The sequence below is a fragment of the Eleutherodactylus coqui genome, chromosome 6 (assembly GCF_035609145.1).
Source record: "Eleutherodactylus coqui strain aEleCoq1 chromosome 6, aEleCoq1.hap1, whole genome shotgun sequence".
NCBI lineage: Eukaryota > Metazoa > Chordata > Amphibia > Anura > Eleutherodactylidae > Eleutherodactylus > Eleutherodactylus coqui.
In genome coordinates, this window is record NC_089842.1 from 139609934 (window position 1) to 139754112 (window position 144179).

The window sequence follows — 144179 nt, forward strand, 5'->3', positions numbered from 1 at the left end:
TGGCACAGGATTCTATTTCTCATTGCTTCTGTACAGCATTGTGGGCTATCGCCCCGCCCCTTTTAAAGAGGGTCGCTGCCTAGCCGTGCCAACCTCTGCAGTGTGTGCCTGCGGTTCCTCCTCATGGCAGACGCATTTCTAAATAGACATGAGGGTGGTGAGGCATTAGGGCAGCTGAAGGCTGCGCAGGGACACTTTGGTGTGCGCTGTGGGGGGGAGGGGGGCGGTTGGGCAGCATGTAACACAGGAGAAGTGGCAGTGGAGTGTCATGCAGGCAGTGATTGTGCTTTGTTGGAGGTAGTGTGGTGCTTAGCTAAGGTATGCCATGCTAATGAGGGTTTTTCAGAAGTATAAATTGTTGGGGGGGGGCCCACTCTTGCCGCTATTGTGGCTTAATAGTGGGACCTGGGAACTTGAGATGCAGCCCAACATGTAGCCCCTCGCCTGCCCTATCCGTTGCTGTGTCGTTCCCATCACTTTCTTGAATTGCCCAGATTTTCACACAAGGAAACCTTAGCGAGCATCGGCGAAATACAAAAATGCTCGGGTCGCTTATTGACTTCAATGGGGTTCGTTACTCGAAACGAACCCTCGAGCATCGCGAAAAGTTCGTCCCGAATAACGAGCACCCGAGCATTTTGGTGCTCGCTCATCTCTAGTCGAGATTATACGGTGTGCAAAATTTCATGTCAATCAGTTTGTGCGTGATGCTCCAACAAATAAACAAACAGACATTGACAGATATATAGAAGATGTAGTTTTCTTGTAGTTATCCTTACTATCTCTACATGTGGATTGTAAATCACTACTAGATCGCATAGATTAAGTGCAGCAGAAAAAAATACACAAAAATCTAAGGTCCTGTGGCAGATTTTCTACTGTGCAATGAACTCCATAGCAAAATGCCCATCCAAATCTGTAGAAAAATCTACATATACTGTCTGTAACATATGCAGTTCTTGCTGTAGAATTCATGTGATCTCGGTAAGTGGACTAATATGCTATAGATATAGTTGGCTAAGAGTTTAGTCAAATTGTGGCTAAGCATGTACGGTAATAGTCCATTTCATAAATGCAGAAGAGGAGTGGCTTCATTTTCATTTCTGCTAATTACAGGATGACTTTTATCTTGTTACATTTGTTGCAACATTTTTATGTTCCTTCGCTCTCTCTTTTTTTTAGGAAGTGCTATTATATACAGACTTTAAACACATTCAACTTATTAAAGAAAGAAGAACTCACGTGCTATTCTCACTGAATCCCACTTGGACGGGAGCTTCATTACAAAGCACACTACTGTGGAACATGCAGTTGATATATTAACGCATTTACACATCGGTCTCCACCAACTTCAAGACTCAGAAAATGAGAAGTGAAGAAGAGTCTGCTGTTTATGGTAAGTCAGTTATCCGTATTCAATTGAATAGGGCTGAGCTATGGGGCTGCTTCATTCTGCTGACTGTGGGAGAATTGGAAGGGGGGTCAAACCCACCCCATCCTAATAATAGGGCATCAGCATTTACATATATGATGAAGTTGTCAAAGGCTGTCAAATTTTAGCCTACGGGGCAAGCACACTGCACTGGCCCATGAGAAGCAGCCCATTTACCTCCACCAACTGTAATCTAATCATAGCATCAAAGTCCATAACATAAATGCAACACAAGCACAATGATCAATTCTAAAGTCAGGATAAAGTAGTTTACAGAGGTATGATTTTGATGACCTGTCCTCAGGTCATCAATACCCAATTGGTGGGGAACAGTCACCTGGGATATCCTCATATCAACTGTTTACAGAACCCATAGCTAGCAGGTGAGTACTGCATACCAGCACAGCACTGTATACATCACAGTGGCTGAGTCTGGTATAGCAGCTCAATCACTTGAATGTGACTGAGCTGCTGAAAGGCCATGTGACAAATGAAAGTGATCTCACTGTTCTGAGAAGAGACCCAGACACTGTGGCTTCTTCAAACAGCCGATCATTGAAGGTACTGGGCAGCAAACCCCTAACAATTGGATATTGATAACCTGTACTGAGAAAAACACCCTTTAACCCATTACCATATACATTTATTCCATGGAAACTATCCGTTCCAATTCTCTGTCTCTCCTCCTTTCTGTACATATATTATACAAATATATTATCGTGTATATATATATACATTTATTCTTAAATTAGTAATGTTTCTGTCAAGGAATGTTTTTATAAAACTCTTGGACTATATATATTGTGGTAGAACAATGTCAAAGATGGCCACTAGAGAGCTCAGTAAGGCCTTAGTCAGACGGGCGATTTTTCGCGCGATTTGCGGATCGCATGACAGATGCGCATCCGCAAATCGCGTGACCGGTGCACGCAAGTCGCCCGAAAATCGCCCGAAAATCTGCTCCTAGCCGCGTTTCATTAGAAACGGGCCGGAGCTGTCCAGCGCATTGCATTCAATGGAGACGGCAATACAGCCGTCTCCATTGAAAGCAATGCGCTGCGGGCGAGCCCGGGATGAATTGTCGGTAAGGGCTTAAATATATAAGCCCTTCCCTGCAATCCATCCTAAAATGTGTTAAAATAAAAAAAAATTGTATACTCACCTTCTCCCGGCAGCCGGAGCTCCGCGTGGCCGTCCTGCAGTGGGTGTGAAGGGGGTGTGAGTCAGACCTGCCCCCTGATTGGCTCAGCGCTGAGCCAATCAGAGGCATGCCTCACTTACACCCATTCATGAATTCATGAATGGATGTGAGTCAGACCTGCCCCTGATTGGCTCAGCGCTGAGAGGCAGCAGTCACTCACCCATTCATGAATTCATGAATGGGTGTGTGAGTGTTTTCAGCCTCTGATTGGTCAGGGCTGTGACCAATCAGAGGCAGATCATTCAGCAGGCGGGGATTTTAAAGCCCCGCCGGCTGAATAGTGCCAAGAAGCAGTTCAGGAGAACTGACAGTGGCCGCGGCTGGACTCCGGCTGCAGCGGAAAGGTGAGTATACAATTTTTTTTAATTTTAACACATTTTAGAATGAATTGCAGAGAAGGGTTTATATATTTAACCCCTTCCCGACAATTCACCCCGCACACACCGGCAGCCCATTGCTTTCAATGGAGCGGCTGTATTGCCGCTCCATTGAATTCAATGGGCAAACATCGTTCTTCTCTGTCACAGCTGTTACAGCTGTGGCAGAGAAGAATGATTTGTCTTCTATATGTTCTCAATGGGGTCGGCGCTGCTGCCGCCGGCCACATTGAGCGCATATAGAGAAGAGAACAGGAATCGCAGATCGCAGATAGGTGCGATCTGCGATTTTTTGTTCTATAATTTATCGGACGAGTGCATAAAAAGCGCTCATGTGTACGATACCATTGCAAAGCAATTGTTTTTTAAAATCGCCGGACGCATGCGCATGCGCAAATCGCGCGAAAAATCTCCCGTCTGACTAAGGCCTAAAAGTCTGTCTGGCAGAAAAAAAGTGCTTATGTGTGTTAATTAGAAGGCATCTGAAAAGGTTATGTAAACGGAGGTGTGCCCCGCAGTTTGTGGCTCTTCCTGAGGCTCCTCCATAGGGTCTGAGCTCCTGGGATTCTGGCCCCCTATTGTATGGAAGTGATGCATTCTGTACTGCAACAATAGTGTTGGTAAGGGACCGTGATTATGTTGAACTGTGATAGGTTGAGGCACTAGGCCTGCAAAATAGGGCCGCAGAGAATGTATAGTTAAAGGCCAGGCGGTCAGGTGTTTGTTCGTGTACCAGTTTACTGTCAAGTGTGAAGTGCTGTAAACTTTTGTGATTATGCAATAAAACTGGCAGATGCCAAGTATAAGAAAGTTTCAGTTGTCAAGTAAGTTTTCTGAGAGTGATGCCAACTGTCTAATGATGAGAAGACGGTGATCCTAGACTGACTAATCCCCGAGTGTCACAATATGTACTATATACTTCCACAATTTTCTGTGTTTTATGCTGATGTCAGTTAAAAAAATATATACAGTATATTTTCAGCAAGAGCTGTTTTTGCATGAAGGACATGCTTCAAAAATGAGGTTGCTGGCATGGTGATGGGGCAATAAACTTTTGTCTTCTACATCCGCTTATGCTGCCAGTTACCTGCCTAGTTGGAAGACTTACTAATTGGAACTTGTCTGGTTTGAGTTCCTTTTCTGGCTCCTCATGACCCAGCCTGACCCAGAGTGCGATCACTTTTGTGCTGCTAGTTGGACTCTGAATATGCTTCAAATATGAGTCAGATTCTACGGAAACAAAACAGAGTTCCCAGGACTAAATGTCAAAACCAGCTAGAGTAGCTCAGCGCATACACTACCAGGCTTGGGCTGGCCCAAGAGATAATTTCCCTGGTGAGCCATAAGCCAGGAGTTTGCCCCTGGTCTCCCATTCCTTGAGCGACCAGGGCACAGTGAGTACACGCACTGCACTGCATACAGATAGGCAACATCTCAACCAGCCTATATGTAAATTAATTTTTTTTTTAACTTAGGGGCATTGCAAAGCCGACCAGTACCCTCCCTCCTTCGGCGCTTATGATATGGCCTAACAGGTTTCCCCCTTCCCTCACACCTTGTGTCTAGAATATGGATCACCATCTGCGAAACCGCTTTCATTTTATGAGTGTTTTTTACCCTCTTAATCCTCAGGGTGTATTCAGGCGAGTGTGTTTACGTGCGTACATGAGTGCGCACATAACCATGCGTCTATTAGAACCATTGGTTCCCTATGTTGTGTTCACATGTCCATGTTTTGCAGGTGTGCAAACATTGAAAGCAATGCTGCACGGACCTGCATTCACGCGTGTTTGTGCAAGTACGTGGGCGCACTGGTTTTGTGAGCACCTATGTACGCACCAGCACACACTCATCTGCATACATCCTTAAAGGCGGGGGCGTAACTATAGAGGATGCAGGGGATGCGGTTGCACCCAGGCCTAGGAGTCCTAGGGGGCGCATAAGGCCTCTCTTCTCCATATAGGGATCCCAGTACTATGTATAAAGAGTTATAATTGGGGGTCCATTACAGATTTTGCATTAGTGCCCAGAAGCATCAACATACACCTCTGCTTAAAGGCATACATGTACGCCGTCCGGGTGCGGGGTTTGTGTGGATCGACTTGATAGATTGCCTCTCAGAATACAGTAATAATGCTATATTATGGTATTGCATTAGACTGTATGAGCAATCAAATGATTGCAAGTTCAAGTCCCTTTTAGCAAAATTTAGTGAGAAAAAAAGTTTTTTATTGTAAAAATTGATATTTGAAAATTAAAAAAAAACCTTACCCATATTTATAATAAAAATCAAAACAAAAAATAGGCATATTTGATACCGCCACATCTATAAAAATGCAATCCATCTAAATAAAGCATCATTTATACCGCACGGTGTACGTTGCGCTTTTTTAGTCACCCTGTCTCCAAGAAAACATTTTAATCAATCAAAAACTCTAATGCACTCCAAAATAGTAACATTAGAAACCACAGGTCGTCCTGCAAAACAAGCCCCCACACAGCTCTTTTGACAGAAGGATAATAAAGTTATAGTGGTCAGAAAATGGTGACAAAAAAAAATATTTTAGAGAAACTTTATTTTTTTAAAGTACCGTTTCCCTGAAAATAAGATGTACCCTGAAAATAAGCCCTGCCCTCATTTTTTGGGTTTTTTCGGGGTGGCTTGAAATATAAGCCCCACCTCAAAAATAAGCCCCAGCTGCTTTAAATTAAAAAAAGGGAATACATTACTTAGCAGGCTCAGTCCAGGTCTCTCCCGATCCTCTCCGGAGCTCCAGCATGTTTCTTGCAGTCCTCGAAAGCCCACAGAAGATCACTTTTCGGTTACTGGATTCATAAATCCCACCTCTAGAATGTGATGGTTTCGATTCGTTCTCGAGCGATGATCAGTAGTCAATGCAGCGCTCGATGAACTAATGCGGCGGCTGTGATTGGTTCATGTGCTGCATTGATTGGCTGAGCAGCGAGATTTATGAATTGACCAATAAATGCCGCGGCTCAGCCAATTCATAAATCCCGCTTCCGGGATGGCTGTGATTGGTTCTTCGACCGCTGCTCAGCCAATCAATGCAGCGTTTGATGAACCATAGCCATCGCATTGGTTCCTCGAGCGCTGCATTTGTTGGCTGAGCTGCGCCCCAAAACCAATCAGAGCAATTGCTTCCTGGAGGCGGGATTTATGAATCCCAGTAACCAGGAAGGGACCTACTGTGGGCAGCCTGAGCACTGGAAGAAGCACGGGACCTGGACTGAGCCTGCTAGATAAAAATAATAAGACATCCCTGAAAATAAGACTGAGCGCTTTTTTGGGAGAAAAAATTATATAACATAGGATCTAATTTTCGGGGAAAGATGGTAGACAGCAAAAAAAAGCGTCTAAATCAATTTATTGTTGAAATCCTACTGTGCAAGAGAATAAAGTTACGTTATTTTAGCCCCATTGTGTACACCGTGAAAACAATATTCACCTAAATATGACAGAATTGCGTTTTCTTTTCTGTTTCACTCCTCTTAGAAATGTTTAAAAGTACATTGTATATGATTTTCAGTACATTATATGGTACATTTAAGGGTGGCTTCACACAAAAACATGCGTGTATGAAGGTCCGTGCATTGTCTTCAATGGAGCCGCGGCTGCTGCCGGCAGCTCCATTGAAGGCAATGGTCTTCCGGCACCCCTGAATTCTTTTTCAGGGAAGAGCTTAACATATAAGCCCTTCCCTAAAAAGCAAGAAGTTTACTTAAAAAAAAAATTTAAAAATTTAAAAAAATGCTTACCTGTCCGCCGCTGCCGTGTCCCCGCGGGGATGAAAAACACATCTGCCGCATGCGGCAGATGTTTACTTCATCCCGGCGTGGAAAAAGAATTCTCTGCTGCACCTGCCATATCTGTGACGGATGACTGCTACGGTAGGGGATCCAGCTACTGGCATCCTATAATTGCTTTTCAGGGAAGGGCTTTAAATATAAGCCCTTCCCTAAAAAAAAAATGGTGATTAAAAAAAAAAAATACTCACCTTTCTTCACCTGCCGGGGCTCAGCCGCGTTCAGCCGGCTCTTCTTTTGCACTGCTCTGAGGAGTATTCAGCAGGCGGGTATTTAAAATCCCCGCCTGCTGAATGGGCTGCCTCTGATTGGCTGAGCACTCTGACCAATCAGAGGCAGCTCTCAGCTATTGAATGACAGCTGAGAGCTGCCTCTGATTGGTCCCTGAGCTCAGCCAAACAGAGGCAGCACTCACCCATTCATGAATTCAGGGGTGCTGGCAGACCATTGTCTTCAATCGAGCCGTTGGCAGCAGCAGCGGCTCCATTGAACACATTGCGTGCATTCCCTATGGTGCACACATGTCCTATCTTTACAGGCGCACACCTGTAAAACACGGACATGTGAACACACCATAGGGTATGCATTGGTTCTAATAGAAGCGTGTTTTTGTGCGAGTATGCACGCACAAAAACACGCTCATGTGAAGCCACCCTAATAGTGCCATTAAAAAATATTATTTGTCTCTAAAAAAGCAAGCTCCCAGACAGCTATGTTGATGAAAAAATGAGAGTTATGAGTTTTTTTGAAAGTGGGAAGGAAAAACAGCAAAAAAAAAGGGGTTACTTAAATTTTGAAACTGAATGGATGGTTTCAGTCTGAGGATTTATGATGTAAGTCTTAAAGCACTGGTACACTGGTTAAATATTTAGCTTTATCATAGTCATCATAACTATGTTTGACCAGGGTAATAGCTTGCCGTTGATCTGCATCAATCATACCACAGTAAGAATCATTGTTCTCAACGACATAATCGTTAAATGTACATTTCTGTCATAGTAACATTCACATTTGCGCAGGATATTACTACCTGGGGCTTGGCTGTCAGGAGAGTTATTGTTGACAACAATGATGCTCCTCACACAAGGAGGATGGAGCTTCTTCCCCTCCAGCTGCGAAGGATTCTACTGATAGAAATGTCAATTCCATGGCCATGATTTTCCAACTACCAATTGTTCAGCATGATTTGCAAAATCATCACGTCCGCTGGCCGTTCTTAGTGTTCTCGATAAAGTGTACCTCCAGGGAAAATAAAATATGTAGTAAATACAAATATAGCATACGAGAATATAAAATCTTATATATATGTGTATTCAGATCTCCATTCATGGAAGTATTCATACTTGACTTACATACTTCTGCTTTCCTATGATGTCTGACTGTTATATGTATGAATCAAACAACCGTGTACGTTTTTTTTTTCAGGTCACAACTAATTCTTTTGTATGAAGAAAAGAACATGTTCTGACATGGATTATTACTGTGCAGCCAAACCAATGACCTTCTTATTACTACTACTACAGATCGCACCCCCTTTATCTGCCTTTGGATATGCAAAGTGTTTTTTGGACTTTGAGAACTCACAATACACAAACTGTATAGGACAAGGGATTGTGAATTTGACGAAAGCTGTTCACCCTCTACCCAATAAAACACAATGGCTGAACGTATCACAAAATAACATAGTCCTAGTGGAACACAAGACTTTTTTCCATTTGCCTAATCTTCTAGAGCTTCAGCTGAACAACAATCAGATCAGAGACATTCAGTCAGGGGCATTCCAGAATTTAAAGAAACTTCGTTTTCTAGACATCGGCCATAATTTAATAGAAAGTTTGGACAACTGGGACATGAGTAATTTGACAGATCTGAGGATTCTCCGCATTGATTATAATAGAATCAGGACAATAGAAAGCATGAAACCTCTCAAGCCATTACAAGAACTTGACTTGTCCTTCAATCGTATTAGCGATTTTACAGCTGTGGCAGAAGCCATAAAGGATTTAGCTGCAATATCTAGACTGAACCTGAGCTCTAATTTTGTCACCAATTTATCTATTAACCAGAGCTTGATAGCTCTTAAGTCACTGAACATTTTAGACCTGAGCTATAATTCAATTAGTATCTTAGACCTTAGTTATCTCTACATGCCCAATCTGACTGATCTCTTGGTCAAGCATAATAACATGAGTGCTATCAATGTTAGCTCCTTTTTGAGTGTACCAAAATTAGCTCTGATCAACTTTGATGAAAACCCATTAAATATGTCTTCCCTTCTGGGAATTCAGCTCTCTTATTTGACAGAACTCCACTGGTCCAGCATGAGACCTCTACTTGATGATAAATTGTCTATCCCATGTCAGGTTTTCCAGTCTTTACCAAAATTACAGGTTTTGTACATCATGCACTCAAAGATTTCGCATTTTAATATTGGGAAAATTGGTGAGTGCACCAATCTAACATCACTCATTCTTACAACAAGTCCTCTTAGAAAATTGACAATGAAGGACCTTCAGATGTTTAGGTACATTAAAGTTCTGTATCTTAATAAGTGTAAGATAGAAGAAATCCAGAATACCGCATGGATTGGTCTTAAAGCTCTGCATACCTTGATCCTAGAAAGAAACCAACTTAAAAACTTAAAAGACGGATTATTCAGTCCTCTGATTGGTCTTCAGTACTTGGACCTATCCAAAAATTTTTTAACTCGCATCAATAAGAAATCATTTGAAGGCTTACGCAATCTCAAAACCCTTATTCTGAGAAGTTGCAACATAGGAGTAATTAACAGTTACAGCTTCTATTATTTAAGGAATCTAACGTTCTTGGACATTCAGGATAACGGTATATTAATAATTAAAAGGAAAGCTTTTTACCGCCTCTACAAACTTGAAACACTGTTATTGTCGAGAAACAAAATACACGCAATACAAAGTAATAGTCTCGTGGAGCTCTCATCATTGAAGACACTAAGATTGGATGGTAATGAGATTTATAATATTACTGAGAAGACTTTCAATAATTTGAAAAATCTCATAAATCTGAATATTAGTAGAAACGCATTGGGTTTGGATGAACGTGTAACTAAAACTCCATTTAGGAAGCTTAAGCATCTTGAATCTTTAGATATGAGCTATCAAACACAACGCTATAGGAATAATGTTTCAGAAGTACTTTTTGAGGGTCTACAATCCCTTAAAAAGCTGAATATTCGAGGTATTTCTAGCTCCCTTTTCAAAGATGTTTCTTTTTCATTTTTACACAATCTGACAGACTTCGATATGTCTGAGACTTTCCAAGGAGCTGATTTACCTTCCATGTTGGAATTAATCCGAAAATGTAATCATACAAAATATCTTCACCTTGATGGAAATGAAATTACTGATCTTCCGGAAAATATGTTTTTTCAATTTAACTTGTTAGAAAACCTCTCTCTGAAACACAACAAACTTAAGAACATTAGTGAAAACCTTATGAAACCTTTGTCAAACCTAAGAAATTTGGATTTGTTTATGAATCCTCTTTTATGTTCTTGTGAAAATTACTGGTTCCAAAATTGGTCTGAATTTAACACTCGGGTGCAGATACCATATATACAATCTTACAATTGTTTTGGCCAAGTTGCTCAAATCAATTTTGTAAGCAGGGATTTAAGTTTTTGTGTGAATGAAAAATCTGTTATATTTTTCATTGTATCTTTTGTTTCAACATTACTCTTCATTATCACAAGTCTTGTAATAGTCAAGCTAAAGTGGTCCATACTTTACTTCTACCATATGATGCGAGTAGGGCTTCGATGGAGAATACGCAAAGAGAAGAGACTCTACACATATGATGCATACATCTCCTACTGTTCAGATGATGAAGACTGGGTCATAAACGAACTATTGCTCCATTTGGAAAGCCAAGGACAACGCAAATATAAACTCTGCTTCAAATCTAGAGATTTCATTCCAGGATCCTACCACATTGATAATATCCAGGATGCCATTAACAACAGCCGTAAAACTCTGTGTATAGTCAGCAGAAAATATTTGGAAAGTCAGTGGTGTAAAATGGAAGTTGAAATTGCATGTTCAAGAGTCTTTTATGAGAAGGAGGATGTATTACTTGTGGTGTTTTTGGAAGAAATCCCAGACTTCAGGTAAGAATAATTATATGATATTATAGATTATGATGTTTGACTTTACATCTTAAAAATTCATAGGAAGGTGTTTTGGTGCCTAAAGACCTAGACTAGAATGTTATCTATTAATTCAAACAGGAACCACTTGAACCAAAGGAGTAACTCAAAGCTGCTTGGCCGTAATGCTAAATATCCAAAAGCCATCTTATATAGACCTCTGTATATCCATCTTCAGCTGCTAAGAGGCAATCAATGAAGACATCCGTTAGGACACTGTGCTTGGGTTAGCGCTGCGTCCCCCTCTTCTCAGCAATTAGCAGGATCTCAGCAGCGAGAACCCCACTGATTAAAACTTTTGATATGTTGCTCCGACATGTCAAGTGTGAAAAAAGTGCAGTTACTCTTTAACTGTACTGTATTTACTTATATGGTCCACAGAGTACTAGTGTATAACTGATATCTACTACTATCTGGTCAATTTATGGTGGTAATATTGGTCTTTGGAGAGTGATTTTCATTGAGTAACAGTATGGTAATATTATTTGGTCACTATTTACAGTTGCAAGAAAAGTACATTGGAATTATCTGGAATTAGGCATTGATTACTAATAAAATGTAGTCTGATTGTTATCTAATCCATAAATATAAACACAATCTAACTAAACTAATAAGTTGTATCACTCGTGTGTTTTATTGAGTACATTGAGTAAACATCCTGAAAGCTTGGAGAAAAAAATAAATAAAACCCTGTAGAGATCACTCCAACACACATGTCCTGTAGCTGCAAATAAGATTTGCACACCGCTGAAGACGATCTATAGACCAATTTTCAGCGGAAAATGTATTTTAGGTCATCAATATTTCTGGGATGCCTTGAGTGCACAGCCCTCTTCAGATCAATGCTGCAGCATTTGAATAGGGTTAAGGTCCAAACTCTGATTTGAACATTCTTTAGTTGATTTACTTGTGTGCTTTGGGTTATTGTCTTTGTACATCTCCGAATGTCTCTTCACCTTGAGGTCATAGATTGCAGCTCTTATATTCTCCCATTAAAATATTTTGACATACCTTAGAATTCATTGTTGATGATCACAAAGTGTCCAGGCCCTGAGACAGCAAAACAGCCCCAAACCATGATGATTCTTCATTCACCATACTTCACAGTTGAGATGATGTTTTACTGTTGTGCTCAGTGTTATTTTTCTTCCAAACATGGCGCTGTCCATATGTACTAACAAGATTCACTTTTGTCTCTTCGGTCCAGAGAACATTTCCCCAAAAGCACTGTGGAATATGTAGTTGGTCTTGGGCAAACTTGAAAGGAGACAAAATGTTTTTTGGACAGCAGGGCTTTTTTCATGGTGTCCTTACATGAATACTATTCTTGTTCAGTATTTTTTCAATAGTGTACAGTCTTCTGAATGTCTTTTTTGCTGTTAACTTTGGGTTCTTTCTCAGCTTTCAGGATTGCCCATTGTGCTCTTGCAGACATCTTAAAAGGCCCTCAGTCCTAGGAAGAGTAACAACTTTCCTGACTTTTCTCTATTTATGGATAATTTGTCTAACCCAGGTCTTTAGCAGTGTTTTTGTAGCTTTTTAAAGCTTCATGTAGCTCTATAATACTTCTCTTGAAGTCTTCTGAAAGTTGTTTGCATTTAGGCATGGTTCACAGTAATCAACGTTTCTTGAAAAGAACAGATTTGTCAGTTAGCAGGATTTGTGTACGTTAATTTAATGGGCAAAGCCCATGTGAAACTCATTTTCTTAGCTGAAACACCATCTGTCAGTTAGCTCTTGGAGAAGTTATTAACACAGAGGTTCACTTACTTTTTCTCTTTACACTGTGGATGTTTACTCAATGTGTTCAATAGAAGACATTATAGGGGTTGTCTCGCGGCAAACATCAAAATTTTACATTAGCCCATTCCCCCTGTCACCCCCCTGGTATAAAATAGCATTTTAAAGCGGTTTTTAAACCGCTTGCTACTCACCGATGTGATGAAAGATGAACTTATAAAATTCTTCTCCCAAGATGGCCGCCGATCCTTTCCCAGGGATGCACTGCGGTTTTCTCCCATGGTGCACCGCGGGTCTTCTCCCATGGTGCACCATGGGCTCTGTGCGTTCCATTGCCAATTCCAGCCTCCTGATTGGCTATAATCGGCACACATGATGGGGCAGAGCTACGCGATGACGCATAGAAGGGGGCGGAGCCAGAACACCGCTCGTGCCCGGACCGTCCAGAAGGGAGAAGACCCTTCTGCGCAAGCGCGTCTAAAAAAGCAAGAAGACCCCGAAATTAGACGGAGCCATGGAGACGGGGACGCCAGCAACGGAGCAGGTAAGTGAATAACTTCTGTATGGCTCATATTTAATGCACGATGTATATTACAAAGTGCATTAATATGGCCATATAGAAGTGTATAACCCCACTTGCTGCCGCGAAGACAACTCCTTTAACTGTCGAGCCGTCTGTGTGTTATTAGTTATGTTGGAATGTGCTTGTGTATAATTCTGATTTGGATAATACTCAGACCACATTTTATTAGCAATAAATGTAAATATTCAGCTAATTCAAAAGGGTTCACTCACTTTCCTGCAATTATGGTGGTAACAGCAATTATGGCGTGGCTGTATTATTCGGTGCTTGTATGAATGGTAATATTGGTCTATGTATAGTGTGTTTTCCTGGGGGGTAGTGGACATATGTCTTAGGACTTGTATTCCTGATCTTTTGAGACCCTAGCAGCCCCCCTGCTTGTTTGGTTTCCAGAAACATGTATATTACTTAAGGGAATCAACAGAAATAAACAGTCATGTCATTTAGGCAACAGACCAGTGAACTTTCTTTTTCCCTCGATATTGTGGCTCCTTCACATAATACATACTTGCTCAAAAATATATGTGTGCAAAGCACAGAACTATGTGCAGACATGCGCGCAAATCAACCTCAGCAACCGCGATTATGCGCGATTACATTGTGCTGAGGCGATCGTATTTGCTCATATGGGCATGTGAAGCTGCCCTCCTATTCTATTTCTTCCACAAATGAAGCCAGAAAAAATGCTCACCACCTCACTCCGTCCGGCACCTGCTTCCAAATCCGTTCTGATTCTTTCATCCAAAGGCAGCACTGCCATACAGTTCACCCTGGCAATCCTTATCAGGTGAGTGCAAAAAAGAGAAAAATGCTGCTTGTGTGTAAGAATCTAGGCTTTATTCTTCAGTGTCACTACCTGGATATCAGATTAGGACAGGACTAGGCTGCCTTTCAGCACTATCATACCTTTTATAGGGTTATGCATTACCAATTCCTGGACCCCGCACATATAAAACTTCCTAAGGGGTCTATTCAGAGTATATCAGCAAATTCTATATTTTCCGGCTGCGTATAAAATCCGGTTGCCAATGTCCCATTTTTTCCGCCATGACATTTTTACGTGGCTAAAATCACTTATCTGAATGAAACCAATGCTTCAGATGAGCGTGATTTTTTTCACTCGTTACCTATGATTTTGGTCCTTTCTGTTTTTTATTCCAAAAATGACATTCAAGAGATGTGGATGGAACTATAGGGTTTAATGTGTGGAGACCACTTTGGTCTCTGTTTTTGTTTTTTTTTTAATTAGATTTTTGTATAGCGCTAACTTGCTCCGCAGCGCTTTCAGGTAATTTATTTATTACACCCCAACAAGCTGGGTACTCATTTTACGGACTTTGTTTCAGCGACCTGAACCATGCAGGGATTAAACTTGCAACCTTCAGGTCGTGAGTGAGGGCTTAGAACTGCATACTGCTGCCTTAACACTCTCACAAGGCCCCTAAGGTTTCTGTCGCTGTCACTTTTTTATCCAGCTAAAAAGTCTTACAGTAACCTTGTGAAATAGATACTAATGTTTTCAGCATGTGATACGGAACTCTGTGATGGAGAGCCGGGCAGAGAGGAAACTGTAGTCTGAAAAGAGCATTATTGATCTTTACTGTTAGATAGGTTTCCCACAGGATGGAAATCCCGTGGAAATGCCCATGGGCAGCCAGCCTAAAACTTTCACATCCCTTGTCAATGGACTAATTAAGTATTTACTCCTCTACTCATTCTGTTCTGGTATTGTTTTAAGTGTAAAGTAATCACATCATGTCTGTGCATTTTTATACGTGTGCATATATATATACACTACCGTTCAAAAGTTTGGGGTCACATTGAAATGTCCTTATTTTTGAAGGAAAAGCACTGTACTTTTCAATGAAGATAACTTTAAACTAGTCCTAACTTTAAACAAATGCACTCTATACATTGCTAATGTGGTAAATGACTATTCTAGCTGCAAATGTCTGGTTTTTTGTGCAATATCTACAAAGGTGTATAGAGGCCCATTTCCAGCAACTATCACTCCAGTGTTCTAATGGTACAATGTGTTTGCTCATTGGCTCAGAAGGCTAATTGATGATTAGAAAACCCTTGTGCAATCATGTTCACACATCTGAAAACAGTCTAGCTCGTTACAGAAGCTACAAAACTGACCTTCCTGTGAGCAGATTGAGTTTCTGGAGCATCACATTTGTGGGGTCAATTAAACGCTCAAAATGGCCAGAAAAAGAGAACTGTCATCTGAAACTCGACAGTCTATTCTTGTTCTTAGAAATGAAGGCTATTCCATGCGAGAAATTGCTAAGAAATTGAAGATTTCCTACAACGGTGTGTACTACTCCCTTCAGAGGACAGCACAAACAGGCTCTAACCAGAGTAGAAAAAGAAGTGGGAGGCCGCGTTGCACAACTAAGCAAGAAGATAAGCACATTAGAGTCTCTAGTTTGAGAAACAGACGCCTCACAGGTACCCAACTGGCATCTTCATTAAATAGTACCCGCAAAACACCAGTGTCAACATCTACAGTGAAGAGGCGGCTGCGGGATTTTGGGCTTCAGGGCAGAGTGGCAAAGAAAAAGCCATATCTGAGACTGGCCAATAAAAGAAAAAGATTAAGATGGGCAAAAGAACACAGACATTGGACAGAGGAAGACTGGAAAAAAGTGTTGTGGACGGATGAATCCAAGTTTGAGGTGTTTGGATCACAAAGAAGAACGTTTGTGAGACGCAGAACAAATGAAAAGATGCTGGAAGAATGCCTGACGCCATCTGTTAAGCATGGTGGAGGTAATGTGATGGTCTGGGGTTGCTTTGGTGCTGGTAAGGTGGGAGATTTGTACAGGGTAAAAGGGATTCTGAATAAGGAAGGCTATCACTCCATTTTGCAACGCCATGCCATACCCAGTGGACAGCGCTTGATTGGAACCAATTTCATCCTACAACAGGACAATGACCCTAAACACACCTCCAAATTGTGCAAGAACTTTTTACAGCAGAAGCAGGCAGCTGGTATTCTATCGCTAATGGAGTGGCCAGCGCAGTCACCAGATCTGAACCCCATTGAGCTGTTGTGGGAGCAGCTTGACCGTATGGTACGCCAGAAGTGCCCATCCAACCAATCCAACTTGTGGGAGATGCTTCTAGAAGCGTGGGGTGCAGTTTCACAAGCTTACCTCAACAAATTAACAGCTAGAATGTCAAAGGTGTGCAATGCTGTAATTGCTGCAAAAGGAGGATTCTTTGACGAAAGCAAAGTTTGATGTAAAAACAATGTTATTTCAAATACAAATCATTATTTCTAACCTTGTCAATGTCTTGACTCTATTTTCTATTCATTTCACAACGCATGGTGGTGAATAAGTGTGACTTTTCATGGAAAACACAAAATTGTTTGGGTGACCCCAAACTTTTGAACGGTAGTGTATATATATATATATATATACATATATATATATATATATATATATATATATATATATATACACCTCTTCTGACCTATTCTGTTTAGGCCTTAGGAAGAACTCTGAGTAGGTTCAAAAGCTTGCTCTAACATCATGTCTTTTTGTTAGCCATTAAAAGGTATCATGTCTACAAGATTACTTGGTTTCTATTGTTGGGAACAATCAGATTTTGCTCTACTGGCTAACACCTTACCAAACCTTTTAGGGCTCATGTCCACGGGCAAAATATGATTTAAGATCCGCAGCGGATCTCCCGCATGCGGATCCGCATCCCATAGGGATGCATTGACCACCCGCGGGTAGATAAATACCCGCGGATCGTCAATAAAAGGGATTTAAAAAAAAATGGAGCATGGAAAAATCCGGACCATGCTCCATTTTCGTGCGGGTCTCCCGCGGGGACGGCTCCCGCGGGCTTCTATTGAAGCCTATGGAAGCCGTCCGGATCCGCGGGAGACCTAAAATAGGAATTAAAAGTATTTACCATCCGGCGCGGGCGGGGAAGATCAGCTGTTCCTCACGGCCGCATCTTCCTTGCTTCGGCTCGGCGGATGTGCCCGGCGCATGCGCGCGGCACGTCGGCGACGTGCCGGCGACGTGCCGCCGGCGTCAGGAATTCATCCGCCGGCCGAAAATGAAGATCCGGCCGTGAGGAACAGCTGATCTTCTCCGCCCGCGCCGGATGGTAAATACTTTTAAATTCTTATTTTCGGCGCTCATGTCCGCGGGGCAGGAGGGACCCGCTGCAGATTCTACATGTAGAATCCGTAGCGGGCCCGATTTTCCCCGTGGACATGAGGCCTTACGCTTGACCTGCAATGCTTCTACCTTTTTGTATTTCAGCGAGCATATTATAGTATGGGGCATTACTTTGCTTATGCACTGCAGTAAAGTAAAATCTCCAAAGGTTTACGAACTTGAAAAAATAGTTGAAGGCATTAAAAGAGAAGTTCCGGCTTCTATTTTTACTGTTGAAAAAGGAAACCATTACAGACAGATGCAGAAATCATTAGCTAGAAAAACTGAACACAAAGAGAATCACCTCTCGGATGAAGTCATCTGCTTTTAGAGACTTCAAGGATCCTAAAGTGCAAACTCTGAAAACTGCACCTGCACCAATATGTTCTTGTGTCACTACTGTGAAATGTATCACATTATTGCAGCTGGCTTCTACTCGACCCAGGCATGTAGCTGGCTCTGAGCTCCTATTCACTTCAATGAGAGCTACGGAAACAGCGCTAGGCTGAAACGCTCGACTCATTCCGACAGGTGGTCAGAACAGATTCCAATCTCAGCCCTGAAAAGCTGATGGGAATATCCCTTTAATGGCGCAGTTCTTTAAAGCAAACATTATAATGTCCTAGTCTCCGATTAGTAGTCTAGTGTCTGGTAAACTAAACAAGTTAGTGCTCAAGTATCCCAGTCCCTCATAACCAGCAGTTTAACACTTATGTCGTGTGAGCACCATAAACTACATTTATAGGCTTATAGGACAGGGGCCAAGAAGTATGGCTTTTTATAATTACTTGGCTCTTTGTTCCTTCGCTGTCCATCCTGGAAGCCGATGTTTGGTGCATTGAGTGGACTTAGTCAAATAATGTTATACTTCTCCAGGGCTTAAAGATGTGACTCGGTTTGCTAGTGTTCACTGAGAAAAGTTATGCCAAGCTAGGGTTTGATTAGGAAAGTGAGATATAATTGTTTGCGTAAGAAAACCATGTGCATAGATCTAGTGGGAGGAGTAATGGTGAGGTTTATTATAGGGAATGCTATAATGACTGCTGAATAAAATATACATGCTAATAGTTATATGAAGAAATGCTATGATATCAGGATTACATACAGTTACTGTGTTTCCCCACAATAAGAACCTGTCTTACATTAAATTTTGCCCCAAAAGAGGCACTAGGTCTTATTATAATTACCTTGCAGGCTCGGTCTATGTCCCTCCCACTGCTCTATAGAGCTCCAGCATGCTTCCTGCAGTTCTCGGCCGCCCACAGAAGATCGCTTACTGGGTACAGGATTCATAAATCCTGCCTCCAGGAACCGATGGCTCTGATTAGTTCTTGAACACTGCTCAGCCAATTAATGCAGCGCTTGATGAACCAATGCCATTGCTGTGATTGGTTCATCCAGAGTGTGCATCAATTAACGCAGCAGTTTCCCAAAACCAATCACAGCTATTGCTTTGTGGAGGCGGGATTTATGAATTGGCCGAGCCGCCGCATTTATTGTTGAAATTTATAAATCCCACCTCCACAAAGTGATGGCTGTGATTGGTTCTCAAGTGCTGCTCAGCCAATCAATGCAGTGCTGGATGTACCAATCACAGCCATCACATTGGTTTATCGAGCGCTGCATTGATTGGCTGAGCAGTGCTCGAGAACCAATCGGAGCCATCGCTTCCTGGAGGCGGGATTCATGAATCCCGTAACCAGGAAGCAATCTTCCGTGGGCGACTAAGGACTGCAGGAGGACTCCAGAGAGCAGCGGAAGGGGCATGGACCAAGCCTGCTAGGTAATGTATTGTTTTTTGTTTATTTTTAAATGTTATGCAGCTAGGGCTTATTTTCAGGGTAGGGCTTATACTTCAAGTCTCCTCAAAATCATGAAAAATCAGAGTAGGGTTTATTTCCGGGGTATGACGTATTTTCAGGGAAACAGGGTATTAGGAGAGACACTGAAGTGGTAGTCAATATTGCATGGACTTAATGTTTATTATGCAAGTGTTGTGGTTTATTGGAAAATGTCATAACTACTGCTGGTTAAAATTATTGTGTGTTGTTGTTGTGTGTTATGTAACTGTATTTGTGCAACCGCCTCTGTTGTGGTCCTGTTGGACATTGTGTGAGTCATGGTAGCTAAATTGTAAGTTGTGCATCATGGGGTTCAGTGCTGGGTGGGAAATAGATGAATGGTAGGGCATGTCTCAACCTGCAGGGTGGTACTTGTTTAGCTTGTTGTGTTGCTATGGTGGTGGAATGAGCAGCAAGTGAGGGTGGTACAAAGTTGGATGTGGCCTCAGTTGTGAGCTAGAAAAGAAAGCCCTGGAAGCTTGTGTGAAAAGGTTGGGTGCAACCAGAGATAGTGTTCTGCTGAGATTCCCTGGAGCCTCCTGACCAGAAAATAAGGTGCCTGGATTGCCAGACCAATGTAGCTGTGGCAGGTCTACTCATGAAACCACTGTATTGCTGTGAGATTGGAAGTCTACCATTAAGAAACTGTGAGTGGAAACTATTCAAAACTGTTGAGTGTCCATCGAGTCACACCAGGCCTGATAAATACTTAAGAGATTACAAATATACAAAAAGGCTGGGATTTTACAGTACCGAAAACTCTTGAATATATTGAGAAACTGATACATGTTCCAATTTGAGTTGACATATTGAGACAATATTGTTGCACAAATAATGCATTGCTTCGTTAAAGAGACTAAACTTCATTCTGTAAGGCCAGAAAACCGAGATAATATTGATATCCAAAGAGACCGTGCAAGTATAAAGCTATTGCATAGTAAAGAAACTGAACTTGATTCCACCAGCGCTGACCAGCCCTAACACTGTTACTAAGATTCTATAGTCAGTTAATTGAGTAGTAAAACCTGCAAAATATTCAAAGCTGCATTGCAACGTTCTGAAACTGTATGCCAAGTTATAGTGCCTCATCCATACCCCCACACACAGTTAGTGCTCCCTCTGTGTCCCTATAAAGTATTGATACTCTTTCCCTGCAAAGTTATAGTCCCCCCCTAAAGTAATACTTTTAGTATTTATTTTAACTTTTTTTTGCCCCCTCTATGGGACCTGATCTAGCAATTGTTTGATTGCTTATTCAATGTACAGGTTGGGCCATGAAAAGTAGTCCAGCACCACACTCTTATGAAAGCTATCTGAACAAAAATCTGTCTTTGTTGCCAGTAGCAACCAATCCCAGCACAGCTTTCATTTTTACCTCAGCAGTATAATGAAAGCTGTGCTGTAATTAGTTGTTATGGTCAACAAAGAGTTTCAGACAGCTTTTATAAGAGAAAAAAAGGCTTACAAGCTTTCATAAGAGTGTGATGCTGGGCTACTTTTACGTGGCCCACTCTGCACTGTAGACCTTTAGTATTGCAGTATATAGTACATTTAATGGCATCCTATTAAGCCTTGCTACAGCAGGACTTGACAGAATGTAATCCATGCTAAGCCTGGGGTCTATACATGGCTTCAGTCTGCCATGGGAACTGAGCCGCACAACACAATATTGTCACAGGGAGTCTTCCGTTGATAGAGGGGGCCTCCACTCTGTCGAGCCATTTAAATGCAGCACTGACTGCGGCATCTAATGGGTTAATAGCCTGGATTTGGATGCCAGCTTCATACAAACCTGTGCACATGTGCTGTACATGTACGGTAGATGGTGTTAAGGACTTAAAGGGCTTGACCCACTAATAGCATTTAGCGCCTGTCCACAGGTGTATGATTTCTGGGGGTCTAACCAGTAGGAACTCTACTGATCCTGAAAATAGGAGCCCTGAGTTGCCTATGTGAATGAAGCAGTGGTTAAACATGTACACCACCAATCCATTCACTATCATCGAGCCTGAAGGAAATAGCCGAATACTGCGCTCAGACCCTCCGTTCTTGTGATTGGCCCGATTGGGACGATATTTGGGCTTCCAACATTACACATTTTTCACTTCTGCTGTAGTAAAGCAATTTATCTTGCAAAACTACTATGAAATTGCAATAACTTTTAATTTCCTCCTGGTGGCAACATTTCTCCAGTTATATTTGACAACCAGATATATATAGAGAGGCAGACGGGAAGGACAAACGGGGACTACACTGTAGGTCAACCACAGCAGTAAAGCCCCTGACAAGTAAAAGCACTCTTTCATACCAACAGACACCCACTGCATTTCCAAAAGCAGTATACATAGTAAAATGTCAAGAGAGGAACATGGTTGCCATAGTTAAAAAAAAGGATCTAACTTAATAGTATTTTTTTTATCATTAAAAGGGGTTTTCCAGCACTAAACAGTTGATGACATAGTCTCTTCTCGGAACTGTGATGATTCATTGGCCAGATGGCCTGAGAACAGATCAATCCCATTTAAGTAAATGGGATTGAGCTGCAATACCAGGTACAGCTGCTATAGGATGTACAGCGCTGTGTCTGGTATGGACTGAAGTGTCAGCAGCGCTCACCTGAGCGCCTCTATAATTTCAATCAGCTGATTGGCAAGGATTCCAAGTGCCGACTCCCACCAATCAACTATTGGGGATAGATCATCAATAGTTTAATGCCGGGAAACCCCTTTAATTTCTCCTACACTCTAAACAGGCAGACATGTTAATTGACTTTGTATGAAACTGGTGGACATGTGTTGTGAGCCCAATTGAGGACTGGGACTTGTGTGCCTGTCATTTCACGATTGGAGCTTCCCTTTATTGAAATTAGATACATGACCCCAGAGTACAACATAAAATCAAGGTGGAACCAAGTTTTCAGTGGATCAGTTTCAGGCTAAATCCATATTAGAATGGGAAAATTGAGCCATCTGAGCAACTTCAAATGAGGCCTGGTCAACAGTGCTAGCTAGATTAGTCGGGGCCACTATTTCAAAAACTATCAACCTTGTGGGGTTGTCTTGTGCGATGGTGGCAAGAGGATACAGAGAATGGTGTGATCAAGGAAAAACATTCAGCAAATGTGGCTGCAAACAATCTGTCAATGAAAGGAGTCAGAGGAGGATGTCAATAATCATTCTGACAAACAAGCAGTTCACAGTTAAGCAAATTGCAGCCAAATATAGCGCTGGTGGTCTAACTAATGTGCCCAAAACCACAACTTTTCGTTACTTACAATGGATAGGCTATAACAGCAGACAACCGGTTCGACTGCCATTTCTGTTTAAAAGAAACAAAAAGGTAAAACTCCAGTGGGGTGATAAGAGTGCAAACACTGGATCACTGAGCAATAGAAAAGCATCTCCTGGTCTGACGAATCCAGATTTTTGTTGCACCAGGCTGACGGGAGGGTCAGAATTTGGCACAAGCAGCATGAATCAATGAACCCTTCCTGTCAGATGTCAACAGTTCAGTATCATGGAAGTGGAGCCATGGTGTGGGAGATGTTTTCTTGGCACATCCTGCACCCTCTGACCCCTGTTAATGGACACCATGACAAATTGCTATGGCTCTGAAGGCCAAGGTACCTCAACGTGTTACTAGATGGCTCTTTAATAATGTCACCATTCAGTGTAGATATGTTGAGTTGAACCTATATGGAACAAAGGTGCAAGGCTTCAACATCGATGAATGTTTGCAGACCTGTATTGTAGAAATTGCATTAGGTAGGTGCAAACTCATTTGTAATTCATTAAAGCTCATATAATGCTCAACAACATTATAAACATGACTATATATGTATATATTGCCTGTCACTTGTAAGTCGCAAATAGAATATTAGAAATATGTTGAACATATCAACTATACAATAGATATCACAAATTGCATGAAATATTGCTAATTTGAATATTATATTAGAAATCCCAAATTCTCACCATATTTTTTGTTTGATAAACTGGCCATCCATTTTCCTGAGAAGTAGAAACAGAGTATGAGCTAATAGAAGTTTAGTGAATACCCTGCATTAATGCCTACACAAATGATATTATACCATTAACCAGGGATACAACTGGCCACTTGGTGAGTAGGGCCTCGAAACTTTACATACTACTGAGCACCTAAGTTGGGGAAAAGTTATAGTCATAAGGTCTATCAACAAGTATGATGAGGCTGCTTATGATGGAGATACCCCTTTGGCTCTTGACGTTGCCCAGAGATGTCTGAAAATATGGGACATCCTAAAGCCAATTTACACTAAGTATGGCACAATGTAAGTGAATGGGGTTTTCCAAAACCCAATTTGCAATCAGTGACAAAAAACCTGTGCAGATTTTAGGGTGTTTAGGGTAAGGGATTTTCTAATCCACAGCATGCTATACTGTAATATGTGATGAATTGTTTCGGTTTTTGGCAGCTGATTTTCTCACAGATTTCTGATCTTCTCACATGTATCTGTGATATACCAGATCATTTTGACTGGATTCCCCTTGGATACCCCAGGTCTGTATGTAAATTGTGCAGGCAGGTAATCCATGTCTTGAAGATCTTTTCAACTAAGCAGTGTAATGAGAGCCAAATAGATTCAATAGGATTACATTTAAGTACATTTAGTGTTTATGTTGCTTGTAAGAAAATGGGGAGTGGAAATGATGACCAATAAAGTTCTAGGATAGAATCCCTCAAACATAAAAGAAGTTGTAACGTCAAATCATATCCTTTCTCTACTTCCTTTCTCTTGAGTTTTGGACTTGCCTGGCATCTCTGTAAGTTCTACAAGTTTTCGACCAATATGTGAGTTGTTATATCAATAATGACGGTAAATTTCAGTAGATCTGTCAGTTCTCTTCTGTTGCCCTATGCAGAATAGAGGGGGAGATGTTGAGCTCAGAGATATATAGTTTTCTATGATTTGATTCAGTATTTTATGTAAAAAGTTGGATATATGCTGTCAAGACAGGGAAAGTTGTGATTATGGTCAACTGGAAGGTACTGCAGATTTGCAGGAAGCAGCGTTTCCTCTAAGCTGTGCGCTCTGAAATTGAAAAAGTAAAAAATACCAAAATCTGTATCAGGCAGAGCTGTTATTGGGCTCATTAAAGCTCATTAGTATGTTGTTTTAACGCTTTCCTCTCTGGAGTTCGCAGCTTAGAAGGAACTAAGCAGTAGTAGGGAGGTATAGATAATTAATGTTGACTTCCTTTCCCCAATGCTGCACTGTACAGAGATATTCCTGATATACGATCTTAAATTGTAATATAAAGCCCCACCCTGAAAATAAGCCCTAGCTACACTCCATGAAAAAAAAACAATACCTAGCAGGTGGTGTTCGAGTCCGTCACGCTGGACTGCGGCGCACTGACAGTCTTTAATGTAGTCCTTAGTGCTGAAAGAGCATTCTCATCCTGGTAATGGGGCTTGAATACCCCGCCTCCAGCAAGAGATTGCTGTGATTGGATCACGAGCGCAGTGGCTCAGAGCCGGCGCGATGAACCAATCACAGCCATTCAGTGAATTACATCATTGAATGGCTGTGATTGGTTAATCGAGCGCCAGCATCGATTAGCTTAGTCACGGTGCTCGTGATCCATTTCATGTCTTGGTGGAGGCGGGGTATTCAAGCCCCGTTACCAGGAAGAGAATGGTCTTTCAGCGCTGAGGACTACATGTAAGACTGCCGGAGCACCACAGCACAGCGTGAGGGACCGAATGAAAGAGAGGAGACACAGATATGATATTATAAAAAACTTTCTGACAGTGAGGGTGATCAATGAGTGGAACAGGTTACTACGGGAGGTGGTGAGTTCTTCAATGGAAGTGTTCAAACAGAGACTGAAAAGATATCTGTCTGGGATGATGTAGTGATCCTGCATTGAGCAGGGGGTTGGACCCGATGACCCTGGAGGTCCCTTCCAACTCTACCTATAATTCTAGCGGCTAAGTCTTGTACTGCAGCTTAGTCCCATTCACCTGAATGCAACTGAGCTGGTCTCAGACCATGTGACCAATGAATGTGATGTCACTGGCCTGAAAAAAGGCTGCAATGCTCACTCGAGTGCCACAGCCTCTTCAATCAGCAGATTGGCAGGGGACCCCAAACGATCAGCTGTTGATTACATTTTCTGAGGATAAGTCATCAGTAGCTTAGTGTTGGAAAATCCCTTTAACTATTAGATGCAGAATAAAGTCACCAGAGGGAGTATACATTACATTGATATTACAGATCGGAGTCTCTGTCCTTGCCATACCAAACCATTTTTCCTTACCATGTACAGGGGCAAAGATAAGGGATTTGGCATTGCAGGGGAATAGGGTGCCAACAAGCCACTGTACATTAACCAAGATATTAAGACACAAGGCTATGGGAGAGAACTGACTCTCTGCCTCAGGTAAAGGCCTATTTTAATTATACTCAGATATAGGTTCCATTGGTAATGCACTATGAACCCCTACACTGCTACTATAAAATAATACCATTATCCAACTGGATTTGATTAGGCAACATTAGTGGATCGTGAATACTCCTTCAATCTGCCATGTTTCAGTGACCTCTTTACTTCAAACCACTTGAGGTTAAACTTCCATAACCTTATAGATATGTATGATGGGAGCTGCATTGCTTTGAATATAAAGGATTGGTCGGATATTCTGCCAGATAATCCCTGACCAATGGGAGTACTGAGTGTTAAGCCTGTTCTTTAATAGGGAGGCATTGAACGAAGGTAACTGGCAAATTGCTTAGTATCAAAGTTCCACATTTCTTGATGATTGTATGATTTGGACCGATTTAATGGTTGTGATTGGGCAGGGTAAAGATTATCCAAAATGAGGTAAGGGGAGCATTAAAGTTACCCTAAATTAGTATAATTTATGAGTATGGAGGAGACTCTCGTCATCCTAAAAGTGGTGGGGATGATGTTTTTATGTATATGTGTCAGTCTGAGCCGCGTATGTTTTAAATATCATTAAATAAGGATTATTTTAAGTGTCTATGTTTAAATCTAATCACTCTTCACAGTATAGACTTCTCTGCTCCAGTGAATTCTCCAAAAGAGCAAGGGGGTGCAGACTCAAAAATAAGCAAATAGACCCCATACAACCATCCCCTATAACACAGAAACAACCACTGTACAATACTCAAAGTATAAAAATATGACTAAATTTGCCAGACGCACCAGAGACCATAGTATGCAGTAAAAGCCTGAGGTGGACATAGACAAATAAGCTCTTAGACCTAGGAGAGAGAAATAGAAAGTGATTTCCCTACAAGAATAGTGGTCTCTGCTGTTTTATCAGCCACTACAATCTGACAGATACTCTTCTTACAGAGGAGGTTCACCCCTCTCTATGATGTTCATATGCCCCTATAGGTCACATAGACTGTGTTGGATTTGATTGCAGATTGCCTTACGATGTCAGCATGTCCATATGATCACTTTATTAAATCCCAACGTCGTACAAAAAACAGCGTAATTTCGTTACCAACCGTTCTTAAGCATGAAGAAAGTTGGTAACAACCGAAACATCACCATTTTGTGCATTGTTGGGATTTAATAAAGTGACCCTATAGACATGTTGACATGTTGACAAGGTTTTTCGTTGGTGTGTTAAAGTTGGGATGTATCGACTTGACAATTGATGTTCTGCTGCATACCTATGATGAACAGCAGAGACATAACTAGAAGCTCTTGGGCCCCGATGCAAAATCTGTAACTGGGCCCGACCTACCATGTGCTGATTATAATACTGCTGTCTTCTTATGTGATGGAGGGGCCTTTGGGCCCCCTAAGGCTACAGGGCCTGGTAGCAACTGCTACCCCTGCATCCCTTATAGATACTCCCCTGATGAACAGCAAGAAGGAACATCTGGTGATACCCGTGTAATTTATGCTTTGGTGACTGATTGCAGAGGATTCATGTTGAAGAACACATTATCATGAAGATGGAGATCTTGGTCCAATCCTCATCCCTAAAATGTCTCACTAAAATAATCTACATAGATCTCCTTCGCAGGGGCCGCACATCTGTATGCATTCCTAAAGGGAAGAGATGTCCCACACATTTGTATACTGTTGAAAAGTCATTGAGTTATTTATAGTAGAACAATAATCTCTCCAAAAATATGTTTCCTGTCCTCTGATGAACTCGTGAAGCTCAAAAGTATGTGCGACCAAGATTTCATCTGCTTTATCTTCTGGTTCAGATTCTGCCAGGTCCTGTTTCATGATGATTTAGCTTTTAGAAATCCCATTAGTAAAAAAAAGCCATAGAGGCCCGTGTGATGAGAAGGTCTTTTGTGTTATGATAGGCTTTTATTCTCACAGCCAGAGATCCTCACAGCTCATTATGTTGTTCCATTTCTTTTTAGACTTTCTGCCTATCACAAATTAAGGAAGCTGATAAAGCAGAATACATACATTAACTGGCCTGAAGACCCCGAGGGCAATGAATTCTTCTGGTTCAAGCTTCGGAAAGCATTAGATGCTGGTACAAATGAAGAGGACACAATGCAGCTTGCTGTGGCTAACTGACAACATGGATCCAAAGAACGAGTCTGTACTAATGTATTGCATTTCCAGGATCAGAACTTGTTTCTATATCACAGGTAGTCTGAGGAATGGAATGTATTTGGAATTTATGGTATATAATATATCTACACATGTATTTATCAAAACTTTGAAGCCAAATTTGATCTTCATAATTCAGTTATAATAATCACTGTATGATCTAACGTTATGCTATCAAAAGTTTGGATTTCTTAACATTTTCAAGATTTTTGCTTTATATCATTGAATAAAAATATTATTTTCAATCAGAGACTAAAAACTGGTTCTGTTCTTGCCTACTGACTCAGTATAGCCGGGGGCCTAATGGTAGCAGGTGCAGAGATGGACTGTGCTTGAATTAAAGTGGGAGACCTGGAGCTTCAGCAAACAAGGGAAGAAATCTTGGGGTCCCTTTATATGGGATGACAGTAAAAGGGGTGGAGCGGGCCTAAGAGCACTCTGGTCACCCGACTCCAATCACAGTAAACAGGCAGTTGTTCATAGAGGAATAACTGCCTCTTTACACAGGCCAATCATTGTTTGATTTTTATGCCTGCTGAAACTCAATGATGAACAATAAGTGAATGAATTATTCTTGTCATTCAGTCGCTGGCGGCATTTACACTGAATGATCATTGCTCAGCTTCCCATGAGAATCTGAATAATTTTTCTGTGTAAAATGGCCCTTCGATTCCCAACTGACTTCTGCACACATTGGTGGCTTAGTTAGCACCAATACAAGAACACTACATCTGCTTCCTACTTCCTTCACCTGTGACCATCTTCCAAGGAGGAGACTCACTTGAAGGAAGAACAATTGTACATTGGGAGAAGTGGCGATCCATTTTAGCCTGAGGTCTGAGTCTTGGCTCTAAATCAATTTTGAAGTTGGGTGTTGGGTCCATATTAATGTCAGCCGAGTCTGGGCCTGCATTAATTTGATACAGACTTTGAGGTTTGAATTCACTTTCGGATCAAATCTGTGGTCTCTAATAATTGTGGAATCAAGTCTGCAGACTGAATAAATTTTGGCTTCGATTCTAGGGTCTGAATTAATTTGGGGGTCTAAATTCTAAACTAATTTTAGGATTGAGCCTGGGATCTAGGTATAAGCTATTCGATTTACAATGATTTTTTATTGATTTCAAGACCACACAGCATAACATTCATAAATTTAAATTAATATGTTACCGAATCTCATTCTTTCCAGTGGTGCTGATAAGCCTATGCATCTAAAGATATTTTATTGTAACAATTGGCAACAAAAATTTAGGAGATGTCGGTGAGTTTTCGATTTTTAATTCCGCCAGTATTCGTCGCCTGGTGCTGAAGAACACTCAGGCAAAATTTCACTCAAATCGGACCAGAACTGTGGATTTCTATATGACACAAACAAACAGATTTTGTGTTTTATATATAAGATATTACTGCATCATTGAAATAATACATTCTTAATTTATTGCACCAGCTAGGAGGAGGAAAAACCTGAAACTGAAGCAAATTCCTTGTTGTGTTCTGGCCAGTTTATTGATGCGAGACATTTTATAGTATGTGTCCCAATTTCAGATCTACAGCTCTTAATGGGGTTGTCCCGCAGCAGCAAGTGGGGTTATACACTTCTGTATGGCCATATTAATGCACTTTGTATTATACATCGTGCATTAAATATGAGCCATACAGAAGTTATTCACTTACCCACTCCATTGCTGGCGTCCCCGTCTCCATGGCTCCGTCTAATTTCAGCGTCTACTCGCCCGATTAGACGCACTTGCGCAAAAGAGTCTTCTCCCTTCTGGTCGGTCCGGGCACGAGCGGCGTTCTGGCTCCGCCCCCTTCTACGTGTCATCGCGTAGCTCCGCCCCGTTACGTGTGCCGATTCCAGCCTCCTGATTGGCAGTACCCCACTTGCTTCCGCGGGACAACCCCTTTAATGGATTGGCAATGAAATATTGGGAAGACTATTAATTTAGCTTTTGTAGATGAGGGATCAAAAGGAGCCTTTTCTCAATGAAAAAAAACCCCTTATAATCAGATTTAATATGACCTGTAACTTATCTTGCTTTAACCCAAATAGCTGGACACGATGGAGGGGGTGATTTTTAGATAACCAATTCCTTTATATCGGGAAGGAGCATAATTATGCAGTTGTCTGTCAATCACTGTCAATCAGTAGGAAGCTGTAGAGGTCAAAGCCATCCTCAACAAAGTTTGAGAAGTTCTCAGAAGTTTGCACTATTGCCTTGGTGAACTGTCTTCCTGTGATATGGACGCTGACATCTATGAGAGGCAAAGAAACTAGACTGTGAGCTTCCAAGGATTCGTGAGTGACAGCAATCTGGGTATAGTGCTGGTATACAGTATGTTGGCATTAATATGGAAAGGTACACACACTAAAGGGGTTGTCCGAGTTATAGATCCTGTGTAAATTGCATTCACCAAACAGTAATATAACAAATAGGTTTATACTCCCCTCTCCTCACTCCTGCTTTGTCCCAAGGCGCTGCTCCATGTCTCCCCTCTGATGTCACATTTGCAGGCTGCTCCCAGCCAATAACAGAGCTCAGTGATGGATCACTAAGCTCTACTATTGGCTGTAGTACTGTGACGTCCAGTAAACTGGGGAGGACTGCAGGCTGTAAACAAACAAAGGAGTGGAGGACTGAGCGGCGCCTCGGGTCATAGCGAAAGTGGAGAGAGGTGAGTAAAAGCCTATTTGTTATGTTACTGCATGGCGAATGCATTTTACGCAGGGTCTATAATTCGGACAACCCCCCCTTTTGGAACGTTTATTGGACATGTCATACATCATAATACAAAACAAGGGGGAGTCATCTAGAATATCTCACAACATTAGAACATTACAATTTTCTCATTCCTTAAAGGCCGCTTGCAGACGGGCAGAAATTCCGCGGCGGGATTCCCCGCAGAATTTCCGCCCATACACGCCAGCATAGGATTGCATTACAATAAACAATCGTATGCAGACGGCTGCAGTTTGTCTGCGTGAAATCACGCACAGAAAACAAACCACGGCATGCTCTAATTCTGTGCAGGGCTCGCAGAGCGCCGCACAGAAACGTCACTCACCGGCCGCTGGCTCCGCTTTACGCAAGCACCAGCTGTCCGGCAGCCGGCACATGATAGAGCCGGAGCTGCGAGAGCGGGTGAGTTCTGCGCTGCTCTCTGCAGGCGCTCAGGTCGGGTCCTGCTGCGAGAATTCTTGCAGATAGATCCGACCCCGCTGTCTGCAGGCGGCCTAAGAGTTTATAATATCCTCTTTTTTATTTTTTATTTTATTTTAAACAACTTTGGCTGTTGTAACAAAGTAGACCAAGACTCCCAACCTGTGGAATCCTAACAAATAGAACAAACAACTATTAACTAAACCCATAGCTCCACTACCAATATTGTGTATACCTATTGTCCATGCGAGTCACAACAACACATAGAGAAAAGACCTTCAGGTTCCCCAGGAAAGAGGAGTTAGTCATATACATCCAGCGAAGTATTGGGGCAGTCAGCCCACCGACCCCATATCTTGGTGAAATTGGAAGGGCATTCCCTAGCCATATATGTTAATTTATATAGAGGGGCAACACTGTTTAACTCACGCAGCTCTAGCGGGTTTTTGGGGATGGTTTCCAATTAAGTAATATTACCTTTTTAGCATAGAAAAAAAAGCTATTTGTTTAGGATGCGTGCTGCCACATCGACCGGAATGTCTTCCACAAGGCCAAAGAGACAGACCTTAGGGTGTAGGATACGCCGTGCTCCCAGATGCGTTTCCATGAACTCAAGAACATCCCTCCAACAAGCTTGTAAAACATGACACTCCCAGAACATATGCATAATTGTGCCTGTATCCATCAAGCACCTTGGGCAGTCTGAACTAGGGGATAAGCCCATAGTGTTTAGACGGCTAGGAGTATAATAGACTCTATGAAGGAACTTGATTTATATTAACCTGTCTCTAGTACTTATTAAGGGAGGCCCAGAGCCTGCCAAAAGGCCTCTCCAGTCATCTGAGTCCAGGTTCGGTATATCCAAGCGCCATTTTCCAAGAGCCCTGTCTCCCAGTGAAGCAAGACTATGCGTTAGCTGTCTATAGCAACAGGAGAGCGGCTTCAGGGTAATAGCCATATGTGCCAACTCCAGCAAAGTCAAGACAATGGGGCTCAAATTGAGCTCTAAGGGTGTGGCAAAGTTGGAAATATCTGAAAAGGGAGCTACTAGGGATGCCAACACGTGTCTGCAATTGTAAAAAGGTACAGAAAATGCCACCTTCGACAACATCTGAGAGGGAAGTGATCCCATGGTATCTCCAGAAGACTATATCAGGCATACATTGCAAGTGTGAGAGGCTGGGGTTGCACGATAGAGAGGTATGAGGAGACTATTTGGCTGCCTCATCAGGTATCAAATGAAGGGCAGCATTGCAGATTTTGAGAGTCACCCACATGGGCACAGGTAGGACACTTACATTCGAGGTCAGACCCCTTAGTAATAAGCCTCTCAATTTTTGTTCTACACCCGCCACTCTGCTCTCAAGTCCCAGCACTGGGTTATAATTGGTAGACGACAGCCACTACCCCACACATACCAATTGACTAGCCAGGTAGTAACAGTAGAAGTGGGGAAGCGCCACCCCCCCTTTATCTGTGGACAGGCAGAAAGTTTCCAACTTGATTCTTGGGGTGGAGCCTCGTCATAATATACGAAGAGGTATTTTACAGAGAATTGTAAAGAATCTTTTAGGGATCAGGATAGGGGCGTTCTGAAATATATACAAAAATGTGGGTAATAACTTCATTTTAATTAGGTTTATATGACCAACTAGGGTCAATGGGAGTGAAGCCCATCGTGTTGTCATGTCTCTTGCCCAGTCCAAAAGTGGAGTAGGACAACCCCTTTAATGTGAAACAAGCAAATACATAACCTAATACTATGAAATAATGTTATGAAATGTTTGAATAATTGGAATTGTAAATGAACAGATGATTCTGAAATCATAGTATGCTGGCCTCAGGTTTGATATCTTATGTATCTCTTATACATATCAGCAAAATATACAAAATAGCTGGAATTAAATTACAGGAGTGTCTCTAATGACGTGAAATGGCACACATGCTCTGACAGAACAATTCTCATTAATTATTTTACCTGTAGTGCCCATCATTCTATGAACAAATACAACCAAGTGAAGATAACCATTTACATGGCTAGTCTGGGTCTATATTTACAAAGCCTTCTATCTGGTAAGAATTCTGAGGGCTGTAGGGAGTATTGTTGAATCTACCCAATATACCGTAGAATTCCAAGTGCTTGGCCCAATGTGTTATCCCAAATTAATTATTTGTAATTTCTGAGACTGGTAACTCCAATCATCCTCTACAGCAGAAATAACTCTTGATCTTCTTTTCCTGGGGCGGTCCTCTTAAGAACTAGTTTCATCATAGTGTTTGATGGTATTCATGACTGTACTTGAGGATACCTTCAAAGCTCTTGAAAGTTTCTGGATAGACTGACCTTCATGTCTTGAAGTAATGATGGAATATCATTTCTCTTTATTTAGTTGAGAAGTTTTTGCCACAATGTAGATTAGAACAATAGTTGAATGGGGCTAAATACTGTATGGAACTATGTGCCATTCCTACCTCTGCACAACCCAACTGATGGTCTTAAGGAGAATAAAGAAGGCAATAAAGGCAATACATTCCACAAATTAACTCTTGACAAGGCATATCTGTTAATTGAAAACCATTCCAAGGGACTACCTCATGAAGCTGATTGAGAGAATGCCAAAAATGTGCAAAGCTGTCATCAAAGCAAAAGGGGGCTACTTTGAAGAATTTAAAACATGAAAGATACTCTAGTTTAACACTTTTTGTTTACTACTCAATTCCATAGTTTTCATGTCTTCAATATGAATCTACAGTGTAGAAAATAAAAAAATAAGAAAGAAAAGCCAGTCTTGGACAGGTGCTGTTCAGTTTATGAAATCAGTCCTCTGTGATAAGGCAAACAAGAAGAGAAGACAAGTGCCAATCACCAAATTCATAAAAGTCAATTTTAATCTATCGTTGTCATCGCCATATGATGAATTAAAATGGCCATTTATGGATTTGGTGAGTGACGCTTGTCTTGTCTTCTTTCCTGAAATTTCATAGACTTGTAACCCTTATCCCTTCTTTCTTAGTTAAGTGTTTTTATGTTAGTGTTATATATTATACTTTCTGTTGCTATTTAGGGACTAACTTAGTTTTATACTTATGGTGCTGAAATAGAGATTAAATATGTTGGATAACCATATACTGTATATTACATTTCTACTGACTGTCTACAAGTGATTCCAGGGCACAAGCAGTTTATTAGGGCATCATCTCCTTAAAGTCCTCCTGAGTTAATAGCTATGTTTAAAGTAAGTCTTTGATCTGCTCTGGTTGCATGTAGGACACCTAGTTTGGAGGTGGGGCCTCCCAGGGATTTAAGGATATTAGCCGTCTACCTAATGCCATTTGCAGACTAGGTTTCTGGAACAAGAGAGGAAAGGAATAACAACAGAAGAGGATTTGATCATTACAGAGGGAGGTGACATTAGAAATGCAGCAAATCAGATTTTAAAATCCTTTGAATGTCAGTCAACTAAGAAGGGCAATTGAAGCATAGGAAGGCAGAGCGGCAGTCAAAAGGAACTAGATTTACACCTTCATCAAATTGATATATTCCTCAGATACAATGAAGCTCTTCTCACTTTTTGTGCTACTTTATACTTTCTGGGTAAAAACTTGTTTGGGGGAATATTCTCTTCCAAAATTTGTTTGCACCCCAATGCCTTTAGATATGGACTGCCAGCCAAACATGCAGCGTCACAGTGCAGGTGGTGGAGGGCATTGGATGGGCATGCAAGAAGAAGCAAAGGAAACCATTCTACATCTACGTGAGACAGTTGTTCACCAGAAGGAAACAATCCTAGATCAGAGAGAGACCATCAGAGAGCTAACTGTGAAACTTAGTCGTTGTGAAGGCTATCCTCATAGTAGGGGACATGAAGAAGGCTATGGTCATTCCTCTGAGCATGGACAAGAAAGAGAACACAGCGGACATGAAGAAAACATTGGACATGAGAGTGGACATGGGCATGAAAGTGCAATTGGGCATGAAAGTGGACATGGACATGAAAGAGAGCATGTTCCTAAAAGGGAACATGGTCATGAGTGGGAAGAGGGGCATGAAAGAGAACATGGGCATGAATGGGAACATGGCCACGAGAGAGAACATGGACACAAAAGAGAACATGGACATGAATGGGAAGAAAGACATGAAAGAGATTATGGACATGAGCGGGAGCATGGACATGAACGAGAACATACCCATGACAGAGAAAACCCTCACGGTTATGATGACATACATGGACATGTCAGAGATCATGAATATCATCATCTCACCCACCGGGAATACCGGGAGCAACCCGCTCATGACTCACATTATCGCAAATCAAGTGCTCCACCAAACACAATGGAAGACCCCCCAGAGGTGACTTCACCCAGTGCGCCTCAATTGGAAAGAATGTTGGAATCACTGAAAGACAGACTGGAACACTTACAGGTATTTATGCTTACATTTTACTTATATATTGTTTTCAACCTAAGGCTTAATTCGTAAAACTGTTCAGTGCATTACTTTCGATATATTTGTCCACATGAAGCATATATGCCGCGTGCTTTCTGCCATGGATTTGCATGCAAAAAATACTCTGCATATTACAGTTCAAGCAATATGGATGAGGTTTCGAAAAATGTAATTCACACACTGTGAATTTAAAATTTGCAGCGCAGGTCCATTTACACAGCAGTTTGTCACTGCAGATTTCACATCTTCAAATGAGTGTGCGAAATTCATGGCAAATCCCAACAAAATCCATAGCAAGTCAACATGTATCATACAGATTCTTCCGCAGATTTTCTGTTACATCTGATACACTCCATGAGGACATACCTTTAGGCTGCCCTCATACAGGCGCTTTTTTCCGCAATTACCGTGGTGTTTTTAGCGCCGTGGTAACTGCGGTATAACACTCCCATTGTTTTCAATGGAGCCTCTCAGGCAGGCACTCGACCGCGGCACTTTCCATTCTGTTCTATTTTTTGGGGTTTAGCGCACCTCATCAATTATCAATGATGAAAACGAAAGTAAATTGTGACAAAACGCCGCGATCAAAAATGCGCAGTTTGCCGAACGCCTGTGTGAGGGGGGTCTTAGGCCACTTTCATACAACAGTATTCCGGTCAGTATTTTGCATCACTCTTAGTAATCAAAGCCAAGAGTTGGTTCAAAACATGAAAGAGGTGCAAATATTTTCATTATATTTTTCGTGATACAGGTTCCGGGTTTTGGTTTCGAAATACTGCCATGTAAAGGTTTATACTGGGTTTATACTCAGCATTTTGCAGTATTTTCCATAATTTTTTGTTGTCATTTTTCAGGTGTTTTAGTACAAAATGCTGCAGCCAGATGTTACTTTAAAGTCTGTACCAAGTTATTGAAAAGTCTACATACACAGAGTTTTGTATTTTGCCATTCTTGTAGCATTTTTGAAGGTCGTGGCTCTCTTTTCAAAACACATTATGTTTTGTATATAGACTTTTCCCTTTAAGCTTTTCTATAGGACATGAAAAATGCCTGAAAACCGCATGCTACAGATGTAAGGCCTCGTTCACATGACGGAGTTTTGCTGTGGATTTAGGTGGGGATTCTGTAACCAAATCCATGGTGACGTCTGCGCTATTATAGCATTTTGTTGAATGCTGTGAAAATCCGGCTTAGCATCAGAGTTCTACCACAGATTAAACTGTCAGATCCATGTCGGAGAAATCGGATGTGGATTTGATAGGTACAAAGTCCGTGTGAATGAGGTCTAAGAGAGTAAAAAATGTTGCCAAAAACATTTGAAAGAGAAAATGCTTCGTAATTCATAAGGCTTTAAAAACAATAAAAAATAAATATATATATATATATATATATATATATATATATATATATATTTGTGCGAGAGCTTTAAAACACTGATGGACTAGGCGAATACAAATGTCAAAGTCACAAAGTAATTTAATACTTTGCGTATTGTGAGTCTATTAGGTATACCTGCATTCATTTTACAATGAGATGAGTCATGCTGCCAGAAATACAGGATCACAATGGGTTAAATGAGAAGCTCAGCTCTGCTACATCTGTGTGCACTTTTTTATTTTTTTTAAACTGTTTAACCCCTTAGGAACATGACGAATTTTTGGGCATGAGGACGCAATGATTTTTGGGCAATGATCATCTCCACTTTTCAAAAGCCATTACCTTTTTTATTTTTCTGTTAACATGGCCTTATGGGGACTTGTTTTTGTGTGGCAAACTTTGTTTTTTATTGGTTCCATTTTGGATACTTATAAGTTATAACGTACTGTATAACTCATAATTTTTTTTTGGAGGGGAGGGAGAGAATTTATCAATTCTGACAATTTTTTACCTCTTTAAATCATGCAGAATAAGTGACATGATCATTTTCTTTTATTTTCTTTTTTTTTTCTTTAGAATGTTGTATTTAACATCCTATAGTTTTTTTTATTTTGACATGGGTGGAGGTCTGCGAGGGCTTGTTTTTCTGCGTGTACATGCAGCTTTTTTGTTCACTTTTATAGCATTTTTTGGGAGGCAAATTTAACAAGATAAGCATTTTGCCTCTTTTTTAGTTTTTTTTTTGTTATGCAGGAAACATATTGTGCTCAATTTATTGTATAGGTCGTTAGAGATATAATTTAACCAAAAATGTGAGATTTTTTTATACAAACAGGGGCAAAAGGAGTTTTTTTTTCCTACATTTTATTAACACTTTTTTCTTACGTCCCTGTAGGGGACTTGAACCATAAAAACTATATGATCGCTATGATAATTCATTGCATTACTTCTGTACTGCAATGCATTATCATTTACTATAGCGATCCTAGACGGTCAGGCCAGACACAAGTGTCTGCCACCCGGTTGCCATTGTAACCCATTGGCCCTCCGTGATTACATCACATAAGGCTGATGGCATCACAGAGGAAGCACGCTCCCTTTGTGAACACTTTACATGCTGCAATGTACATTGATCGTGACATGTAGGGGTTAACAGAGGGATCATTGTTCCCCGCTGTTGCAGCGGGAAACTGGCTATCAGCTCACTTCTGAACCCGCGCCATCCACGGAATGTAAGTTTATGTTCTGTTGCATTAAGTGCCCCCCAGCCGGGACGTAAACTTACATCCTGTAGCGTTAAGGGGTTAAAGGGTTATTCAGCTTAGAGGCACAAGTCCGTAACTGAGTTGGTCCAAGAGACTTGGGCACAAGTTGCATTGGACAGCAAATGGACAACTATCAATATACAGACAATGCACAGTCACATGCATCACATGTTCTCTGTGTTGTCCGTGTTATGACTTTAGGGTTAGTATAAAAATATGTCCACATACATAGCTTCTAAGGCTGTAATGGGGGTGTGTGCTGATGGCCCTAAAATACATACCTGTGCCCCAGATGGGAGCCCCACATGCAGGTTTTGATAAAAATTTCCTTTGATCGGAAGGAAAAGGATGAAACAAAATGACTGTTGCAACTTAGATCCACTCTTGGTTTTGGCTCAAAAAACTGCCTAAAAAACTGTGTGTTATTCTAACCTAAGGCTACCTACACACGGGCGAGCATGATATAAGAACGTGAACGTGGGATTTACCTGCGGATGTGAGTAGATTTTTAGGTAAAAACATCTCGCATCACATCTGTGAAATTTCAAACCTTTTGCGTGATTTTCACATGTGATCAAGAATCTGAGGTCTATCCCATTGATTTCAAGGGAAACCTCGCATCACATGGCATGCGATGCATTAAGGGTCCCATTAAAATCAAATGGGCCAATGTGTTCCAAGGAACAAGAAGAGATAGGACATGCAGTGGTGCGGGAAAACATTGCTCGTTTATATGACTCCATTCAAAAGAATGGGGTTAATATTGACGCAAGCTTCTCGGCCGTGTGAAATCGGCCTAAGGCTAGAGTCACACATACATATTTGCGCGTGCATAATTTACACGCGCAATACACAAAGAATAGAACTCATTCATTTCAATGGGTTTGTTCACGTGTGTATTTTTCCTATGCATTGCGTGTGCAAAAAACCCTGCAGTCAATGGGGATTTGCAAATGCACACGCAATGCGCTGAGATGCGCGATACGCTGCGCAATTCTGCAGGAAAAACAAACACATGTGGAACTCAAAATAATTAGCCATTTCATTTGGTGTGTCTGTGTTTACTACGCACAAATAAACACGCCTTGTGGGCGCTAAAAGTACAGTAAAATACACCAATGCACTCGTGAAAAAGCATAGTTTTTTCTGCAGAAATGCTACACTCATTCCTGCATAGATACGCATATGCTCGTGGGAAGGGGGCCTAAAACCTAAGGCTCCCTTTACACGAGCGTATGCATATTTAGGCGTGCATTAAGTGTAGAGGGTTTTTTTTGCAGAAACAAATACCTTGCGTTAAGAGGGTCTCAGCTTACAAGCTTTTTGACTTGAGAGCAGGCTCTCTCCTGAATTTTTACTCTGACTTAATTGCAAAAACTTGGGTTAAGAGCCATGCTCTCAATGGGGCCGCTGCTTCTGCCAGTGGCCCCATTGAAAGCAATGGCCTGCCGGCAACCCCTGCAGTGATTTTTTGGGGAGGGGCTTTAAATATAAGCCCTTCCCTGAAAATCTTCCCTAGCTGTAGCAAAAATATATTCTCACCTATCCGCTGCTGCCGGGGCTCAGGCGTGTCTAGCCGCCGCTTGTTCTCCCTGCATTTTTAATAACCGCCTGCTGAAAAGCTTCAGAGCTGTGCAGGGAGAACAAGCGGTGGCTAGACACGCCTGAGCCCCAGCAGACAGGTGAATATTAGAGATGAGCGAACGTACTCGGATAAGCACTACTCGTCCGAGTAATGTGCTTTATCCGAGTATCTCTCCGCTCGTCCTGAAAGATTCGGGGTGCTCCGCTGCTGACAGGTGAGTCGCAGCGGGGAGCAGGGGAGAGCGGGCGGGAGAGAGGGAGAGAAAGATCTCCCCTCCGTTCCTCCCCGCTCTCCCCTGCAGCTCCCCGCTCCGCAGCGCGTCCCGAATCTTTCAGGACGAGCAGAGAGGTACTCGGATAAAGCACATTACTCGGACGAGTAGTGCTTTACCGAGTACGTTCACTCATCTCTAGTGAATATACATATATATATATATTATTTTTTCTTTTACTACAGCTAGGGATGATTTTCAGGGAAGGGCTTATATTTAAAGCCCTTCCACGAAAATCACACTGGGGATGCCATCCTATTGCTTTCAAGGGGGCAACACCATCCCCATTGAAATCAGTGGGAGAGCTTCACGATCCGGAACGGATTAGTGGCTTTTCCATTCATTTCAATGGAGAAAATTGATTTGACTTTTGAGTATTTTGGGTTAAGAGCTCCATTACCGAATAAATTAAACTCTTAATCCAAGGCACCACTGTATTTAGTATACTTTTTGCGCCCACAAAGCATGTTGATTTGCATATGATATGACATATTTCATAAATCCCACCTCCAGGAAGCGTTGGCTGTGATTGGTTCTTTGGCCACTGCTCAGCTAATCAATACAGGGCTGGATGAACCAATCACAGCCAGCGCATTGTATCAACCAGTGCTGCATTGGTTGGCTGAGCAGCGCTCGAGAACCAATCAGAGCCATCGCTTCCTGGAGGCGGAGTTTATGTATCCCACAACCAGGAAGTGATCTTCTGTGGGTGAAAAGGACTGCAAGATGCATGCCTGAGCTCTGGAGAGCAACAGGAGGACCCGGACCCAGCCTGCTAGAAAAGTATTCCTTTTTGTGGAATGCAGCTAGGGCTTAACCTTCTCACAAGTGTGAAAGCTGCCCTAAAGAGCCACCAAAAAAACGCAGGTATCATTTAAAAAATGAATGCGATTTCTCACCCAAAAATCACCAGGAAAAAAAGCATGCCTGAGGGAAGCTTAAGGCCACTTTCTCACATCGCAGAATCGCTGCAGGCATTCCGCAACAGAATGCCAAAAGCAATTCTGCAAGAATTCTATGGTAGCCAAATCAGCATCCAAATGTGCAGATTTGGCTGCATTCCCACTTGTGGAACGGCTGTGGAATTCAACCCTTGAGTTGAATTCTGTAGCGTGATTCCACAGCATAAATAGATATGCTGTGGATTTAGAATCCACAGTATTTTTCAAAAACGCTGCAGACTTGTCACGGAAATTTTCTGCTCCATATGAAGGAGGTTTCTGAATTCCCCTTCACATGACTTGTAATGTAAATGCTATGGAATTTCCAAAGCAATGGAATTGCATTGATAGATATGCTCGAATGACTCTTGTGTCTGTTAGGCTATGTTCACACAAAGAGAATTTGGTGTGGACGCTTCATGTGGAAAAATCTACGGCAATTACAGTAGCAGCAAAGTGGATGAGTTTTTTAAAATCTCAACGCACAGCGGAAAAAAATCCGATAAAAACCCATGCGGAAATTGACATGTGCTGCAGATTTTAAATCCGCAACATATCAATTATAGTACTGGATTCCACTTTCTCAAGAAAGGGGGGTGAATTCTGCACCAAAAACAGAGTTAAAATCCACACCTAAGGGCTCCTGCACATTTGCGTTTTTCTTGCGCGATTGTCAATGGGACTTTCTAATGTTAAAAACACATCGCACAAAAATTGCAAAGCACCAAGTTGCGATGCGTTTTTTAATATTAGAACGTCCTATTGACATTCGGGTGAAAAAAGCACAGCGATATGGAGTGAAAAAAACGTGCAAGAAAAACGCAAGTGTGCAGAAGCCCTAAAGGTGCGATTTTTGGTGTGCTTTTATGTATCAGATCTGCTGCAGAAAATCCACAGTAAATCCATCCCATGTGGACATAACCTAAGGGTATGGCCCATGTGGTAGTAGCTGCACGGCTGCCATGAGGTTGGGTTGCAGCAGGGAAGCAGCTAACAACCTTACTGGTGATTCAGGTGCATGTGGCTTGTTAATAAATTAAATGTTCACTAGATCTAAGTTATAAATGGCCACACGGTTTGCCTGTATCACTGGTGGGGTTGATAGCACCATGGCCGCTATCCAGCTGTGTGGCTGCCACATGTGGGACCAAATCATTTAAAGGGGTTGTCCCGCGCCGAAACGGGTTTTTTTTTTTTTTAACCCCCCCCCGTTCGGCGCGAGACAACCCCGATGCAGGGGTTAAAAAAACACACCGGGTAGTACTTACCCGAATCCCGGCGGTCCGGCGTCTTCATACTCACCTGCTGAAGATGGCCGCCGGGATCCTGTCTCTCTGTGGACCGCAGGGCTTCTGTGCGGTCCATTGCCGATTCCAGCCTCCTGATTGGCTGGAATCGGCACGTGACGGGGCGGAGCTACACGGAGCCGGCATTCTGCACGAGCGGCCCCATTGAAGACAGCAGAAGACCCGGACTGCGCAAGCGCGGCTAATTTGGCCATTAGAGGCCGAAAATTAGTCGGCACCATGGAGATGAGCACGCCAGCAACGGAGCAGGTAAGTATAAAACTTTTGATAACTTCTGTATGGCTCATAATTAATGCACAATGTACATTACAAAGTGCATTAATATGGCCATACAGAAGTGTATAGACCCACTTGCTGCCGCGGGACAACCCCTTTAAGTGATTTTTCTGTGAATAATCATCAAGAAAATTGCTAGAGGCAAGAGAATAGCCTAATGGTTCTACCCTCCCAAACACAAAATAATAAATTGTATACTTTAATAACATAGCTCAGAGAAGGACAAAAACACTTTAAAATATAGGAGTAGGTGGCTGAACTAGATTTTACTATGTCCATAGAGGAACTGAGTGTATGTTAGCTAGACAAGCTGAAAGTATGATACAAAGAGTGTGAGTTAATAGAGGTGCTATCCAAACAGCCTGATTATAAGTTTCCTAGGTAAGCTGAAAGGGCAGTCATTTATAGCCACTATCATGTTCACACAGCATGCAGTCCTCAAGGAAACAACATAGCTGCAGGCAGCCAATACTGGGATGCACAGGGTGTTGGTTAATAGAGGTGCTTTAAGAAGCAGCCAACCTCCAGTACATTGCTATGCTAATTATTTCTTCACCAAAGTTGTGACATAGGCTAGAAGTGTCAGAGAGATCTCTGTATATATTTATATAGCATATGAGTGGCTGTGCTGCTGTGTTATCTAGTAAACTGCTATGCTGATTGTGCATTTAACACAATTATGATAGAGATTAGCAATATTAGAGTGGTCTCTAGTACACACACAGCATGCAGTGTTGTACTAGATGGTGTGAATTTTTGTCACTATAGCCTATTGGAGCTCCTTTGAAAAAGCCTTTTGGCGAAACATGTTGGGAGGGCATGTGTTATATGTTTTTTAAACTAGGTTTAGGGATTGCTCCACTATACAATATATGTTTAGAAATAGCTAGGCATTTAGACAGTCTCTTTGTGGTTTAATAGAGCTTTTGCATACTGCCAAAAGTCACACCATTTCCCAAAACACTGCATGTTGTCTGAGTATACTAGAGACCACTCTGACATTGCTAATCATCTAATCTCTATCACAACTGTGTTCAATGCACAATCAGCATAACCGTTTACTGGATAACACAGCAGCACAGCATACTGGCACAGCAGCTCATAGGCTATATGAATATACAGAGATCTCTCTGATATTTCCAGCCTATGTCACAACTGTAATTAAGACACAATTAGCATAGCAGTGCACCGAATCTTATATTTTGGCTACTTCTTATAGCATCCATCTCTATCAACTAACACCCCGTGAGTCCCAGTATTGGCTGCCTGCAGTTATGTCGCTTCTCTGAGGACTGCATGCTGTGTGAATATGATAGTGGCTATAAATGACTGCCCTTTCAGCTTACCTAGGAAACTTATAATCATGCTGCTTGCATAGCACCTTTATTAACTCACACTCTTTGTATCACACATCTCACCTTGCCTAGCTAACATACACTTAGCTCCTCTATGGACATACTCCAGATCTAGTTCAGCCACCTACTCCTTTATTTTAAAGGGTCTTTGTTCTTCTCTGAGCGCAAATATGTTAATAAAGTATACACTTTATTATTTTGTATCTGGGAGGGTATAAGCATTAGGTTATTCTCTTGCCTCTGGCTATTTTCTTGGTCATTGTGTGTTTAGCCAGGTATACCCTATGGCTGCCTACTATCCTTACAATTTGCCTTTGAGTAAGCTCAAACTACTAACAACAAGTTTTTCTAATTATAATCAGATTTTTCTTCTGGGTTTATACTTGTTTGTTATGTGTTTACATAGTATTAGATGGTATAATGTGTTATGCAATTATACTTGTTAGGCTTTTAAAGTGATTCGCGATTTAAATGATTGATTTTCAGTTCTTATATCCAAACAGTAAAGTCTTTTTTGAGGTTTTCTTACGTCTCTTTAAGGCAGTTTTGCAGGAGAAGTAATCCACAACAAACCTTCTGCGCAGAGAATAGTCTCACTGAATTGTGGTTGGTTTTACCTAGTTAAAAAGTAAACAGCAGGCGGTTATAAAATGAAATGTAAACTTGGCATAGCAAGCACTGTAAATACAATGTCAGGAAAACAGGAAATTCCTAAGGGTAAAACTATGTCTTGCAGCATTGGTCCCAAGGAATTTGTTAACTTTTTAAAACTCCCTGAGTTTAATCATATCATACAATCAGTCTGTAGTACCGATTAGACCCATTCTCTCACTGAATCTCATTGTAAAAGAATATTGCCCTTCAAAATAATAAGCTACCGAATTGTAAATAGTAAAAAAAATGTACTTAAATCAGTTTCCACAAATGCTCGATGACAATCAATACAACCACCATGAAAGCCCTATGCAGGTTTACTGGATTACTTCAATACTCAGGTGTTGAAGTAATCAATTCAGGTGATTCTCAAAGGGTATCCTAGCCTTATCAATCAGGTATGCCTAATTATTATTCAATGCAGCAGAGAAGAAAACAATCAAACAGCCCAGGGATGTTTCCAAGTTCTTTTGTTTTACTGTTCCAATGCAAGAGGTTATATAGTGTGGCATCCCCCAGAAAATAAACAAATCAAAGCTACAGCATATGTGATAATTCTCTCTTAGTAAAACTTTACAAAGGTTAATTATGACAAAGCTGCATGCTCAGCGTTTGAGACACAGTTAGTAAAAATGTCACTACAATGTAGGTCTTTTCCACACATACTTCTTGCTATGCCCACAACACTACTGCATATAATATAATTCAATACTTTCATACAGGTTTCCTAGATTCATTTAGGGTATGTTCAAACATTGCGTATACCTGAACAGGGTTATTTCTGTAGGGTGTGTAGAACTATCCTAGAAATCTTTGCAACAAATCTGACATTTAGGATCAATTAAATAAATTTGCCTAGCTATATAGCATTGTGTCCTCTGATGTTCTACTGCTTCATAGCTAGGCACATTTAGGATGTTGCCAGGCAGAACAGGGTTAGAGTTTATAAGATGTTCACATTTAGTTTTTTTTTTCTACATCCTTGAGTTAAATCTGAATTCAGGAAAATGGATAGGCTTCAACTACTCAAACAGAGAACAATAATGTCTCCATTTGAGCAGTTTTCCGAAATTTTTGCTGGAGAAAATAACATGATCAACCATTTAATGTGTATGGGGGGAGGCGGGCCCCAACTCTCCCCCTATGACAGATGTCAGGGGAAAGAAGGATCAGGCATGCTGGATTTCAATATGTCTAATCCTTTTATTCAAGAGATAAGCTGCCACCAGAGGTGTCCAACAGTGGATTATAGCCTTCTTCCCATGTAAAAAAAAATGTACGTTCGGTCAAGCAGAGTGTGCATGTGTGTGGGAGGTCAGGAGCAATAATCTGTGACAGCTATCAAAGTGTATACTGGTCAACTTTTTGGCTTATTTTTAAAGCCAAAGCCGTATGTGGATCAAGCAGGAAGACGTTTTTCCTCTTTATTTCCTATTCAGACCTTATACTGATTTTATCATTTAGCATATGCTCACAAGGCAGATTTGACATGGAATCTATGCAGACTCTGCATCAAATATAGACACATTTACATCTCCTAAGTGCCCCCCATTAGTTTCAAAGTGAATCCGTGCTGTCGTCCGCATGTGGGTTTGAAATCCACTTGAAGACAAAGAAGAGACTTCTTGAAGCAGATTTCATGCCAAATCCATATTGGGAAGTTTGAACACAGACTTGCTCATTGAATAGGACTAAATCTGCATGCAGATCTGTGGGCGTACAAGCACATAGCTGCAGATTTAGGCTACAATTCTTAAAGGAAGAATCTGCACTGAAAAATGTGACCTGGAATATAGTCTTAGGGTGGTTATACACATTGGGTAAGTGTATATTGAACGCTCGACAGCCATTTCACCCGACAACCCAATACACATGCCCACTCAGCTAATATCTACCATCGGTGAGAGTCAGGAGGTCCCCAAACACATTAGATAATCATCCAGACCCACCAAAATCTGTAGCTTAAATCTAAAATTTATGCCCACCTTTTACGCAAAGCTCTGTTCCATCATCTTTGGAGAAGACTGGACCTGCACCCCCTTTTTCTGATAGTCTGTTTAAACAATGGTGCTTCTATTGAAGACCAGGTCAGCTCATCAGAGGGTATGAGGAGAGTATGGTAGTCTGTACATCTTATTTTGACCCATTTGAATAGAAAACATATCCAGCATTTGTAAAAAATTGAAATAAAATTAAATAAACTTTATAATATTGTTTAAAAACAACCCTCCGCGTCTGGACAGTCAGAGATGGCCAAACCTCTTCTCTGACTACCTGATGCACACTGTGTATCGGTATGAATCATTAGTCCAAGGCACTCCACCCATTTTGAATGGCCAGTGCTGCCCCCATGAGCAGTGCTGGCCAGTTAGAGCACTATGTAGTGTCTTAGACTACCGATGCACACTATGTACAGTGTGCAACAGGTAATCAGAGAAGTGGTTTGGCCATCCTTGCTTGTCTAAGACCAGAGAGTTACGTTATTACAGTAACTAAATCAATGCACATCATTTACATGTTTCAAGCCTTACATATGGGTTCCTAGTCATAGCACATTCAATACAAAGCAACTTCCTATACCATTAGTGAATGCCCTCATGATGCTAACCCTGTCTTAGGCGTGACTAAATATCCTGTATGCCTCTTTCATAGTTAGTTTTTTTTACAATTGCCTCCATGTGATGGAGTTTAACATATTCATTCCCAATGACAGAAAAATTATCAGTTGTCATCATTGCTATATGCAAAATGCGTCAAAAAAACCACCCCACACATTGTACTTTGCATTCTCACCACCTAATTTCGTCTTTTTTCCTTGATGTCCTTCAATGGCCAATGCAAAATATTAATGGCTGCCACCACTCAAGCACTTGGAACCTGCATTAACTGCAGTTCTCAGTCCCTTAATATAAAATAGCCATCATTCAAGATAAAAATAAAGTTACATTTATAATACTCTTAACCATATAGCTGTGCAAAAACATTTACTAGTGACCCAATCTCTCAGTTGCTCTTGTGGCTTATGGAAATTATGCTTTAGAATTTTAATTTACAAGCAGAATTCATGTTCCCTTTAATAGTGGCAAGTTATCAAGGTCATGTGACATCAAAGTATTCGCTCTACCACCTACATGACTGCAGGTATTATATTTTTATACTGGCCATGAACATGAAAGAAACTTCATCCAAATCAGCCAATATCAATGGGACCTGCTGAGTATCTTCCGACTGCAAGATTGGATCTCAACATCTAATGTTTGGTTCCAATGGGAGGTAAGCTGCTGCAGAGGGATCTGGCAGCGGCTTATTTCCCTCTCCCTCCATTGAAATAAATATATGTGTTCAACTGCTGATGGAATCAGAAGAAATAGCTGTCAGCAGAACAAGCAAAGGGCTGACAGCTATTGGATGTGAATGGGCAGCTTTTCTTTTCTCCATCGGTTTCTGTTTAAATTAGTATACCAAGCTGAATTAGCAGAACAGGGAACAGTTTTAGTACAGACTGTAAAAGCTTATTTACGTGCAAAGATAATCTTTCAAACGATTGAAAGATTGAAAGTTTTACCAATCTTTTTGCATAAGGTGTTAATGTCCATTAACACTTTATCATCTTCATTTGCATGTAAAAGGGCCTCCAAGAACTGTTGGGTAAAGCCCAGAGTGTGATTATTCACCCCACTCTGCTGTGCAAACAGTTGCATTGTACTTCACATGGCTCCAGGCAGAATACAATGTAATCTCCCAACTCCCAAGGAGAACACAGCATGTGGTCTATTGAGAGATACTTTATCTCTCTGTGGCTGCACAATGGATTTTAAGTTCACCTTAAAATCATTGTTCAGACGACAAGTGCATGATGGCCATATTTACGTGTAATGATTATGGTTCATTTTCGGTCGCTTGAACGAATTGTGAGCGATAACAGTTACATGTAAATGGGCCTTAAAGCAACAAAAATGCTATTGTACTAATGATTACTAGAGATGAGCGAGCATGCTCGGTTAAGGCAGTTACTTGAGCGAGCATCGCTCTTCCCGAGTAACTGCTTACTGGTCCGAGCAGATTCAGGGGGGTGGTGAGGGGGGTGCAGGGTGTGAGAGAGATCTCTCTCTTTCCCCCACGCCGCACCCCGAATCTGCTCGGACCAGTAATCAGTTACTTGAGAAGAGCAATGCTCACTCGAGTAACTGCCTTAACCAAGTGTGCTTGCTCATCTCTAATGATTACCCCCAATCAGCCATTCATTGTATAGTGAAAGAACTGTAGAATATGGAGATCCCATTAGATCAAGTAAAAAGAGTGCTGATACAATTTACATGGCTACCTCAAGCTTTCTGGCATCACACACATTAGTTCATTTATAATTAACCATAATCGAGGATCATTTTCATTGGGTCAGTTCCAAATGAATTGTGGATATAAACCAAGACTTTGCAATTGCAACTTTAGTGTTCAAAATGCAATATTGTATATATTTGTAGGCATGATTCCCGAGGAAGGGCAGGGCATCTATCGACTCACTACAGAGAGTATTTTGGGTAAGGGAGTTTATAAAATTTCATTCCATAGTCCATAATGTGGTAGCTTTCAGACATTCCTACTGAATATGAATCATAGTCTCTCCTGTCGGCATATTGTTGAAAACACCGTTAGAGAAAAACCTATATCCAGCTTCCGTCAAACACTTCTTAAAGTAAAAAGATTATGTAGAAAACTACAGTATTACTGATCATAGCTTACACCATCCACAATAAAGATGAATAAGCGAAAAGTAGAAGTTTTCTCCAACTAAATTTATAAAAAATCTGATTATGGTAAAACCGAAAGTCTAAGATTGGGAAATACTGCTGGCAAGTTGCTTTTCTCCATCTGTTACCCGCATAGTGCCAATCCAGACTTAAAGCCAGTCAAGTATCACAGCCTGGTTGCAGGGATATAAAGTTCCAAAGAAACGGAGTGGAGATTGTTGAGAGCACAAACTGTTAGAATCCCCTACTAATGTAAGGTATAGAGTATAAAGAAAGAATCTAGTTGTACTCAAATCCCAACTGATCTCAACGATAAATGGGCCATGGTGCGCCACTTAACTGTCCATATTTAAACTTTTTTTTGAATCCTCTTCCCATTGAAATTGATAAACTGTAATATGCATTTTCTAGCAATAGTGACCTTTTGAAATTCAGTCTTCAAGTTCTGATTTCAATTACTGTGGCTACAGTGAGCAAGGATGGAAGATTTGACTTAAGTGACCTCCAGAATGAGCAACTGATATGTAAATAAACCCACATTTCATATAGTAGCACTTCACAAAGTTGAAGCCATTTGATAGTATCCAAGCATGAGAAAGTCAACCCAGAAACCAGAGGTAACTATTGCTGGCATACACCCTGAAGGTGGGTTGCGAGTCTTATTTTTAAAAATGACCACTCCTATTTAAATGCATGCTCACAGAAGAATGCAGAATATATATGGAAAATGTTCTCTGCTGTTTTCTTTTTAATAGAGAAACAGAAACTCCACTCTCTTTTCATCATCTTTAAAAGATACCCTCCAAAAGAGGATTAGCATCTTAGAACATCAGCTCCATGAAAAACACAACACAACAGAGCACACTGAAAAAGACCATGATCAGACACATGAAGACCATGGAAGACACAAGGTGGACAGCACAGTACATGGAAATGAAAAAGGTAAGACTCACCCAAAATGAGAACATAGTGTATCCTATGCAACATTTAATTTGTAGGGTTTTTTGTGGGTAACAAACAGAAATGTTAAGTCATAAAGGGGTATGCTAAATCCAACCTGTGAATCCTGTCTCCATATTGACAATACACAGATGCTTGTGAGACCTCTGCCTATATTCAGGGGGAGCTTAACTTACCATTTAAAAATATTGACAACACCACAGTGTGAGTGATTTAGGCTACCCATACATGCAAGACATCCATCTCTCCTGACACCCACTTACACACGCACTTACAAGCGTCCGAGGGGACACTTCTGACAATGACTTATCTCCTGAGAATAAGAGAATAGGGCAGCTTAAATTCAACTGCCAATCCTTATCTCCTATGATATCTGCCATAGAGGAAGAATTGGGAGGTCACCATACAATCACATGGTTGACAGGTTCGGTCGATCTATATATTATGCGTATGGCTACCGTTAGTCAAACTGTAGCAAAAGGTAGAAAGATAGTGTTCATCTGCTGGTAAGTATGACTGTTTAAGTTTATTTTGGTTAACCACTTCCAGATGTAGAATTAAAATTAAAGTGGTTGTCCACTTTGGACATTTCCTGGGATTCTCCGCAATCGGTTATAATTTGTGAGGGAGTCTGGCAGCAATTTTGTAAATTCTTCTACAGTGCCACCACAGAGAAAATAGAGTATTAAATAGTTTCAGTCGAGTCCATGGGCTGTCTGTCAGGTCCCAGAGACAATTTCTATGTACTTGCTCTCTACATTGATTATAGAAGAGCGCCCTGAATCTCTTAAGGTGGTCATACACATTAGATAAAAATAGGGTAATTGTTAAACAATTGGTACAATTCTTCAAACTGGCCATACATGTACGATGACACCAGGTGACAGACGAACAATCTTACTAGAAACCATTCTTTCAAAGATCAATTTTTCTGGGAACATACCGTACATTCTTTAAAAGAATGTTCTCAGAAAGACCTTTTATAAAAAGAATGGTTTCCAGAAAGGTCTTTCTTTGAAAGATTGTTCGTCCGACTACCAGAAGAAAATTTCAAGTGTAACTAACTTCTTTCTAAATGAAAGTCAGTCATTGGTTGCCTAAATGATCATTCATTGTTAAATTTCACCTGATGAACCAATATTTCTGGTTGAAATCGTCTACTTTCATAAACTTTATTCTAATGCAGAGGCGTAACTTGAAGCTTCTGGGCCCCGAATGCAAAACCTGTAACAGGGCCCCCAACTATAATGCTTTATTCATAGTACTGGGCTCCCTATATAGAGAAGAGAGGCCTTATGGGCCCCCTAAGGCTCCTGGGCCCGGGTGCAACCGCATCCCCTATAGTTACGCCCCTGTTTTATATGGGCACTTCCCAGATATCAAATTTTAAAATGTGGTGGTAGGGTACATTTTAGAAATGAACGTATGGCATGACATAAACAGGAGTTTAATAATATATTATAATTAACCTCTTCATGCATTTGGATACACATGTAAGAAAACAATATTTTTCCATTTCAACCACAGTCATTCTTATAAAGCTCTCATAAAAATTGCTTTTGTCATTTCCATATATCTATAATTGAAATGTCTTCTTCCGAAACTGCTTAAGGCAGACTGTACGTGTAGATCCTCACATTGCAAGCCATAGAGATAACATAACAAAGGCTCATACAGAATAAGTACTTCTTTTACTTTGGAAGCACACCTGCCCTTGTTTTATAGAATGCCATACTTTACCGCTTTTATTATATATTATACTTTTGTTTTACCCTTATACCTAAATCATTGGCCATATAATGCATTTTATACATGGTTAACAAATATTCAACAAGCACTTTATTGAACCTAATGTTTAATTATATTTATTTAAAGTTGAATGGCAAATTCATACTTCCTTATTTCTTATCTTCTTCCAATAGGACATAAAGCAGATAAGAAGTCTAATGACTTCAGAGTCAGCTTCCCTCTCAGAACAAGTTATATGTATGCAAAGGTCAAAAGGACGCTTCACCATGAGATCTTTGCGTTCACCATCTGTTTGTGGTTGAAGTCCAATTCATCCCCTGGTGTGGGCACACCTTTTTCATACTCTGTCCCAGGCCAGGCCAATGAAGTAGTGCTGATTGAGTGGGGAAATAATCCCATGGAATTGCTTATTAATGACAAGGTAAAACACATTATTATATTTATGCTTTTTAATTTTGGTAAATTAGGAGGATTTCTAGTTTGCTTTATTTTGAACCGATGTCTACAAGAAAGTCACTGTTGTAATTCACAGTATTGCAATTTTGTCTACTTAAAGGATAGCACTAAGGCAACATTAAAAGCAACTTGTATTTTAAGATCTATATTTTTTACTCTAAAAAGTAAAATTAGAGAAATTAATAATTTTGAAAAAACTACATTGCTACATGGCATGATGTAGATTATTTGGTGCCATTAGTAATTTCAATCATTTGATAATTTGTAGGTTGGGTTGCAAATAATTTTCAATGATCGAAATCTGTGATTAACTTCAAAAGGTGTTTGAATCTTTACATAGTGACCCTTTGATTTAGGAACTGGTAGGGTTTAAAACTCATAGTCACCCAATGGGGATTAGAAGAGCATTCAAAAGTAGATTTCGCCTTTAAATTCCCAGTGGTTTTCCTACTGTAAGAGTAAATTCTTTAAGTACGTCTATCAGCCTAATTACTGATTTATTGCAGGATCACTGGAATCCTTACAGTGGGGAATCCCCATTGAGCATTAATTTGGGTGACTAATGAGAACAACCCAAAAGCTGGCCATAGACAGTTATTAGCCCATATCCTCCCATCATGATACTTGTGGGCATCTTAAAAAGTAATTAATTAGTAATACCACAGATTTGTAAAACTACCTTTAAATTGTACAGCACACAACTGTAAATTTTAGTTTTTTTATTTAGTTTTTAAAATGTCCTGGTGCTTTACTTGTGCACTTTATACATACAGGCTGCAACTCTACCACTGGCTATTAATGATGCTAAATGGCACCATATTTGCGTCACCTGGTCTTCCAGAGATGGATTGTGGGAGTCATATCTGGATGGTGTAAGGCGTGGAAATGGTGAAAACTTGGCACCTTGGCACCCAATAAAACCTGGTGGTGTATTTGTTTTGGGACAAGAACAGGTAAGAATAACTGAAATATTTTTGAATTTATATAGAATTGTGGAATCTGAGAATCATTTTCTATGTTAACCCCTTTGAGGGGTTCTCCAAGATATATACATTTTTTAGCTCTTTTATTAATGAGCTGCCTCCATCCTACATACTGAACTGAGAACAATGTACAGGATACCCATGCACTGTACAGAGTGGTTTTTCCCTCTATAGCTACCCTGTTTCCCCAAAAATAAGACATGCCCTGAAAATAAGACATATCATGATTTTCCAGAATTTTTGAGGTTGCAAAATGATTTTTCAGGCTTTTTGAGGATGCTTGAAATATAAGCCCTATGCCAAAATTAAGCCCTGCTAACAGTTAATTTAAAACATCAATTAAAATAGTGTCCAGGCAGCTATACATGTAAAAAAGTTAAACCTTTTTGAACCAAAATTAATATAAGACACTGTCTTATTTTGGGGGAAACACGGTATATCATATTTTTGACATAGTTGCAGTAGGTAAAACTTAATTTGCCTTATGCACGCATCTAAATCTTGGCTTGTCAATATTTTAAATTAGCAATGTATATCCTGTAGTTTATATCCTTTATGCTTATTTCCAATTCCTATATGCCTATGTAATGTTTTCCATCTAGACTTTAAAACATCAGTCTGATAAGTCCATATATAGTTATAGATTGTAAGCAACACATTTTGGTAATACAGTATTCTTATGCAGAGTAGTTCATATTTTATCAACCTGACCGAATTGTGTTTCATACAATTAGGACACCTTGGGAGGAAGGTTTGATGCTACACAAGCCTTTGTGGGAGAAATTTCAGACTTTAACATGTGGAGCCATATCTTAACACCTGGTGAGATTTACAAGCTGGCAACCTGCGCAGTCCATTCCACTGGTGATGTCATAGAGTGGGCAGAGTCATCCATGGAGCTCCACGGTGGTGTTACCAAACTCCCTTTCAACTCTTGCCATTGACATGAGGAGTCCCTCCATATGCAGCATGCTCTGATAGGGAGCCCAGACATGGAATGGGTTCTCAATACCCCAATGACTAATGTTTCAAATGGAGTAGAAGCCATTGTGTATCATTGTTCTCTTTTCCATTGCTTTTTGGTCACATTCTATTGTTTTCTTTATAATACTGTGTAGCATTTTGTAGCTGTCATGTGGTTTGCATAACAGAGCAGCTAGTATACAAATATATTTTTCTACTGCATAATATTTCTTGTACATTGTATGCAAAGCACCAACATAGTGTTAGAAAAAAAATTTAACTCTGGTGAGTCCTCCGTATTTACTTACGACCTCCAGAGAACTATATGGCAAGTGCTCAAATGATGCCCACTTGGTATGGAGATAAGGACGTTGTATGAAAAGGACTTACTCAAAAGTGGGAAGCATACATCTCTGTTGACTCCCTTCTGACTATTCTTGGTGCTTGCTTTCATCTAAGCCTTGTCATGTGCTCTGGCTCGTTTATGATAAGGGATCGAAAGTGTGAAACTAGGGTATGCGGGAGAAAAGTGGCGTTAACTTAGATTGAGAACTGTTCCATCATTTCTTGGGATCACCAGTGATACGTAGATGATGTATTTTTGCAGCAGTCATAAGCTTTTGCCACATTTGTCAATATAAGCAAGTATAGTGATAAGCAAGTATTAGCCATATTACTTATACATTGCTCGTTTTACTTGTGTTCTTTTCCTTTTGTCTAAGCATGGTTTGCACTTTGATGTATATTTAGATATTTTGATGTTTAGTGTGACCACTGACTGCTTTCTATATGTATATATTCTTTAAGTGGGTGTATTGTGTGTGAGAACTCATGTTTCCTGGGGATTATTTCAGAGCATACTATGTATCGGTATAAATATCAGTTCAACAACTACTGGTGACCACTTTCTTGTATGTGCTGGATGTGGAGGATCATATCCATGTGTTGTATATTGTGCACAATGATTATACAGTTTTATTAATGTTTGTGGATTTTACTACTTCTGTACCATAGCAACCTATATTGCCATGTATATGTGTTTACATAATATATACTGAGAACTTTTAACTTGGTATCTTTCTCTATGTGATAAAAGCATTGACAAAAATGACTTTTTTAATTCTAACATCATCAGTTATTAACATATCATTGTATAAACTGTAGTTTGTGTTTTAGAGATAGGAATTACTGTGGCACGCAAAGAAAAGTCATCTACTTAATTGTCCTTTAGTGTTTTCTTCCTCTGAAAGGAGAAAGCCCCAAAATGTTTTGTGAATTATAGGAAATGGTCCATAATACAGAAGTCACATCAGTCTGTTATTTGTTTCTTAAAGGAGTTTTTGAGGTCTTAATCCTTTGCAATCCGATTTTGAATTCAGGGTTTCCTAGGGAGCTTTCTCTTTCTGTCATTATACAATGGTGCCATCTGCTGGCTAGAGCGAGTACTGCGGTATAGGACATGCTGGAAAGGCCCCCCCCGACAACAGAGTGGCCAGTAATATACAGTAAGAATACCCTGCCGGATGTCTTCCGACACCGGAGCTGTACAGCCTTCAATCAGAATGTCTTTAGACGTCAGTGGATTGGAAAGGGTTAAAATGACCCTCTGGTTTTGACAAACAAAGATGGCCACACTACTTCTTTTTTTATTGCTTTGAGTCTGCTACATGGTCCATGCGCTGACATTTTTGGGACTGAGTGTGTGGGCACTGGGAGGCAAATATAACATAATACCTCTACGAGCTCTTTGGAACCTGTCCTATCAGTTTAGGATTAGATTATAATGGTGACAGGTTCACTTTTACCATTATCCAACCCAGTTTATTCTTAAGCAATTCTAATGGGATGGAGCAAATCTTCCAGCTCCTGGCCAAAATCATTCTGGCTGCTTGACCACCTGCTTGAATCACATAGGCATCCTGTTGTGAAATATATAGTAGTTCACCATTTCTTCATCTTTGAAAAAAGAAAAAAACTTGCGATATTCATAACTCAATTGGAAAGAAGTCTATAAAGAATCTATAGCACTTTTTTTGTTTTTGTGGACAAATGCTTCTCAAAGTGGTTTCCTGCTTCACTGTAATTCCAAGAACAGTAGATCATTAGACCACAAATATTACAGCCTTGTTTAAAACTACACCAAAACCAATATGACATTTTAAAACAAGGGTCTATCTGAGAATATACTTAAAGGCATTACGTAAGTTAATTTTCTTCCAGTCTCCCCACATGTAAAAATAAAGCATATATTCACCTCTCCCGCTCCCCGCATTGCGCCATGCTGCAGTTGCAAGCCTCCCCTTCGATGTAGTGTTTACAAGCTGCTGCAGCTAATCAGAGAGCTCAATTGCAAAGCACTGTGATTGGCTGCAGCAGCCTGTGGTATCTCATACATAGGCTGTTGTAGCCTGTAAACAATACATCACAGGGAAGATTGGAAGCTGTGACACAACACACTAAGGGGAGTCGTGAGGAATATATACTTATTTAATTCTTCTGAAATAGTCCCCTCATGTGTAAAAATAACAGACAACACCATTTATTTAGTGATACAGGTCATGGTCAAACATAAGGGACTGCAGGCTGTGACTTCTGCCCTTTCCCAGTCATCCAAGCTGGTGCCAGCCCTACTGGTGTTGGGCCGGTTGGATTTCGTGGTGGGAAGAACTAGGCTATACACAACTAGGTAGATCAGGATCTCTATCGGCATACATTGGCAGTCAGGGACTCATGGTGTGGTTCCAGGTACACCAGTTAGGATGAGGGCTAAGTTTTAAAGTAGGCCTAATCGGCATTCGTGGCCGGGAGGCTTCCTAGATAATCCATGGGAGTCACCACTGCTGAGCTATGTCAGCTAACAATGGGTTTTTATTAAGAACAGAACAAGTTACATCAAACATGTGACCAAGTAATCTGGGGTAACTCAATCTGTTAAGTCAATCCAAAGATCGATGAAAATGTGTTAAAAGAAAAGTCCTGTACCTAGGAGTTATTTTGCTCAAGGCCTGTTGACAAACATTCACAGTAATCAGAAGGACAGGAACAGAGGAACTACTTGCCATCTGGCTTCCATGCTCCGTTACTTTGTCACAATGAGCCTGTTCCTTTCCAAGAAAGCATTTTCCGTAGAATGGCTACCACAACACAGCAGAAACTCCCTTTCACCTCTATTTTCCATCAAGCTCCTCCCTCCACTACAGGATGGAATAGTAGCCCACCTCTTATCCGAGCACCACACTCTTTGGAGAAGGCTGTAAGCCCTTTCATTTTAACTTGGCAGTATAAAAAATGAAAGCTGCGCTGACAGGTTGCCTACGGGCACAAAGATGTTTTCTTTTAGATAGCTTTCATAAACCTGCCCCATGATGTTCTCCCATCAATAGTGAATAGTTATCGTAGAAGGCTGGGTGCGAAACAGATCAATTAACAAAATGCAAGCAGCCTTCACCGACGAGTATTCAGGTACAAAACCACCAGCTAAACATTGTATTCAGAGCCTGGTTTATAAATGGCGCCAAACTGGGTCTGTCGCAAACATGAAGAAACTGAGGCCTCCAGTAGTCTCGAAGTCCAAAGTCATCCATGACATGCCGCAGGGAATTGCAGATAACCCTCCAAAACCAACTCAGACTATCCCAGGCAATTGGCATATCACGAACAATGTGTCAGCAAATGCTTAACTCTTTAAATCTGAAACTATACCGAATAACATGTGAATCAACTGGCAGAGCTCGAGAACGCCGATGTGTAAATTACTGCACACGGTTGCAGACTATGATCGCTAGACTTTTGGACCAATTGCTGTACTTTATGATGGAAGAAGCGTGGTTTAGTTTATCAAGTCATGTGAATTCACAGAATCGGAGGTACTGGTCTACTAAAAATCGCCACCCGACTCAAGAAACGCCATTGCATGACCAGAAAATTGGGGTTTGCCATGCAGTGATAGGAACTAACTTTGACAACTAACACGAAAAGAAAGAATGTACTGCTTTTTCCAACAAGATGGGGCAACATGCCACACCTCAATTTACTGGCAGGGGTTCATGAACGGTTTAAGGAAGAGTAAATAGTAAGCAAGGGATATGGGCACCATGTTCCCTGGACATCCGTTTATCTGTGAAGTAATTTAAGGCTAAAAGTATACGACAATCTGCATACTCTGGATGAACTCAAGGAAAACATCAAATGCAACCTACAGCATCACCATTGAAGAGCTGCAGGCAGTATCAGCCAACATGTTACGGTGTGCAGACATGCATAATAGTGAAAACTAGTTCCAGCACCTGTTGTGTTTAAATCAAAGCTTTGGAAAAGCCAAATCATTCTTCCTGTCACATTTTTGTCTGAGGCAAGCTTTTTTTTTTTCTGTGGCACACCTTGTGCTTCCGGTCACTTTCTCCCGCTCAACTTGGTTCCCCCCTTTCCAGCTAGCTCTTAAAAATACAGCCCACAAATATATATTATATATATATATATATATATATTTTTTTTTTCTTCCAGGACTTACCACCATACACAACATTGCCATATAAAACTCTGGTTTATAAGCCTTCATCACATTGAAATGACTTAGCATGCACAGCATTAGAGAAATGCTGAATTAGTGGCTTTACATTGTCTAATCTATATAGCAGAACAACTGTACATTCAAAAATGGCAGATTTATTCTAGAACTTTATAATGCAGCTTTCATCACTAGAAAACTACTATGAACATGGACTAAACATTCTCAGTATTTGATGGGTGACTCAGAAGTGTTATCTGTGGGATCACTGGCCACTTAATAACCTAGTTTTAGCTTCTGCTGATCATCTCATTAGCAAGAGGATCAGTACTGATGTCACCCCCTGCCTGAGACAAGGTCACGGCCATGAATACAGGTAAGCTACTGCGTATTTCTATTAATCCTAGCATAAGCACACCTGAATATAAAAGGCACAGTATAGGTAGTATGGCACTGTACAAGAATTTTACACTGTGCTTGTTTTGTAGAGGTTTGACTGAGGCAAGAAGAAAAGAAAAACTGACTGCAACCTTGAAACAATCATAGGAAGGAATGTTATATCAAGCCTTAGGAAGCCCGTTGTCTTGGTAAATCTAGATAAGAAGTTTAACAGAGGCTAATTCCTACAACTATGCCAAATCTGAAATTTAAAAAAATCTAAATCTACAACTGCAACTGCTTCTTAAGGGATCTAAGCATTTCAGAACTCTATCCGGAGAGCGAGTGGTGTCCCAACCTTGAAACGTACATTGGTGAAGTCCGACCTGAAACGTAGGGCACTCTGGATGCAGTTAGAGCATTGGTTCATCTCCATATGGCTATATGTCACCATACATCCATTGATCTAGATACAAGTAATACATCAAATATGACAGCCTGTATGGACACAACTGAATAGTCAGCTCCAATTGGATGATATAGATATTTATATTTTTTTTTATATAGTTTCTTTGTTAAAAATAGTTTGGCCAGAGGACTATACTTACCAAAATTAATTCAGAGTTAACGGTACTGGCAGCGTGATATGAAATACAGGTTCTTTCCCCTATCCAGTGTTGGCGATGTGTTTACTTACGCCGGCATATCTCATGCACACTATCATACGCAGTGACTTTTTTTTTTTTTAATTCCCTGTTCTGTCTTATAGCGGTGTTGCGTATGCAACGTCGCCCATACGCAAAATATTGCTTATGGACAGCACTGCCAACACTGCCCATAGAGAATAGTCCGTGCGTGATACGCGGTGAAATAGATCTTTTTTGTACATCTGTATGAAATGAATGCACACTAATGTGAATCAATGTGCTTCCATGGACTCCAGTCACAGTGTAGTACGTGGGTATACACATGAAATCACGGCCGTGTGAATGAGCCCTGTAGTGCTCTTCTCGGTCATGACTGATGCAGAGACAGAAGAGGGCTGGCTTAGATCCTGAAATGAGCCAGCCAGCCCCATGCAAGCACATCCCTGGGGAAGAGGATGGAAGCTCTATCTCATGAAACCCTGTAGCAGGAACCAGGCCAGAAGTGGAGGTAGCAGTACAACTGGACATGGACCGATTTAGGAGAGTACTTTTCCCCCCCCCCCAGACATGTGTGTCAGCCGGCGTTTTCACGGCCGGCTGATCTACACTTCCATCTAAAACAGTTCCCCACCCCCCTTCCCTCACCGGCTCTCTCCTCCCATACGGCCCTTTGCAATGGGAGTGGGCGGGATGAGGCACAGCAATGCTCCCGCAGCCGCCCAGCAACGGGAGTGGGCGGGACAGAGTGGAGCTTAGCTCCGCCCCCATCCCAAGTCTCCCATTGCAAATGCTGGATTGGAGAAGAGAGGCAGAGAGACGGTGAGGGGGAGGAAACTGCTCAGATGGAAGTGTATATCGGCCGGCCGTGAAAACGCCAGCCGATATACACTTGTGTAAATAAGACCTTAAGAATACAGTTTTTGGATGCATACTTTTTTTTTTCTTCTTGGTAAGCCTCCTTTAAAGGGGTTCATTGAGCCAGTAAGAGGACATATATTCACCACAGGTCACCAATATATACTAAAAGGTACTAAACAAAATGAAACATACAATAACTTGTCAACAGTAGCTTGTTGATGATTTTCAGTTAGTAACACCTTTTTGCCATTTTTACATGGTGCAAGTGTGGGGGGATCATACTTCAAAAAAAATTTAAATTCTATATCTTGTTTACTGCATGATTGGAACTGGCAATCACGACGTGTGATTGACCTTGTCTACACTACAGCGTGGCTACCACTATCCTGTGAGGAAGCCACAGCGGACGTCATTCCAATAAATTGTTATGGTGAGAATGTAGCAACTGTTTTAGATCATGCTTTTAACACTACTTGCTTTTGGACTTTTCTGAGATTCTGTCATCTCTCACAAAACCCATCTGAAAGATATAGGTGTATGTCTGGTGGCCATCTCTAATCCTTATTTCCTAGTGTTACTGTAGCACTAGATGTCATCGCTTGCCTATGTTCCTTAAAGTGGTTGTCCGTTCTCAGTTTATTAGGCTGCAGCATGATGTCACAATGACAACACAATCTTTGCAGCCAATCACTGGCCTTAGCAGTGTACAGCAAGGGACTGGTGTAATATTTCCTATCTTGCTGCTAAATGGTTTTCATCTGCCAAATGTATAGTGGTCACCACACTGTACCAAGGAGATGCAGCTATAGTACAGCAAGAAAACCCAGCCTGGAAAGTTTTAACCCATTAGTGACTACTAATACCCTTTTTCAGCAGACAATAATGGGCTTTAAACCTGCAAATACACCTTTTTAAGGTGGTGGTTAAGCTGACCTTTGATAGCCAGGCTCTTGCTCCAACAGCCAGGAACGGAGAAACCTAAAATCCTGGCATTTTAACTCCTTACATGCCAGATTCAATAGCAACTACAGGCAGCACTTAGGCAGACGACAGGAGGAAGGGGTTACTTATATCCCACAATGCGATCGCAAGGTATCAAGGGGTTCTCATGGCAGCCAGAAGCCTGCATGTCCACCATGTAACTCAGCCTATTAGACCACGCCTCCCACAGTCTTAATAGGCTACAGTCATAGGCCAATTAGAATGTAGTGTACTATCCAAGCGATCAAACAATCACATCTTCAAGTTTTACAATTGAGAATCAAATCCAATTTTGAAAAAATTATATCAGGGCTGATAAGTCTAAGAAAAGATGTGAAAAAAAAAAAAAAAAAAAAAAAAAAAAAAAACAGACCTCATGCTACTATTTACCATTTTTTATTAACAGGTTTGTGTACAATATATTAAATAGAAGAGAATTACAAAAACAAAATTCCAATCCGACAATCCCAAAAATTTACCCCTTCAAAAGATGAGGTATTCAGTCCTGAATCATTTTCACAGCTTTTGGGCGAATGTAACGGACAGGCACAGTGTAGCAGGGGGTACAAGAGAGGCCGGGCTAACACGGCTGTAATTAGCAAGCACGCAGCAAGTACACAATGACATGCGCACTTGCTGCGTGCCACCAATACCCATACACTAGCTTGGCGTGTATATGCACCAGGATAGAACATGCAGCCATTTTTTTCTTGTGGCTTGTGTGACATCATTAAAGTACATAGGATTTTGCAACAAAAACCGTGCGGGTAATACGCAATGAGTATTTAGTCATGCGAGTCCGGCCAGACCGTACCCCACATTGGCACGACATTTAAACAACCTGCCAAACGTGTCACATTACAAAAACTTAAACATGGTTAATGCCCCTTAAAACATATAGAAAAAGATGTGCTTCCCGTTCCTCTCGATTGTCGCATGATCAGGATAAATGCATGCATGGTCAGTGTTATCATGGGGCATGGCCACCTTCAGCCCACTGTAGTGTTTGCTTACCTCCTCAACATTGTGGAGCAAAGTGTGTGCACAAAGGGCTTCAACATGCTCCAAAAATCTAGTAACTATTAAAAAGGACTCTTCTGTCTTCAGCTAGAGGCAAGTCTTGTACTGAAGGTCTTCCTTTAATACTCATCTCTTAAAGGGCTACTAAACCTAAAGTGCAGCCAAGACGACAAGCTGCTCATAAAATCAGCCACACAATGTATGGAAAGGTTTTTAGAGCTTCTCGGAACTGAAAAAAGTGTGAGACTTCCTAGTATTAATCCCACTAGTCAGCTTGAAATAGCTGATAACAGGGAACAATAAACTGTAATCAGCTGCACAGCAAAATAGACTTTAGGTTTAATGCCTCTTTAGCGGATTAAACTGGAATCGCCTTGCTTATGCACAATGAGACATGGAGAATAATGTATTTATTTTCTGCCCATGGATTCGCAACAACTTCTATCCACACAGTAATATGACAAGTAGCTATAGTTCTCGTTTGTCAGTAGCATTCAAAGTCTAGCTCTATACTCCACTACCTGTGGTATAGGTACAGCTGCCATTAAAACTATTCAACCCCCATTGCATATTACATATGCTAAAATTACAAACCTTCAGCTGTTTGTTTTTGTGTTTTTTTCCCCAATTTAAATGGTTCAACCCAACTGGTTTCTCCAAATTCAATATAAAATGCCACGTTTAATGACTACTGCAGGCTCAGAATTATTCACCCCCCCCCCCCCCGAATAGAATCCCTCATAAAAGCACACATGCAAATCAGATGTGGTCTCAAGCACACCTGATGCAACTAATCAAGGATTCCATTTGTTGCATCAGGTGTGCTTGAGAAAAAAAACCATTAAACATCTGAATGTCACAGTCAACACAGAGTAGTCCAAAAAGTTAGAGAAAAGTTCACTGATGTGCACAAACAAGGTACAGGACATTAAAAAGATAGCAAAAGGCACTGACCGTCCCTAGCGATACAGCTGGAAGCAAGTTCAAAATAGAAAAAGGAACACGGGCTACACGAACAGGATGGGGCAGAAAGGGGAAGCCATCACAGGCTGTCACCAGATTCCTGAGGGGACAGGTAGTCAAAAATGCTCAAGTGACTAAAATACCTGCAGCGAGATTTGGTAGCAGTGAGGTTGCATCTGTACAATAATGTGTATACTAAACGGTGAATATCTTTATGCCCAAACTCAAAGGAGGAACACCTCTACTGACCCAAAAGCAGTCTCCAATATACTAAAAAACATAAATAAGCCACAGAGGTTTGGGGATTCTGCTCTGTGGAGCCATTGAAACAAAACTGGAGCTTTTTGGGCCTTTTGATCAGTGGTTCGTTGTGAGGAGGAGGAATGAAAAATATGCTGAAAAGAACACCCTGCCTACAGTGAAGAATGATGGTGGATCGGTGATGATCTGGGACTACTTAACTTCCTCTGGCACTGGGAACCTGCTGCATGTGGAGAGCAAGATAAATTCAATCCAGTATCAAGAAATCCTAGGAGAAGCCACAATTCCTTCTGTGAGGAAACTGAAGCTTGGGCGTCATTGCACCTTCCAGCAGGACAATGATCCCAAGCATACCTTAGTCAACCAAGTCTTGGCTACATCAAAGCCCTGGCAGGTTTTGGAGTGTGGCAATCACTCGCCTAACTTGGACCCCTTAAAAAAATTAATCAATCTTTAGTGGGATGTGAAGGCAGCGATTGCAGCACCCAAACCCAAGAACATTGGTGAACTAGGGGCCATTTCACAGGAGGAAAGGGCTACGATTCCTCAGGAACGCTGTCAAAGCTGGCGTCTGGCTATGCATCATATTCTACATGATGGGTTAAATAATTCTGAGATTGCAGTAGTCACTAAAAGTGGCATTTTGTAATGAATTTGGAGAAACCACTTGTTCTATTCGTTGCGTTGAGGTATTCAGAGCGTTCTTTTTATTGTAAAACAGCTGAAAGTTTGTAAATTTGGCAAGAACATTTAAACCTTGGAATGGGGGGTGGGGTGAATGATCTTGATTGCAAATTTGTGAAACCCATAACAGCCAAAATTATATTGTGACCAGACGGAAAATGGGAGTGCGGTGAATATCATGTCAAGTAAAGAAATAAATAGGTTCAAGTGCTATTTTAGTTGGGGAAAAAAAACAGTGTTTTAGAAAAACAAATCTGTGAAGACTCTTGCTTAGTGGGTACTTTTTTTCCCCAATTTTGCAGATAACGCATTATAGATGTTGCAAAAATATTCTAATATTCTCAAAGAGCTCCTTCACAATCCTTCTGAGAACCACTGGGTGCATCACTGTGGGGGGCCCTTCACCCCCGCCGCGGCTGTCACAGGAGATCACGTGTCCCCCCCCCCCTAGTTTTCAGTGAGGCCGGCGGCCATTCAAGACCCCTGGATGCGAGAGCTTCGTATCCCTGCAGGGCTGAAGGAACCCCCTGCTGCAGCAGGGGATCACAATGTTTTACCATTATTTCTAATGGGACCAGTGGCGGCAGCGCCGACCCCATTGAAACCAATGGGCAATATCGCAAGATGTTACATGAAAGGAAAATCGCAGCATTGCAGGAGTGAAAACACTGCAAATGAGAATGAAACCATTAAAGATGATTGGTTTCATAATCATGCGTTCTCAATCACTCTTGCATTGTGCGATTTTCTCGCCAGTATGAAGGTGGCCTAATGCCCATGTGCAGATTATTAGACCGCTATGGGCCAATAAATAAGAAGTTCTATCGCATGCTGTATTAGAGGATTTGTCATGGGGTCCTCATAGGCTTCGCTGTGTGCATGTACTCTTGTACAGCGGGTACTCCATAGACAAACTATAAGCTGCGGTAAATGCTGAACTGAAGGCTAGAGAACTGACTGTATGGAATGGACGTCTATGGGGCCTGCACCTCTTTAGATGGCTAATATATAGCATAGAAAGAAAATCTGCAGAGGCAGTGGAGAGCCAAGGCGGTATCAGTCTGTATAGATCAACACATTTAGGATCAGACCAACTCCTAAAGAAGGGGCTGTATAACCAATGGCCAAGCTACACTTGTAATGCTAGTTAAGGGTATGTTCACACATAGCGAAATGGGTGCAGATGTTTTGCAGAGGAAATCCACATAAAAAATGGACACCATTGGAACGGATCTTGGTGCAGATCTGCACCACTAAAATCCCCAACCTGCGAACATACCCTAAAACAGTCATGCTACTGAATAACCCTATGAAATAAGCTGTAGTCTACTGCAGACCTACTAGTGAACCTCAGATGGTGCAGCTTCTTCAGATATGGCCCTGCCACGGACTACAATTTCCTGAGGGCAGTTTTGGTGGTATGACTACTAGAATATGTCCTCTGTGGGAATTTCTGCGCACTCTGATAGCTAGATGACAGTGTGCCATTTTTACGTAGTTGATGTGGGTGCCTTTCCTTCCATTTTCTTAAACAGAGGTCATCGCAGCCACTGACCGATCTATGATGTAAATTAACTAAAATCACAATGATCTTTGTAATGGTCAGCGGCATAAAACAGACTAATGCTAAATACAGACACAAACCAATGTACTTTCTCCAGAAAGGTCTTCATCTATTGAAGGGAGCAATGCCAACCCAACCAATACGTAATGGGGGTCATGATGAAACTACATAAGTGACACCTTAATAGAGCGATCCCCCAACCCTGGAGGACCACCTGGCAGAAGATTAGTAAAACAGGGAATGTTATTTCTGAACAGAAGAATCGCGACTTTGTGCGATGGCAATGGAAAGGTTTTGGGCAATATTGCTTTTTCATGCACATTTTTCACACCACATATTTGTCTAATAATAGGTTTAGAGTTCAATTAAACAAAAAAAATTTTTTTCTTCTTTTACACAAAAAGGAGGGAAGAGGAGTCAAAAATCCAACAATCAGAGTCCTCGATGCAGCCGTATTCAGTGACCACTGAGGAAAGACTTGAAATGATGGCGACTAAATCAAGTTCAGCTATACTCTAGCGAGTTCACTAGGCGTCCAGTGCAAACCAGATCTTCGTTGCCATAGTACGCTACCCATGAGCGGCGGCAATCATTACCACTCTCATTTGGCAATGGAGTGCTCAGAAAGGGCTGCAAGTCAGAAGAGGCTTGTTTCCCAAAAAACACAAGTCCTTTAAGACTGTTCTTGTTGCTCCTGTTGCATCTGCTGTTTTTTCTTGACAGAGATCCTTTTCTTCCTGGCAGCTAGCATCTCATAGAAGGGGTCCACACTCACCGCAGCCCTACCAAAGGGAACAAGCGCATGTTAGAAGTTGGAGTACAAACTAAACCAAAACAGATACATTCGCCCCTAAATGCAACAACAAGGGTTTACTCATGATAGCATAAAAGTGGTCCTTGGTTTGGGACACCCCTCTATGAAGCAGAAAGGAACTGCTCCATAAGATGATCTCCTACTCTGGAAGATTTGAACCATGCATAATACAATACCTCATTTAGGCTGGGTTCCCACGGGGCGGATTCCTGACGGAAATCCTGTGGTTTGGCCGCAGCAAAAACCGCGAGATTTCCGCCGGAAGAACTGCCGCGGAAAAACCCGCGGCAGCTTTGAAGTGGCCCGGCCGCTCCCTCTTCTGCTGCGGCCGGCGCTCCCATAGAGGAGAGCGTGGCCGCAGCGGAAAGAGAAAAAGAATGGACCTGCTGCGGTCGGCAAATCCGCGGCTGCGGTCGGCAAATCCGCGGCTGCTTCTGCCGGATTAGCCGCAGCGGATTTGCCGTCCTGTGTGGACGAGATTTCTGAGAAATCTCGTCCACATGGCTGGCTAATCCCAGGATTAGCGGCTGCGTGCGGATTTGCCGCGGCGAAATTCCGCACGGAATTGCGAGTCTAATATAAATGTAAGGCCCTTCACAGTATAGGCAACCTAAAGTTAAACTTTTATTCGAATTATTGAATTACAGGGCCTAGGACTGACCTACATAGATAACACTGGTAGACCCCAAATATTCGGCTAATGGTAAAACCTACATCCTAGGCCCTGTATTTTAATAATTCGAATAAAATGTAAGTTTAAGGATGCGTATATTATACAGCCAGCCATTCATGTGAATGACCATTATGTAATACTATATTTCCCCAGTAGAGGCAACTGCAGGAGAATCCTCTACCTGGTTTGTGTCATGATCTACCATTCACGATCATCTGATCACGGCTGAAAAGTGACCTAAGGAAATACCTAAAGCTAAGCATGTCAATAGTGGTCACAGATGGCATCCTTCATGTTTCTGGTAATTAAAACGGGAAATTATTACTTCTACAAATTTATCATTTTTTGCTAAAACATAGAATTGGGTTTATGACGTGGAAAACTGAGGGGGCTGATGCCATACTGCACCCTTTAATATTATTCAGGCACAATATATGGGAGTGGTTGAGCCCACTTTTAAGTGAACAAAGCTGAGCTGCGATGTCAGGTATATCCTCAAGGCCCATCTACATGCAACGATTATTGCTCAAAATTTGTTCAAACTATGGCAAACAAACAATAATCGTTGCGTGTAAACGCAGCCATTATTCCCTTTTCGTCTGAACGACGATTTTAAGGAGAGGTTAAAATCCATTGTTCAGCCATAGAGAGATAAAGTAATCTCTCAGACCGCATGCTGCGTTCTCAGCGAGAGCTGAGAGATTACATTGTATTCTGCCGGCAGCCCTGACGAGAACAATGCAGCTGTGTGCAGAGCCCAGCCCACATGCTGGGCTCTGCACACAGCTCCCAGGAGGTCCTTCTACATGCAAATGAAGCTGATAAAGTGTTAATAGACTTTAGTGTCTATTAACACTTTATGCAAAATGATCGCTAAAATGGTCAATCTTTCAATCATTTGAAAGCCTGTCTTTCAAAAGTGTAAACGGGCCTTTTAATTGCGAAGAGTATGGGTTGCCAGGGTCATTTCATTATGCGAATGTGTGGGTCCAACACCAATCACACTATGGTGGTCTGTCATAAATGTACTGAAAAACTTAAGAAAAAAAGTAGAATAAAATGGGAAAAAAAATAAATAATAATTCCACCATCTTTCAGTGCGTCTTTTTTCTGCAGCCCACAAACTGAAACAAAAATTACATCATAACTTTATTCTATGGGTCAGTACGATTACTTAGATACTAGTATTTTTTTTCAAAGATATTTACTTTTTTCTAATTATTTTCTGCATCTTCTGCGCGCTTTTTTATTTTTCCGTCAACACAGTTGTGCTAGGGCTCATTTTTTGCGGAGCGTCCTGTAGTTTGCGTTGGTAGCATATTGGAATACATATGACTTTTTGATTGTTTTTTATTGCATTTTTTTCATGGAGACAAAGTGACCAAAAAAGAGCGCATTTCTGGCGTTCTTTATTTTTTTTTACAATATTCATCGTAAACCCTTTCCCATCCACTGACGTCTGAAGACATTATGATTTAAAGCTATACTGCTCCAATGTTAGAAGACATCCGTCGGGGTTCTCTTACTGTGTATTGCCAGCCTCTCTGCTGTCGGAGCCTATCCAATGTGTCACCTCATGCAGTACTGGCTTTAGCCAGCATATAGCGCCGTTGTAGAACGGCAGAAAAGGAGTAAGCCCCCTAGGAAAACCAGGATACAAATTGGATTGGAAAGGGTTAAACATGGGCCTTCTTTTGCTACTGCTGAACTGCCAAAAGGGCTCAGTGTTGAAAGGATGTCTGCATCATGATCGTTCCCCGTTTAAAGGATTATTTTTATGTACTGCTCACATATAAGATGTTTGGACTATAGTGCAAGTTGAACATTTGGATTTCCTAACTTTTCTCCAACAGTGGATTTATGAAAGAGTTCAGTTTATTTACACACAGATTTCATAATTCTCGTGTACTTCTGCAATCCACAGATGCAGTGTTCATAGACCTTGTAGAATGTAGGCGTGTGTGAACATTGGGCATCAAATACATTAGCAGGCCCCAAGATCTATGCCTGAAGACCAAATTGTAATTACTGTAAATGTAAGAGTCCCCTCACCCCCACCCCACAGGACGTTGTACAGAATGAAAGCTTACTGTATAGATTTGATCCATTCTTCCTTCTCTTCAGGAGTTGGGGCAGATATTCTATAGACATTATGGTTGCCTTCCACTACTCTCCCATCAGCCTCTGTTTTGCAAGCTTTGATTAGTTGTCCTTTGTTGTTTGGTATATAAAGCTCAAAGCAGTTCTGAAATGGAAAAACGTATGAGCGACATATATTGGACATTGCAGATTTCATTTAAAGACCGTCGCTCACATGTACCACAACGTACCGGTTTCCTGGGATCTTCAACTTCACGAATACTGAGGTTCTCCAGCGGGATGATCCCTCTTGGCTCTTTATCCTGAGTAAGAATAATTTGTGTCAGACGTTATGTCATACAGATTATTCACTACAGCTTTAAAATTTAAAGGGCGTTTCCACGCAGAAAACCATAGGAGGTCATTAGTAGTTAATTGGCCAGGGTCTACTGCTTGGGACCATGACCATCAGTTGTCAGTGTTGGCGCACACAGTGGTTGAAGTAGCAGCCACTGCTCCGACCCGTGTAGTGGCCGAGCTTATAACTGCAGGCTGGGGTATCAATGAAATCAATGGGAGCTATGCCTGCAGTTACAAGCACCAGCCACTATACATGAGTCGGAGCTGCAGCATTCACTCCAACCCGAGTGCAACGGTGCTGACAGTCCCCGGCCGATCAATATTGATGACCTATCCTGAAAATAAATCAAAATATTTCCCTGGAAAACCCCCTTTAACCCCATAACAGTCATTGAAATTCGGAGGAAAAAAAAAAAAACACTTTTAAAAAGATCACTATATATTTAAAAAGAATAAATCACTATAGAATTGAAAAGAATAAATGTAGGTTATACATTTTATTTATTATACAAAAATGTCAGATATTGAAAAAAGTGAAAAAAAAAAAAAATTTTTAAAAAAGCAGCAACTTTTTTTCTCCTCTTCTTCACATCAGAAGTGAGAAAAACTATTTAGGAAATGGTTTTCTTCACTCCAGAAATCAGAAAGGGAAATAGCGGCAACATAGGAACAGATTCCTCGAACTGCCTGCAACGTGAAAATAGACCAGAGGGGTAAAAGAGGAACCATCTTTATTATGTACTGGGGGGGAACAGAACAGAGAAGACAGGAACTAAAGTAGAACAAGGGGCCTGGAGGACCAAGTACTAGGGACTGATATTTACTAAGCTGAGGCACATGGGGAGCAGATGACAAATAATGAGTGCAGAAGCCAATGAAGCAGGGCTCAGGAGGATATGAAGGACCTGGGCACCAAGAGGGAAACTGAAGATTGCATAAAATTAGTTTTTCAGAGTAAATAGTAAGAGGGTCCAGTAATTTAATTTATACAAAGTGCATGAAGGGGGCATTCACAGGAATACTTTGTCCAAACTTTACCTTTCATTAGCTTGAACTGATAGGGAAGCTGTTATCAATTAAGGCCCATTTACACGGAGCGATGATCGCGCAAAAAAAAAAAAAAAAAAGGCTCAATAGCAATTGTTTGAGCGATAATCGTTGAGCGATTTTGCTCCGTGTAAATGGGCCTTTAGACACTCAAAAAAAAAAAAAAAAAATTGTAAGAAAGGAGCATGATGTCAAGTGAACTTACCGTGGTGTATTCAAAGTAATACAGACAGTTGTCAGTTAAGATGAACCAGCGCCTCTTCCATGTTTTCACTCGGCCACCTGTAAGAGGTCAATGAATATAGGGGGAAGCTGATGAGATCTACATGAGCGTTTCACCAAGCAGACAGCTGTCCAAATGAAGCCACAGAAATGCCATGTGCAGTGAAATTAATAATCATGATTTCTACAGTCAATGAAGTAGTGGAGGGACGAGTAAAAAGAGCCATGGTAATTGATTGGTAATCCTAAGAGAAAACTAATACATTATGAAATGAAATGTGAACAACTATTTTAGGCAATTGTTGGCGGGAATGAATTAAGATACCATGTTTTAAATTAGTCCATATGGAGGCAAAATAAAAACACAAAATAAAATAAGTACAAAAAACTAAAAAAGGGAGTCATCACTAGAACTAAGCACATAATATTCCTGCCTGTGCTCCATGTGTCGTGTCTGTTCTACACCTGAATGATCAGTCTCCAGTCCTTCTCCACTCTCCTACAATGTTGGGCGTCATGCACACAAACATTTCTGACTGTAGCAGGGGGTGTAAAGTGGAACCATACTGCAAGATCACCGATTTCTAATGAGGTTCCGTTTTGCCGATTGAGCATTGCTCTAGAAGAAATGCCAGGTTCCCGTTAAACACATGTTCAACAGCTGCTCTATTCAAGCAAAGATAGGGGACCCCGGTTCTAGTGATCAGTGGGGTGCCCATGCTGACCATAGGAGATACGTAATGAATCTGGGACAATTCCTTCAGAAAAGGGGTTTTTCTAGGTTCATATATTCCATTAGAGAATTTCTGTTGGGAGGGGTCCTCTTTTCCAGGATCCTGATCTCAGCCAGACTGGAGAGTGGTTACAATAAGCATCTCTGACTGATGCTTCATTTCACCTGTGGTGGTGCTGAAAGTAAATTAAAACTTATTGCCAGGTTGTAACACACATTACAGCTGATCACTGGGGGTCGCTATGGTGGGACACGTTAGACAATCCTTGTTGGAAAGGTCCCGACCATAAGCGGAGAACGCTTTTAAATTGCTCTCAACCCTGCAAAATTGGCATATTTCTCCTTTAAGGCCCCCTGTCCATGGCAGTGATTTCACCGGCAGTAAGTCGCCGGCAAATCAAGCAGTCTAAAGCTTTCCATAGCCTTGCTATAGAAAGCGCCGGCCCCGTGTCCACGAGCAGATAAGGATTGCGATTCTCCGTAGTCAGCCTGTCAGATAGGCTGACCGGCGGAGATTCACCTGCGGCTCCTGCTCCCGGGCAACGTCTGTGGACAGGGGGCCTTCCAATGAGCAATTTCTTAGAGAGCAAAATATTCAGCAATTGCTAAAGCCTAATGTATTAGTCTAGAAGTACTAGAGGGCATTATAGAGCTGAAGCAGTGCCATGTTTTTGCTTTTCCATGTGGGATAAATAGGATAGGAAGATCTTCTGCAGTTAAAAATCTTCCTACCAGAAACAGCGCCACACCTGTCAATGTGACGTAAAGAAGAAAGGAACTAAACAGAGCACCCTTAAAGAAGGGATGGTATACCGATGGAGTGTCCTATGTGCGCAAAGCAGGAATGGTGCTGCTGAGCTAGTACCCTGTCAACCAGGGATCTGGTTATTGTCATGTGCTGAGGTGAAGAGAAGTCAAAGTGAGGCCAAGGCTCCGATGCGACCGGTTGGCACATAATGGTTTGTCACGAGTACGACGGTGCAGATTAAAGTTAACGCGTTCGGAGGTACGCAGACCTCTTCAGAAAGTTGGATTAAGCACTCCCCCCTCCTTTATTATACTGCTTAGTCCAGCCATCTGATAAACAGGTCTGTGTACCACCTGCTGGTTCGAAATATAAACTTTAATTATAATGATTTTTTATCTGGAGTTTTGCACAGAAAATCCACAGCGAATTACTGCAGCAGCAAGAGAGGATGAGATTACCGCGGGCGGCAGAAACTGACCTGCAGTGTGGATTTTTAAATCTGCAGCATGTCAAGTTCTAATGAGAGATGGCTCGCAGAATTTTTTCCCTTGAGTTCAATGGGAAAGTCAAAGTCCACAAGAAAACCAAAATTATTGCAGATTTTGCGATAATTTAAATGTAGCTTATCAGCAAATTCTTATGGCAGATTATCTCCCTGCTAAACAGAGGGGGAAAAAAGGCATACAATTCTCCCCAATACATGGTCGACAGAGAAGTGCTGCCATGGTGGGGGGAGTAGTGTGTGTGTGTTTTTTAAAATTATTTATTTAGTTAGATTTCAGGGAATTGGTTGTTTTTTGCAGGAACGTCCACATGCCAAAATCTGCATGACTTGTCACTGTGGATTTCCCTGCAGAAAATGTTCCATTAAATCTGGCATGTGTGGTCATACCCTTAAAGTAAATGGGACTAAGCTACAATACAAAATGTAAACCCGTGGGCAGGTGTGGCAGTGTTTTTGCTAAGAGGCCAAAATGTCTAATCCTTGACAATTGCTTGAATAAAATACAGCAGGCTGCTGAATTCACCTGCAGCAGCCACTTATAGGATTATAAGACTGTCATTCAGAGGGGGTGTCTGCACAGAGGGGAACGGGCGTCCCCAACCAGCATACGACATCCACATGTTCCAATAAAGCATGGGCAAGGGTTGCCCTGATGCCCCTTGAATCTAACAGAATGGCACTGAAATGGTTTGTGCTGTGGACTACACAATTCTTTTCTATAAATGACCTGAAGTAGATCGCAGTCCGTTTTACTGGAAGCTCCACACTGATCAGAAGGCTGAATGTTCACGATGCATAATGAAACACAACATAATCATTAGTCTTTGTTGTGGAAGAGGAGGCTGCTCTGATATTACAGGCTTAGTTGAAACGATAGACCCCTGTTAGATGTACAAAAAAAAAACATAACCATAATCACTGAATGATTGTTGTCGGCACAGCACACAGTTTTTCTACACATTCAGCTATGATGACGAAGAATAAATGCTGAGCTCTACCTACCTCCTGGGGAGTTATTGTGAGACGACGTAGAGCAAATGTCATCAGCGGCCGAGCACACAAGGTATAGAAAAGAAAAAAAAGAAAAGTGGGGGGCAAAGACAAAGAAAGAGGAGTACATGATAAGGATAAGGAGGGCAGGCAGGCAAGTGAGGAGAAAGAGAAAAGGAAAAATAAGTTACATAAACTAAAGGTGGAAATCAAGGTTCATACGCATCCGCTAGGCGAAGAGCATTGTCAGCGCAGTCACTACTAAACTGAGGAAGCTCAACTTTCAGTAGCCATATAAAAAGGAAAGGGCAGACATTAACAGGCGTTGGTCCTAGGTAAACAAAAAGAATTCTGTGTCTTGTGTTCTGCACATCTCCCCACTTGTCTTCTTTACTACATACATGATTTTTTTTCGGTTCTTTGCAGACCACTATAAAATGATATGGCCAAACTTGACAGATTCACCTGGGGGTGGGGATTGGCTCTCCGAATATAGATTTTAATACATTGTTGGATGCCCCAACAGAAGAACTCTACCCTCAGCAGATCTGCTTGTGTAGTATATTGATCCTCTACCTGGCACAAAACATAACTGCTAATTAAAGAAAAAAATTCCACCTAGTCACAAAATGTTCATTGAAAGGTAAAAAACAAACAAAAAAAAAAACCAAAAACCTGATGACCCTGCAAATCTTTTACGTTACCATTCTTCTCCCTTGTAGCTGTTATTTTGCAGCACCATGAAAGCAACTCCAAAGAATGTGTTATGAACCTGACTTGGTTTATTTTTTAATCACGTCATTATCTGGTAAAGTGCAAAGTTGTAAGTACAAAATAGATGGCCTTCAGATTCAGAACTGACCAGATTGCATGTTACACAGCTCCACAGGGGTGCAGTGGGATAGCAAAAGGGAAGAGGAATAAAAAATAAAAAAAATAAAATAAATAAAAAAAAGAGGGGGGGGGGGGGAATGGCGGGAATACGGAAGAGCAGAAGGCATTTAGATAACGCTTCCATTGCGCTGGACATGTTGATATGACTTACCCAATTTAAGAAGCCAGCCTTCTCGATCAGGATTGAAGAAGGTGTGTGTGAGGTCGTTCCCATCATCTTCTGGGATCTTAAATGGCTCGTTTCTGATACTATCATACAAGTTCTGTAAGAGAAAATAAGTTAAAGAATGGTTGAGCAATACTCAGAGTTCAGGGGGACACAAAGCGCTGCTGGTTGCACCTGATGACAATATATACAGTACTTGTCTCCATTAAATACTTGAGTTTTGTTTTTTTTTTTAAAGAGGTCTACATTGTACAGTCTGTTATTCTCCCTGGAAATGTACAAATAAATTTGCCAACTGCACATTGAACAGTGTCAGAGACTTAAGGGCTTGCAGTACCAGGATCAGCTGTAGACCATGGAAGTGATTGGTTTATGAGCTGTCAGTGCATCCCATTTGGAGTCTAATACAATAAAATCTTTCACAACGAGAACTATTTTTAAAGTTTTACTTTTTTTTTTTTCTCCTTACCCGAAGCAGTTCCTCAGGGAGGTCACCTCCATCATTAATGCCCCTGTTCATAGAGATGAATCTTTCAACACTCGGCTTGTCTCGAACATTGGGATTATGGAGGCTAGTGTTCAACATGATGACCGCAAACGACAAAACATAGCAGGTGTCTGTGTATAAACAGAAAGAGACAAAACAAAAAGCAGGCTTTAGAAGTGGATTTTAAAAAATGACATCTACAGCTGAAGCACGTAAAAAGCAAGTGCTGGATATGTTTTTGTGCAGGCAAAACCTTCATTGTAAAACTGCAGCAATTTGCTCTAAACTGCATTAAGTTTTTTCAATGCACTTCCTAGCCAAACCTCAAGCAGCGCTGTGTGGGGCACCAAAAGACTGGTGCATTATTCATCTACCCACTCAACATTGAATTAAACATGCATAAATACACCAACTAAATAGCCCCCAAAGCAAAACAAAGGGCCAGACAAACCCATTTACCAACTGGCACTTTAGTAAGCCGGTGGACTAAAACTACCAAGGAGCCCGCAGAAACTACAATATTGGGATTTATAGAACAGAACTAGAAAAATAAAAATTACTAAGACAAAAGGAAAAAAGGAAAAAATTATGGAACAAAAAAGGCATAAAAATCCACAGAACAGAATTTACAACTAAACATAGATCGGAATAGAGGATATATAGAATATGGGAGAAGGTGCTGCTGAGGGTGGCAGTATTTTGTTCTACACCGTTTCCCGTCTTACTCATATACTGACTGGGCTCTTTAAGAAAATCTGAGATCCTTCTTTCCCACATCCACATGGGTTGATTGACTACATATATATAATACACATGGGAAACAACGTCCTAAATAAACCAGGAGGCTATGAGGCTGGGTTTACACGGGGTGGAATCTCCATGCGGAAAGTCTGCATAGGAATTCCGCCTGCGGTTCCTAATCCTGGGATTAGCCAGCAAAGTGGATGAGATTTTGCAAAAATCTCGTCCACACGCTGCGGCCAAGCTGCGTGAAAACTGCCATGCAGAGCGGAATTCAATTCCGCATGTCAATTCTTTTCTCTTTTCCGCAGCGGCCTCTCTCCCCTCTATAAAAGAGAAAGCTACAGCAGAATGCTGACGGTGGAACGGCTCCAAAACCCGCTGCTATAGGCCACAGGTTTTGAAGTTACACTTTTCCGGCGGAGTTCTCGCTGTTTTTCTGTGCGGCCATTCTGCGAGACTTTCGCTGAAATTCCGTCCCGTGTGACCCCAGCCTGATTGTTCTCAGTGAGACTTCTCATACTGAATGGCAACTTCAAGTCACAGCGTCACAGAAGAATTTGGGAGTATAAGTTTATGGCCATGTTTGATACCCTCAAGAATGGAATGAACCTCAGCCCGGGATTCTTGCACAAGTGGAGAATATGAAAGGTCTGAAGGAGGTCAAGAAGGGTGTCCTCTTCCCCATCATTTGTTTTTACATTTTTTTTCTTAAACTTAATAGAAATTGATTTGTAAGAATGTTGCCATCCAATAGGTGGTGCTGCAAGGCTAGTGTTTTCATCTCTTTCGTATTTGCATCTTTCTATTTTTGGACTTTAAAGGAGAGATAAAATGATAACCAGTTAGTGGAAGCATATGACACCCGATGTGTCCAATTGATCGTGCAAATTTTCACATCACAATGCCCTCCATTTTTTGTGCATATGACGAACTACACTTAGAATGCCTACAACCTTTTTTTTTTTTTTGAAACACACAAGAGATAGTTAGAATTTTCATACCTGTGGACTGAAACACACCCGGATTACACATACAATATCTTTGGGCAAAAGCCTCCATCATACGGTCAATTTTCTGAGCTTCTCCTGGCAGACGAAAACTCCACAGAAATTGCCTACATATGCAAAGAAAAAAAAAATGGTGCATTGGTCACACTTCTGTATTTTTGTGCACGTTGCAATAGCAGTTTAAGATTTAGCATTTAGCATTTTCTAGAGTTTTCTATGTTGTGGCGATTTTAGGTTGCCCCTCCTTGAAATGTGGGAACACCCCCAATGACAAAAAGGAATATAATCCAATTGTCAAATCGATTTCTAGAAGCAACAATAGACGAAAAGTACAGCACAGTCATTTACTGAACGGCCTAAAAGAAAAACGGTCTGTTGCCCATAGCAACACATTCATTTATTAATTATAGTGCTCCTTAAAAAAAAGGAAAAAAGAAAAAAAACACACACAGGCGCTTCGCTGTGCTTGGTTGCTATTGGCAAGAAAGCATTTTTTATTTTTCAGAATGGTTCATAAAATATGCCCAGGAATTTTCATTCCTTGGGGAATATGAGTATTTGTTAAAATAGAGCCGTCAGGAATACTGGCAACTAATGAACTGAGAAATCAAAAATGTGCATGTCAGCTCTGCAGCTTACTGGATGCCAGCTTGGTGCCGCAATGTAGTAATTAGTAATCCCCAAGAAAACCTGTGACAAATCTGCAATAAATCCACATGATTTGGTATGGATTTTTCTGCAAAAGCTTCCCATAACATGTACGTTGCGTGCACTTTGCATTAGAATGTGCTTGCAAGACAGAAGAACAAACCCACAGCTGTGCCAATACTGCTACTCGTGAAAGAGGAAACCAACATACGTCGAGTGGCTTTATAGCAAAGCTGCTATACTACATATTTACAGTAAGACAGACGACTAGATCGCCACCGCTTGGTTTACAGCTTCCTGAATAAGTCTTGTGCTCATCTTGTGGTAGGAATGACCACTTCCTTTTTCACAGTAACCTTCCTTTTTCGTTGCTGGTCTGTAGTTCGTAGTGGTATATGAGCTTTAAGAAAGCGACGTGACTGACCTGAGAGCTTGGACAAGGTTCAAATCTGTAAACTCATGGAGATCCACAAAGGCATGAAGAACAGAAATATTGAAATCCTCCCTATAAACAGTAGGGAAAAACACAGTTTATCAGATAAGAGATGCAAAGAACCCCTTAAAACGATAAAGTAGTCATGACTGATACGTAATAGTAATTGTTCATTGTAATACCAGATGAAGAATTCTTAACATATTTCCACTACACAGATTTGCAGTTGAAACGTCTTGATTTCAGAGCAATTGTCGTAAAAGTAGGATATAAGTTCATATGATAGTTGGTCACCCCTAGTAGTGTTAGGAGGGACAATGACAGCTCAGCGATATGTTCAGGATATTCTGCAGCCACATGTGTCCCCCTCATGGCGGCTTCCAAGAGGCATTTTCCAGCAGGATAAGGGTCAGAAACGCTATCTTTTCTCCTTATGGAGAGCACCTAGACGGTGAGGAAGGAGATTCAAAAGGCCATTCATGCTCCTCTGGGTAATATGCAAATAAGGGAGATTAAATAATACCTCCACAGTGCCACCTATTGGAAGGCAGCATTCCTTCAAGCCAAAGTTAGACACTCTATACAAACCCAGAGGAGCATGAATGGCCTTTTGAGTCTCCTCACTCTCTGTCTAGATGCTCTCCATAGGGAGAAAAGATAGCATTTCTGACTCCCGTCCCAGGCCTCTCCCTAGCAAAGCCAGTCACTGACCTTCATCCACAATGCTCTCCATGGCGCCGCGCCACTGTACATAGCTTCCCTCCTGTCCATACACACATCCCGCGTGCTCCACTCTCACACACTCCGACTAGACACCCCCTAATCTGATCTTCACATGCTTGCCTCCAGGATCTCTCCAGAGCAGTAGCGATCCTCTAGATTGCACCACCCCAAAACACCTGGACATCCCTAGATTCCCAGAATGTCAGACGCGCCTTAAAACTACTCCTCCCCCTTCCCCTCCACACACACGTTCGTCCATCTAGGACACCCCACATTCTCCACTTTGCCTACCGCGTACGTGTCCTGCCCCTGCATCACCCCCTCCTTGTTGTGTGCAAGCTCATTGGTGCAGGCCCCCACACCCCTAAATGAATACTGTATGTAACATACCGTCTGTGTTCCCCTGTGTTTTGAAAGCGCTGTGAAATAAATTGGCGCTATACAAAGATTTATAATTTTTTTTATAGGCTCAGATACAGCAAATGTGGGCAGATATGCCACAGGATAACATATGCAACCTGTATGCCTCCATGCCCACCCGTATCACATCTTGTATCCAAGCTAGAGGCGATACAAAAGTATACTAGAGCCTCCATATGCGCCCATATTACATGTTGTATACAAACTAGAGGTTGTACTATAGGGTACTAGAGCCTCCATGCCACCCATACTACATCTTGTATCCAAGCTAGAGGCGGTACAACGGGGTACTGGAGCCTCCATGCCCACCCGTATCACATCTTGTATCCAAGCGAGAGGCGGTACACCAGAGCACTAGAGCCTCCATGCCCATCTGTATCACATCTTGTATCCAAGCTATAGGTGGTACAACAGGGTACTAGAGCCTTCATACCCACCTATATCACATTTTGCATCCAAGCTAGAGGCGGTACAAGAGGGCACTAGAGCCCCCATGCCCGCCCGTATAACATCTTGTATCCAAGCTAGAGGTGGTACAACAGGGTATTAGAGCCTCCAAGCCTGCCCATATCACATCTTGTATCCAAGCTAGAGGCGGTACAACAGGGTACTAGAGCCTCCCTTCAAGTGTTCCGTTTTCCACAATAAATTATCCTTTTGCTCTGATATTGTAATCACTTACGTATATCAGTGTTACAATCACACAGAGAAAGTAATTTGATTCACATGCCTTCTAGCTGTTTGATATATTTGACAATGAGTGTATTACAAGGAACAGAGAGATCAGAAGCCTTAATTTTAGCACATATAATACTACTGGGAATGGAAGAGTCCCCAAGTATAAACCCAGGGAGGTTTCCCGATTCCGACCCCACTAATTGGTAGAACAAAATGCTGTAATGCCATAGACTATAGGGAGCCAAAAGCCATTCTCCAGAAAAGAGGGATGACCGGGGGGGGTGTCTCCCCAAACTGACTCCATCCATACAATTGTCTGACATACTGCTATGAATATACTTTTAATAATTATGACATGTTCCACTATCAAACCTATTCATGAGATCCCCATTTACTCAGTTCATGTTGGTCATTGTGCAATACCCCTGTACAAACACATGGCTGCTGGCCATGCAAAATCTCTGGGACAGTAGAGGGCGCACTGCACACATATACTGGCTTTTCCCTGCAGTGAGATTAGTGTTGCTCATCGTGATCGTCAGAGGGGTAAAATCATGCCGATTGTTGCTAAAACGGTTCACATAATTCGATGTTTAGCAAAAAAAATAACTAAAAGTACTGTCTCGGCTTTGAGCAGAAAAGACCGGTGTTGGTGTAGCGCTGCTGCCCTGCTGTGCTCGAGTTCTAGATTTGACCCCGACTTTGATGGGAATTTGAACCTGGGATCCCACCACCACCTCCACTGCTGATCAAGGAGACCAAATTAGAGAACCTAATTTTTACTCCTATTGAATTTAATGGAGGTTGGAATCGGGAGTCTCCATTCACGATTTTTTAAAATCAGGTTGGTCACTCCCGAGTGGATTTCAATAGTGACTTGGCACTACTGGAGATGCAATAGAAGGGGGCGTGGGGAGGACCCAGCTGTAGCACATGGGTCCTCCCCACCCTCCATGGGTGTAGTTTGCTAATTTCTTAACAGGATGATGGTAAAGCGCTGGAAATAACACAGCTTTGTGTGCACAGTATGGGATTACCGTTGCTTAACGGAGAAAATGCAATGCATTTGTTGTAATTTTTTCATCTTCAACTTTATAATGTGGGTCAGTGTGATTATAGCAATACCAACTATGTGCAGAAAGAGCTGGAGTTCTTGTTTTTAACCAGTTTTTAGCAGAAGTGAAGACAAGAGCAATTCTGGTAAAGTTCACGCATTTATTTTTACAGGGTTCATCCTACAGGATAAATAGTATAGTATTTTAATAGTTCGGCCTTACACAGACTTGGCAATACCAATACGGTTTATTTTTTGTTTACATTTTGTGATAAATGGGAAAGGGTTTTCTGAGCTTTTCAGATTTATTTTTAAGTCCTACTAAAGGACTTTACCATGCAATCACTTGCAGTATGCACTGCAGTACTTTATTGCAGTGGATTGTGCCTCTCAGTGCTGTCTTATTAAGCCCTTAGTATTCCTTAAAAGACAGCACTAAGATGGCAGGCCTGACAATCCTTCACTAACTTGATTGCCTCTACAAACTCTCGGCACGTTGGGTGGAGGTGGGAGGCTGAATTATGCGGGAAGGGGGCGGCAGTCATTTCCAATCCTGGCTGTTGTAGGCGGGTGTCAGCTATATAAAAACACAGCCAGAACCTGATCCACATGGAGTGGGGAAGCTCCTGAGCACACGCCAAACACACTGTGCGCATCATGTCTAGGAGTGAATAAGGGCTGTTTTTCTCGACTTTCCATAAAGCTCAGTTTTACCTCTCTCCTAAGTAATCCCCGATAGCAGTCTTATTCAGTCCTTCCCCTTTGTACAAAAAGCGTGCTATATCTTCCGCAGTGTTTCTCAGTAACTCGTTCTCCTGCAGAAAGACGATCCCCTAAAAGTAGAAGCCAGAATATGAAAAAAAAAAAAAAAAATCAATAAAATTGTGTGTGTAACATAGTACATATATAAGGATACATTATTTAAGAGGTAGTAATTCAAGTAAAACCATTCCAAATTTTCTACAAAAGGGAAGGTAAGAAAACGAAGTTAAGAATCTGTCATCACGTAATGAACACCACATTAGGAGCCCCTCTTATGTCACTCTCACAGGCGTTTTTTTTCCCCACAGCGTCTAGAGGGGGGGTTTTAATGGCGCTTTAAAAAAAAAAAAAAAAGCCATCATTCATTTCAATGGTGTTTTTTAGACGAGTGTTGTAGTGCAGCATGTATGTTCTATTTTGGGGCATTTGGCGCGTTTTGATGCGCTAAATTGCCTATTGAAATGAATAGACAGCGTTAAAAACGCTGTAAAACTCTGTTTACCATGCCACCGGGAGGGGAAAACAAACAAAAACTAAATAAAAACCGGTGACATCAGCTTGCTTTGCCTGCGTTGTTACTGCGCAAAATATGCAGTAAGAACGCAGGCAACCGCTCACTAAAACACTCTAAAAAACTGCTCTCAATGCTGTAAAAATGCAGCATAAAAAAAACAGTGTGTTTACTATGTTCATTGAGAAAAATAACATGAATAGAACAGGAAAATGAAAATATAAGGTAGAAGGGGAGTTTGAGTGCTGCTGTACTATTCAGATGGAGAGGACAAGGCAATCATGCCTATATTCAAAAGGATATCCTAACCTGCAACGTACTAATGTCATGTATTTCATCGAGTTGGATTTCATTGCAATAGATTTGTACGGAAACTTAATCTGTATTAAAGCATAAATTGACTAAAAATCTTTAATGGAAAAAATAACAAAAACATGCAGCGTTTTTACAAACGCCTGTGTGAGAGTGACCCTAGAGGCTTCCTGAAATGAGACGAAGTACGGTCATTATAAGCCAGTCCTCCATGCAGCCACTTTTTTCAAAAATTTTTAAAACCCATTAATAGGAAAAAAAAATCCAAGTGAAAATGTAGGTGCAGTCATGACAATTAGATGTTCTGTGCAGCAACTTGTACTGCAGGTGCCAAATCAGGTTCACTACAGACCATTACCTCCTTTTTCTCACCTTTTTAGGATCCATATTGAACTTCTTTCTGCCCATTCCGATCTTTCGGTTTCTTTGCAAAGTTTTGCTGAATAAAAAAAAATATTGGAGAAACCAAAAGACAGTAACATTAACCACAATGACCAATGAAACAAAGCGGCTCCATTCACACTGGATTTGCAGTATCAGTCTTCCATATGTACTACGAAAGCTCCCATGGTGTATGTCAAACACATTTAGAGGCACCATTTAGTGAATGGAGGCTAAAGAGTATCCTTTAGCCTCCATTGGGCTACTATACCCTTTGTTTCTTGATGTATGGAATAGCACAGTTTTCTGGAATATTCCATACAAATGCATCCCGGCAAAAAGTTACACTCTGATTAAAGAAAAACAACAAAAGGATGGGATTCTATGGCTGATATATGCCACTGTATGATATGCCTAGAATGTGACATACGTTGGAAATAATGTCTATCAGTGTCACAGTTTGATCCCAAGAGCCTGTAGATGTTACGGTACACTACGGTCTTTTATAGGACCCAAATAGAACAAAGGATTTATTGTACTATATACCAAGCAGCGACATGGCCTTTAGTGCAGATAACCAACAGTTCGAACGCATTCAGTATTTCCAATAGGGTCTGCTCCAGTTGGGCCGTGACCCAATGACAGCAGCGGAGTGCGTGTGACCAGTAAAAGAGGTCTTGTATGTTGAGCCGTGCATTTAGAAGTACAGGTAACATTTCTTATCGAAGGAACAATAAGGACAAGACTGATATGCGTGTTAGGTTCAAGTCCATGCACAGATATTTGCTACGCAATCCGTGGCGGCAGGCGCCCGCACCGCAGGTCTGCAGCAAATAATGCCCATAGCACGCTATGGGAAATCAGTTCTTCCTGCACACTTTCAGAAACCAAAAATGACTGCATTTTTTCGCAGATTCTGCTTGGGCGGCTTTTATGGAAGCCGTCCGATGCGCGGCCCTTCTGCGTAAAAGCAATAGTTTAAAAAAAAAAAAAAAAAGGACTTCGGAGGTGAGGAGTGTGTCATATCTTCTGAAATCCACATCAATGTTACAGGTTCTGACTCGATATTCAATGCGGAAAGCTGAAGAATTTGCTGCTACATGTAAAGATACCCAAAAAGGGGGTTTCCCACTAAATAGAATTGCTCCACAATCATTCTGTTCTTTCTGGTTACTGCTGACCAGGACATGTGACTGATACAGCCAATCACTAACATCAATGAGCTTCTATAGCCAGTGATTGGCTGCAGCAGTCACATGTCTTAGTGAGCAGCAACCAGGAAGTACACAGCGCTTTTAAAGCAATTTTAAGTTGCGGGGAAAAAGGGGATCCTGGAATTTACTCTTGATGACCTATCCTCAGTTTAGGTCATCAACATGTGATCGGTAAGGCCCCGCTGTGAGGTGCACACTATAGAAATATCCATAAGACAGCCTATAGCCTGCTTAAAGGGAAAAGAAAATACTATTGATGACCCATCCTCAGGATAGGAAAAAAAAAAAGATAAAATAGGTCAGCACTTCCCAATAGAACTATATAGGTGCACGTTAAACCATGGCTGCAACATGCAGTAGAGGCAGAACTAAAAACACGGCAACAGCACTCATCATATATTTACTGATAGTAAATATAAGTGCTGTTGCCATCTTAGTTCTGCTTCTACTATCCTCTGGACAGGTCATCAATGGTTGATCGGCGGGGGTTTGTTGCTTGGGACTCCAATCGATCAGCTGATTTTGTGGCCACTGACAGCGCTGCAATTACACAGCGGTCAGAGCAGAAGCACCGCAAGCCTCTGCGCCAAACTCTGTAGTGGCCAGCGCTTGTAATTGCAGGCACGACTCATGTTGATTTCAATGAGTTACAAGTGCCAGCCACTACACAGAGGTCAGTGCAGAGACTTATGCTGCGACCTCTGTAATTGTGGTGCTGTCAGCGGGTGCACAATCAGCTGATCGGTCGGGGTCCCAAGCGACAGACCCCAGTTGATCAACTATCGATGATCCATCTTGAGGAAAGGTCATCAATAGTATTTTCCCTGAAAAAAAAACAACAAAAAACCCTTTAAAGGATCAGCAAAAATCTATGGGTACATTGAAAATCCTCCTCCCGTGTTTCCCTGAAAATAAGACACCGTCTTATATTAAATTTCGCTCCAAAAGAGGCACAGCGTCTTATTTTCAGGGAGCGGGATACTGACCTCACAGCCAGCGTTTGTGTTCCTCACGATGTTCCCCCAGGCGCTGCGGCAGGCTGCTGTGTAATCCTCCCCGCTGTCAAAGGATTCTCTCTGGTAAATGGGGCTTTGAATTCTTTGGTGTAATTCACTGAATGGCTGTGAATGTTCGAGCGCTGGCTCTGATTGGCTGGCGCTCGGTACAATCACAGCGCTCACTTGCTGAAGCCGGGGGAATACAAAGCCCCATTTACCATAGAGATTCCTCTGACAGCGGGGAGGATTACACAGCACCCTGGGAGATCATCGCGAGGGACACAGATGCTGGCTGTGAGGAGAGTATTGTGTTTTTTTCCCCACCTAGTGTAGCTAGGGCTTTTCTTCTCGGAGGAGGGCTTGCATTTCAAGCCCCCTCTGGTTTATTATTGGGGTAGGTCTAACTTTTGGGGAAACACAGAAGTAACTCTGCTCAAGGCAATACCATGTTATTATGGAACTGCTCCATGAATCTGTGTGACACCAAAACTAAAAACCCTTATCCAAAGCAAAGGTGGATTCTATACAGATTTCAAATAATCTTATTTGTAATACTGTCAGACACATTCCTATAGCCCCCGGACATGTAGTCAGCCTGCCATACCTTCCTTCATTGGCCTCTAGGCCTTCCACCTCATTCATCGCCTCGCTCAGCTCATCACGCAGCCGCTGGATCTCTTCTAGCAGCTCCTGCTTCCTGCGGCGGATGTTCTCAAGCTCAATCCGTTCTTCTGGAGTCAGGTCAGCGGGGACTAAGAGGAAGCAACAAGGAAAACAATTCTCAGGACCCATTGTGTTCAGCGGCTACATAGTCATAGTGGAAGAACAGAAAGAACTACTAAGGCAGAGTCACAGTAACAACCACAGAGAGGCCAAGTATGCTGACCGGCAATAGTTTACATGTCTTCTACATGGGCCAAGAATGGCTGGTAGGGAGATAAACGATCGTTACTGCTATTCTTCATCCCCATAGAGTCTGCTGCATATATCATAGCGAGATGTACAACTGGCAAGCCAGCAACAAATGCCAAAGGAGGGTGCGATGGTGCGTCGTCTATCAGTGCCCACATTACACACCTAATGATTGTTGGGCATGAACGCTCGGCCAATCAGGCTGTGTGTAAGGGCCAGGCTCACATGGGCGGATTCCAATTGCGGAAAACAGCCAAAGGCATTGACTTTTGCCGATACAAATTGCGTATGCCGTGAGCGGAGGAGGAGAAAAAAAAAAGCAGCATGCTCTATTTTACTGCGGACTCCGCATGGACAGCCTCTGTTGAAGTCAACATTGCATATGGACCGCGGGTATCCGCCTCATCGATAAGTGGTGGTGCGGGAAACTCAAACATCCCAAAAAAACCCAAAAAAACCTGTACTGTACACGACCAATGGTGAGCCGCCGCGGTCATCCGCATTACAGATCATTCAGGTATGCAGGGTCACCGGCCGGGCTCACAGCCGAAATCACAGACAGAAATTGGTCTCCATCAGTCTAGCTGCATGTAGAATAAGGTCTGATTTCTACTTCAGCATTTGCCCACTATTGTGCATCCAATTGTTTAACATCGGCACCATTATAGTTTTACATTGTTCTGCACTGTTTTAGGAGCAGCACAAGGAAATTAATGGCAGTGCACGATCCAGCATATGCTAGACATCAGACAGACCCCACTGACTAGAATGGGCTACGTTAGATTTCAGACCTACTCAACAACATTTAATGGGAACCAGCCAGTATAAAATTGTTGAAAATCAGCTGCCGCAGCACCATGCAGCATGGCCCAAGCATGTGACACCTTGTTTCCTACGGGAGGTGGCACGCAGGAGGAGGCTGGGTTTCTGTGACGCCTTGGCGGGATGGTGGCAACACCTCTGGCTCGAGATGGCACGTATGTATATAGGGCGCACTGCGCATTAAAAGTAACAATTTGGGGTGCAGCGAAAAGGCTCATGTGCCACTTGCATGCGTCACGCTGCACAGCACAATGATTTTTCTGCTAACAGATTCCCTTTAACTGGAAAAAATAAGACAGGGCTGCATGCAATTTAACAGAACCGTCCAATGGAGGCGCCGTGCAAAGTTTGATGCAGATCCAAACAAGCCATAAGCCAAAAGCAGGAGTGGAAAATAAAAAAAAAAAAAATTATAAAGGAAAGACTTGCGCCTCTTCTAGGTTCTAAACCTGATTTTGGTTTATAAATGCAGACCAAATATGCAATTGGGAATGAGGCCTATGGAGGGTACACACTGCAAATCGTAAGCGGAATTGTGCCACCCCCAGCCTGAGCGGCCATGATTGTTACATGCCATCTTACCTGCAGTGTACAGATTAAGGCCAGGCTCACACGAGCGTATGGTCACAGAGTATTACATGTGCGGGTATTGCATATGTAATATACTATAACAATCTCCCATAGGCCGTCACTCTCACGAATTGCGCGGAATACATGTGCAAGATGAATCGCAGCAGGTTCTCCCTTAGCACGTCTTACATGTGCATGCATGCCAAAACAGTGCATGGCGATTGGTGCCACGTGGCAAGTACAGTACGCAATGTCATTACATACTTGCTGCAAGACACGCAGCGAATTAAGGACATCTGAGTGTCAGGCATAAGAGTCAATGAATCTTTGAGAAAAGGAAGCTCATTAGTGCAGTTCCATCAAAAAAACCACTAACGCACCTGATGTCATAGGAAGAAGACCCCCACTCAGCCACAATGTAGACGCTGCCCTGTAAGAGAGACCGGGGGGATCTGACCTCCATGGTTGGTCATTCATGGCTGGCATACAAGGCAGCCGGGAAATGGACGGCCACATGCGGCTGGGCCGGCCAGCTGGGGGCAAGGGCTACAAGTCTGAGGCCACACAGTGACGTGCTTGATGGTCTTGCACAATACTATGCATTCAGTATTCTCTATTTTGTGACCCTTACTGCAGATTGAATTTGCATTGTTTGTGAAAGCCAACAGAATCCATTCCAACCTCGCTGGTAACTTTCTATCGGAGGCCCAAGAAGCAGCTCTTTGTAGATGGGTATAAATATTTTGCAGCTGGAATGGAAAACACAGAAGTCATTGTGCATTTTGTCTTGTATGAGAGGCTTTTATTGTGCAAACTAGCCTGTATGACTGTAGATGCCAAGACCTGGTCATGCTGCAAATCTCATCATACAGGAACACAAAGTCCCGTTTCATGGCACAAGTATAATCTCCAAGGCTACAATGTGATGCCGAGTCCTGATTACACCCGCTGCGATGGAGACATTCACTATACGGCTGCAGAGAACATCATGGCACGCTGATGAAGGGGACATGCCATCTGTGCCAGTTCTAACACGGTGCCAGTGAAGACATTTAAGAGTAAATCCACAGGAAAAGCCATTGATCCGCTTCATTTCACCATCACTGTATGGTGATCACCATCGTTCAGGGAATCAAAACAGTCGAACCCCTTTTGGGTTGAACTTTGCTAAGAGTTTGGTTTGGCACATACCCAAAGTTCAGGCAGTTTGTCCCAACTGAAGCCACTTAAGTGGCGTCTGCCAAAGGGCAAAAAGGGAGGAAGGTTCACATGACCTTAGAGTAGCATATAATGCCTTGCGAACAGATTGTTTTCCCTTTTTCTTCAAGTTTTAGAGACATTGGCGAAGTTTAGGTTTGGTTCTAATTAATTTGGACTGTACCAAACTTTTTGGCCAAATTCCGTGAATCGTCAGGACTGAACTTTTGGAAGTTTGCGCATCACTAGTTATCACTTCAATGTTTATTTCACCGACATACTTCTATAATTCTCTGTTATTATTGGTTATCTCACTATCGTTGAGTGAATGAAAACAGTCGAACCCCGTTTTGGGGTTAAAGCATTGTCCATTTATCAGAAATGGAGGAATAGACATTGGATTTCTGCAGCAGTTGGTTTTAACGAGATCTCCTAACAATCTAATGCTTTCTATGGTAACAAGAGCGGATTGTCGGTACAGGAACACTAGTCCAGAGATGGAACAGGACGTATGTGAGAGCCTGGAAGTGCTCAGCCAGTCCCATATGAAATCGCACACAGGGAAGTAGCGGCGGCTCTCATCAGGAATTTAGGATAGCAGCCAGAAGCAGCGTGTTCGTACGTGAAGCAGCCGTTGTCTTTCTCTGCGCCCTCTCCCACCAGTTATATCCTTTACTAGGAACTAAAAGGCTGTTCTGTTAAAAATACTTGGGGAACGCCACAATTTTGCAAGAGGCCCATAACATGAATAGGGGCTGCCAGCAGGTTCTCGGATGGGGAGTCTGCAGGCACTTGGGACGCAGCAGGGCGAGTACCAGACCAAGCCATGCCAGGAGTAACGGGTCTGGTCATACTGTAGAGAGAGTCCTTCAGGGTGGTGAATAAAGTCTCACATGTCCGATGCTTTATGAAAAGGAAACAACTCAGTTGTGGGGTAGAGACAAGATCCTCTGGTTTTGAAGGCTTTCCTAACTTCCAGGAACAGGAGCGGACTAGACTCCTCTTGGCATTGCAGAATCAACTCCGGTCTTAAAGGCCCATTTACACGCAAAAATAATCTTTCAAAAGGATTGACAGTTTTAGCGATCTTTTTGCATACAGTGTTAATGGCCACTAACACTTGATAATCTTCATTTACATGTAAATAGGCCTCCAGGAGCTGTTTGCAGAGCCCAGCATGTGTTTAATCACATGCCCAGCTGTCATGGGTTCCAGCAGAATACAATGTTAACTGACGGCTCCCCGCGGAGATAACAGCCGTTGGTCTACTGACAGATAAAGGTGTTTGCTTTATCTCCACTAGCTGAATGATGGATTTTAAGTTCACCTTTAGCTATGGGAACGATAAACACAGGACACCATGAAATCTACATAACTTACCATCTAAGCTGAATTTAGGAAGAATGCCTGTCAAAAACAGGAAGAAAACAGGAAGACGGCCTCTCAATATTATGTCTCCCAAGGAAGAGCATAAGATGGTCATGTAATACTAAGAAGATTACATTTGTGTGGCTTTGGATTCTTACAAACTAAGATTGCCAAAACAGATAATACTAGAAAAGTCAACATTCCCAAGACTTGCTGTTATATTCCGTTACTTGTGTGGGATCGCTTGTACATAACGGTCCTCTTACTGCAGCGGATGCATTACAATGCCACCGACAATGCCACGGCTCCCCCTCCCCTGTGCCACCCATAACCTTGGGCACGAGTCCAGGACTGGATGTGATACATTAACAGCTTTCTCTATGATACTGCAGCCATATTACATTGTAAACACACGCAGTTCCTTTATTCCTCACATGAGGAAGTCTACGCTAAGATTTCCTTGTGGACTGTCTGCAGATCTGTACAAGGTGTTACGGCATTATATAAGATGTGGCACAATATTTAGGATGGGTGCCAAACTGCAGGCCGATTATCCCTTTAACATTCGGCAAGTGAGAGAAGCCATTGTGTACAAATATGCTGAAAGGAGAACCGCAAACTAGATGCAAATTAGCTGTGGCTACTTCAGATACCAATGTAGCACTAAACAAAGTGATCTTTATCTCGCTACAAGGGACTGTCTGGTCGGAAACAGTAGCACCTTGTGAGTGGTCCTGGCGCCGCAACGATGGACACAAACCAAATCCATTAGTGGCCATCTCAGACTGTGGCCAGCCGAAGGCTAGCAAACTGCTGTAATGTTGGCACAATGAAGACAACACCTACAATAGCATCCGATCTCCAACAATGTAGAGACTCCAATAACCTTCATTAACAGTGTGCCTATAATGCTGCGACGACCCAACATACATACCCTACAAGTCAGAAAACCACCGGGACTGAATGCAACCAAGTGCAGAAGGAAGACCCACAGACAGTCCCCCTTCGACATGCTCCTCCGCTGGTGATACTGGGTTATAGAGTCCTTACATTGTATCCAGTAGTCTCAAAATCACTCCATTTTTGGAATGTGCAGATCAAAGGAAAGCAGCAAGACACTCATCAACGGAGGACCAAAATGTCATAGGTAGAAGTGGTTAGGGGGCCACACACAACAGATCCTATATGTTTCCAGACAATGAAAGCCAAGCTTGCCAAAATGCATAGATCCATTTTTTGGCCAACATTGGTCACCCTACCTACAACACACAGGGTAGGCTAGCAGCCAGAGTCTCTCTACATCCGAGCATTCCACAGAAGGGAGCCACTTTGGACTCCACTGGACACAATATAGGGACATTTCCTAAGCCATTACCACTACTAGAGGGCTATATAGCCCAGAGGACTGTTCGGTACGTATAGGGGAGAGGTGTCACCTCCACCATATAGTCACACGTAAGGCTGTTCACATCACTTTTTCTCGCTAATGTTTAGATTCAGGGTGCATGCTGGGAAAGCTCCTGCTGTATCCACTGAGTGGGACCATAGGGCTCCACTGGTCGGCTGGAGGGGAAAGAAGAGTTTTGGTTCCCCGTGTGACCAGTACAGAAATATACGAGAGGCTAAAAAGTAGATGAACTGTTGAGCTATTCCATGGAATCCAATTAAAGAGAGGTGTTAAAACATACACTTCCAAGTTGGTACCCTACAGACAGCACTGTATGGCATTCATTAAATGTATACATCATGTGTTTTTCATGACAAGTTAATGTTAAACTGATGCCATTATCGTCTATGGGTGATGTCACTGTAAGGCATCGATCGCAGTCTTTAACAAAACATCAGAAGCTTTTCCTGATGTGTATGCAGTTCTCGGTTGTCCCTTTGACCCACCTGTTCTAGGTCTGTTTTCAGTCATCCAAGATGGCCAACAATCTTCAGCCCATCTACTTCCCAGTAGTGTTAAGGCCCATTTACACGGGAAGAATGTTGGGCAAACGATGTCCGACATTCATCCCCGCACATACTCACTGTTGTGTTCCTGCACAAGAGCTAGTATCGCTGGCTCACAGCGGGGCGGCTGGAGGAGATTTCACTCCTCACTCTCCCCCGCCCCTCTCCATTCCCTTTAGCAGCGGCTGTTCAGTACTGAACAGCTGCTGTTTACACTGAGCGATCAGAATTTTATGCAGCTTAAAATTTGCCCGGCATTCGTCCCCTGTAAATGGGCCTTTAGACTACGAATGCACTAGATTTGCTCTCTAATTGGACAGAGCAGCTTATGTGACCAGCACTGGCCAATCAGAGAGCAGATCACATTGTACATTAGGTAGTTAGAAAATTGCTGCAGCCATCTAGGACCGCCAAAAACAGAGTTCAAAACTGGTGGATGGGAGGAGCGGCCCTTTAGAATAACTGCAGGTCACACATCCAACTCTGTCCTGAAAACTGAGGGTCGCTTTAAGGATTCTCCCTTCCATGATGGTGGTGCTTAAATCATTCGTCTAAATGTAGGAGCAAGTTAGTTGGTTGCAATGCCATGATGGGCACGCTGCTAGCGGTCCTCCTTGTCTACTTAGGTGTGCTTGCTATTTTAGTAGTTACCAGGATTTTTTGAATCACATGTATGAAAAATGACCTTGTAGCAGGTAAGGGTGTATTCACACCCGCGTGAGGCTTTTCTGTTATAATCCCATCTCTGTTCTGTTTTTTTGAGCAAAGAACCTGAAAAAAAAACAAAAATGTTTCCAACCCCCTCAAAAGGACGTTGTCACCTTGTCCCTGCTGGGCGAATTACGCATGACTGGAAGATACACGTGAGCACGTTTAGAGGTCGCCAGGAGAGCAGTCACCTAAAGTCTACACCCCGCTTACCCAAAGCCCGTTACAGCAAACATGGCACATCTCTGAACAGTACAAAGCAGCCTGCGGTGACAGACTCGCTCTATATTGATTTGCAGCCAATCACTGAGTAGGACCGCCCACTGGACTCCTGAGCAAAAACTGTAATCACCACACCATTCAGGCCGGACTCAGACGGTTGTAATTCACTGTGTGCCTACTGCGAGAGGCAAGCAGCAAATACACACTTATATCTTGGCGTGTATGTGCGCTTAATATGTGCTAAGATAGAGCACGCTACGATTTTTCTTGCCATTCGTTGCCTATGGGAGAGCAGTACAACGTATTCCAGGTGCAGTATACCAACACAGTTGTGTGAAGGAACCCCAGGCTGAATGGTAAGCCTGACAGGAAGGAGCACTGCTGAGGATGGGTTTCTCATAGGGTGTGCAGATGCTGGCCATTTTGTTAAATTACTGGATGACCCCTTTAAAAGGAAGCCAACAGTGTGGGAAAAAGCTTCAGGCAGGAAAACCAGCAGTAAAATTTGCAAAGCAGGAGAACCTTCTGGCCAGATTCCAGCAGTGGAAACGCAGTAGAAAGCGCAGGGAAAAGCGAGAACACAGATGAAATAGAAGATGAAAAATGCAGCGTCGTAGGTAAAAACCTCAACATCCATCGACTTCATACTATCACTTCCTAATTTATTTTTTAATCTGCAAATAGGAAGTTTGCTAACTAGTGAAGGTTTCCTGTGGAAAGCCCTGGAACTAATATACCGAAGGGAAAAACTTGTGAAAAGACACAACGTCGGGCCAACATGCACTTCCCCTGTGACTCACTAGGATGCGGTCCCCGGTATGAGGGCTATAATCCAGCCACATCTACATCATTTCTAGTCGTTGTCCCCGCCGCCGCACACAACATGGCCAGTAGTTAGGACGTGCCGTATGTGGGACTCAACAAGTCAGACTTCACAAGTCAGTGCAAAATGGGCTGAAAGCTCTGAATTTGTTACCTAAGCAAAGACAAAAAATCCTTTCCTACTTTGACCCGGTCGGTGGCTGAAATAAAAGTGCTGTGTTCCTGCGTTACATAAAGCGCTTATCTAGGTATTAAACCGGCATTGTTAAACCCACTGGCATCACAAGGGGACAAGGTTTATAGAATGACCCAACAGAAGTGTGTAGAGATCACCCACACAGCGCCAACCTCGATATACATCCTAGCTGCCCCGCTCACAGCGGCGCAACACAGCATACATAACGCAGCAACCAACCGCGGTGGGGCCTGGCGGATCGACACATATGGCAGCGCTGGTATGAGTGTAACAACCAAAATCAATCTATTTGAATTGCTGCGATGTACCGCGTCTTATTTGTGCGTACATCGCAATTCAAATACACTTGTGTGAGCCTGACCGTACGGGGGGGGGGTTCACATTTGCGTTGTAACCTTTGGTCGGAGGTTCCGTTGCAGAGGGGTCTGAAAGTCTGGTTGAAATCCGCAGCAGGAATAAGTACGCCGCAGATTTAGAATCCACGTGGATACTTCCTGCCGGACATGTTTTAGAGATCTCCTCCACACGGCTCGTACTGTAGACTCTGCTGTGTGTGAAGACGGCCGGACACATTGCTGCGATCGCCCAGCACCGCTCACATGAGCAGCTGTGGCCAATCACAAAGCAGCATGCAGTGCTGGCTACCAGTCAGGTAGTCTAAAAAGCAGCGTGGCCATACTGGAGCCCTGATTGGGCCCCAGGAACCGGCAGTGGTAGGAGTATAAAGGAAGGCAGCAGGTAGTAGAACCCCCTCTGATCCCAGGATCGTCGCTGTAATGGAAGATTGCCCGCCGGCATAACATTGTGGGAGCCTGAGTCTCTTGTAGGGTCAGGGAGCTGAAAACGATCAGCTTCCGGACACAAAACCCACTAAACACAGCTTAGATTTCCGCTTGCATTTGTGCCATTACCATGAAAACCAGTGACTTCACATGCTTCCGACAGTGACCTAGAGGAGAAGAGCCTGATGGGAGGAGGTGATGTGTGTCTACTGATCATGGCTGATATTGATGGACTGGCCAGCAGGTCAATATTATCTGTCATATGCCTACAAAGGAACGCTTGGAGAGCGCAGACCACAACGGCAGCCATAATCCTGGCGCCAAAAAAAAAAACAAAAAAAAACACGACACCAAAAAGGTTAATATAGAAACTTGATTTAGGCCACATGCACACAGCCGTGTCCGATCCTGCAGCAGAGTCCGACTCCGTGCCCGGCCGGCGACTTCTGTGTACCTATCCGCAGTTGTCTTTTGTGTATTGCAGATGTGCCGGACAGCGCCCCAGTGTACACGGGCAGTACAGATAATGCCACGTAGGCAGACGCCTGCTCTGGATTCCACAATGCAAATACGCCCATGTGCAGGCGGCCTAAATCACAGGACCTCTGAAGCCCCCTTGTTGTGTTACAGGACCTCACAGGGCCATCGAGTGAGAATGGCTCACTTGCTGGAATGGCTTGGTTTTGAGCTCCCCTGAACACCAAGTGAGTGTCCACCTGATTAAACGGGCAACCATTCATAGATGACCGTCTGCCTGTTTATAAGGAGGTGGCCAGCTGGAAGAGATCCCCGCTCTGCCTCCAATCAGGGAGCGATCATCAATCCTGTGTGACAGCGCAGAAGCGATAACGGTTATTACAGCGGTCAGGTGTGCACGTGTCTGACAGTCGTCCTGTCTAAAAGCACCCTAGACCTTGTTCAATTTCCAAGAGCTCCGTGTGCTACCAGGTGTTTGGTTTACATAAGAGGGGTTGTTTGCAATACAGAAAGGAAAAAAAGAATGAAAGGTCCGAAAAATAACAAATATCAGCTACATTTGCCAGTTCCATCCCACTACAGCTCTGCTGGGCTTCCTTGATGCGCCCGTATACGCATGTGACCGATGCAGCCAATCACTAGGTTCAGCAGTGTACAGCATGAGACCACTGAGGCCAGTGATTGGCTGCAGGAGTCATGTGGTACATGGGTATGTCACCTCTGAAGCCAGGTAGAAGAGTGGCTTAGTAGGGGGATCAAACAGGCGGGCATAGCTGCTTTTGTCATTTTACAACATTTCCAGCACTTCCACCTTGGGGACGCTGCAGACCGGTCCATCATATGCTGTAAGGCCTTTTTATGTAGATCTACTGACTGATTTAACTATCAATAGTCAGCTGCAGTTCAGAGAAACACATTAGTTTGTATGTGATGGTGCGGACCGCAGCTGTCACCCAACAGTTACAAATAAGGGTCAGTACAAGAAGTCTCCAGGCAGCCCTAAGGGTGCCATCAGCAGAGCGCTACCTGCTGGGCTGCAGCCACACTACAATGGTTTCATGTAGCAGGTGCAGCTGGGAGAAGAGTAATACAAGAGCCCCCGCGGCAGGTAAGAATTAATGGGGATTTCATGCACGGAATCTCCATGGAAAATCCACATTTACACTACAAGTCACATGGGTGCCGCTTTAACCAATCTCACCCACATTGTACGGAACACGCAGAACACCGAGGACTTGTTTGCTGCAGATTTACAGACAAATAAGGACCATTGGGCACGGATTTTGCTCAGGTACAAAATCTGCTGCAAATCCGAGCCCTCTGTAAATACATCAGGGGCCCATTCAGATGGCATAGTGTCCCCATGTCAGACGGCACTCACACCCATTGTAGTCTATGAGGCTGTACACAAGAGCACTTTTTCACACTCATGGTCTGCAGGAAACACACCTCCCAGTATGTCCAGCTCACAGTCCAGAATGAAACCTGTTCACTGGCTGCACAGAGGTGTGCCATGTGCTGTCCGGTCATGGCCCAGGCATCAGACCGCTCCTGTGTCTGTACACCTGTGTGGGTAGGACATTCATCTGAAGCCCACCATACAACTATGGGGGCCTTCACACTTGCGAGGAAAGGGGGAAGAAAAAAAACAAAAAAAACCTGCACAATTTTTGTGCGATGCGAGAGCACATGAAAACACAGAATTATGAAACCCGTGCTCTTTAGTTTCATTCATATCTGCGATGTTCTCACTAATGCCATGTTGCAAGACTTGTAAATTGCAGCATGCTTTTTTTTTTTTTAGAAAAAAAATAAAACAAAAAAAAAAAAAAATGATCGCCCACATTTCCCAATGGAGCCTTCGTTTTATTGCATCTACACACTAACTTGCGATTTTCGTGCAATGCATTTAACATTGGAAACTCCTATTGTCTATCACGGGAAAACCTCCGGGTGCAGACCATCCGCAGTAAGGATGAAGAGTCAAGAAAGCAGGTACATGCAGAATCCGACTCTCCTGTGTGCAGGCTGCCTTACACCAACCTGTCAGGGTGCAACAAGATACCAGTAAGCCCCTATTTCCTGCAGCAACTGATGGCCTCCATGTATACGGGCCCTGTGTACTGTATACCCCTCTCAGAACCAGGAGCTCTCCAGTTCCCACACAGCAGCATGTATCCACATTGCTATATTAGTATCACAGGTGACCTGCACGCAGAACACAACTCATTTCTGTGTCGGCTGCAGCCCCCGGCGGGCTCCAGTTACATCGCCTCTTCCGGCCGGGCCTTTCATCTCATTGTTGTTCCTCCTCGGTGACCTGGAGGGCCGCTTTCTCTTACTTTCCCTACGAGACACTATAGATACGAGGCGCTGCACTCGGCCCCCGGGCCACTAGTTCAGGTAGAAGGGGACATGTCCTATCTCAGCATGTTTAGGAGCCACTGAGTGCTGTACAGTGATATATGATCCATTAGTGTCAGTGTTAGAGCATAAGTGCAGTGTACTTTGTTGTGGTTCACGACCCTCGGCGACCCTACGGGCGAGCTCCCACCTTGTTTTTGGGGCTACCTGTCTAGTGCAGCCCTGCTCTATGAGGTTAAGCATCAGTAAGGCGGCCTGCACGACCCTGTGCCCGGCCGGTGACCCCGTGTACCTGTCCGCAGTCTCCATAATCAGTACTGCGGATGTGCCGGCCGGCGTGCATGCACAGTAAGCCGCGCAGTCGCTAGGCGATGATGCGGATCCCGCAACCTTTCCGCAAATTGTGGACGGGCCGTCTGCACAAAATCCGGCTCAAAATAGAGCATGCCGAGATTCTTCCACCGTGAGCAGAAAAACCACAATTGGTTTCCGCTCGTGGGCAGTAAAAACGCTTTTCCGTAGCACGCTATGGATGGTATTTGCTGCGGACGCAACGCAAATCCGCCCGTGTGCCGCCGGCCTAAAGGGGGTTCCCACCTCAGAACTTCACGGTAAGACCCAAACATTGCGTTGCGGCCATCTGTCAGAGCCGGGCGCTCCTCTCAGAGCTCTCCATGAGGTGAATGGGAGCGCCGGAAACAAAGTAGCACAGCATGCTGCGCCATTTCTGTAACTCACGGACTAAGGAGACAGCACAGCCGTGCCATGTTGTTCCTGTGGCTCCCCTTCACCTCAGCGAGAGGGCGGCTCACACAGGCGTATCACCGCGATTCTGCACGACAGCGCAACACGGGCAGCGCATACAGCTAGTCCCACAGGTGGCGCCCACGGGCAGCGCATACAGCTAGTCCCACAGGTGGCGCCCACGGGCAGCGCATACAGCTAGTCCCACAGGTGGCGCCCACGGGCAGCGCATACAGCTAGTCCCACAGGTGGCGCCCACGGGCAGGGCATACAGCTAGTCCCACAGGTGGCGCCCACGGGCAGGGCATACAGCTAGTCCCACAGGTGGCGCCCACGGGCAGGGCATACAGCTAGTCCCACAGGTGGCGCCCACGGGCAGGGCATAGCGAACTTTACAGTAAGGGTGCGTCACACGGGCGCACTGTACTTCAGTCTGAACATGCAGTGTATTCGTACAGCGAAATGCGTCACCATCTTGCGCTTTTCTGCCCATCCGTGTTTTTTTTCCCCCCTTTCTCTCTTTAATACGTGTAATAAACCCACAAACGATACCCTCCATGTTATCACGCAGGCCTCCTGCATACGGTTACACACGCCACGCGATTTCAACCGGCTATTACGGAGCGCAATACGTTTTTCATGCAATAAAAAAGTGGCGCAAAAACCCCCACGGCTGTGAAGGAAGCCTGTGAGCTCTGCAGCCCGGTCCTGTGGAGTCCGCTGCGCAGAGCCGCCGGGTCAGACAGGCCGTAGTACGGTTAGCCAACAACTTTGTCACCAGGAATCCGGTTTGTCCTCCAGCCCAGATAGTGATCAGTGAAGGGGCAGACATATCAGCCTCAAGAGCTGAAAGCAGCATACAGCCGGGAGAGCAGGAGCCCACAGCCTTATCAGACCTCTCCCTCCTCACACAGCACTAGCCTGGATCACCACACCAGGCGCACTACAAGCCCCAGCGAGCCGCAGGGGACAGCCACTCCCCCTCCCGAACGGGATAGATGGAACGGTCTGCACACACAATACTGCTCTCCCCCTCCCCCATCCCAGGGCAGAAGATGGAGCATCCTGTCCTCTCCCCACTGACGCCTGCAGGCTAGGACGAGCCCAAGCAGCCAGCATAGGGTCCCCAGTAATCAGAGCCCACACGCCGACTTACACCGCCAGCCCAGTGTGGGCTCCCTCACAGCGGCACTTACTGTAAATGGTATCGTCCATGGTCAGGGAGGCTCAGCTTAACCGGAAATCACGACTTCACGTCAGAAATGTCCTGTGGCGGCCGGCAGCGCTCTGTACAGACGGCTCCACTACAACCGCCGTCCTCGGCACGGCTCGCCTTCATTAGGCTGACCACCCGCAATAGCAGTCTTCTCTAAACCCCACCCACCGCCTCCATAACAGCCACCTGTAGTCACCGCCCACTCCACCAACTGACAGGGGAGCCATCCAATCACGTTGCGAGTCTACTCGGGGTTGGGCATTTCGGGGCGGTAGCATAAACCTCTTTGTCTCGAGGTTGTCCATTTTTTTCTTGATTGACGTGTCATTTGACCAATTGTAGAGCTTCATGGAGAAGTCGTTGTCCAATAGAATCGGTGGGTGCGTACGCGGCTACACCACAAGGGCGGGGAATCCAAGGAGATCCTGAGAGGAAATGGTAGAGGCTAAATCCTAGTGGGCTAAAGGACCTGTGATGACGTCACAGCCATGTGATCAGACATGTGACCAGGCGCTTGCGTGGGAGGAGCCGTTCTGGAGTTTGCTAGAAAGTGTGGTTTCTCTAGTTGTTCTGCGTTGTAGCTGCGGAGAAATCGGAGTGTGGAGCTGGCTGCCGGCATTGTTGTTGTACTGCATGCCAGAAGAGCATCAACCCCTCTCCTCCTAGAGATGTAATACTCTGCAGGACTGGGGGCTCCGGTGCCGGAGAATGCAATAGACTGGGGGCTACACGGGCACAGGGAGGCGATGTTTGTGCATGACCTAAGAGTTGTGGGTGAACTGGGAAGCAGTGCTCATGGTATAGGGGGATCTGCTTGCACTGGGGGCTTTGGGTGCGCTGCGATGAAATGCGCTGCAAGTACTGGGGGCTTTGGGTGCGCTGCGATGAAATGCGCTGCATGTACTGGGGGCTTTGGGTGCGCTGCGATGAAATGCGCTGCATGTACTGCGGGCTTTGGGTGCGCTGCGATGAAATGCGCTGCATGTACTGCGGGCTTTGGGTGCGCTGCTATGAAATGCGCTGCAAGTACTGGGGGCTTTGGGTGCGCTGCGATGAAATGCGCTGCATGTACTGAGGGCTTTGGGTGCGCTGCGATGAAATGCGCTGCAAGTACTGGGGGCTTTGGGTGCGCTGCGATGAAATGCGCTGCATGTACTGAGGGATTTGGGTGCGCTGCGATGAAATGCGCTGCATGTACTGAGGGCTTTGGGTGCGCTGCGATGAAATGCGCTGCATGTACTGAGGGCTTTGGGTGCGCTGCGATGAAATGCGCTGCAATTACTGGGGGCTTTGGGTGCGCTGCGATGAAATGCCACGCAAGTACTGGGGGCTTTGGGTGCGCTGCGATGAAATGCGCTGCAAATACTGGGGGCTTTGGGTGCGCTGCGATGAAATGCGCTGCAAGTACTGGGGGCTTTGGGTGCGCTGCGATGAAATGCGCTGCAAGGACTGGGGGCTTTGGGTGCGCTGCGATGAAATGCGCTGCAAGGACTGGGGGCTTTGGGTGCGCTGGGATGAAATGCGCTGCAAGTACTGGGGGCTTTGGGTGCGCTGCGATGAAATGCGCTGCAAGGACTGGGGGCTTTGGGTGCGCTGGGATGCAATGCGCTGCAAGGACTGGGGGCTTTGGGTGCGCTGCGATGAAATGCGCTGCATGTACTGAGGGCTTTGGGTGCGCTGCGATGAAATGCGCTGCAATTACTGGGTGCTTTGGGTGCGCTGCGATGAAATGCCACGCAAGTACTGGGGGCTTTGGGTGCGCTGCGATGAAATGCGCTGCAAATACTGGGGGCTTTGGGTGCGCTGCGATGAAATGCGCTGCAAGTACTGGGGGCTTTGGGTGCGCTGCGATGAAATGCGCTGCAAGGACTGGGGGCTTTGGGTGCGCTGCGATGAAATGCGCTGCAAGGACTGGGGGCTTTGGGTGCGCTGGGATGAAATGCGCTGCAAGTACTGGGGGCTTTGGGTGCGCTGCGATGAAATGCGCTGCAAGGACTGGGGGCTTTGGGTGCGCTGGGATGCAATGCGCTGCAAGGACTGGGGGCTTTGGGTGCGCTGCGATGAAATGCGCTGCATGTACTGAGGGCTTTGGGTGCGCTGCGATGAAATGCGCTGCAAGTACTGGGGGCTTTGGGTGCGCTGCGATGAAATGCGCTGCATGTACTGAGGGCTTTGGGTGCGCTGCGATGAAATGCGCTGCAAGTACTGGGGGCTTTGGGCGCGCTGCGATGAAATGCCACGCAAGTACTGGGGGCTTTGGGTGCGCTGCGATGAAATGCGCTGCAAATACTGGGGGCTTTGGGTGCGCTGGGATGAAATGCGCCGCAAGTAATGGGGGCTTTGGGTGCGCTGCGATGAAATGCGCTGCAAGTACTGGGGGCTTTGGGTGTGCTGCGATGAAATGCTCTGCATGTACTGGGGGCTTTGGGTGCGCTGCGATGAAATGTGCTGCAAGGACTGGGGGCTTTGGGTGCGCTGGGATGAAATGCGCTGCAAGTACTGGGGGCTTTGGGTGCGCTGCGATGAAATGCGCTGCAAGGACTGGGGGCTTTGGGTGTGCTGCGATGAAATGCTCTGCATGTACTGGGGGCTTTGGGTGCGCTGCGATGAAATGCGCTGCATATACTGAGGGCTTTGGGTGCGCTGCGATGAAATGCGCTGCAATTACTGGGGGCTTTGGGTGCGCTGCGATGAAATGCCACGCAAGTACTGGGGGCTTTGGGTGCGCTGCGATGAAATGCGCTGCAAATACTGGGGGCTTTGGGTGCGCTGGGATTAAATGCGCCGCAAGTAATGGGGGCTTTGGGTGCGCTGCGATGAAATGCGCTGCAAGGACTGGGGGCTTTGGGTGCGCTGCGATGAAATGCGCTGCAAGGACTGGGGGCTTTGGGTGCGCTGCGATGAAATGCGCTGCAAGGACTGGGGGCTTTGGGTGCGCTGGGATGAAATGCGCTGCATGTACTGAGGGCTTTGGGTGCGCTGCGATGAAATGCGCTGCAAGTACTGGGGGCTTTGGGTGCGCTGCGATGAAATGCGCTGCATGTACTGAGGGCTTTGGGTGCGCTGCGATGAAATGCGCTGCAAGTACTGGGGGCTTTGGGTGTGCTGCGATGAAATGCCACGCAAGTACTGGGGGCTTTGGGTGCGCTGCGATAAAATGCGCTGCAAATACTGGGGGCTTTGGGTGCGCTGGGATGAAATGCGCCGCAAGTAATGGGGGCTTTGGGTGCGCTGGGATGAAATGCGCCGCAAGTAATGGGGGCTTTGGGTGCGCTGCGATGAAATGCGCTGAAAGTACTGGGGGCTTTGGGTGCGCTGCGATGAAATGCGCTGCAAGGACTGGGGGCTTTGGGTGCGCTGCGATTAAATGCGCTGCAAGGACTGGGGGCTTTGGGTGCGCTGCGATGAAATGCGCTGCAAGGACTGGGGGCTTTGGGTGCGCTGGGATGAAATGCGCTGCAAGTACTGGGGGCTTTGGGTGTGCTGCGATGAAATGCGCTGCAAGGACTGGGGGCTTTGGGTGCGCTGGGATGCAATGCACTGCAAGGACTGGTGGCTTTGGGTGCGCTGCTATGAAATGCGCTGCAAGGACTGGGGGCTTTGGGTGCGCTGCTATGAAATGCGCTGCAAGGACTGGGGGCTTTGGGTGCACTGCTATGAAATGCGCTGCAAGGACTGGGGGCTTTGGGTGCGCTGTGATGAAATGCGCTGCATGTACTGGGGGTTTGGGTGTGCTGCGATGAAATGCGCTGCATGTACTGGTGGCTTTGGGTGCGCTGCGATGAAATGCGCTGCATGTACTGGGGGCTTTGGGTGCGCTGCGATGAAATGCGCCGCAAGTAATGGGGGCTTTGGGTGCGCTGCGATGAAATGCGCTGCAAGTACTGGGGGCTTTGGGTGTGCTGCGATGAAATGCTCTGCATGTACTGGGGGCTTTGGGTGCGCTGCGATGAAATGTGCTGCAAGGACTGGGGGCTTTGGGTGCGCTGGGATGAAATGCGCGCTGCAAGTACTGGGTGCTTTGGGTGCGCTGGGATGAAATGCGCTGCAAGGACTGGGGGCTTTGGGTGTGCTGCGATGAAATGCTCTGCATGTACTGGGGGCTTTGGGTGCGCTGCGATGAAATGCGCTGCAAGGACTGGGGGCTTTGGGTGCGCTGCGATGAAATGCGCTGCAAGTACTGGGGGCTTTGGGTGCGCTGCGATGAAATGCTCTGCATGTACTGGGGGCTTTGGGTGCGCTGCGATGAAATGCGCTGCAAGTACTGGGGGCTTTGGGTGCGCTGCGATGAAATGCGCTGCAAGTACTGGGGGCTTTGGGTGCGCTGCGATGAAATGCCACGCAAGTACTGGGGGCTTTGGGTGCGCTGTGATGAAATGCGCTGCAAATACTGGGGGCTTTGGGTGCGCTGCGATGAAATGCGCTGCAAGGACTGGGGGCTTTGGGTGCGCTGCGATGAAATGCGCTGCAAGGACTGGGGGCTTTGGGTGCGCTGGGATGAAATGCGCTGTAAGTACTGGGGGCTTTGGGTGTGCTGCGATGAAATGCGCTGCAAGGACTGGGGGCTTTGGGTGCGCTGGGATGCAATGCGCTGCAAGGACTGGTGGCTTTGGGTGCGCTGCTATGAAATGCGCTGCAAGGACTGGGGGCTTTGGGTGCGCTGCTATGAAATGCGCTGCAAGGACTGGGGGCTTTGGGTGCGCTGCTATGAAATGCGCTGCAAGGACTGGGGGCTTTGGGTGCGCTGCTATGAAATGCGCTGCAAGTACTGGGGGCTTTGGGTGCGCTGTGATGAAATGCGCTGCATGTACTGGGGGTTTGGGTGCGCTGCGATGAAATGCGCTGCATGTACTGGTGGCTTTGGGTGCGCTGCGATGAAATGCGCCGCATGTACTGGGGGCTTTGGGTGCGCTGCGATGAAATGCGCCGCAAGTAATGGGGGCTTTGGGTGCGCTGCGATGAAGTGCGCTGCAAGTACTGGGGGCTTTGGGTGTGCTGCGATGAAATGCTCTGCATGTACTGGGGGCTTTGGGTGCGCTGCGATGAAATGCGCTGCAAGGACTGGGGGCTTTGGGTGCGCTGGGATGAAATGCGCTGCAAGTACTGGGGGCTTTGGGTGCGCTGCGATGAAATGCGCTGCAAGGACTGGGGGCTTTGGGTGTGCTGCGATGAAATGCTCTGCATGTACTGGGGGCTTTGGGTGCGCTGCGATGAAATGCGCTGCAAGGACTGGGGGCTTTGGGTGCGCTGCGATGAAATGCGCTGCAAGTACTGGGGGCTTTGGATGCGCTGCGATGAAATGCGCTGCATGTACTGAGGGCTTTGGGTGCGCTGCGATGAAATGCACTGCATGTACTGAGGGCTTTGGGTGCGCTGCGATGAAATGCCACGCAAGTACTGGGGGCTTTGGGTGCGCTGCGATGAAATGCGCTGCAAATACTGGGGGCTTTGGGTGCGCTGGGATGAAATGCGCCGCAAGTAATGGGGGCTTTGGGTGCGCTGCGATGAAATGCGCTGCAAGTACTGGGGGCTTTGGGTGCGCTGCGATGAAATGCACTGCAAGTACTGGGGGCTTTGGGTGCGCTGCGATGAAATGCCACGCAAGTACTGGGGGCTTTGGGTGCGCTGGGATGAAATGCGCTGCAAGTACTGGGGGCTTTGGGTGCGCTGCGATGAAATGCGCTGCAAGGACTGGGGGCTTTGGGTGCGCTAGGATGCAATGCGCTGCAAGGACTGGGGGCTTTGGGTGCGCTGCGATGAAATGCGCTGCATGTACTGAGAGCTTTGGGTGCGCTGCGATGAAATGCGCTGCAAGTACTGGGGGCTTTGGGTGCGCTGCGATGAAATGCGCTGCATGTACTGAGGGCTTTGGGTGCGCTGCGATGAAATGCGCTGCAAGGACTGGGGGCTTTGGGTGCGCTGCGATGAAATGCGCTGCAAGGACTGGGGGCTTTGGGTGCGCTGGGATGAAATGCGCTGTAAGTACTGGGGGCTTTGGGTGTGCACGATGAAATGCGCTGCAAGGACTGGGGGCTTTGGGTGCACTGGGATGCAATGCGCTGCAAGGACTGGTGGCTTTGGGTGCGCTGCTATGAAATGCGCTGCAAGGACTGGGGGCTTTGGGTGCGCTGCTATGAAATGCGCTGCAAGGACTGGGGGCTTTGGGTGCGCTGCTACGAAATGCGCTGCAAGGACTGGGGGCTTTGGGTGCGCTGCTATGAAATGCGCTGCAAGGACTGGGGGCTTTGGGTGCGCTGTGATGAAATGCGCTGCATGTACTGGGGGTTTGGGTGCGCTGCGATGAAATGCGCTGCAAGTACTGGGGGCTTTGGGTGCGCTGCGATGAAATGCGCTGCAAGGACTGGGGGCTTTGGGTGTGCTGCGATGAAATGCTCTGCATGTACTGGGGGCTTTGGGTGCGCTGCGATGAAATGCGCTGCAAGGACTGGGGGCTTTGGGTGCGCTGCGATGAAATGCGCTGCAAATACTGGGGGCTTTGGGTGCGCTGGGATGAAATGCGCCGCAAGTAATGGGGGCTTTGGGTGCGCTGCGATGAAATGCGCTGCAAGTACTGGGGGCTTTGGGTGCGCTGCGATGAAATGCGCTGCAAGGACTGGGGGCTTTGGGTGCGCTGCGATGAAATGCGCTGCAAGGACTGGGGGCTTTGGGTGCGCTGGGATGAACTGCGCTGCAAGTACTGGGGGCTTTGGGTGCGCTGCGATGAAATGCGCTGCAAGGACTGGGGGCTTTGGGTGCGCTGGGATGCAATGCGCTGCAAGGACTGGGGGCTTTGGGTGCGCTGCGATGAAATGCGCTGCATGTACTGAGGGCTTTGGGTGCGCTGCGATGAAATGCGCTGCAAGTACTGGGGGCTTTGGGTGCGCTGCGATGAAATGCGCTGCATGTACTGAGGGCTTTGGGTGCGCTGCGATGAAATGCGCTGCAAGTACTGGGGGCTTTGGGTGCGCTGCGATGAAATGCCACGCAAGTACTGGGGGCTTTGGGTGCGCTGCGATGAAATGCGCTGCAAATACTGGGGGCTTTGGGTGCGCTGGGATGAAATGCGCCGCAAGTAATGGGGGCTTTGGGTGCGCTGGGATGAAATGCGCCGCAAGTAATGGGGGCTTTGGGTACGCTGCGATGAAATGCGCTGCAAGGACTGGGGGCTTTGGGTGCGCTGCGATTAAATGCGCTGCAAGGACTGGGGGCTTTGGGTGCGCTGCGATGAAATGCGCTGTAAGTACTGGGGGCTTTGGGTGTGCTGCGATGAAATGCGCTGCAAGGACTGGGAGCTTTGGGTGCGCTGCTATGAAATGCGCTGCAAGGACTGGGGGCTTTGGGTGCGCTGCTATGAAATGCGCTGCAAGGACTGGGGGCTTTGGGTGCGCTGTGATGAAATGCGCTGCATGTACTGGGGGTTTGGGTGCGCTGCGATGAAATGCGCTGCATGTACAGGTGGCTTTGGGTGCGCTGCGATGAAATGCGCCGCATGTACTGGGGGCTTTGGGTGCGCTGCGATGAAATGCGCCGCAAGTAATGGGGGCTTTGGGTGCGCTGCGATGAAGTGCGCTGCAAGTACTGGGGGCTTTGGGTGCGCTGCGATGAAATGCGCTGCAAGGACTGGGGGCTTTGGGTGCGCTGGGATGAAATGCGCCGCAAGTAATGGGGGCTTTGGGTGCGCTGCGATGAAATGCGCTGCATGTACTGAGGGCTTTGGGTGCGCTGCGATGAAATGCGCTGCATGTACTGAGGGCTTTGGGTGCGCTGCGATGAAATGCGCTGCAATTACTGGGGGCTTTGGGTGCGCTGCGATGAAATGCCACGCAAGTACTGGGGGCTTTGGGTGCGCTGCGATGAAATGCGCTGCAAATACTGGGGGCTTTGGGTGCGCTGGGATGAAATGCGCCGCAAGTAATGGGGGCTTTGGGTGCGCTGCGATGAAATGCGCTGCAAGTACTGGGGGCTTTGGGTGCGCTGCGATGAAATGCGCTGTAAGTACTGGGGGCTTTGGGTGTGCTGCGATGAAATGCGCTGCAAGGACTGGGGGCTTTGGGTGCGCTGGGATGCAATGCACTGCAAGGACTGGTGGCTTTGGGTGCGCTGCTATGAAATGCGCTGCAAGGACTGGGGGCTTTGGGTGCGCTGCTATGAAATGCGCTGCAAGGACTGGGGGCTTTGGGTGCACTGCTATGAAATGCGCTGCAAGGACTGGGGGCTTTGGGTGCGCTGTGATGAAATGCGCTGCATGTACTGGGGGTTTGGGTGTGCTGCGATGAAATGAGCTGCATGTACTGGTGGCTTTGGGTGCGCTGCGATGAAATGCGCTGCATGTACTGGGGGCTTTGGGTGCGCTGCGATGAAATGCGCCGCAAGTAATGGGGGCTTTGGGTGCGCTGCGATGAAATGCGCTGCAAGTACTGGGGGCTTTGGGTGCGCTGGGATGAAATGCGCTGTAAGTACTGGGGGCTTTGGGTGTGCTGCGATGAAATGCGCTGCAAGGACTGGGGGCTTTGGGTGCGCTGGGATGCAATGCACTGCAAGGACTGGTGGCTTTGGGTGCGCTGCTATGAAATGCGCTGCAAGGACTGGGGGCTTTGGGTGCGCTGCTATGAAATGCGCTGCAAGGACTGGGGGCTTTGGGTGCACTGCTATGAAATGCGCTGCAAGGACTGGGGGCTTTGGGTGCGCTGTGATGAAATGCGCTGCATGTACTGGGGGTTTGGGTGTGCTGCGATGAAATGAGCTGCATGTACTGGTGGCTTTGGGTGCGCTGCGATGAAATGCGCTGCAAGGACTGGGGGCTTTGGGTGCGCTGGGATGCAATGCGCTGCAAGGACTGGGGGCTTTGGGTGCGCTGCGATGAAATGCGCTGCATGTACTGAGGGCTTTGGGTGCGCTGCGATGAAATGCGCTGCATGTACTGAGGGCTTTGGGTGCGCTGCGATGAAATGCGCTGCAAGTACTGGGGGCTTTGGGTGCGCTGCGATGAAATGCGCTGCATGTACTGAGGGCTTTGGGTGCGCTGCGATGAAATGCGCTGCAAGTACTGGGGGCTTTGGGTGCGCTGCGATGAAATGCCACGCAAGGACTGGGGGCTTTGGGTGCGCTGCGATGAAATGCGCTGCAAATACTGGGGGCTTTGGGTGCGCTGGGATGAAATGCGCCGCAAGTAATGGGGGCTTTGGGTGCGCTGCGATGAAATGCGCTGCATGTACTGAGGGCTTTGGGTGCGCTGCGATGAAATGCGCTGCATGTACTGAGGGCTTTGGGTGCGCTGCGATGAAATGCGCTGCAATTACTGGGGGCTTTGGGTGCGCTGCGATGAAATGCCACGCAAGTACTGGGGGCTTTGGGTGCGCTGCGATGAAATGCGCTGCAAATACTGGGGGCTTTGGGTGCGCTGGGATGAAATGCGCCGCAAGTAATGGGGGCTTTGGGTGTGCTGCGATGAAATGCGCTGCAAGTACTGGGGGCTTTGGGTGCGCTGCGATGAAATGCGCTGCAAGTACTGGGGGCTTTGGGTGCGCTGCGATGAAATGCGCTGCAAGGACTGGGGGCTTTGGGTGCGCTGCGATTAAATGCGCTGCAAGGACTGGGGGCTTTGGGTGCGCTGCGATGAAATGCGCTGCAAGGACTGGGGGCTTTGGGTGCGCTGGGATGAAATGCGCTGTAAGTACTGGGGGCTTTGGGTGTGCTGCGATGAAATGCGCTGCAAGGACTGGGGGCTTTGGGTGCGCTGGGATGCAATGCACTGCAAGGACTGGTGGCTTTGGGTGCGCTGCTATGAAATGCGCTGCAAGGACTGGGGGCTTTGGGTGCGCTGCTATGAAATGCGCTGCAAGGACTGGGGGCTTTGGGTGCACTGCTATGAAATGCGCTGCAAGGACTGGGGGCTTTGGGTGCGCTGTGATGAAATGCGCTGCATGTACTGGGGGTTTGGGTGTGCTGCGATGAAATGAGCTGCATGTACTGGTGGCTTTGGGTGCGCTGCGATGAAATGCGCTGCATGTACTGGGGGCTTTGGGTGCGCTGCGATGAAATGCGCCGCAAGTAATGGGGGCTTTGGGTGCGCTGCGATGAAATGCGCTGCAAGTACTGGGGGCTTTGGGTGTGCTGCGATGAAATGCTCTGCATGTACTGGGGGCTTTGGGTGCGCTGCGATGAAATGTGCTGCAAGGACTGGGGGCTTTGGGTGCGCTGGGATGAAATGCGCTGCAAGTACTGGGGGCTTTGGGTGCGCTGCGATGAAATGCGCTGCAAGGACTGGGGGCTTTGGGTGTGCTGCGATGAAATGCTCTGCATGTACTGGGGGCTTTGGGTGCGCTGCGATGAAATGCGCTGCAAGGACTGGGGGCTTTGGGTGCGCTGCGATGAAATGCGCTGCAAGTACTGGGGGCTTTGGGTGCGCTGCGATGAAATGCTCTGCATGTACTGGGGGCTTTGGGTGCGCTGCGATGAAATGCGCTGCAAGTACTGGGGGCTTTGGGTGCGCTGCGATGAAATGCGCTGCAAGTACTGGGGGCTTTGGGTGCGCTGCGATGAAATGCGCTGCAAGTACTGGGGGCTTTGGGTGCGCTGCGATGAAATGCCACGCAAGTACTGGGGGCTTTGGGTGCGCTGCGATGAAATGCGCTGCAAATACTGGGGGCTTTGGGTGCGCTGGGATGAAATGCGCCGCAAGTAATGGGGGCTTTGGGTGCGCTGGGATGAAATGCGCCGCAAGTAATGGGGGCTTTGGGTGCGCTGCGATGAAATGCGCTGCATGTACTGGTGGCTTTGGGTGCGCTGCGATGAAATGCGCTGCATGTACTGGGGGCTTTGGGTGCGCTGCGATGAAATGCGCCGCAAGTAATGGGGGCTTTGGTTGCGCTTCGATGAAATGCGCTGCAAGTACTGGGGGCTTTGGGTGTGCTGCGATGAAATGCTCTGCATGTACTGGGGGCTTTGGGTGCGCTGCGATGAAATGTGCTGCAAGGACTGGGGGCTTTGGGTGCGCTGGGATGAAATGCGCTGCAAGTACTGGGGGCTTTGGGTGCGCTGCGATGAAATGCGCTGCAAGGACTGGGGGCTTTGGGTGTGCTGCGATGAAATGCTCTGCATGTACTGGGGGCTTTGGGTGCGCTGCGATGAAATGCGCTGCAAGGACTGGGGGCTTTGGGTGCGCTGCGATGAAATGCGCTGCAAGTACTGGGGGCTTTGGGTGCGCTGCGATGAAATGCTCTGCATGTACTGGGGGCTTTGGGTGCGCTGCAATGAAATGCGCTGCAAGTACTGGGGGCTTTGGGTGCGCTGCGATGAAATGCCACGCAAGTACTGGGGGCTTTGGGTGCGCTGCGATGAAATGCGCTGCAAATACTGGGGGCTTTGGGTGCGCTGGGATGAAATGCGCCGCAAGTAATGGGGGCTTTGGGTGCGCTGGGATGAAATGCGCCGCAAGTAATGGGGGCTTTGGGTGCGCTGCGATGAAATGCGCTGCAAGTACTGGGGGCTTTGGGTGCGCTGCGATGAAATGCGCTGCAAGGACTGGGGGCTTTGGGTGCGCTGCGATGAAATGCGCTGCAAGGACTGCGGGCTTTGGGTGCGCTGCGATGAAATGCGCTGCAAGGACTGGGGGCTTTGGGTGCGCTGGGATGAAATGCGCTGTAAGTACTGGGGGCTTTGGGTGTGCTGCGATGAAATGCGCTGCAAGGACTGGGGCTTTGGGTGCGCTGGGATGCAATGCGCTGCAAGGACTGGGGGCTTTGGGTGCGCTGTGATGAAATGCGCTGCATGTACTGGGGGTTTGGGTGTGCTGCGATGAAATGCGCTGCATGTACTGGTGGCTTTGGGTGCGCTGCGATGAAATGCGCTGCATGTACTGGGGGCTTTGGGTGCGCTGCGATGAAATGCGCCGCAAGTAATGGGGGCTTTGGGTGCGCTGCGATGAAATGCGCTGCAAGTACTGGGGGCTTTGGGTGTGCTGCGATGAAATGCTCTGCATGTACTGGGGGCTTTGGGTGCGCTGCGATGAAATGTGCTGCAAGGACTGGGGGCTTTGGGTGCGCTGGGATGAAATGCGCTGCAAGTACTGGGGGCTTTGGGTGCGCTGCGATGAAATGCGCTGCAAGGACTGGGGGCTTTGGGTGCGCTGCGATGAAATGCGCTGCAAGTACTGGGGGCTTTGGGTGCGCTGCTATGAAATGCGCTGCAAGGACTGGGGGCTTTGGGTGCGCTGCTATGAAATGCGCTGCAAGGACTGGGGGCTTTGGGTGCGCTGCTATGAAATGCGCTGCAAGGACTGGGGGCTTTGGGTGCGCTGCTATGAAATGCGCTGCAAGTACTGGGGGCTTTGGGTGCGCTGCGATGAAATGCGCTGCAAGTACTGGGGGCTTTGGGTGCGCTGCGATGAAATGCGCTGCAAGTACTGGGGGCTTTGGGTGTGCTGCGATGAAATGCTCTGCATGTACTGGGGGCTTTGGGTGCGCTGCGATGAAAAGCGCTGCAAGGACTGGGGGCTTTGGGTGCGCTGGGATGAAATGCGCTGCAAGTAGTGGGGGCTTTGGGTGCGCTGCGATGAAATGCGCTGCAAGGACTGTGGGCTTTGGGTGCGCTGGGATGCAATGCGCTGCAAGGACTGGGGGTTTGGGTGCGCTGCTATGAAATGCGCTGCAAGGACTGGGGGCTTTGGGTGCGCTGCTATGAAATGCGCTGCAAGGACTGGGGGCTTTGGGTGCGCTGCGATGAAATGCGCTGCAAGGACTGGGGGCTTTGGGTGCGCTGCGATGAAATGCGCTGCATGTACCGGGGGTTTGGGTGCGCTGCGATGAAATGCGCTGCATGTACTGGTGGCTTTGGGTGCGCTGCGATGCCGATATACGTTGTCCTCATGTGCAGGGGGGGGAGGATGGAAGAGCCAGGAGCAGGAACTGAGCTCCCGCCCCCTCTCTGCCTCCTCTCCGCCCCTCTGCACTATTTGCAATGAGAGGAGGCGGGACGGGGGTGGGGCTAAGTTCTGGGAATTAGCCTCACCCCGTTCCGCCTCTCCCCATTGCAAATAGTGCAGAGGGGTGGAGAGGAGGCAGAGAGGGGGCGGGAGCTGAGTGTCTGCTCCTGGGCTCTTCCAGCCTCCCCCCCCCCCCCCCCCGCACATGAGGACAACGTATATCGGCTCGGCGTGAAAACCGAGCCGATATACGTTCGTGTGAACGCACCCTCACACAGACAACCTCCTTATATACCAATATATTACACAGATGACCTACTCCTCATATACCAATATATTATACAGACGACCTACTCCTCATATACCAATATATTATACAGACGACCTACTCCTCATATACCAATATATTATACAGACGACCTACTCCTCATATACCAATATATTATACAGACGACCTACTCCTCATATACCAATATGTTACACAGACAACCTCCTCCTCATATACTAATGTTACATAGATGAACTCTTCCTCCTCATATACTCCTAATATATACTATATTAAATCAGTACACACACACACACATATATTTTTAAATTGTTTTTGTGTGTAAAAATAAAACACACGGGCAGCGCCGGGTAATCAGCTAGTATTCCTCTATAAAACAAGTGAAATCCCAGGAGGACCAGGATAGATGTGAAGATGCATATATACAATAGGACAGATACATAGTATGATTAATTTGCAAAACTAAAATCTTAGTCAACAGATAAGCAGTGTGAGGGTTTCATGGTCCCTAAATTGGTGTTAGTTCAGAGATTGAAGGCCCATTTACACGGGCCAACAGTCTTTTGGACGACTACATGAGCGCTGAGGTTGTCAGTGTTCGGGCAGAGCTTTCAAACTGACAGACTTGCCGCCGGCTCGCTGGCTTCTCGTCCGCTGCTCGCTCAGCGCCTCACCTCCTACGGGAAGCGCTGAGCTTGAAGCATTCACACGAATAACAAGCCAGCAAGACGACAAGGTTTTTTAAGCTGACTGAAAAGTCAGCCTAAACAACCGCTGACGACAAGTGAGCGATTTTTGTTTTTTCCGCATTTACACTGAACGATTATCGCTCAAATTAGCTCGTTTGAACAAATTTTGAGCGTTAATCGTTAAGTGTAAATGGGCCTTTTGTGCCCCTGCTGTCTTTTAACGAGGTCTCTAAGATGTTATAGCCATAAAACCTTAAGAAATACTCAGACCTTTGTTCAGAGTATCAAAACTGGTCATAAAGTTATATTCTTCTGTTTCTCTGGAATGTAAAGTTGCCTTTTACTATAACGACGCTCTTGTATTCTATTTGCAGGGATAATTTCCTTTCACGCTGTCTTTCTTTTTGTATATAATAAGTTTTTTTTCTTTGCTGTTATACGCCTGATGAAAAAATCTACGTCGTATCGAAAGCTTGCTGTAACATTTCTTTTTGTTAGCCATTAACCCCTTACTGACTAGCCATATGTGTTTTTACGGCTGTCCTTAGGTCCTTAGGCTACGTGCTGTGTTTTTACGGCAGCCTAATTTTGGGCCAGCACAGGAGTTCCATGACTGCTCTTGCACCAACGGTGCAAGTGAAGAGACCTCTGGTCCAAGCCATTTATCCCCACCTAACATGCTGCGATCAATAGCTATTGCAGCATGAAAGAGGGTGACAGAGGCAGGGTGAACATGGGGTAAATATATATTACGTATCACTGCGTTCGCAATGACCTGTGCTGAAAATATGTCCATTATTCCACAAGGTGAGCAGTGTAAAAATGAAATAAACTATCTCACCGCAATTGCTATTTTTCAAACACAATAAAAAGCAATCAAAACAGTGTATTTATCCCAAAATGGTACTAATGGAAACTACAGATTGTCTTGCAAAATAACAAGGTCTCTCACTGCTCATGTAGCGAAAAAATAATACTGTTATCGTATGGGATGAAAAGGGTTTTTATTGTGCCAAAGTCTTGCTCAAAATGCAAAAGAAAAAGTTCTTAAAAAGATGCATTTACCCAAAATGCTGCCAATCAAAACTACAACTCATGCCGCAATAATCAATACCTCACATAGCTCCGTTGACAGAAAAAGAAAATACTATGGATCTTCGAATGCAGCGATGCAATTTTTTGAGTGTTTTTTTTTGTTATTGAAAAATAGTAATACATTAGAAAACTACAAAAATGTGGTATTGCCATAATTGTATTGACCTACAGAATAAGGGCTTATTTAGACGACCGTATATCGGCTGGGTTTTCATGCCGAGCCGATATACAGTGTCCTTGTCTGCAGGGGGGGAAGATAGAAGAGCCAGGAGCAGGAACTGAGCTCCCGCCCCTTGCCACTATTTGCAATAGGAGGGGCAAGATGGGGCGGAGCTAAGCCCCCCCCTCCAAATTGCAAATAGTGGTGAGGGAGCTCAGTTCCCGCTCCTGGCTCTTCCATCCGCCCCCCCCCCCCCATCCTATGCAGACAAGGACACCGTATATCGGCTCGGCGTGCAAACCGAGCCGATATACGGTCGTCTAAATAAGCCCTAAAGATGACATGTCGCTAAGGGCTTATTCACACAAGCGTATATCGGCCGGCGGTTTCACAGCCGTCCGATGTATGCTACCATGTGATGTACGGGCTCAGTGTATATGCCATCGGGTGGGGGAAGATAGCTCAGTGCTGCTAAGATAAGCTCCCATCCCCTCCCTGCCCCTTGTCCACAGTCAGCAATTGGAGGGGGCAGGATGGGCGAAGCTTAGCTCCACCCCTCTCACCCCCTCCCTTTGCCAACAGCGGCAAGGGGGAGAGAGGAGAAGAGAGAGGGGAGGGAGTTCAGCAGTCACGCTACTAAACTGCCTCCCACCTCCCTTTTATGGCCGCTGTCATTGGCTTACATAGGAGTCTATGGCAGTGGCCGTAGTTCGGCCAGGAAGATAGTTCCAGGGCCTTTTACACCGCGGAAATATGGCTGTGTGATCTGATGTATTGGAATCCAATGCACCAGATGGTAGCATATATTGTCTGGCCGTGAAAACCCTTATAACGTATAGTAAAACCCATAAAAAAAGCTAAAAAAAAGGTTTTTATTTATTTTTTCTTCATCTCCTCCAAAAAAAAAAAAGAAAATTAATTAATACATTAAATGTACCCCAAGGTGATGCCATTAAACGTACAACTTGTCCCGCAAAAAATGGACTTAAATAGCTAGGTTAACAAAAAAATAAGAATATTGCAGCTCTTGGAATGTAGCGATGTAAAAATGAGAAAAATTTGCCTGGTCATTAAGGTGAAAAATATGCCAGTCACTAAGGAGTTAAAAGGTATTAGATCTTCAAGATTATTGTGTTTCTCTTACTAAGAACAATAACATTTTGTTCTACTGGCTAAAACCGTACCAAATTATTAAAGTCCATAGTACAAAGTTCATTATATGGTACATAGAGATGAGCGAGCTAAGTCAAACTACTCGAGCGAGTGCCTTATGCGAGTACCTGCCCGCTCATCTCAAAAGATTTGGGTGCCGGCGGGGGAGAGCGGTGAGTTGCAGGAGTGAGCAGGGGGCAGCGGGGGGGAAGAGAGTGAGAGAGAGAATTCCCCCCCCCCCCCCCCCCGTTCCTCCCTGCTCTCCCCCGCTGCTCCCCGCCGGCACCCGAATCTATTGAGACAGGTGGGCAGGTACTCGCATAAGGCACTCGCTCGAGTAGTTTGCCTTAGCGAGTACGCTCGCTCATCTCTTTTGGTACATTAAGTGGTACCATTAACGCCACAGAACGTGCAGTTACATCATGGGGGTTCTAGGTTTGTATGTAGGGGGATCAGGGGTCAAACCCACTCCCAACAATGCCAATGCCGGCTGTATATTAAAGCTGACACCCGCCAACAACTCCAAACAGCACTCGTGCTGATTGTGGCTGTTAACCCTTTATATGCCATATTCAATTCTGACAGATTTAAATGCCCTGATTGGAGTTTGGGCATCTTGCTTGGTTATGCATTATTTAACCCACGCAATGAACATTGTCAGAAAAATGTTAAACAATATCACAATTGCAATTTTTTTTGTCACTCCGTCTTCAAGAAAAAAATGTTGTCATTTTTGCAGTAGTGTGTACACCGTAGAAATAAGACCCTTCCAAAGATGGTGGAATAAAATTTTTTTTTTCCATTTCACTCCAGTTACATTTTTTTTTAAGTTGTTCAGTACACTATATGATACATTAAGTATTGCCACTGAAAAATACAACTCGTCCTGCAAAAAACAAGCCCTCAGACAGCTGTGGATACATAAAATACAGAAAGCCAGGAGCAGAGAGATGTCACTGGGGACATGATCACTGTTATCCAATGGCTAACAGTGATCATTTAAAGTAAAAAAAGAATGTAAAAAAGTTTTAAAAGCTTACGTTTTATCTCCCCTCACGGATTATATCCATGCAGGAGTATGACAGTACGTACCTAAGGCCCCCAAATTTATCTGCGGACCTTACCCCAGCTTCTGCGCACGCGCCCGGCGCCAAAGTGGCGGGCGCATGAGCAAGAGCTGTGGAGTACCAGGGTAATTTAAATTCTCCCTGCTCCTGGCTACAAAACGTAGCCAAGAGCCTGAAGCTTTCACAGGGGGCCGCGGTGAGTGGTTCCTGATCACGTGTTCGCCGATATCCAATGGATAATAACGATCACGTTAAAAAAAAAAATTGAAGTTTCAGCTCCCCTCACCGATGCGATCGGTGAGTGGAGATGAAACTTTTTACCCGAGGCCTCCGTATTTAAACCCTGACGCGATCCTCCTCCGTGAACCTTCCCAGATTCTGCACTTGCGACCGCCGGCAAAATGCCGGACACATGCGCGGGAGTCGGGGAGCCCAGGAAATTTTAAATCTCCTTGCTCGTGGCGACCGATGGTCGCCGAGAGCCTGGAGCAGTGACCTCGTTAAGCGGTCCCTGGTCACGTGATAAAAAGGTAGCGACCTACCTTAGATCGTCTCACATGACCAGATAGGAATTACGGATTCCGCATGCGTCTGATCCGCAGCAATATGCAGATCAATTGCATTGGATTACACAATTCCGCTCACATTAGTGGGTCGGAATTGCGTAATCCACTTGCAGAAAAGAGATCGCAGCAGGTTCTATTTTACTGCGGATATCCGCAACATAGAGCCCATTGTGCCCATACGTAACTACATTGTGTACGGGCTGCGGGTACCCGGGTCATCGCTAAGCAACGGTGCGGGAAATACAAACAAAAAAGGTGTTCTACACATGACCGCCTGTGTGAGTACGCAGTTATGTGGCCGTACGCAGTGCCTGGCTCACAGTTGGGATCCGCTGCGGGCCTCCACAAGCTGATTCCACATACAGCCGTGTGAGCCCGCCATTATTCAGACCGCTACCTGTAGTACGTAATTTACAAAAAGCCCCGGGAACACTCACCTTCCTGCAGTTTCCGGAGCAGCTTGTTGAGCGCCTTCTGTGTGAGACCACCGCACCTCCTAACGCTTGCAAAGCCTCACAGAGCGTCACTTTTTACACCCCTTCCCTGCCACTGAAGTCAAAAAATACCCCCCAAAAAGCATGAGAGGAGGGAGGATACCTGGTTTTATTGCCTCATGTGCCCATCCCAACCAGGCCCCCGAAATTACCCCTGTCTTCGCAAATACCACACAGTTCACATTATTACTTTTATCTAAGATTTGGGGAATGCCAAAAAGGGCGCGCGGGAGGTAAAGCGAGGGGGGGATTGTTTTAGGGAGTCAATTTTCATTCCGTACAAGTGAGCAATGGGGCCTGGAATTTATTCAGTTGTGCCCTGCAATCCAACGCGTGTTCCCTCCATTATAGGCCTTGCCATGGGTCCTGTAAGTAGATTAGGGCCACAATGGGTATGTTTCTGAACACGGGGGTATCCATTTTGGGGTGAACATCTTCATTCCTATGTACACTGTACAAAAAAACCTGTTTTTAAATTGACACAATTGCCAAAAAAATGAAAATCGTAATTTTTTCCTTCTGCTTTGCTTAGATTCATTTAAATACTGTGGGGTCAAAATATGCAGTACTCCCCTAGAGGAATTCGTTAAGGGGTCTAGTTTTCAAAATTGGGTCATTTAAGGGGGTTCCTTACCGTTTTGGCCGCTCAAGGGCTCTAAAAGTGGGCAATGGGGCCTGGAATTTATTCAGTTGTACCCTGAAATCCAACAGGTGCCCCTTCCATTACAGGCCTAGTCATGTCTCCTGTAAGTAGATTAGGGCCACAAGGGGTAGGTTTCTGAACGCGGGACAAACAGGGGTATCCATTTTGGAGTGAAAGTCTTTATATGTGTGCTGTACAAAAAAAATGGTTTTAAATTGACACAATTCCCCAAAAAACGAAAATCACAATTTTTTTTCCTTTTGCTTTGCTTGAATTAATTCAAAAACTGTGGGATCAAAATACACAGTACACCCCTGGATAAATTCATTAAGGGTTCTAGTTTTCAAAATGGGGTCATTTGTGGGGTTTCTCTATGGTTTGGCCGCTCAGGAACTCTACAAGTGTGCTATGGAGCCTAAAACTCCTTCAAGCAAAATTTCTGTTCTGAAAGACACTGACTAAGGGTCGCTTCACACAAGCGTGTTTTGGTGCGTGCATACGCGCGAACAAAAACACGCATCTATAAGCCACAATGCATTCCCTATGGTGTATGGCGTGCCTGCAAAGATAGGACATGCGTGTACCATAGGGAATGCACACATTGTTATCAATGGAGCTGCGGCTGCTGCCGGCGGCTCCATTGAAAACAATGGTCTGCCGGCACCCCTGCATTGTTTTTTCAGGAAGGGCTTTACATATAAGCCCTTCCCTGAAAAACTAGAAATTTAGTGTAAGAAAAATTGAAAATAAACTTACCTATCCGCTGCTGCCGTAAGTGGGAGGGAGTTTAGCAGCGTGGCTGCTAAACTACCTCCCTCTGTTTTCCTCCCCTTCCCCATGCAGGCTTACCTCTCCTTCCCGTTCGGTCTCTGCAATGGGAGGGGGCGGAGCTAAATGCCGATCTGCCCCACCTCCTTCCATTGATGGCAAGGGGTGGGATGTGGGCGGAGCTAAGCGCCACCTTGTCCCCGTCCCTTGTTCATAGCCAGCAATGGGAGGAGGCGGGGCTGACCGGCGCTTAGCTCTCCCCCCTTTCCCATTGCACTGACAGAGCTAAGAGGAAGACAAATAAGCCTGCGATGGGGAGGGAGGGGAAATGGGTGATGAACTGGTGAGGTCGGCGCATTTGCGCTGGCCTCACCAGGCCATATGAACGGGCGCACAAACATTTGATTTGTGTGCCTGTTCACCAGTGTTTTCGCCCCTAATGTAGCATATAAACGGCCGGCCGATATGCGCTCGTGTGAAAGAAGCCTAACATATATGCTAAGGAAGACATGGCGCGATTAGGTGTTGTAAACATATATACCATAATAACCACCTGGACATGTGGCCCTCAGTGGAATTTTCCCAATAAATAGACTTCTCTGTCTGGCAACTGATATATGGGCTTTGAGTATCTTAAAAAAAGTCTTATCTTGGAACTACACAAAAGCCCTGTCAGCTCACTTTAAACTTTCTTTGAACTACTGGAACCTTCAAAGAATCCTCTTGTGCAGCACTTAGACAGTCTATAACATATCGTGAAAATAATTTTAAATATTTGACTTTTAGCATCTTCCTTTTATGTAGCCAATTAAGAATTGTGAACATTTGCTACAAACTTCATGGACAGAGCGATGGTGAAAAAACCTCCAGCCTCAGTAACAAATTGCTCACACATTAACTTAACTTAGAGTATTTCTACACAACACTTTGGGAATACTTTTTTTTAAAGCATTTTTTACTATTGTGATATCCAGTAAAGGTATGGTGTGGAATGAGAGGGTAAAGGTACAGCATTACACTTTCAAAGCAGAAAGCAAAAATCTTGAAAACAGTGTTAACTGTGCAGGTAAAATAGAGCAGACTATTTTCATGACTGACCTGTTACAGCATAGTTGGAAAGACGTTTACCGCATACCCACTACCATATGTGTACGGCTCAGTGCGGACACCCATCAGCAGTGGATGTCAACTATAACATACAGCTGACACTCTGCTGTGATTGACGAGATCAGAGCTATCCCCAACCCCTGTCATTTATTCCCTTAGATGCTGTGGTCAATAGCAATCTTGGCATCTAAGTGCTTTATAGAGGGAGGGGACACTCTCTACCCCATTGCCACCCCTGCAATACAATCATGGGGTATTGATGGTTACTATAACAGCCGAGGCCTAACAATAGTCACCTGGTCTGCCATATACAGAAGCCTATTAGGCCCTGCTAGATGTGAAGCCTAATAGGTTGCCTATCAGTGTAAAAGTGATAGGTATAATACACTACAGTACAGGTATATTGCAGTGCATTATACAAGTGATAAGGAGATCAGATGTTCAAGTCCTCTAGTAGGACTAAAAAAAAATATTTAAAGGTTTAGAGAAATAAAAAAATCAAGTTAGGATCCATACTGTAAAATTATCACTTTATGTATCCTACATGGTAAATGCTGTATGAAACAATAAAAATAAAAAACAATGCCTGTCTTTGTCACAATGTGTGTTGTTACTCATCTCTTCCGACCTGCCAGGTAGGATGCCAGATGATCCTGATGGCCTAAGTCTTGAGGGAAGGTAGTGGGGTGTAGGTCATGTATTGTAATGACCTCTATTGGTAATTTTTTGTCAGTTTCTTTTTGACAGCATTTTAATTGCTTTTATATTCTGCATGGCTATGTAGGCATGAAGATATGACTGCACGTGAGCTAGCAGAGCTGGCTCGCTCACGGAGCGACCAGCAGGGGGGTGGGGCAGTGTAGGAGACTTCTCTCCTCTCGTTCCCCCGCCCCTTTCCATTGAGATAATACAGTGGCCGTTCACTACTGAACGTCAGCTGTTTAAGCTGAACGATGAGCAATGAGCTTCATCGCTGATCTTTTATGCTGCATAAACGATGGATGATCAACTGATCGCTCATCGGTCAGTTTAAACAGCAGCTGTTCAATAGTGAAGGGCCGCTGTGTTATCTCAATGGAGAGGGGCAGAAAAGCGAGAGGAGAGAAATCTCCTGCACTGCCCCGCCCCCCTGCTGGCCGCTCTGTGAGCGAGCCAGCACCACTAGCTCCTGTGCAGCAGCACAGGAGTGAGGAAACACATGGATGAGTGCCATATAGTTATTTGAATATGGGGACCATGTTGAAACCCATGCTGTAGCACAAGTCTATATATAGTAGTTGTCACTGTAAAATATTTTCATGAAGAACAATGTGTAAAAGATTGAGATAGAACTGGGAGTATTCAAATGTAAAATCTGCATTATCGAATAATTTACCCAGTGCTTGTAGTCCATTATCACAGCAAATTGAAGTATAGAGTCTATTCACACCGATGCTATTGGGTGGGACCCGGGAGTCTGGATGTTTTTTACCAATTGATGGCTAGCAAGTAGGAAAGAGAGCACATTCTTCAGAAAATGGGTTAGGATCTTTTGTAGGAAAATTGATAATGATGGAATCTATGGAGACCACAATAACATGCTCAGGTGCTTTCTGTAGAAATTTATGTATTGTTGGAAGGATATAGAAAATGGGTGTAATCAGGTAAGCATTAGTCAAAAAGTTATACAGGGTTGTCCAAAGGTATGGAGACACCTGAATAAATGGAAAATGGCGGTTGGGATTGCCATGCTCTGCGTGGAAGGTTGCTAAGGAAAGGGTATAAATCTGAGAGGGGTGTTGTCCAACATGATGACCATTTTGAAAGCCGCCATCTTGAAACTAAGTTGATAATTTAAAATGGGAAGGACTGCATGTGACACATGTATCTGATAGAGAATTAAATGAAGAATCCAAATCTGCATAAATGTCATGTACCTTAATAATGGGCCAACATTATTAATGATTTTTCTGTGACATGGAACACAATGACGCTCTACTACAGGATATGTTCGATGTGCTCCCATTAATGATGCTCTGAAAGCATCACCTCAGCAGAAATACTTACACAGGCATCTAGGATCCATTGTTGCATGTGTGCCACACTCTGGATTTTCAACGCGTAAACTGTGGACTTGACATTACCCCACAGGTAGAAGTCCAAGAGGGTGAGATCTTGTGAGCACGAGGGCCACTCCATCAGGCCATGATGCCCAATCCTCTTCCCAGAAACTGCTAATCCAAAAACTCATGGACACCACTTCCATAATGTGTGGGAGCACCATCCTGCTGGAAGAACACTGGGAATGTGTCATCATCATTGTACAGTGATGGGAACACCTCGTTACATAACAATAGCAGATATTTGGCAGCAGTAAGGTCACCGTTGATGAAGAATGCACCCACTACCTTCATACCCCACACACTGCACTACACCATGACTTTCTGTGCGCCAACTATCTTGGAGGCATCTTTCAAATGCAAGTTTGTGTCTGACCAGTAATAAAGGTTTTGTTTGTTCAAGTAGAAGTTTGCCTCATAACTGAATAGTACCGTCTATGTGAAATGTGAGCCCCGTTGCAATTGCTATGACACCAATTCCGTCAATTAAACACAGTGATTGGGATTGAGATAATGCAACAACTGAATGTTGTATGGGCGCCATTTGCACATAGCCAGTATCTGTGTGCTGGTGGTTTGACTCACCCCATTCTCTTGTGACAGACCTCGGTGCTGGGCTCTTGCAGAAGGATGCCAGGACATCCATTGTTGTTGCTTTATCTGTGGCAGTTTTGTTGCATCCACTTTCTAGCAGGTCCAAAGCAGAACCTGTTTAACAAAATATGGCAAGCATTTTGCCAACTGTGCCATAGCGATTGGGTAGTCTGATAGGGTGCTGACCATTGACATCCACTTCAATGACTTGGGTACTGCACTCTTTGGAGATCAGCACAATTTCTCAATCTCTGTTCTCTCCTTGCATGTTAATCTTGCTGCTATACCTGTATCTGTAGCAAAAAGAAAATTGATACTTTTGGCAGAAATAAAGGTATGTCCAATTCAAGAACAGATTTAGATTCCTCGTCAAATTCTCTATCAGATATGTATGTCGCATGCACCTCTTCCTATTTGAAAATATCAAGTTACTTCCAAGATGATGGCTTTCAAAATGACCACCGTGTTGGACACTGCTCCTCACAGATTTGCCCCCTTCCCCTCAGCAACATGCCACATACAGGATGGCGTTCCCAACCACCATTTTCCATTTGTTCAGGTTTCACCATACCTTTGAATCACCCTATAAATCTTTTTGTCTGCGGAGCCTTTCGTGAGATAATAGTCTAAGGCCCAATGTCCACGGGCAAAGCCCGTGCGGGACTCCTGCACGCATGATCCGTGCCCGGAGGTAATCATTGGACACCCGCAGGTAATTAAATACCTGCGGATGTCATTTTTCCCTGGCGGGCAGATCACAGGTGTGGGAAAGCACCCGCAGCATGTTCCATTTCATTTGGTTTTCCTGCACGGACGGCTCCCGCGGCTTCCATTGAGGCCTATGGAAGCCGTCCGGTCCTGCGGCACAGACGCAGCTGTCACTGTGTCCATGCAGCGGACTGCGGGAAAGCAGGAGTTCAAAAAGAAAAAAAGCGTGCACGGCGAATGCGTGCGGCACACTGCGGGCGTGCCGAGCATATCCGCCGGGCCGAAGAACCGCGACAGAGGGGAGACCCACAGCATCCAGAAAGGTATGTATAATTGATTTTTTGGCCTCATGTCTGCAGGAAAGGAGGGACCCGATGCGGGATTCTGCATGGGGAATCCGTGCAGGCCCGAATTTACCTGTGGACATGAGGCTTGTCTTCTTGGATCTTATTTCTAATATTCATGTCTGGGTCTGAGTACAATTATTTTTTATGTGGAATTGTCAGACAGATGGTGATGGATCTCATCCATTTAACCTAGCTACCCCGACTCTCTGAAAATAAGACCTACCCGGATTTTTTAAATTTTTTGGAGAGGCTTGAAATATAAACCCCACCCCCAAAATAAGCCCTATCTGCATTACATAAAAAAAAGGCTCAGTCCACGTCCCTCCTGTTCTCCGGAGTGCACGTTGTGTAGACGGGATTTATGAATTGGCCAATCAATGCCGTGGCTCAGACAATTCATAAATCTCGCCTTCACAACGTGATGGCTGTGATTGGTTCTTCGATCGCTGCTCAGTCAATCAATGCAGTGTTCGATGAACCAATCACAGCAATCGCATTGGTTCATTGAGTGCAGCATTGATTCACTGAGCGGCACTTGAGAACCAATCAGAGCAATCGCTTCCAGGAGGTGGGATTGATGAATCCCATAACCAGGAAGTGATCTTCTGTGGGCGGCCAAGGACTGCAAGAAGTGTGTCGGTGCTCTGGAGAGCAGCGGGAGGGACTGAGCCTGCTAGGTAAGTATAATAAGACATCCCCTGAAAATAACACCTATATCCTGTTTTGGGGCAAAAATTAATATAAGACAGTCTTATTTTCCGGGAAACACGGTAGCCTTTGCTTCCCTCACACATCAATAAGCCATGGGCATGCTCTACCCTTTCACCAGTTCACTGGTTGCTCTTCCTTGGACTTTTGGTAGGTACTTACTACATACCAGAAACATCCCGAAAGACCTGTCATTTTGAAGATGCTCTGACATAGTCATCTAGCCATAACAATTTGGACCTTGTCAAAGTAGCTCAAATCCTTATGCCTGCCTGACCAACTATTTACTAGCTGTCTAGTATACTGTATCTCATCCCTTGGCAGATGCCATGGTCACGACAGTTCACGACAAGGTTCACCTGTGGTTTAGATATTGGGGCTGACTGGTGTACACATTACACATCACAAATATACAGGGTTATTACAAATGTTTTGTTGCACAAACTCAAAAATGTTTTCCACATCAGAGGTGTTCAATGTGAGCCCTCTTTGTCACTCGACACACACTGAGCCTGTAATCAAAATCCTGCCTTACACATTGTAGCATATCACGATTGACTGATGCAATGGCTTCTGTGATGTGTCCTCGCAGATCATACATGGTGGGTGGTAAGAGTGGCATGAAGACTATCTTTAACACTCCTGCAGAGAAAAAAAATCACAGGGAGTGAGGTCCGGGGAACATAGAGGCCAAGGAAGACGTTCACTGTCATGACAACCTGCACGGCCAATCCATCTGTTTGGTAGTCTCCTATTGAACTCACTTCTGACTTCATTGTGAAAATGGGGTGAGGTGCCCCATCCTGTTGAAAGATGGAACATGGGATTTCCTGTTGCAGTTGCGACGGAAGCCATAGCTGTAGTGTCCAGGTACTAGATCCCCAGGATTGTATCCTCATGGAAAAAGAAGGGGCCGTACACTTTCCTAAAGGTTATAGCGCAAAATACATTCACCTTGGAGAAGTCGCACATATGCTCCAAGTAGACAGGCGGGATTTCCTTCCCCTAGATTATGACATTACATTAGATAACTGGGCCCAAAAGGTGGAGGACAGCTTCATCACTAAACACCAAACATGCCATGAAGCCATCGCTTTCCATTAGAGTTTACATAATCTAAGAACGTGGCCTCCCCTTGTTGTCCGGTTTCAGGGCTATAACAATTGCAATTAGTAGGGATAACACTGCAAACATTTGCGCAGAATCTTCTGCGGGATGTCCAATTCTTCACACTTTGTGTGAACCTTGCACGGACACGCTCCACTGTTTCCTCGATTATTGGTAGATGGCCGGATAATTTTTGGATGCAGATCTAACCTTTTCCTTAAAATTGGTATACCACTTACGAATTGTGTGCCCACTGCGTGAATCTTCAGCAAACTTTGTTCAAAAATGCTATTGCGCACTAATAACTGCTAGAAGTCAAAATCAGGTACACAAAACGCTCTCCTGTCTTTGTTGGCAGCCATTTTGTCTCACAAATGTCCTGGCGATCACTACAGCAGAATAAACTTCTTTTGGGTCTCATTTAGCAAAACTGTCTAACAGTAAGGCCCCATGTCCATGGGCAGATAGGATTCTGCATGCTGGAGCCCGCAGCAGAATCTTACCCTGCCGGCAGCCGGCGACCACACGTACCTGTCCGGGTCTTCTTTTTCTGTACTGTGAATGTGTGTGGAAGTGCCGGCCATGGGCACATGCTCAGTACAGTTTTTGTTTTTTTAAACTCCTGCTTTCCCACGGAATCTGCAGCCGGTCCACAATGCAATTGCGGATGGGCCGTGGATTGGACGGCTTCCATTAACTTCAATGGAGCCATCCATGCGGGAACCACACTGAAATGGAGTATGCTGCAAAACAAATCCGCCTGTTGACAATTGGCCTTGTTGCCCATAGCAACTAGAGATGAGCGAGTATACTTGCTAATGGCAATTGCTCGAGTGAGCATTGCCTGTAGCGAGTACCTACCCGCTCGATACGAAAGGTTCAGGTGCCGGCGGCCGGCAGGGAGCTGCGGGGGAGAGCGGGGCGGAACGGAGGGGAGATCTCTCTCTCTCTCCCCCCTGCTCCCTCCTGCTGACTGCCGCTACTCACCGCTCCCCCGCGCCGGCACCCGAACCTTTCGTCTCGAGCGGGCAGGTACTCGCTAAAGGCAATGCTCGCTCAAGCAATTGCCCTTAGCGAGTATACTCGCTCATCTCTAATAGCAACCAATCACAACGCAGCTTTCATTCTACCTCAGCAGCTTGAGAAATGAAAGCTGCACTGTGATTGGTTGTTATTGGCAATGAGGAAAGTCTTATGATAGACAGTTTTACAAAATGAGTGTCATTAAACAGGAGTTATGAGGGTTTCAAATTAAGCAGCTAATTTGTAATAACTGTATATATATCCGTAAAGCTAGCTAAAAGGATAAGCTACTCCGTGTAGATGTATAGTACAATCCTCCCACTTCGCCTGTATTATATTAAGCTGCTGTATCCATGCAATTAGTAAGGAAAGAAAATTACATTTTTTGTTCCCTCCTTCATTTTCGCTGTGACTTGCAGCATTAATTGCCCGCACTACCCACCACCAATATAAAAATAGATCCCGCTTTGTAAACTGATTGAAAGCAACATTGTGAAACACAAGACTAAAAAAAGGCCCCTCGCCCTTCTCCCGCTGCCAGACAGTTATTAGCACCAAAGCACTAATTGTCCATAAACAGCAGATGCATTACACAGTTACTCATTATACAAGTGGTAGGCAGGAGGAACCCGTAGAAGCAGCACTTCAAGAAGGAGAAATGCACTGACATACTCATATAGTGCAGAAGCGATATGACGTCACCTTGTGGAGGAGAACGCGTCCTACAGGGATTAGTTACCTGTCTTATCTCCATGTATTCCTGTATTATACACTTTTTGAGGCTTCTTTACAGTTTTATTACTGAGGCAATTTTATTTATACGGTGCTTCATGTTAGGGAATCTAGAAAGTACCTATTATTACATGCACATAATGTACACCCACTCAAATGCCAATAGATAAGCCAGAAGAACTCAATGGTCTCTTATTGCTTTTTACATGTATGCTGGCCATGTTATTAGATGAGGGTAAACAAATATTTCTGGTATGTAAAGACCTATTTAGACACAACGATTATCGCTCCAAATTTGCTCAAAAGCCATCTTTTGAGCGATAATCATTGCATCCAAATGCACAGCCATCGTGCACTGTTCGTTCATTGCTCATTTCTAGTCAGCTAGAAATGAGTGATGAGCTTTTTCAGCGCCGCACACTGATATCTCAGTTGGCAGTGCTGATAGCATTCTTTCAGCTGGTATTCCGCTCGCAGTTCTTAGCGGGATACCAGCTGAAAGCGTTGAGAACAAAGTAGCTGTTTGCATATACAAAACAGCTGCTTTGTTCTCAGAGCTATCACAGCGGTATCCCGCTCCGCTAGCATTAAAGGCCCATTTAGACACAACGATTATTGCTCAACATTCCCTCAAAAGCCGTCTTTTGAGCGATAATCATTAAGTGTAACTGCACTTACATCGTGTAGTTTTCGTTAGCCCGTCGCTCATCATTGTCTTTAAGCTTGCTGCAAGATGATGATGAGCCTTTTCAGGGATTCACAGTGGGATACAACTGATACTATTGTTTCACCTGTATCCTGCTCCCTGATAACAGGATGGATATGAAGAACAGAGCGGTCCAGCTCTGTTCTCTAAACCCAGCACAGAGCTCTTGGCTGTATAACAGCCAGGTGCTCCATGCAGAAAACATCTGGATGCAGAAGATAAGCGGGCACACCCCACTTGTCTTCTGCGTCTGATCCAGAGGAAGGCAAAAAAAACCAAGAGGCAGAAGCCAATTAGCCCTTTTGGAGGAAAAATTCCTTCCCGACTGACTAATGGCAGTCAGACTAGATCAACCTCTAATAGTTCCTACCTGTCGATATACCTGGATCAACAACCCACTGGTCACCTAAAATTTATATCCTGTAATATCCTTCCACTCTAGAAAGACATCAAGTCCCCTCTTAAACTCCTCTATGGATTTTGTCATCACCACATCCTCAGGCAGAGAGTTCCAAAGTCTCACTGCTCTTACAGTAAAGATAAAGAACCCTTTTCTGTGTTGGCAATGAAACCTGCTTTCTTCTAGATGTAACAGATACCCTCTTGTTACTGTCGCAGTCCTGGGTATAAACAGATCCTGGGAGAGATCCTTGTATTGTCCCCTCATGTATTTATACGTAGTTATTTGATCACCCTTAGCTGTCTTTTTTCCAGGGTGAACAATCCTAATTTGGATAGCCTCTCTGGGTATTTCAGTTCCTTCATTCTATGTATTAGTTTAGTTGCCTTTCTTTGACCCCCCTCAAGCACTGTAACATCTTTCCTGAGCACCGCTGACCAGAACTGTGTGCAGTATTCCATGTGGGGCCTAACAAGTGGGGCCTTATATAGTGGTAGAATAATGTTTTCATCCTTCGCCCCTATACCTCTTTTAATGCACCCCATGACTTTATTAGCTTTTGCAGCAGCTGACTTGGTTACTCCAGTTTAATTTACAATCCACTAGTACCCCCAGGGCTTTTTCCATATCACTTTTCCCTAGCAATACCCCATTTAGTGTATATTGGTGACATCCGTTTCTCCTGTCCATGTGCATAACCTTACATTTATCAATATTGAACTTCATTTGCCATTTTTCTGCCCAAGCCCCCAGCTTATCTAGGTCAGTTTGTAGCCGTACCCTGTCCTCTGTTGCATTGATTATGTTGTATAATTTTGTGTCATCTGCAAATATTAATATTTTGCTGTGCAGCCCCTCTATCAGGTCGTTGATAAATGTATTGAACAGAATGGGGCCTAATACTGAACCCTGTGGCACCCCGCTAGCAACGGTGGCTCAATCTGAGTATGAACCGTTTATTACCACCCTCTGCTTTCTATCTAGGAGCCAATTCTTTACCCAGATACACACGTTTTCGCCCAGTCCGAGCTGTCTCATTTTGTATATTAGCCTATTATGCGGCACAGTGTCAAATGCTTTAGAGAAGTCCAGATATACAAGATTAATAGACTCTCCCAGGTCCAGCCTAGAGCTTACTTCATCGTAGAAGCTGATCAGATTGGTCTGACATGATCGACCCTTCATGAACCCATGCTGGTGAGGAGTTATTCCATTGTTCCCCTTGAGGTATTCTTCGATGGCGTCTCTCAGAAACCCCTCGAATATTTTTCCAGTTACTGAAGTAAGACTTACCGGCCTGCAGTTACCAGGCTCTCTTTTTGACCCCTTTTTGTATATTGGAACTACATTGGCAATGCGCCAATCCAGTGGTACAACCTCGGTCTTGATAGTATACATAAATATAAGAAATAGCAGTCTAGCTATCATATCACTTAGTTCCCTTAGAACCCTTGGGTGTATTCCACCTGGGACTGGCGATTTATCGATTTTTAATCTTTAACTGGTTCCGCACCTCCTCCTGCGTTAGGTCTGAGATATTTTATGAGGGGTTCATTTTATTCCCCTGCATCTCATGTGGCATTTCCTTTTTGTTCATGAATACACTTGAAAAGAAACTATTTAATAGATTTGCCTTCCCTCCATCATCTTCTATGATTTCTCCTGCATTATTTGTTAAAGGGCCAGTGCTCTCAGTGCAAATTCTTTTACTGTTAATATAATTGAAGAATAGTTTAGGGTTGTTTTTGCTCTCTTCGGCGATCAGTCTTTCTGCCTCCTCCTTAGCAATTTTGATCTTTCTTTTGCATATTTTGTTTTTTCCCCCATATGATTTTAGCGCTTCTTCGCTGCCTTCTTGCTTTAGTAGTTTAAATGCTTTCTTTTTTTCATTTATTGCCCCCCTTACCATCTTGTTGAGCCACATTGGTTTCCTTCCACTTGTAGTTCTTTTATTTTTAAAGGGAATGAACTGCTCACATAAGGTGATTAGGATCTTTTTAAACTTTTCCCATTTGTAGTCTGTACTTTTATTTTTGAGGCTGTTGTCCCATTTAATGTTACCGATAGTAGTTCTAAGCTGATCAAATTTTGCTTTACTAAAGTTTAGTTTCTTTGCCACTCCCTGATAAGGCTTCTTATTGAATGACAGCTGGAAGTTAATTATATTGTGGTCACTGTTCCCCAAGTGCCCCTCAACCTGTACCCCCTTTATTCGGTCAAGTTTGTTAGTTAGTACTAATTCAGAGTTGCCCTCCCTCTAGTTGGCTCCTGCACAAGTTGGGTAAGGTAGTTATCCTTAATTGTTCTCAAGAATTTATCACCCCTATGAGATTTGCAGGTCTCGTTTTTCCATCTATATATATAAAATTGAATGTATGTCTGTCTGCGTGCGTGTCTGCGTGTCTGCGTGTCTGCGTGTCTGCGTGTCTGTTTGTCCTTTATGCGCTACTACACCATTCATCCGATCGCCATGAAACTTTGGGAAGTTGTTAAGTACACTCCTGGGAAGATTATAGGCATAGTACAAATATCCTACGATAAATGGCGCGCGAGCGTCGTCGAAAGTTACGCCCCCCCCCACGTAGATCGAATAAGTAAGCCACCTGCTATTGTGATGTCATCACTGATGTCATCAACATCGGACGCCCTTGAACATGCCCCAACATGTTCTATAAAGCTGCATTGTGATGTCATTAAGGCTCTATTATGACACGTACAGCTTGGAACCACTAGAGCACGCCAGCCAATTACCATTGGAGTTGGAAGTGGGTAAACAAGTACTAGGATATCTTCCTAAGAAGCCACAGCAGCCGGATAAATTGTATGTTCCACCCAACGGCTATTTTATTTAGCCCGCAAGGGGGAAGCAGCGGCCTACAAAATCTCATTCAGGTAGGTAGGTTCAGTTCTTGGAGGTTGGGGAATGCTTATGGGCAAGGCCTTATGTCTCATCCCAACTCGATTATTCAATTCTAAGCGCAAAAGAATTAGCGTCCAAATTTTACGTACGGAATTTAATTCTCTCACTTCCCAATGTCATAGAAACTTGAAATTTGCACGAGCATTGATTATGTCATAAATAGGAAAAGTTAATGGGTCCCAACTCGATTATTCAATTCAAAGCGCCAAAGAATTAGCGTTCAAATTTTACGTACGGAATCTAATTCTCTCATTTCCTGATGTCATAGATAGATAGATAAATAGATAGATAGACTGTATGCAATAACCCTGATAGATAGATAGATAGATAGATAGACTGTATGCAATAACCCAGATAGATAGATAGATAGATAGATAGATAGATAGATAGATAGATAGATAGATAGACTGTATGCAATGACACGTACAGCTTGAAACCATAAATACTAGAGCACGCCAGCCATTTACCGTCAGTCTCCATTGGAGTTGGAAGTGGGCAAACATGTACTAAGCTATCTTCCCAAGAAGCCACAGCAGCCGGATAAATTGGATGTTCCACACAACGGCTATTTTATTCAGCCTGCAAGGGGGAAGCAGCGGCCTACAAAACCTCAGTGGTCGCTGCTGCCGTCATCTAGATATATAAAAACGAATGTATGTATGTATGTCTGTCTTCGCTGCATGTCTTCTCGTTTTTCCATATTATATACAGATAATTAAAGTCCCCATTAATAATTACTTCATTGCAGTTTGACACCTCTTCTATTTGCCTTAGTAAGGTTTCAGTTTCTTCTGAAAGAAGTCGGGCACTCGAAGCGGGGGAACAGCTGGATGCAGAAGACAAGCTGGTTGCTCAGTCTATCCCTTTCTACCCTCATCTCTACGCTTTACGGTCTAGACACCTGTCTAACTCTATCCACATAACAGCTGAATTCACAGATGCAGCTTGTAACAGCTATAGCCCCACATACTCCCTGTTACAGTCTGCATTAGCCATAGATGCCTCCCATAAAACAGCAACAGCTCAGAAATGCCCCTCCCCTATAACAGTGACAATCCACAGAAGCTAACCATAGCAGTGACTGTCCATAAATGATACATTTTGCAACATTTTAAGCTCACCAAATTTTTCAGAGAAATTGTGCTCGTTTAATAGTTTGTGTGTCTTTTCAATATTGTAGTATACTTATGGCTTCATGCCCACAGTCGTGATGGAATACCGCAGCCGAATCCGTCACGGCGCCCCCCAAAGCCCACATACTCACCTCCCGGATCTGCTGTGAGAGTCCTGCATGACACACCAGCGCGCATGCGCAGTACAGCGCATGATGCGCTGGCAGTGTCATATGACGCGGCCGGCGGTGGGTGGGGAAGCGTATTCACTCTATACTTCCACTGTGCTACAGCGGAAGCATAGCGTGATGCCCGGCTTCCATTGACTACAATGGAAGTCGGCCGTGCATATTCCCGCGGTAAATAGAACATAGCGCGGGTTATTTCACGCTGCGGAATTCTGCGGTGGAATCTCGCAGTGTGAACATTGCACTATTAGGTTCAATAGAACCTAATAGCTGTGGTGTAACACAGCGGAAATCCGGCCGTGAGCATTAGACCTTAATTGAGATTTTGTTTTTACCATTGTAAATCAAGGCTGAAGTGCAGCCCCCCTGCAATCCACTGCCTGTTGTTAGGTATTAAGCTTTCCTAACAACTGGGATGTTAGGACGTTTCTTAGCTGTTGGGGAAGGGGCTGCCTTCACAGGCTCAGTGTTCCTGTACTCACTCAGCTCTCAGACCTACAGTCAGTGTGTACAGTCTCTGCCTCTCCAGATGTTATAGTTATCTAACCTGCTATGTGCTCTTATCTTTATGTTGTACGCATTATATGTGTCTCCAATTTGCTGAGGGCAAAGCAGGATAATGGATTGAAATGTATTATCTGTTTTGATAGCTCTTGTGTGTTTGCAGGGACACAGCATACATAGCAATCTCTAGGATATCTATATATGTTGTATTTATGCTGAGGCCACACAACATACAAGAGCTAGTAAAGCAGCCAATAAAGACTAATCCATTATCCTGTTTTAGGGATTTAATGGACAAACATATGTGCAAATACGCTCACTGCAACGGAACAAGGGTAGTCCGCAGTGTCCGCAGTGTCACACCCTTCCCTTGTTTTTTGAATCTGCCATAGACTTCTATGGCAACTTTCTGCGTAAAACGAAGAAAGATAGGGCAGGGCCTATCTCTTCTCGTATGCAATTCTTGCGCGTGAGAAACACACACATTAGAATGAAACCATTAAAATCAATGTGTTTACTTTATCACGTTTTGGGGGAATGAGTTTCATGTATGCAAAAACGTACGCAAGCGCGTTCGTCTGTTTAAGCCCTTACCCACAGCAAACTGGAGACACATATAATGCTTACAACATAAAAATAAGTGCACATAGTAGGCTAGTTAATAGATCTTTAGTGGCTTCTGTTATGTTTGGTGGCCTATAGAAAACCCCTATGAGGATTTTATTATTATTGTTTTTACACCCGTAGAGACCTCACATGTTCTTTTCGCTCACATATATCTTCCCATAGTGTGGGTTTTAACATTAAGACAAGCCCCTCCCCCTCTCCTGTTTTTACAATCCCTTCTGAACAGACTGTAAACCTGTAAGTTTTCTGCCCAGTCACAGCTTTCATCAACCAGATCTCAGTTATTACTTCCAGTTGGTCAACCTTATTGACTTTTAGCATTAGTGTCAGGACTCGAATCCGGGACTCTTGCACTCCTGTTTCCTTGCTCCTGCTAATTCCACTTTCTGTCTCCCTGTCGTGGCTCTGCCCTGCTACTAATTAGGAATTCCTATAAAAGCCTGACCATGCCTCAGATCCAGTGTGTGATTATTGTGCTCCACCACCTTGATCAAGCTTCTCTTCCTCCTGCTCTACTGCGATTGTACCGATACCTACTGCTGCTGACCTCTGGCTTCTATTTGACTACTCTTCTTTCTCATCCCATTGTATTGCATACCAATGCCTACTGCTAATGACCTCTGGCTTCCATTTGACTACGCTTCTATCTCATCCCATTGTACTGCATACCGAGACTTCCTGATAACGATTCCCGGCTATCTTGACTACTCCACAGTGACTGACATGGCTACTACACCTGCAGCTCCAATCCCAGATCACTGTCTACACTAACTTTCCCTCTATCTCTCTGGTTGTCTTCCTGCAGTCCCTGGTTTAAACACTCCTCCAACCTTCTTGCCATCTTCTCTTCCAGCGCAGCTGCACACTGCCCATTGAGATGCAGCCTATCCCTATGGTAGAACCTGTAGCCAACAGCAAAGTCAGCCCAGTTCTCCAGGAATTAAAACCCCTTCTTTTTACACCAACTCCGGTGCTACTTGTTTACTTCCCTAACCTCCCGGGCCCTTTCTGGTTTGGTACAGGCAGTATTTTAGAAAACACTACTTTGGAGATCCTTGCTCTAAGCTTACATCCTAGTTCCCTGAAATTGTTCTTAACCTCTTAATGCTGCAGGACACAAAATTACATCCTGGCTGGGTGGTACCAAACACAATAGGATGTGTCTAATGTGACTGAGAGTCAGCCTCCCACTGCAACAGCAGGGATTGATTAGAACAGTGATCCCCTCTGTTAACCCTTTACATGCTGTGATCAATGTTTATCAATGTACTTAAAAATAAGTTTTAAAAAGTTGTACTAATTATTGAACAAGTTTTTTTTTTAAATCCCGTTTGCCATATTTATAATAAAATAATAAAACAAAATACATACCGTATATACCGGCGTATAAGACGACTTTTGAACCCCGAAAAATCTGCTCTGCAGTCGGGGGTCGTCTTATGCGCCGGTAATACAAAAAAAAAAAAGTGTAAAAAAAATAAATTTATTACTCACCTCCCACGGCGTTCTGTCGCGCTCCGGCAGGATGTCGCTCGCTCCGGCAGGCTGTCGCTCGCTCCTCGTCCCCGGCGCAGCATAGCTTTCTGAATGCGGGGCTTGAAATCCCCGCTTCCAGAAAGCTAATACACACACCGGCAGCCATGACAGCATTGAATGGCTGTGATTGGCTGAAGGCGCACGTGTTAGCAATCACACCCATTCAATGATGTCATTGAATAGTGTGATTGGCTGAAGCCACGTGTGCTTTAGCCAATCACAGCCATTCAATGATGTCATGGCTGCCGGCGTGTGTATTAGCTTTCTGGAAGCGGGGATTTCAAGCCCCGCATTCAGAAAGCTATGCTGCGCCGGGGACGAGGAGCGAGCGACAGCCTGCCGGAGCGAGCGACATCCTGCCGGAGCGCGACAGAACGCCGTGGGAGGTGAGTAATGAATTTTTTTTTTTTCTCCACTGTATACCGGCGTATAAGGTGACAGTTGGGGGGTCGTCTTATACGCCCCGTCGCCTTATACGCCGGTATATACGGTATTTGCTATCGCTGTGTCCGTAAAGGTCCAATCTATTAAAGTAATGCATTATTTAATAAAAAATAAAGAACGCCAGAATTGTGCTTTTTTTGGTCACCCCGTCTCAAAGAAAAAATATAATAAAAAGCGATCAAACAGTCGTATGTACTCCAGAATGGTACCAACGTAAACTAAAGGACGTCCCTTAAAAAATCGAGCCCTCACACAGCTATTTTGATGAAAAAATAAAGTTATGGCAGTCAGAGGATGACAGCAGAAAATAATGTTACAAAATTAAATATCTTTGAAAATAAATAAAAGTAGTACAGCAAAAAAGAAAAAAAACTATAAATTTGGTATCGTAGTAATTGTACTGACCCATGAAATAAAGTTATCAGGTCACTTTTGTGGAATTTCACTTTTTTTCCATTTCACTCCACTTAGAATTTTTTTTAAGTTTTCCAGTACATTATATGGTACATTAACCCCTTGAGTGGCGGGTTTCCTACCACCCTGTCGTGCCCACCAGGGCAGGTTTTTTAAAATGGTCTAATCATTGAATTTCAACTAATTTTGCAGTTGCGTCTCAAGAGCCATAACTTTTTCATTTTTCCATTGACATGGCCATGTGAGGGCTTGTTTTTTGCGGGACAAGTTGTGATTTTTTAAACAGGGGGGGAGGGAAAAAAAATGGGGAAAAAAAAAAAAAGGGCCCATGTCATTAAGGGGTTAAATAATGTATTAACTTCCTTCTCTGGGTCATTACGACGCATGGATACCACATGTGTGATTGTATTTTTGATTTTTTTACAAAGTAAAGGGAGACAAGTGTTTTTATTATTTTTTTAATAATTTTTTAACTTTTTTATTTTTTTTATTTTTTATTTTTGTCCCTTTAGGGGACTTCCACAGGGACCCATCAGGACCGCTGATCACATTCCGGGGGTCCGATGGTGACAGCCCTTTACATGCTGCAGTGACAGCCCTTTACATGCTGCAGTCACATAGACTGCAGCATGTAAGGGGTTAACAGCAGAGATCGGAGGTTTTCTCTGATCTCTGCTGTAAGAGCTAGTACCTAGCTGTCCTCTCACAGCTAACAACCAACTCTCCCTGCCACAGAGACCATCGGCTTATTTCTGACAAGCCGATGGTCTCTATGGCAACCTGTAAACAAACCAGGAGATTGCCGACATATCGGCAATATCTTCTGCTGGTTTTTCAAAGCCCTTGCTTTGTTCTCTGTGGGACTGTGCAGGCAGAGCACAATGCCACAGCTTGTGGCATTGTGCTCTGCAGCTCCCATAGTGATACATAGCCCGGAAATCTTCCGGGGTATATCACTATGGGCAGTGGAGCTCGCCCCTGAAAATTTCCGGGCGTGCCACTCAAGGGGTTAAATAGTACCATTGAAAAATACAACTCGTCCCGCAAAAAACAAGCCCTAATACAGCAACATCAATAGATAAATAAAAGAGTTATGATTTTTTAAAAGGGGAGGGGGGACCAAAAATGTCCTTCAGGGGTTCAAAAAAAGCACTTTCCCATGTATGCATAAAGAAAACTATTTATTCTGCATGGGAAAAGCCGTAACAAATGGAGGCAAAATGCTTATTCAGTTCAGAAAAATGAAATAAAAGTGATCAAAAATGCTATATATACCGCAAAATGGTGCCAATAAAAATTCCAACTTGCCACACAAAAAACAAGTCCTCACAGAGCTCTGTCAATGGAAAATAAAAAAGTTATGGGACTTTGAATGCAAAAAATAGGGGTTTTATTGTGTAAAAGTGGAAAAACCTAAAAAAAAAATTGGTATTGTCATAATCATACCAGCCCACAGAAAAAAATATATCTTGTCTTTTATGTTGTGTAGTTAAAGGGGTTGTCCCGCGCCGAAACGGTTTTTTTTTTTTTCAACCCCCCCCCCCGTTCGGCGCGAGACAACCCCGATGCAGGGACGTAAAAAAAAAAACCGCTCAGCGCTTACCTTAATCCCCGCGCTCCGGTGACTTCTATACTTACCGGTGTAGATGGCCGCCGGGATCCTCTTCCTCCGTGGACCGCAGCTCTTCTGTGCGGTCCATTGCCGATTCCAGCCTCCTGATTGGCTGGAATCGGCACGTGATGGGGTGGAGCTACACGGAGCCCCATTGAAGAAAGCAGAAGACCCGGACTGCGCAAGCGCGTCTAATTTGGCCATTCGACCATTTTAGACGGCGAAAATTAGGCGGGCTCCATGGAGACGAGGACGCCAGCAGCGGAGCAGGTAAGTAAAAAACTTTTTATAACTTCTGTATGGCTCATAATTAATGCACAATGTACATTACAAAGTGCATTATTATGGCCATACAGAAGTGTATAGACACACTTGCTGCTGCGGGACAACCCCTTTAATGCTGTATAAAAAATGACACCATTGATGTGTTTACTCTCCCTGCCTTCCAAGAAAAATTAATAAAAATTTTACAATACATTATATGTACCAATAAAAACTAGTTTGCCACACACAAAAAACAAGTCCTCCTATGGCCATGTCAGTGGAAAAGTTATGACTTTTGGAAAGTGTAGATGAAAATCCTCCCCAAATTGTCGCTTCCTTATGGCCAAAAAAGGGCATGATGTTAAAGCGTTAAGTCCCTCCCTCCACTTACCTTTAGCTAGAATAAGTTGTATGCTTTACACTGCAGTGCCACCTTGTGTCTAATTGTAACCATTACGCTCTTGTGTCTCATCGAAAATCTGTAACCATTAAGAGTACTGAGCCTTTTTAAAGTGACCACAGCCCAAGGTTTTGTACTACTGTATTTGCAGCCATGTTCAACAAAATTGGATCGTTTGCATGTAATCTGATCTGCCATTGTCTTCTTAAAGTGAAATCACTCATATAGCAATACCCTACAATCTGTTTGCTGTCAGTGAATTACATTCAGAGACTGAAAAACAATACAGACATACCGGTTGTACTTCTCACACAGATGTAGTTTGTTACAATGTATCAGTCTAGGTGAGATTTGTGCAGTTTCTGTACAAACTGTGAAAGCCAGCAGAGATAATGGAATTGCAAGACACAATCTACTTTCTGAATCAATTCATGGTAGCTTTTAAGATCTCTGCAGTATCATTCAATAGGAACCACCATTGCTTACTTCTAGCCAATAAGACAGAATTCTGGTAACTGTACTGTAATAAGCCCTACTCTGTCACATGACCAGACTTTCATCCATTGAAGTAATCCACTATTTTGGTAATAATGCCAAGACCAGGATAGTTATGTCTTCTTAAATAGAAATGTTCCCTCAAGGATAATAGTAACTACTGTGTTGCTATCTCTCAGCTAAATAACCAGCTGGCACAGGAGAGATACATGGCAAGGAAATAGAGCAAGGAGTCAGGAAGGAAGCACAGGAAGGAAACTGAATAAGACAGTAAGAGCCGGCATTATTATTTTAGTTCTTCCAGCGTCTCTAGACTTTTCGAATTAGATTTTAAGTGCAGCAATAAAATTGTTTTTTATTCTACATAAACTTACATTTTAGTAAATTTATCTAGTGTATGTTGTAAATTATGTTGTAGTAATTTAAAAACAGCCACTAGATGGCAGTATTGTATGAATAACACTTGTATTAGTAAAAGAAAGCTCTTGGAGTCTCCTTTTCATTCAGGTGTCAGGGCTCCTTCACACTGGTGAGAAAATCGTGTGATTTCCACGCAATACGAGAGTGAGTAAAGACGCATTGATTTTCAATGGTTTCCTTCACATTTGCTATGTTTTCACTCATGCGATGTTGCGAGAGAAAAAAATTGTGGCATGTCCTTTTGTTCTGCAATGTGCAATTTTTTTTTAAATCTCCCATGTTTCCCAATGGAGCTTTCTTTTTATCGCATCACAAAGCACAAACTTGCGATTTTTGTGCGGTGTGTTTTTAAGATTAGAAAGTTCTATTGACTTTTGCGCTAAAAAATTGCTGCAAAATTGCAATCTCCAGTGTGAAGAAGCCCTTAAAGGGCTTTTTAAAAAAAATGTCAGAGAAGGTAGGAAATGGTGAAAACTAACGGTTAAACTCATCTCTTGCCTTTCCAGATTCACCACTCCTTGCCACCCCGCTGGACTATGTGTACATGACCACAGTGGTGACGTGTCCTTATATTCATATGACAGCAAACACTGGCCTCAGCCGTTTGTTATACTGTACAGCGCTGCTGCCACTGATTGATATTGATCCTCACCATCTGAAGGATCTGAAGCCAATAGTCAAATATGCAGAACTGCAAGAAGTCGATGATTGTAGTGGAGGAGAATTTTGGGCCTATGTCTGTCTAAGTAAAAACTGATCCCACAATTGCTGCAAAAAGTACACGCCAATCTGTGCCACATATGCCTTTCAGGGCTCATGTGATTCATACTATCTTACCCCTTAACGACCAGGCTGTTTTGTACCTAAAGGACCAGACACTTTTTAGGGATTTTACCCATGTGGTGGTTTTACTGCCCTATTTTTTTCCTTGACACATAAGGCTAATTTTCAAGCTGTTTTTTCACTGACTATTTCTTCCGTTTTTTTTAAGTTTTTTGGGTTGTAAAAAGCTAAAAAAATGACTTTTCTAAATTAGTATATTTATGCTAAAATAAAGTATGGGAATGTGTTCCCCAATTTGTTTAGGACGTTTTGATATATGTTATATGTATAGTTTTGGTTTACAGGGCACATACGCGACGGTTTTGGTTGGCGTTGGGTCATTTTCTTTATGTAAGTACAGATGGTCCCTACTTGCGAACAGGTTCCGTTCCAGGAACCTGTTCGCAAGTACATTTGTTCGTATGTCCGAACAAATGGCTGTATGGAGCAGGATCGCGAGTGGATCCCGCTCCATACAACGTCGGGTGCTGGCTGTTCTTACAGCGAACATCCGGCGGCAGCAGTTCGTCGCTCGTCGGAACTGTTAAGACTTTAAATACCTCTGACAGCGGTATTTAAAGTGTTAACAGTTCCGACGAGTGGCACGGGGCTCATCGGAACTGCTGCCGCCGGGTGCCGGCTGTAAGAGCAGCCGGCACCCGACCATCAGGGTGCCCGTACAGTGTCCTGCGATAAGACCACGGGACACTGTGCGGTTGCTAGGCAGCCAGGTGCCTTCTGAAAGGCCCCAGGGCTGCCTATGCAGAGTGCCTATCAGACACACGGCTTGATAGGCGCTCTGCATAGGCAGCCCTAGGGTCTTTCAGAAGGCCCCTGGCTGCCTATCAACCACACAGAGTCCCGCGATCCGACCGGACAGGCTTTTCAGGCTTGATAGAAGCCTGTCCGGTGCCTGCACAGTATGATGTAATGCCATAGCATTACATCATACTGTGCAGAACAGATTGTTCGCATCTTGTGAAGTTCGTAACTCGAACGTTTGCAAGTAGGGGACTATCTGTACTAGTAATTAGTATTATATTTATAGTACCAGCGTTTCTGATGGCGCTATGCGCCACTTATACTACAGTGAATGACATCATATGTAACTCACTGAAGGAGCAGGTCTAAATACTGAAGGACCTGTGATGACATCACAGTCATGTGATCAGGAGCGGAACTCAGAGCTCTGGTGTTTTAGCTGCTCGCTGAGGTAAAATCATGGCTGGGATGAAGGACCTGTGATGACAACACTGTCATGTGATCAGGGGCGGAGCACGTAACTCACTCACTTGATGAAGAACCTATAATGATGTTACCGTCATGTGATCAGGGGCGGAGCATGTAACTCACTCGATGAAGGACCTGTAATGATATCACCATCATGTGATCAGGGGCGGAGCATGTAACTCACTCAGTCAATCATGGACAAGTGGTCGTTAGTACTTTAATTTTTATTTCATACTGTAATTTTTTAAACTTATTTTAGAAACAATTTTTTTCTCTCTATGACCCGCATGATGTCATATAAGACCTCTGGGGGACATTTACATGGTCTTTTTTAAAATTTCATACTATTCCGCTGTAGTTGGGGCATCCATAGGAGCCCCAGTTACAGTGAAACATTCCCCTGTAATGACAATAGCCACTGGCAGAGCTGAACAGGGTGAATTTCTGGCCATATGAGGACTTGTTCTTTGCATGGTAAGGTGTAGTTTTTATTGTACCTTTTTTGTACAACTTCTATAAAAAAAATTTGGAGGCTAAAGAGGAAAAAAAATACCAATTTTGGCTTTTCAAAAGATTTTTTTTTATATAGCCTTAAGGGCTTATTTACACGAGCGTATATCGGCTGGCGTTTTCATGGCTGGCCGATATATATGCTTCCATCTGAGCAGCCCTCCCCCTCTCTGTCTCTCTGTCTCTCGCCTCCCCTTCAAGCAGTCTGCAATGGCAGTGGGGGAGTGGTCCCCGCCCCTTGTTCACAGCCAGCAATGGGAGAGGTCCCCGCCCCTTGTTCATAGCCAGCAATGGGAGTGGGCGGGACAGAGCGGAGCTTTGCTTTGTCCCTGTTTCGCCCCTTCCCATTGCAAATGCTGGACTACAGGAGAGAGGCAGAGAGCTGGGGGGGGGGAACCGCGTAGATGGAAGCGTAAAATCAGCTGGGCATAAAAACCCGACCAATATAGGCTTGTGTAAATAAGCCCTAATCTTGCAGTTACAACAGTACGAAAATGATTTTTTTACTTTGCATTTGTGCGTCAAGCTGCAGTTTTTGTTGGTACCATTTTGGGCTACACATGGCTTTTTCGATCACTTGTTGGCTGGTTTGACATGGGCGATAAAATCGTGCGATTTCTTCTTCTTTTTTTTTGTGAGAAGCGCAGAATTATAACCCCAATGATTTTCAATGGTTTCCTTCACATTTGTGATGTTTTAACTGATGCGATGTTGCAAGAACAAAAATCGCAGTGAAGCTGCAAGATTTAAAAAAAAATCGCTGCATATCCTGTTTTCGGCTCATTTCTTTCAAGGAATCACTTAATATTTTATATGGGATCTATAAAAATAAAGAGAATCACACTTGCATGGCAGACAAGTGCAATCCGACTTTTTTTTTTAACGTAACTTTAACCCTTTCCAATCCACTGTCTGAAGACATTATGATTTAAGGCTGTACAGCTCCAATGTTGGAAAACATCTGTGGGGGTTCTCTTACTGTATATTGCCAGCCTCTCTGCTGTCGGAGCCTATCCAAC

General features: G+C 44.2%; 3 protein-coding genes across 3 annotated transcripts; 2 read left to right on the forward strand and 1 right to left on the reverse strand.

Annotated features, from left to right (window-relative positions):
- The first annotated feature begins 1239 nt into the window (after positions 1-1239).
- Positions 1240-28217, forward strand: LOC136632687 (toll-like receptor 13). Its single transcript, XM_066607733.1, has 3 exons — positions 1240-1396; positions 8261-10979; positions 27774-28217. Exons 2-3 carry the CDS (start codon positions 8281-8283, stop codon positions 27934-27936), a joined length of 2862 nt encoding a protein of 953 aa, XP_066463830.1. The 5' UTR covers positions 1240-1396; positions 8261-8280; the 3' UTR covers positions 27937-28217.
- A 6469-nt stretch (positions 28218-34686) lies between these two features.
- On the forward strand, positions 34687-54451 carry LOC136631476 (neuronal pentraxin-1-like). The gene is made up of 5 exons (XM_066605773.1): positions 34687-35556; positions 50115-50301; positions 52242-52489; positions 53298-53477; positions 54242-54451. The coding sequence occupies exons 1-5, from the start codon at positions 34687-34689 to the stop codon at positions 54449-54451; spliced, it is 1695 nt and encodes a 564-aa protein (XP_066461870.1).
- Positions 54452-62221: 7770 nt separating this feature from the next.
- Positions 62222-100457, reverse strand: CYTH2 (cytohesin 2). Its single transcript, XM_066607734.1, has 12 exons — positions 100270-100457; positions 86541-86688; positions 83716-83782; positions 82473-82591; positions 78875-78955; positions 77797-77909; positions 76034-76182; positions 75550-75661; positions 71512-71588; positions 70151-70222; positions 69911-70065; positions 62222-67115 (listed from the first exon to the last, which is right to left on the reverse strand). The coding sequence occupies exons 1-12, from the start codon at positions 100286-100288 to the stop codon at positions 67007-67009; spliced, it is 1221 nt and encodes a 406-aa protein (XP_066463831.1). The 5' UTR covers positions 100289-100457; the 3' UTR covers positions 62222-67006.
- Between the last annotated feature and the right edge of the window lie 43722 nt (positions 100458-144179).

Bases quoted from the DNA above. Each gene is read 5' to 3' on its own strand.
- LOC136631476 (XM_066605773.1), top strand. From the start codon at position 34,687: ATGAAGCTCTTCTCACTTTTTGTGCTACTTTATACTTTCTGGGTAAAA. The intron at 35,557-50,114 runs GTATTTATGCTT...TCTTTTTAATAG, and splicing joins ACAGACTGGAACACTTACAG to AGAAACAGAAACTCCACTCT. The intron at 52,490-53,297 runs GTAAAACACATT...TTATACATACAG, and splicing joins AATTGCTTATTAATGACAAG to GCTGCAACTCTACCACTGGC.
- CYTH2 (XM_066607734.1), bottom strand. The intron at 77,910-78,874 runs GTCAGTCACGTC...TTGCATATGTAG, and splicing joins AACCTTGTCCAAGCTCTCAG to GCAATTTCTGTGGAGTTTTC. The intron at 70,066-70,150 runs GTACGTTGTGGT...TTTCCATTTCAG, and splicing joins TTGAAGATCCCAGGAAACCG to AACTGCTTTGAGCTTTATAT.
- LOC136632687 (XM_066607733.1), top strand. From the start codon at position 8,281: ATGAAGAAAAGAACATGTTCTGACATGGATTATTACTGTGCAGCCAAA. The intron at 10,980-27,773 runs GTAAGAATAATT...ATTTCTTTTTAG, and splicing joins GAAGAAATCCCAGACTTCAG to ACTTTCTGCCTATCACAAAT.